Genomic DNA, 121,896 nt, shown 5'->3' with positions numbered 1-121,896 from the left:
AAAGGGAGCTTCACAAAGTAGCTTTAAAAAGTCTGTAGTTTTATTGAGGAGTCTAACACCACCTTGCTTTCCTGCCTGTTTCCAGCAGTGAAATGATAACGCACTTGCTTTGAATATCAGCTTGCTGCTCCTTCACTTGCTGTATTAAATATTCTTTTACTGTTTCCTAGGTTTATTTTGAAGACTATTGTGGATTTAGCTCAGTCAACTTTAAACAGAAAAAGTCTTAGCCCTGTCTTCTGTGTTATCCTTGTGTCTAGAACCTAAAGACAAATTATTTTCATACCACTGCACATCAGACAAAACATAACATTTCCCCTCCTTTAAGCCATGCTGGTATTACCCATCACATCATTGCTCCATTGCTCTTATCAACACTAATTCCTATCCTCTTAATCTCTGCTTCCCTGAAAAAGAAGATTGGTTATCTTCTGAAGAAGGGGGAAGCCCAAAGAATTGCCAGTAGTATCTTCCAAAGACAAACTCTGCATCCAGTTCACAAGACTTTTGGTGTCTGGTGTTTTGTACTGCATTGTTCCTCACAAAATACAGCAAACTAATAAATAGCAGTTTCTTTACAAGGCAGCACTATTTTTTCTGATTTGTTTTCTATTTTTTTTCTGTGGACTTGATCATAGGGTATTATCATCAAGCCATTATTCCTCTCTATGCTCTAAATTAAGCAATAGAAAATGGCTCTAAATGTACCAGGCTTAGTATCTTTGAGTGTGTTTTTTATATTAACTTTAGCTATTGGAATTTGGGCTTCTTGGAAAAGTAAAAAGGATCAGCAGAATAGAAACCCAACTGAAATGGCCATAGTTGGAGGCAGGAATATAAATGTTTTCATTGGATTGTTTACTGCAACAGGTAAGTTTTCTTAAAAGACCTTCAAAAATCCTTCTTAAAAGACATGTATCTGTTAGATCTTGGGGACTTTGCTTTCAAAGCAAGTGAACTCCTTTAATGTCAGGGCAGATTTTACCTAAGTGTGGCTTTAAAGGAGTATGGGTTCATGAATCATTTTGGGATGGATTCTTCTAAACCTCTTCATGCTGAACAGAACTTAATGTTTATGTAGATCCTTTTAAATTAAAGAGATTTATTTAAGAGTTAAAGAGTTTAATTTAATAGAGACTGGAAAATACAACACTTTTCATTAAGGAGCTCTGTGGTCTTAATCTTAACCAGTTTTTGTTATCCAGCATAACAGAATAATTTTACTCTTGGAACAATCCAGCTCTGTGTGGAATCAATTGCAGCACTGGGTTGTCTTCTAAAGGGAAAATGTTTCCCCACTAACTGCTGCCCTCCGCTTCCCTTTTCTCTCCTTGCTGCCTGGCATCATCTGAAATTAGCTTCTCTGACCCACTCTTTGTGATGGTTTCCCTGAGTGGTATTTACACAGCTAAAGCACTTAAGCCTTGTTACAGGTTTGGATTCTGGCTGCAATGTCTGCTTGCATCCTTTTTCCTAATGTCTATTTTCACAGACTGTGTAAATGATGCTCGTTAAGGATGGTCTTTCAGTCTTGGCAATATAACAGAGGCAATTCTACTGGCTCTCGCGAAAGTCTTCCACTGAGAAAAATGAAATTAGTAGATTCAAATTGCCCCGAAATGTTGAAGCATTCAGCTTTTCCAGGCACTCATTGATATTCATTCTTGAACGTGGGAAATTATTTAGGCTGAGATTCCAATACTCTTACTTGTACTCAGCAGCACATCTCACTACGGGAGAGAACTCTGTAAAGAAAATGGAAGTGTGATTAAATATTTGTATGGTAAAAAGGTTTACAAGCTTTCAAAATATTCTACAAGACAATTGAGAATATGTATTGCAATTCTTACTTTTCCATCTTCCATGTTTACAGCCACCTGGGTTGGAGGAGCCTATATCAATGGCACAGCTGAGATTGTCTACCTGCCGTCAAAAGGACTATTGTGGGTTCAGGCACCCATAGGATTTGCCTTGTCCCTTGTTATTGGTAAATAGTTCACATAATCAGGACACAAAAGCTTTAAAAGAAATAATCATATGAGCATATTAAGATGGTGTAACAGAGGACATTTTAAAGGTGATTTTGTTTCTTCGATGTCCTATGGATCCAGAATAAGCATTTATAATGCTGTCTTCTAAACTGAAACATAAGAAATTAGCTCCAAGCTACTCTAGTGTAGAGTTTTGCCTGCTTGGAACAATTTATAGGACAAAAAATCTTACCTGAGAACTTAAGAAGCATGTGGCTATGTGCATATTGCTTTTTTATCATGGTCTCTTATTCACATACTGTTGAGAGTGTTGGTATAATTCTATTTCTTTTCTTCAAAATTTCTGTATGATTAAATAAAACTGTCCTGATTTTTCCACTAAAATGCATTCTTCTAAGTAGTCTCATCTCAGGATGAATTCGTAGTGCATCCAGCTTATCCCACTTCGCAACTGGTCACTATTTGGTTGAAACTAAGCTAGGTTTGCAGTGTGCTATACCTAAATCGCCATATCTAACTGCAAGAATTAATGGACTCACGCTGAAGTTCAGTTGTCTCGCCAAAACCACAGTTTCTTCCACTGAGTTATACCATAACTCTCTAGGGACACAGGATGATTAAAGCAAGAACTGTGCAGACCTTGCGCAGGAATTTCTAAAAGAACAATAACCTTTATTCTCAAGTCAGAGAAAAGAGTCCAACTGACGTGAATATGAATCAGGCTTGGAAATAAACTGCCAGCATTTCTTATGTATGTGAGTAATTCTTACTAATGAAATTGAGGAGTGCAGGTCTGATCCTGCAATCTTTGCTCGGGTCAGTAGTGCCCAGGCAAGCAGTCCTGTTGGCTTCAGGGTTAGGCGCAATACGTATTCTTTGGTTTTAATGAGACAGCTGTACATCTGAAGTCTAATATTTAGATGAAGGAGGGTGGGACTCAGCTCAACACGGAGATTAAAACAATATTGTTCTGGGAAGAGACAATGAAGCCATCAAAATGAAAATATAACCAGGAAAGGAACGTATATCAATAGGTTGCACCACATGGTCAAGGGCAAATGTTTGTCTCTTTCTTAGCCAAATAGAAGTCTTCAGTGTCTCATTCTGTCTACTGACATGTTGGGATTGAAGCATTTCAGAAAACATTGTGTCTTAGGTTGCTAGGTCATTGGAGATGGAGAGCAGAGTACATGTGGGTGTCCTCTAAGTTGAATTCCAGTCACACAGGTATCTTATACCATTTGGGGTGCCCTAGAAGTCCTATCTGGCCTTCTGGAAATAAATACATCTGCCAAAAGGGGAGAGTCACATCTGTCAGCTGTAAGCAGATGCCCTTTAGAATATGGAGCCTCTCGGGTGGATGAAACCCCATTTTCAGGCAAGTAAATTGAGGTCCTCATGTCTGGTTGTCTCTAGGGTCTGTTATGTACAAATACCACACTCACTATACAGGTCTGATAACCAAATACCTCAGTATTCTTACTTTTTTTTCCCCTATTATATAATACATGCAAAATTCTACCAAAATGTCATTACTTCTGACAGGTGGCTGCTTCTTTGTAAATCCAATGAGATCCAAGAATTATGTGACAGTGATGGATCCCCTTCAAGAAACTTATGGGAACGTGATGGGAAGCTTACTCTTCATTCCACCCCTGCTAGGGGAGGTGTTCTGGTTTGCAGCTATCCTGGCATCCCTGGGTAAATACTTATTTTGTTGTTATACTTGTTAAAGGCATGGGGCACAACTATCAGAGTATAAGACACATTTGGGAATTGTGCTGGACTCAGCTGTGGGAAGCTGTGCTTCATGTCTCCTATTGAGAGAGGAACAGAAGCATTTCTCATTTTGGGAAAATATGATTTTAGGTTTAAAACAAATTATATTATAATAGAGAGGTCTGGTAACATGAGTTAGTACCTTCCTCTTGCCTGTGGGAGAGCAGATGCAAAAGGGTGAAATGCCTTGCAACGGCCATACAACAAGGTAGCAGAAGAGCAGAAAGGGAACATCGGGCTCTCCTGTCTCCTGAGGAGGCTCCCACTCCCTATGGACCATGAACTTCTCATTCATTGTAGTGTGCTGGCATCAAGGGGATAACATTTCCTTATTTATTCTGTATTCTGCACGTATGAAATCTGTCTTAAAATACCTGACCACTGCCCTTGTCTGCAGGAGCAACAATGAGGGTCATCCTGAATATCAGTAGCTCTTTGGCCATCATCGTCTCAGCATGCACTGTCATAGTGTACACTCTACTGGGAGGCCTGTACTCTGTTGCATACACAGATGTCATCCAGCTGGTTTTCATTACCCTCAGCCTGGCAAGTCCTGTGCATTTCTTTGTAACCATTTCCCTAACTAAGGCAAAGAAAACCTGCTCTTCTTTTCAGTCTGTCTCAGGCCAAACTAAACTCCAATGCTGGCCCTTGCCCTACAGTTTCTCTTCAGGAGAACAAGTCTCCCAAAACATCTTGCAGTCCTTATGCATTTCAGACAGTGCTCATACAAGCTATTGGCCCTGTTGGGTGGACATGGCTGCTCACAAGTAAGTTCTGCAGAACCTGTTGGAAGTGATATTGGCTGGGAAGGAAAAGGATCTGTCTATGGAAGGCACCAACTGACCTGACCTACAGGCTCACGTTCTTGATGACACCATGAACCAGAAACATGTAGATTTAAAGAAAGAAAGGGGGAGAAAGGAAAATTCTTAGCCTGGGTTTAATCTTATCTAATTATACGTTCTACATTTACCTTAATTTCACTACCTAAATACAGTGTCCAAGAACAGGGGAAATGGCCAACTATTTCTATTTCTATCCTAGTGGGTCTGTATCCCCTTTGCCATGATGAACTCTGCAACAGAAAGTATTTATTACACTGCAACTCATCAGTCTCACCAAGACCCTTGGATTGGGAAGGTAGAAAAACAGTACCTTGGAAGGTGGCTGGATGACTTCTTCTACCTGGTACGGAGCATTTCTTGGAAAGGTGGTTGGGAGAAGGGATTGTGCAGGGACTTTCTTCTGGAAAACTTGTCCTTCCAGCCAGGAGCCCTACATTGCACACCTGGCAGATGCAGGTTGATGTGTAAAACCATTCTGCCACACACTGAATGGACCGGGAAGATTCAGGGCTCAGGGAACGGAAGGGAAGAAGCAGTTGGGACACTCCTTTACCCACAGGAAGTAATGTACCTCTTGAGTAAGACCATCCAAGCAGCCAGTCCACTCCTGTCACCTAAATGAGGCATTTCCTCCCATTTTGAGAGGTTGGTCTTGCAGCCTTAAAGTGTGCTTTTAACATAATTATGTAAAGATCCCTCTATTTGAAACAGAAAAATACCTAAAATGACATGACTGCAGATCATTAGCAGTCATGGTGCCATTGGCTCCACTGCATATCTCACATTTTGAGCTACCAGTATAGCCAAGACTACAGGGGGTTGTTATGCTGCTGCTAGACTGGCAATAGGGACACACAGGAGCTTGAGTTTGTTTGGTGAGGACAGAATCCTCAGATTTTCTCTGATGAAATTCATCTGCCAAGAAAGTGAAAATGTTGATTTGATCGGATTTTGTTTTAGATTGTATTCTAGCTGGGTGTGGGGAGGATTTTTACAAAAGCTGCATTCCTGAAAACCTTCTCTATTCCTTCCCCTGTGCCTGTTTCACTATGCCAAGCAACCTGAAGAAGAAGAAAAAAAAGAATAGTTAGGGGTGGAAAGGACCTTAAGGTCATCAAGTTCCAACACCCCTGCCATGGGCAGGGACACCTCACACTAAACCATTCCACCCAAGGCTTTGTCCAACCTGGCCTTGAACACCGCCAGGGATGAAGCATTCACAACCTCCCTGGGCAACCCATTCCAGTGCCTCACCACCCTAACAGGAAACAATTTCCTCCTTATATCCAATCTAAACTTCCCCTGTTTAAGTTTTAACCCATTACCCCTTGTCCTATCACTACAGTCCCTAATGAAGAGTCCCTCCCCAGCATCCCTATAGGCCCCCTTCAGATACTGGAAGGCTGCTATGAGGTCTCCACGCAGCCTTCTCTTCTCCAGGCTGAACAGCCCCAACTTTCTCAGCCTATCTTCATCCAGGAGGTGCTCCAGTCCCCTGATCATCCTCGTGGCCCTTCTCTGGTTTCTACCTTTCTCAGTCTGCCAGAACAATAACATGTTTTGACTAAAATTTCACATCCAGCACAATGAAAACAAAGGAAACAGGCACCCTCAACCATCAGAAATATCCTCCTCCATAGTTAAAGCTGGGCAACGTTTGTGCATTTGAAATGAGAGTTTTATAACAGTAAATATTATCATCCACCTGAACGGATGGATGATGCCCTACAACAACCAGCAGCCTGGTGGGGTTCTACTGGTAACATCTGAATGTTTCAGGGGCTTGGGAGCATCCCATGGCAAACTTACTTCCAAAGAGTGCTCTCCGCTGCCTCACCAGGACAGGCGAGGCTCATCTCCTACCTCTCCGGACTTGGGTGCTTTACAATGGCCATCCCCTCTGTGATCATTGGTGCAGTTGCAGCATCAACAGGTAAAACTAATTGTTTGTCTCTGAATAATGAGCATGTTTTTGTCAAAGGTGATTAAAACAGGATCCAAAGAAGTCCTGACTTCAAATTAGCTAGTCTTGTGTACCTAGAAGCGCAGCCTTGGTCACCAAGCTAAGTGGTCTGTACCAGCAGTATGGAGCCCTCTGAGGTTCAGTGCATAACTACCCAGAGACGTTTAAACAGCCCCAAGACCTGTTTAAAGCTAATTCATTACGATGAAGGGGCTTTTCATGGATCTTGTGTTGAGGAAAGATGAAAGCAGACCCTGTAAATCCCTGTATAAAACTATTTTCCAAGAAACCTTACACTTGCTTCTATTAATGCCTTCTCTGTGTGTAAGATTCAGAAACATTACTACAGACTGTTAATAAGGTTCTGAAGAAAACCTGCTTGAAGGAATCAAGAAGTTCAGTCTGATGAACTCATAGCCCTCACTCAGGGGATCAGTCCTGTGTTAGCTGAGAGCAAGGGTTAAAGAGTAGCTAGGTCACTGAATATATAAAGAAATCAGTTGAACTCCTTAACTCACTGTCACTAAGGGCATCAGAGCAAAACTTCCTTCTCCCCATGAGCAGGTTCTAGCAGGTTGACATTTAACGGTCCCAGTTCTGTAAAAACACAAAGCAAAGCTATTTCTATGGATGCTACTGGGGAAAAGAAAAATCTTCCATCTAATGAGAGCTGCAGCATGTTAAAGGGAATCACAAGGGATCATAAGAGAATCCAAAAAATTGATCCAAGTCCTAAAAATGCCGAGTGGGTCTCAGTCTCTAGCCCTGCAGTGACTGGTCCCTTTGGAAAAGCAGCAGAAATGTCCATGAAGGATTTGTTGCGTTTTCCTTGTTGTGTTTTAAAGATTGGAACCAGACAACCTATGGTCTTCCGAGTCCATTTGAAAAAGGGGAATCAGCGATGGTACTGCCACTTGTTTTACACTATCTCTGCCCAGCATACGTCTCCATCGTGGGTTTGGGAGCCATCGCTGCTGCTGCAATGTCTTCTGCAGATTCAGCTCTTCTCTCTGCCGGCTCCATGTTCGCTCACAATATCTACAGGAAAATCCTGAGGAAAGAGGTATTTGGTTACAGCATTTGGCAGCTTTGGTGTCAAGAATGGTGCCTTCCTACATGACTGTTTCAAATCCGGTCTGCGTGGTCTGCAATTAGAGGTGTCTGTTCTTCAGCTGCTGGAATGACTTCTGGAGTCAGCACTTCAAACATAGGTCAGGGGTGTTCATATCCATGGTAGAGATACTAATACCTACACTGGTGAGCTTTGCTCTTTATAAAATGACTGGTATAAAGTTTGGACTAGGATATTCATGGAGACTGCATAAAAGCACGATCCTTGAAATTACAAAGGGCAGCTTCATCTGCAGGGGTGCCTGCCTTGGGTTTGCTGGTGGCAAACACTATCTGAAAGCAGTGATGGCTTGGTGAGAACCAGCCCAGAGCAGTGCTGGTTACCCCACCATTAAGCCATGTTTATAATATGCCAATCTCTGTTTTACAGGCTGCAGACACAGAGGTCTTATGGGCCATGAGGATCTCCATGCTGGTGTTCGGGGCTGGTGCTGCAGGTCTGGCTTTTTACTCGAGCTCTGTCTATGACCTCTGGTTCCTCAGCGGGGAGCTGGTGTATGCCCTGCTCTTCCCCCAGCTCTGCTGTGCCCTCTTCGCTCCCAGCACCAACACCTATGGCTCTGCTGCTGGCTTCTTGGTTGGGCTCCTCCTGAGGCTGCTGGCAGGGGAGCCTGCCCTGAGCATTCCCCCCATCATCTGCTACCCAGCCTGCTGCCCAGTGGATGGGACCTACAGTCAGCTCTTCCCCTTTAAAACACTCATCATGCTCCTCACTCTGGGGATGATCGTGGCTGTTTCACACCTGACTACAGTCTTGTTTCAGAGGAACCTCCTTCCCCACAGGTGGGATGTTTGTAATATCATGGGGGGAACCAGTACCCCCATCCCCCTGCAGCAGATGGAGAAACAGATGGGTTCACCAGTGGTTGCACTGGAAGAGAATCGGGCTTAAATGCCCACCCTCATTTGAAAGGACACAGTGATTTCAGCAATTAGAGTATGGCACAAACAGCATCGCTTTTCCATTTGATTTCTACAGCAATGAATTATTTAAAGTCCTCACAGAGTAATAAAGATGCACTTTGTGCAAGAAGAATGTGTAAGTTTGAAGTCTGCAGTGATTAAAGGTTTTGGTGATGGAGTATGATCTTGTGGTGGTGATCATGGGGCACCCCAGGCCCAGCAGTGCTCGCTTTGGGGTACCCCTGGTACCCCACCCAAAAGCAGGACTATAAATCACTCTCAAACATTTATGGCATTCTCAAGTCACATACTTTTCTGACCACAATAGAGACAAATTAATGTTTAATAGATTGGGCATTCTTGATTAAAAAACAGTTGAGCAAACCTGTTCCCATTACAACAGCTAGAGTTTTAGCATAATTATCCCTGGGGAGTGCATGAGACCTATAAAAACACAGATTACAGAATGCAATGCAACCACCACAGCAGTCCAGCAGTAATATCAGTTCTGCACCATTCCTTGTATGCTTTACAAAGCTTTCCTTGATAGCACAGAAGCTTTTGCGAACACCTCTCCCCAGCCACGGTCTCAGGTCACACAGCCAGTGTGCTGCCACGTGGCTGAGGAGAGGACATCCCCTCTCATATGACTTGGTAGGGTGAAAGTAGATGAGCAAGATGAAGCAACAGCCCTTAATTACTGGATAAGAAAGATTTACGTAGCCAATATCCTTAAAAACTCAACCGGTTGCAAAAGCGGAGGTGCCAGAGAGACTCCTGAATGAGTCTCCTCTAAACACCTGGTTAAATCACTTGTGTGAAGGTGTTACCCAAGCACAGCTGTGGGATGGCGCAGGACACATAGACAGACTGGGGTGTGAGAACTCAGAGGACTGTGATGACAGAAAGGTGCTAGAAACTGATCCTGACCTTGCTGCAGGGACACGAAATCCTGAGGGCAAGATGCCAGAAGATGGAAGCCACCAGGTCTGTACAGAAAAGCCCCTGATACCTTGTCTGCTTAAATCCTCAATGGGTCAGAAGAAAAGCAACCTAGCTAACTAGTGAGTTTGGCCTCTAGCCTGAAGTCTGATGGACCAAGACCATCCTATAGTGGGATGGGTTGTTAAGATGGGAGCTGAAACAAGGATTCAGAATGAAGATAGAATCATAGAATCATAGAATAGTTAGGGTTGGAAAGGACCTTAAGGTCATCCAGTTCTGACCCCCCTGCCATGGGCAGGGACACCTCACACTAAACCATGTCACCCAAGGCTCTGTCCAACCTTACCTCCATCCTCCTCCAGGGATGGAGCATTCACAGCTTCCCTGGGCAACCCATTCCAGTGCCTCACCACCCTTACAGTAAAGAACTTCTTCCTTATATCCAATCTAAACTTCCCCTGTTTAAGTTTTAACCCATTACCCCTTGTCCTGTCACTACAGTCCCTAATGAAGAGTCCCTGCCCAGCATCCCTATAGGCTGCCCTTTAGACACTGGAAGGCTGCTATGAGGTCTCCACGCAGCCTTCTCTTCTCCAGGCTGAACAGCCCCAACTTTCTCAGCCTGTCTTCATACGGGAGGTGCTCCCGTATGCAGTGATGGCTCATGAGTGGCTGCTGTTTTAAACATTGGCTCACCAGGGGTCAGTTACAATCTACCCAAACAGCAGGAACTGTGCTCTGGGCAGCCCCTCGCCACAAAACCTTTACAAAGTGGTTGTGGAAGTTGCTGTGCATGGAAATAGCTGGCACTGTTGGAGGGAGGATAATTGCTGACATCTTCAAAATACCCCACAGCAGAGCAACCCTGACAGCCAACTGAGCTGCTGAGACTGAAAACAATCTGCTGCTTGGTGAATTGTTTCCAGCACGTGCTGAACACCTACTGTGTATGCACAAGGTGGGAAACTCCGCTGGTGCCACCATGCATGGCCACAGCAAGCTCAGCGAGGAGCCACATTGTCACTCTGAACTGTACCAAGGCAGCCCTAAGCTCTAGATATGGCTTTGATGACTCTGCTACCCAAAGGGATCATCCACCTTCTTTAAAGTACCCATCCTCAGCAAAGTGGACATTCTGATCCTCATCAGGAAAACATCACACAACTTTATGCTTTGCCCTAGTGTTAATAAACGCCTGGGCACACTTAACTTCCTATGCACAGCAGTCCTGTTGATATGCTTTGCTAAGCCGAGACCAGAAATTCTTTCCTGTATCTGTAGAGCCTGTTATGAAATGCTAATTATAACGTGTCTAGAAAAGGGAAGAAAAATGTTTTGAAAATTAAAAGCATTACCATTAACTGTGGCCCTGGGCAGTCACCCACTCAAGCCTTTCACACCCCAGTGATTTCAGTGGGAGCATGTGAGGTCGTGCTTAACTAAGGGAGACACAAAAGCTGTCATTACTCTAGCACCAAAAGCATACGCCCCTGCAAGATTTAGAGATGACCTAGTTTGAGGCCCTGGAGGGCCCTCTGTGAGGACCAGACTAAAGCTGACATACTGCACTTGCACAAGAGCACAGACGTGCTGCATGGCCCAGATGAGAGTGAAACTCCGATGTCCTCATGTCAAGGTCAGCATCCCACTCATTGACCATCCCACTCATTGACCATCCCACTCATTGACCCTTCCACTCGCTGACCATCCCACCCAGCAGCTCTGAAAAGCAAATAACATCTGAAGACAACTTTACCCCACAACACCATGCTGTTTCCCTGAAGACTCCCAAAGTTTGACATTAAAACCCTTCCATGCTCACACACTTGGCCTGGCAGGCAATAGATCCACACCTTCCTAAGACAGAGCTCTGGGGTAGGACCCTGCTAAAAAGCGTCACCACCACCATCGTGTCACCACCAAGTATCACCACAGAAAATTGCCTGTGACTTCAAATAGGAAAGTTTTAGTGTTCCAATGGGTATCTGGCATACTCAGCAGAGACACTTGCCCTTACAAAGCTTCTCTGCATTTCATGCCACTAACACACGTTCTGCTTTGCTTGGAGAGATGAAAATGGCAAAGACACAATTACTGTAACTCTCCTGAACGTTTACCATTTTCCATCCTTATATGACTCCCTCCTCAGAACATCCCCCAGCACGCTTAAAAAGAAAACATTCATCAAGGTCAGGCAAAGTTTTGAAAGCAATTAGCCGCAAGTAAAATAAATATAAAAGCAATTCTAGCCTATACTTAATGACAAAATGCCTCGTTGTTCCAGTCCAGCACACCCAAAGTCCTTGAGGTGTTGCCAGCATGGGGGAGAATGACACAGCTCCCACAAAATCATTCCTGTTACAGGTTACTGCTTCTAGTTCAGTATTCCTTTCTTTTCCTTGCCCCCTCTTCATAAAGAATTCATTCACTGGAGGGCCCCAGTTTACCTCCATACTTGTGGATTTACCTCCTTTGCCCCTTGCATGTATCCATGGCAATGCCTCTGTACAGTTCCAGTTGTCATTAGCTTTTTCTCAGCCGAGACAGCTGCTACCTGTTTCTGGCATTTTTGAGGTTAATAACACCCTATCTGTCATGTGTAATTACAAACAAAAGAAAAGCCTGCAATTTGGGAAGCATTTGGTTTGCAGCGAGTTCTCAGCATCTTTGGGTGCCTGCTTTACACAGATGAGAAACAATAGGAACCTAATAACTTGAAGAGAAATCTGCGTCTCTTCCCTTTCCACTTATGCTCATTTTTAGGATTTCCTAAGTGTGTCCTCACTGGAATAACACCTGGAGACCAGCAGGAAAGCAAAGAAACACTTGCAGGTTTGCCAGACATTTCTAGCACTGTCAGGAAATATTTCCACATGAGCTATGGGCTGCATGGGGCCAGGATGATCCTTTCATTGTTTCCATGCAAGTTCCATGTTCTCTGGCTTTACCCCACATGCTGCACACCAATCTTCCCTTGCAGTTCTCAGACTTTACTACCACCTCTGCTGGAGAATGCATCAGCCCAGTTAGCAGAGCCTTTTGTCTTCTGATAACTTTCCACTGACTTTTGTGCTCCTATTGCAAGGGAATAATTGAATGGCATTAATCCCTCAGAGCAGGACATTTGCAAATCCAGGAAAAAAGCCAGCTTGCTTTGCTGATCCTTAAATCTTTAAGGCAATCCATCCACTCCAGGGGTGGGAAGGCTGCTGCATGGCACTGCAGCTAGGGGCCAGGATCATTTCTGTGGCTGGAGTTTGAGTTGACCGTAATAATCCAAAGAAGGATAATAAAGTGAACTGGAGTAACGCTTCCATTATCAGACACAAAAGCATGAACATCACAAATGAGGTATAGCTAGACTTTTCCTTAAGTTTGCTGGGAAATATCTGTCTTCACCATCAAACCTCAAGAACAGACGGTGTTTGGTTTCAGTTCTTTGGCCAAATGGTTGTTTTGTGGGTTTTGATTGTTTTGGTTTTGTGTTTGTTGGTTTGTTTAATCTTTGGCAGGTCTCTTGATGTTATATATGATCTGCCTTGGCAGAGATGTCCATTTTCCTCCTCCCTTCCTCAGTTTCTCTCCACCAGCTATCGTACCTGACCCATGCTGCACAAGTTAGACTCTGCAAATCTACCTTAGGCAACTCATCTGATGCACTCATGCTTCCTTTTCCCATTACCTCAAAGAGGGACATCTTAGTTGACTCCAGGAAGGACTTTGAGATCTTTGGAAGAATGCTTTATTATACATAACACTCTTTTTGCGTGAGTTGAGAACTTCTGCTCATAGCTGAAGGGCAGTTTTCCTGGTCAGTTTAATTCACAGCACTGTCCAGGTGGAGGTTGTTTGCCTTTACTTTACAAGGCTTTTGACACTGCCCCTAACAAAATCCTCATAGCAAACTGATGAAGTGCAAGTGGACAGTGAAATGGACTGAAAAGGGACTGAACTGCAGGCTCAGGGGGATGTGATGCACAGCCCAAGGTCCAGGTGGATGCCGACCACTAGTAGTGCACCCCAGGGTTTGACCGCTAGTGTTTCACATCTTCACTAATGGCTTCGGTGTTGGGGCACAACACACTCAGTGAGTTTGTAGATAATACAAAACAAGAAGTGTCTGATAGTGGATGGATGTGCTGCCATCCACAGGAACCTGGATAGGCTGGGAAAATGGGCTGACAGGAGCCTCATGAAGCTCAGCAAAGGAGGCTGAAAGCTGGAGGCTGAGCCAGTAATGTGTCCCTGTGAGAAATAACACCAGCAGCCTCCTGGGCTGCAACAGGCAGAACATGGCCAGCAGAGTGAGGGAGGTGACCCTTACCAACTGCTTAGCCTTGGTTAGAAAGAGTCCAGTGAAGAACCACAAAGATTATTAAGGGTTTGGAGCATCTGTCATATAGTGAGAGTCTGAGGGAGCTGGGACTGTCCAGCCTGAAGAAGAAAAGGCTCAGGTGGATCTTATCAGTCATAGAGTGGTTAGGGTTGGAACCTGAAAGGTGGGGGGAAGACAAACCCTGACTCTTCTCAATGGTACCCAGTGAGAGGACAAGAAGTGATGGGCAGAAACTGAAACACAGGATAATCCATAAGAAAAGTCCTTTTCACTGTAAGTGTGGTCATGCACTGAAACAGGTCATCCAGAGGTTGTGCAGTTGCCATCCTTAGAGGTATTCAAAGCCAGCTGGACACAGGTCAGAGCAACCTACTTTTACTGACCCTGTTGTGAGCAGGAGTTTGGACTGAACAGTTTCCAGAAATGCCTTTCCACCTCAGCCACTGTGTGACTTTGTGACCCTGAAGGAATACAATGACACTCTCACAGTATGATCTAGAGGATAAACACCTTCAGCAGCAGCATCCCTTTGGCAGGCTGGACTGGGGCTCCTTTCAGATATGTTTTCACCTCAGTCATTGGTAATAACAAGCAATTTTCATTTTTAAGTTACCATAAAAACTTAGCCTTTTTTTTATTGCCATACCGTGGTCTGTGTGGCAGAAAATTGTCCATTATAGCAGAAGTCCAGCTGAGCTAAATCTAGTCCAAACTCAGTCCTCTGGAGTGATCTGGAGTGAGCCATCTCCAGAATAGCACCTGAGTTTTGCTTTTGAAGATTCAAGGAATGCACTGGCATTCCTGCAGTGGACAGTCAATGGCCCTGGACCTGGGACTGAAGTGAGAGGATGAAATATTCGCAGTAACAAACTTAAAGCAGCAAACACCAGCATCTGGGCAGCACTTTACTGTCTCCTGGGCTGGCAGGGTCACTGAGATACCCTGAAGCTTCCATCGTCTTGGTTTTCCTTGACATTTTTAGACTTCATCTCCTGTGGAGATCTGAGATGTATCAGACAGGAATCTGATTAAGAAACAAGAGCCATACAGAACCAATGTATGTGCATTAGGTGTATTAACAGCTGGCTTACTGACAGGTCCTGAAATGTAATTGCAAGCAGGAAATTATCAACCAGTATCTGAATCTCTACTGAGGCTGATTTTTGTCATCACGCTATTGAACTGCACTTATCAGTGCCTGGGTAGAAATGAGGAGCAGTCCACAGCGTGTGCTCAGCTGGTCAAATGAGATGCACTTCATTACGGGCTAATGGACAATCTAACACAGATCTCTATAGACAGAGCAGGTGAATCACAGACTAAAAACAACTGTTGGCTGTGCTGTCCTGAAAGGAAGCCCAGAGTGATGTTATGCATTATAGAGTTGAAATTTAGATGAGATGAATCATGCCCTGAGCATGTTCCTGCTGTTGGGGTAATGTCTCCTTTCTCTCACAGGCTGGGCTTATGACAGTATCCAGCAGTGTTGTGGTTTAAGTTAAAGTTAAAACTAGACAAACTCAGGCTACAAATGAGGCTCAGCATTTTGAGTGTAAGGTCCATTAAAGGTCAGCACAATTTGCCAAGGACTGAGGTGAATCCTTCATCACTGAGAATGCTACAGTGAAAGTGGAAGTTTTCCTCTGTTTTAAGCAGATCATTATTTGGACTGCATCGCTCTAAATACCTCTCTGGCAGGAATGTCAGGCAAGGAGCTTGTCCCTGGATAAAACTGGAGCGTCTCCTGTTCTTCCAATCGAGTTTTGAGAAAGTGCAAAAATGCTAAGACAATTTAAGATTCCTTTTGCTCACACGTCGCAGGCTTGGCATGTCCTGTAAGATGTGCTTTATTGCGCAGCGTTGAGTCCGCCCAATCGCCATTCTTCACAAGACGTTCTAGGGACAAATGTAACCCAAGTCCCCCCGTTCAGACACCCGAGCTGCAGAGGTTTCAGATACTTACTCTCTAGCACCACCTAAGTGCAGCCCCGGGTAACACAAACAGCGCTTCCCTTTCGGAGCACACCTCTCCATGGGACCTGCATGGGGCTCTCCCTGTATCACCAGGAATGTCCTCACCAGGAGATGCAGACTGTCACCAAGAGCTATTGTCTGTCACCTGTCAGTCCGATATACACCTCCCAAAGTGGTCTTTGGTCCTGGCAAGGCACCCACAGCCTGTCTCGGGTCATCATGCTTCTGTTAAGGTTGTTGGGAGGTCTTCTGTCAGCAGCGGTGACGAAGGACCTCCTCCACCAGCCACTTACCCCCACTGCACTACTGCAAGTTGCAGGCAAAAATAGATGAGGTTTCCACCTCTGATATGTTTGGAGCTCTTCCTAAGTCCTTTGCACACAAAGGGGAAGGTGGGGAGTGGGGCCAAGGCTGCAGTTAATGTTGTGGCGTCTGTGTTGCTCCAGGTGGAAACCATCCATGGTTCACGCACAAGGGTCTGAGCTGTGAGTGCCCTGAGTTACCCGTAGTCGTTTCCATGGGAGACACCATAATTACTCCACCATTGCTCAAACACGGTTGTTACTTGAAAGGCAACACCCCTGACATGCCTCAGCAGTCATTCCGCAGGGCTGAATGGGCTCGACTTGATTTACTTCAGTGCTGTGTATTCCAGCTCCCCTGCAGGCACCGTGTCCATACATGAGATCCAATAGGGGCAGTGATGCTGCCCGCAGCAAGGAGCACCCAGCCTGGCTCTGGGAAGAGACCCTGTGGGCAGCCCCTGCTCAGCACTTCTGCAACCCAGGGTAAGCCTAAATCCATGGTAGCAAAAGAGGGTTCTGGATTCAGCAGCTCAGGTAGACCATGTGAGGACACGGCTGTGCTGACAGGGCAGGCCAGAGTTAAGTTATTTGTACCAAATTTACACCAAATGAAACAGAGAGCTGCGCAGGTGATCCACATAAAAAGAGCTGTTGAGACTAAAGTGTAGATATTTAAATGGTCCATTTCAGCTAGACCAGCTTAATCATGTGTAATTATTGCTTTGCTTAATTATTACTCATGTTTAATTCTATTTAAGCTCTCACCTTAAATATCACTAACATACCACTACTCCTCCATCTTAGGACAGTGACTGCACTGGAGAAGGGAGACAGGATGCAGTGTCTGGGGCATCCCGACATTTGAGATGGCAAAAGCTTGTGCAATTGTGGTAATGGAGAGGATAGAACCGAAACTCGTGGGAAAAAAGGGAAGACACCAGGGTCCCTTTGTATTTGCCCCTTTCTGAGATCGTTTTCATTCTGCACAGGGTGGATAGATGTGTCGACTGCTGAATTATGCAAATTGAAATTATTCACACTGCTATGATCAACAGTGAAATGTACCGTGGGTCAGCAAAGCAGGATTAGTGTACCTTGGAAAGCTGTCAGATGATCCTTACATGTGATAAAAGCTCTTATATTTTCTTTGTATGGTGTAACACTAACCAAGCCCTTTTCTAGACAATAACTTTGGACATTGATGTGAGGTGAAGGGTTATAAACCTCATGGGTCCTGGTGCGACTGGAACACAAATCGTTTGATTTAATCAGAAGTGTGTTATTATTTTGCTGTGTTTTTGCTGCAACACATAGTCCAAGGGCATCATCTGCAGGCAGGTGCATTGAGTATGATGAACTGGACAAAAAGGGAGGAAGACAGAGCGAGACAAATACTAATCAAGAGCTCAATGACTTGCAATGGCCATATGAAGTGTCCTGCTACCACAGTGCAAGCCTGCAGCCACTGTCACTGTGCTCTGTGATCTTGTCGCTCCACCTGGAAGGGATAAAGACCAACTCAGAGACTTAAAAACACAAGGAATTCTTTTGCTCTGCTTTGCCACAAGTTCTCTAGAAAGAAACAACTTTGTGCTTTCTTTTCCGTTGGACGAAAACAGGGGTATTGCACCCTCTGTAAATACAGAAGGAGGATGAAACATCTTGGAAGAGTTTTAATGCCATGTAGCAAAAGCCTGTGTCATTTCTGACACTGAGTGGGGACAGCCAGGTGATTGCATTCACCCACAAGACACTCAGTACTTGGTAAAAGGTGTTCCCAAATGTCTCCCTTCTACTGAGCATCTCTGCATCTTCAGATACACATTTCTGCATCATCACTTCATCCTAACCCCCAAACCCACAGACCAAAACCAGACTCAGGCAGTCTAGATAGGAATGCTGACAGACCCAGACAAGCTATGGTCTCTCTTCTTACTCTCCTCAGATTGATTGATTTGGAATAAGAGAAGGGATTTTTGCACTGTGCCTCTGACAAAAAGAAATAAAGGGCAAAAAGAAACCACTGACGAAGCGCGGGCTTGGCCAGGTTCTATTTCAGGTGCTGCAAAAGACTTGGATGGAAGGAATGTTTTTATACTGAAGCCTCCAAGTGAATGCTCTTTTCACTTCCAGAAGACCACATAAGGTAAGCCTGGACCACCAACCTCATGTGAAAGAGCAAGGTCCAGCAGGATGTTACCTGTTTTCTTCAGTCCCTGTGCACATTTCAGTTGCCCGCAGCCCTCTCCTGCTCTCTGCCAGCTGTTTGCCAGCTCACTGCATCAACCAGAAGCATCTCAAGGTTGTGGTAAGCAGCCCCCACAGCCCTCTGAGCCTGCAGATGCAAGTACCTCCAGTCCCTGTTAACGTTCCTTTGCTGAACAGACTCCCATGGTTTCTCACAGGATGAAATTACCTTTAAAGGTCTATTGCAGGTCTGGAATCTCTGTGAATTTTTAACTCTGGTGTTTTTCATCTCTTCTTCAACGAAAGACAAGGTCAAGAATCTTGCTGAGTCCAAAAAGACATCAAAGGAAAAGGGCAAGGGGGAAAAAAAGCAAGCCCTCTGTGCAAAGCATCTCAGAGTACTCATGCAGCATATTAGAGAGCAAAAGGAGCTTTCTGGCTCCTATCTGGCTGTTGTTGCAATTGTTAATGTGGTTTTGTTCCATTATTAATGACACCACGAAGAGAAATCAAGCCTTCCAGACAAACTTGAGAGCCTCTCGGGCAGCAAAGAGAAGGGAGAGAAAGAAAACAAAATAATAGAAATAAGCAAAGGGAAGGGGAAGGGAAACTTAATATACTGAGAAGGCAGCAATAAAAACCTGCAGATGTCTATAGCAGTGTAAAGATGGTGAACTGAATCTTTTACAAAGCTTGTAAATCGTTCCCAGAGTCTGCTACTCTAAGGACACTTTGTAATTAAGCGAGGAAAAACTGATTCTGTACAGCCTGCACTACATTGCTTGATAAACTCTTGTTTCCTAGAGCTGCTGTTTGACAAGGAGAGAAAACTAAAACCAGGAAGCAGCAGTAATGGATGAAATGTCTGTAACCCTGAGCTGTGTTATCATTGGCTTCATCTGAATGTGGTCAGACAGGATTTCAATAACAAGCTTTGTTAGGAACATACATCACAAATACACCAAGGTAAGGAACCTCAGGGTTAACACTCCAGTCTGGCTTTCCTGTTAAGTTACCCCGAGTTAGCTTCCACATCAGCATCCCTGCAGAAGAGCCCCTTTGCTCCCACCTGGCAGAAACAACTGTGCTGCTAAAGCCTCACAGCAAGTGCCACAGCTTAGGATCCACCATCAGCAGCATCCTCTTCAAACCCCATCTCAACAGCAGGAGACACCTGCGGAAGCTCATCCCCCACTGCATGCGGGGTGCTGGAAGGCAGGCAAGTGCTGGGGGTACACAGAGGGGCCAAACATCATGGTTAGATTTGAGTGGACTAGCTGCTAGTCAATAATACAGCTATCATCAGTACTGTGTGTAAAGTGATCCACTCTGCAGCCACATGTTGGTGGGGCTGCACCCCATGGTCCTCAACACTGGCCCCTTTGGTGCTGCTCACCACAGCCACGCTCCTCTGCAGGCTGATAGCAAGGAGCCTGCCCCTAAAATCCCCTCTGCTGCTCCACTGCCTGCCAAGGGGCTTTCACCCAGCCCAAAGCACTCACCCAGTGATGTCCATTTCATACCCCAGAGTGTTCCTGCTCCAGAGACACATCCTCCCTTTTAGAGGGATGTTTGCAGCACAAGAGGAGAAAGCTTTGCTTGCGTTGGGCTGTCAGGGAGAGAGGAACCAGCTCCTCTCAGATAAATAGGGTTAATAAAGCTCTGATTAAATGCTTTCCTAATACTGGGAATTCTGTCATTTGTGTCACTATCTCTTGAGGTGCAGTGTACCTATAAAATAAAACAATCCTCTGGACATTTTACAATCTTCCCTTTAAAGAGAAGGAATCTGAAAGTTCTTTCCTGTTAATTATTGATGCTGAAAACAAACACGCATTTCTTATTCCAGGACTGATCATTTGACCTATACTGCAAAGCCAAAACAGTCAGTATTTGTGAAGAGCTCCAGACTTGGATTTCAATTTCATAGCAAACTTCTGTCTTTCCAATAGAGTGGATTAAATCAGTGCAACCAGTGTGATGTATTTGAAATCACTCAAAGCTCTATTCATTTTATGAGAACATATACCCCCTATGTTGTGCTGCCAAAACAGATCACTGGGCCAAGAGCTCAAAAATGATCCTAATAGAAGTTAACGGAAATTTAAAAGGGAAATAACATAAAGTCACAGCACAGTAACACCTTTAATGCTTTGAGGAATAAAACTGCCATGAAGTGATGGGATCAGGAAGAAACTTTCCCAGTGGAGATCTCTCCCAGGGAAAGGGCCCCACTACTTTTTCTTAAGAACATTCTTAAGAATGTTCTCTTTAGAGAAGAGATTCAGAGCAGCCCTGCGGAGAAGGACTTGGGGGTGCTGGTTGATGAGAAAATGAACATGAGCCGGCTTCAGTGTGTGCCCAGCCCAGAAAGCCAACCGTATCCTGGGCTGCATCAAAAGGAGCGTGACCAGCAGGTCAGAATCCTGCCCCTCTACTCTGCTCTTGTGAGACCTCACCTGGAGTATTGTGTGCAGTTCTGGTGTCCTCAACATAAAAAGGACATGGAACTGTTGGAACACCAGACAGGCAGCACCTCCTGTATGAAGACAGGCTGAGAAAGTTGGGGCTGTTGAGCCTGGAGAAGAGAAGGCTGCATGGAGACCTCATAGCAGCCTTCCAGTATCTGAAGGGGGGCTATAGGGATGCTGGGGAGGGACTCTTCATTAGGGGCTGTAGTGACAGAACAAGGGGTAACGGGTTAAAACTTAAACAGGGGAAGTTCAGTTTGGATATAAGAAAGAAGTTCTTTACTGCGAGGCACTGGAATGGGTTGCCCAGGGAAGCTGTGAATGCTCCATCCCTGGCAGTGTTCAAGACCAGGTTGGACAGAGCCTTGGGTGATATGGTTTACAATGAGGTGTCCCTGCCCATGGCAGGGGGATTGGAATTAGATGATCTTAAGGTCCTTTCCAACCCTAACTCTTCTATGATTCTAAGGGACACCCAGGCACAGTGTTGGCCTGATACAGCAGAAGGGATTTGGCAAAGCACAGGAGCAGCTCAGATAGATGGAGTGGAGGGGAAGCATTTCATAGGTGGCCTCTGCAGGCTCTCCTGCTGTCTCTGCCTCTGATTCCCGTTGCTGAAGCTTCAAGAGATGCACCATATGTCAGAGAAGCTGGAGATTTTATTGCATCCTAATAAAAGATGGCCCCTGGAGTACAAGCAGACCTCACCCTCTCTTTCCAAGGCCTGACCCACGGCCTAGAAGTCCCCTCTAAGAACATAAGAAACTCTAATGTCAAGCAGAGGCTTTGACCTGGCTGCACATGATGGGCTACCTCTCTTCTGGTGTGTAGGGCTCTCTCCCCAGTGGGACCCCCCCATCATCCTCACAGACAGGCAGCACAGAGGGAAACCTGGCTCTCCTGGGGTTCATACCCACCTGGCTTCTGCACCAAGGCAACAGAGAACATGGGAAATCGCCTGCCTACCCCGGTGTGTAGCTCTCTCCCAGTCAGGGGGGTGGCTCTCCTGGGGTTCATATGGCTTCTGGGCAACAGCATTCGCCCCTGAGCGAGGATGGATTCTGAGGATGGATGCTCAGGATCGGGGCACTCACATGTTTTCTAATCACATTTCCCCCTCACTCATGCTGTCCTGTGCCTTCCTGAAATCAGGACAGGCCTTTCTGGGCACCTTCTCCGGAAGACGATTGAAGGGAGAGAGGAGCACCCAGTGCTTGTGCTGGGTATGGTGGGATGAGGACCAGGCTCGTTTCCATGAGGGATGGCCCCTGAAGCCACAGAGCTGCTGCCCAGAGCCGCCGCCTTGCCCGCAGCATCACCAGTCTCCCCGGGGCAATGAAGTAATTTCTAACACCCTGAAGGGACATTTCCCTCGCGGGTGCGTGTTTCCTTGGCAGTCACACACAAAAGGGCATCCTCGGCAGAGTGCCCCAGCGCTGGGCTCGTCCCCCGCGGCCGCCCATCACCGCTCATTTCCTGGCTGGGCGATGGCAGGCGGCCGGGCAGCGCTTTCCCTTCCTCAGCCAATTGCATCTTCAATCCGTATCGGAGGATCGCGGGGTGTGAGGCGTGGGAGAGCCCGAGCCGGTGCGGCAGGAGCCGGGGGGGGAGCCGGGAGCAGGAGCAGGAGGAAGAGGAGGGAGAGGAACGAGGAAGAGGCCTGGGGCGGGCAGCCCCCGGGGTCGGGCCGCTCTGGCCGGCCCAGCCGCTTAAATGCAACCCTTGGGGCACCGGCTTCTGTCTGATGAGACCGCTCCAGGGCTGCCGGGGACGGGGCATCGTCGTGGGGACCGTCACCCTCTGCCTGGCGGCCGGGTGGGCTCTGCAGAGTAAGTGTCCGCCTCGTCCCTTCTCCCCTCCGCTTCCCTCCCCCCTCCGGCTCTTCCCTCCTCCTCCTCTTCCTCCTCCTCTCCGCACTACCGTCGGCTCGGCCTCAGCGCTGGCGCGGGCGGTGCAGAGCCAAGAGGGGGCTCTTCCTAACCCGACCGGGAGTGCCTGGGAATATCTGCTGGGAAAGGGGATGGGGACGAGGTACGGGTGTCAGGCTGGCAGCGCTGCTTTCCTCATGCTGGAAGTGGTCGGGGAAGGCTCGTCCCGCTCGGAGGAAGCGGTGCCAGTCCGGAGCCGGGAAGCGGGGCGAGATCCCGAGCAGCCGCCACCCTTCCCCGCTTTTCCAAGAGCGGAGGGGATAAGGAATGGAGGAGGCAGCGCGTCCCGATTGACCAGCCCGAAGGGCTTCGGTTGGCTCTGGAAAGGCGGCAGGGAAGTGGGTTTCAACCCTGCACCCCCGCGGGCCGAGCGTGGCCGGGGCAGCTCCCAGCGAGGTCCGTGGGAGGACCAGGGTGGGCAGTGCCACCGGTGGGTCTGGTTTGACACCGCGTCCTCTTCATCAGCAAGGTGACACAGAAGCAGGACACCAAAAGGTGGAGGAGCAGAGCTCGGTTTTAGCGCTGTCCCCCAATGCACGGGCTCCTGCACAAAGGGGCCGGCCCTCCCCACCCGCTCCCGGCAGGCACACGGAGCAGCGCTTCCCACTCTTCCCACTTTTTCCGCTCTTCCTGCTCCGGCTCTGGGCCAGGCCGATGCTCTGGAGGGCAGGAGCAGTGTGCAGCGACTCCAAACTCACCGCTTCTCCTGGGTGCGTGTTTTACCGGCTGAGAAAGGGCTGGTTGTGCAAGCCAGGGCGCTGCCGGGGGGATGTTTGCTCTCCAGGCTGCGCAGCTCGGTTTGGATCAGACCGGTTCAGGTGATCTGGGCAGACTGTGTATTAAAACCATTTTTGCATGGTTAGATATTGCACTGCCTTGTTTGGCTTCGTGCGCTGGACAGGGATGGAAGGATTTCTATTTGTGTCTTTTTTTTTGCCTTTACCTTGCAATCACCTATCCAGAACAAATCCATGCCTTTATCAAAACATAAAAGAGCCACTGTGATGAGACACTCAGCTCCTGGCTGGTCAGAAACAGTGCAAAAGGCCTCCAAACAAACACATGGAGCAGAAAACAATTGGAACAGTTTGCAGTGATTACCAGAAGTTCCCATCTGTTCTGTTTCTGCGGCTGACACAAGCCCTTTGTCAGGGCTCTGGTGAGTCTCTCCTGCACACAGGCTGAGCTGCAGCTTAGCTGAGGATGCCCTGGGCTTCCTGGAAAGCATCATGTCCCTGCAAGAGGCCTTGGCAGCATGCACACAAGATGTCCATGAAGGGCAAATCCCAGGGGTGTTATCTTGGAAAGAGCCTAAGTCCCCAGTTACAAAAATAAGAGTGGCTATAGCTTTAGGCTGGTCCTATTGGTGAGGACCTGGAAATCAAACTGGCTTCTCCACCTTCCCTGCCTCACCTCGACCAGTAGAGTTTCTGAATTCTGCTACAGATCCCAAAAAGAGTGAAGTTAGCTTCTAGTTCATGCATCCATCTCTCCCCACTTGTGGTTGCTTTGGGGTTTTGGCCATGGTGGGGGCAGAGAGGGGGATGGCTTATTTTGGGGTAAGATTTTTAAAGACAATTTATTCCCATTTGAGATTCTTCTTTCATTGCTTTTTTTTTAACCATTGTTTTCCCTGAAGACTCTGCAGAACCTCCAGAACCATCCCCAGGGGTCCCTTCAGCACAGCTGAGGGTCTCATCCTCCCTCTCCACTGGGTCCCAGACATTTGCATTACTTTCCCCGTTCTGCTCTTGCCATCAGGCAGTCCCCACAGCACAAGAGGAGAGCGAGTGAGCTGCTCCAAGACAACCCAGGAAAAGGCATTCAGCACTGAGGCTTGCTCTGTGATTTATTCGCCTTCTGTCTGGTTTGATTTCTGCGTGTAGATAACAGGATTTCAGTCTCTAGCCAAGTGTCTCAAACAAGCCACTATTTATTTAAATACATATATATATATTAGTGCCAATTGGAACTCAAACATTTGGTGTTGATACTGAGTTTCATGGAGAAATACCCCCACACAAGCCGAAGTTATTGCAGTTACGCATTAATCTAGATGGCCAGTTGAGTCTCACAGTGTTATGAAAGGTTCCAGAATCACATCAGTAGGAACTAGAGGAGACTTAAATATTCTTTCAAGTGAATTTCTGTCTGGAAATCATCCGGAACATAAAGCCCCTGACTTCACATGAAATGCGTACCTTTGATTTCATGTGGTTCATCTGCAATGGCATGTAACTGGCTGCCTTTATGAAAGCTGGTGATTAAACACACTTAAATGCAGGATTTTAAAGGAAAGCCAGTTACTGATAAATACAAAAGCATTGCTCAATTTTCAATGTTATGTTCCCTTACCCCAGAAGATTCTTCCAAACTGTCTCTGCTTGGGTATCCAAACACTGGAATACATGCAATTACCTGTCCTATATAATGGAAAAGTTTCTCATTATTATCACTGATTAAAATCTGTAGTCTTTAATTTAAGTGTGTCTCTTCCTTTTATGATCAGCAGAAAGGAGATATGTAAAGGTTGGGGCTGTTCAGCCTGGAGAAGAGAAGGCTGCGCGGAGACCTCAGAGCAGCCTTCCAGTATCTGAAGGGGGCCTATAGGGATGCCGGGGAGGGACTCTTCAATAGGGACTGTAGTGACAGGACAAGGGGTAACGGGTTAAAACTTAAACAGGGGAAGTTTAGACTGGATATAAGGAGGAAATTGTTTCCTGTTATGGTGGTGAGGCACTGGAATGGGTTGCCCAGGGAGGCTGTGAATGCTCCATCCCTGGCAGTGTTCAAGGCCAGGTTGGACGAGGCCTTGGGTGGAATGGTTTAGTGTGAGGTGTCCCTGCCCCTGGCAGGGGTGTTGGAACTTGATGATCTAAAGGTCCTTTCCAACCCTAACTGTTCTATGATTCTATAATCCATCCTCTCTTAAAACAGTCACCAAGATAGGTAGGCCCCATCCTGCACTGGACGGTTGGTGCAGCATCATCTCCACACCCATCACCCTCTTTTCTCTTTCAGCTCCTGGAGGGGTATCGTTAGTTGTCCCACAACCCAACATCAATGCAACAGTAGCACAGAACATCCTCCTCTCAGTTGAATACTCTTGCAGAGGTGTTGCCACCATTGAGTGGAAGCACGTGTCAACCTGGGGCACCACCAAAATCGTTGAGTGGAAAAGTGGGAATTATGTCAACATATCCACAGCCTACAAGGACAGAGTGACCACTTTTGAAAACGGCTCTATACAGCTCCTGAATGTGGGCATGAGAGATGCTGGCTACTATTTTATCACTGTAACAGAGGAGCATGGAACCAACACCTACGGCACCATCATCGTCAACGTTTACGGTACAAACTAGATGGGAGTTCTTGGCTTTACCCAGTGTTTAAACATGAATCTGCTCGTAATCAGTTTAATAATATGACTTTTTTCTCTCCTCCCTGCAGAGATTATCTATGAAGATTTACATTTTGTAGCAGTTCTCTTTGCATTTCTTGCTGCTGTATCTGCCATTTTGGTCTGCTTCATGTGGCTGTGTAATAAATCCCTGCATCTATTTCAGAAGAAGATGACACACAAACTAACAGGTATCTCTCTAAGAATGCAGTCAAGGTATAGGGCTTTGAAGTCTGAATTTTGACCCTAAAGTTCACTTGTGATTTGAGCCATAAAGGTGCTAAGCAGGGACACTGAGAAACAAGCCTGGAAGGGCTCAGCTCAGTTACCCTGCTCAATTCTTTGCTAGCTGAAGTGACTGAATAATAGGTATTTAGTTGCAGAACAATCCACTGGATACCTACCTTATAAGTTTTACATCAGAAACTATAAAACACTTCCCAACATTGCTAACTGCAAAATCTAGGGAGAAAAGGCCAGAGCTGCAATAACCCCCCATCAGAGGAGAGAAGACAAAGTCAAGAGCATCAGTAGTGCTCTCAGGGTCTGCACTGAAGGGTATCTCCTAAGCCATTCAGAGTGGCCTCACCTCACTTCATGGAGGCTGCACCCATCCCTCTCCTCTCAAACCACCCCTTTCATCTGTCCTCATATTTGGTCCAGTTGTGGACTCCAGTGAACACTGACTAACATCAAACCCAGACTCTTAACGCGCACTAAAGACACCCATCATAAAAAGCAGATCAAGGGAACTCCAGGGTTGCACAGAAAGGAAGATTCACATATTAGGAAGACATTTCCAAGCCACAAGCAGAGATATTTGGCCCAGGCAGCAAGACCAGGTGCCAAGCTACCGGCCTGGGCTCAAGCTTTGGGCACATCTTTGGGACAGGGGGTTTCTTTTACCACTTCAAAACATTTCAGGCATTCATCTCCCTTCTTTATAAGTGCAGATCCATTAGTGGTTTCTTGCCCTATAGGTAAAAGGTCTGTATTTCTTCTGTAAGTGCTGTTAGGTTACAACAAGCAGCCTAAACATCAGTATTTTATAAGACCAATGCAGATACTCAAGAGACTTAAGCCTCATGACTTTGTGTCAACTCTTCAAAGCCTGGTACGAGAAGAGATGAATTCGACTCGAGCTGCCTCTTCCTTTCTGCTGCTCATGCACAGATGTAAGGGCTGCTGCTGTGTTCACAGTGCACACACGCTTCTGTAGCTACTGAAAATTTTGCTGTCGTGCCAGAATACACCAGCTCTTGTTTGGGTAAAGCCTCTTCCTCCAGCTAAAGCCAATCTTCCTACAGAGCCCAATCAAACACAGTTATCTGGCAGAGTTCAGGAAAGCCACAGCTCTGGCGACTTGCTCTGTCATCTCCCAGAACACGATCTGAAGCAGGGATCCATCGTCTGCCTCAGTTTCACCTTATCAGAGCCCTCCTTTCAGAAGTCATGAAGAGAGGTATAAGGACTTTTCATAGTGCCTTTAGTCTTGTATCAGAAGAAACCAGTGTCACTTCAAGATTGTGAGGGACTCTTCGTGCACTTAAATGCTTTGAAATGGTATATTTAAAACCTAATTGCAGATGAGTAAGCTTGAGCTAATATTAAAAAGTTCAAAATGTCTCAGCTATTAACACAGCGTTGTTAATTTTGGAACGCTGGCCTTCCAATGCATTTGCCAATCAATAATAATAATACCCTTTTCTTTGCAGCAAGTACAACTGAAGAGATTGAATTGGAAACCATTGAGTGTTAGCCAAGGACTGTCTCATAGCAAAAATAACAATTCTACCTCAGGAAAAAGCACTGGCAAAGAAAGGGAGAAGAAACCTTAAAGGTAACATGCTTGTGGCTGCTGTAGAAACATCCTGACTTGCAAACTCATTAGACTTTAAACCAGCAGTGTCTGATGGAGCTGTTTTGACCTGTTAGGTTTTCAGCTCTGCTAACCAAGGTCAAAGGAAGGAAGAGTATGCTTTCATGCTGAGCACGAACACATTTTTGTGGCTCATTAATAAAATCTACAGCCTCTACCACTCTTAAACCAACCAAGTAAGCCTCCAAGAGCAACCCAGAAAGGAAATGATCATGGTCTTGAAAGACTCCTGTATTTTGGCTACAGCAAGTCTCCTATTACAGACAGAGCAGCCATTAGCATCCCTCAACATAATAAATTTAACGTCTAATTACAGTATCATATTAAAAAACTAATTGCAAGGACTGAATCCTGTTTATTGAGCCTCTGCTGCTAGTTTGGGGCATATGGAATTTCCTGAATGAACACAAACTCCAACCCTTCATGAGACAAAACTGCCTTTGAAACAACGCCGAGCTGGTCAAAGTTCCCCACTTACGTTTCCCAGTGTTTGCACTGCTCCAGGATATTAACGCACGTTTCATGACACGACTATAGGAGGTTGTTAAACAAGCAGCCACACACAGGCACTGAAGAGGACACTGCCTATAGTGATTAGAGGTGTCAGATGAAATACTGAGACATCACACACGAGGTGTGGCAAAACACAAAACAGTTTCATTGCGAAAGATGTCAAGTCCTTTGCAAACCTACTGTCAAATACTCTATCTGGGAAGAAAAAATGATACAGCATTACTTAGAGATTTGCTATTTACAAATAGAGTTCTGAAGTTGCTCTTGTTGAGAAGCTGCCTTTGCTTTCCTACGTTGTAAGAAAACATGAAGTGATTGAACTAATGTCTTCTTGAATCTGCATATTGCACTTATATTCTCCACCTGCAGATCTGCTGGCTGGAATAACGTTTGGTTTTGTGAGCGAGAAAGCACTGACCTGACCGAGCTCCAAATTATCCTGGTTTGCTTTTGTAATGAGAACTATTTTGCAGTGTGAAATAAACCTCAAAAACATAAGAGACCGCGGACTAGTCTGATTGCCAATGGCTTCTTGAGCCAAACTGCTGCTACTGCCTCTTATGCTTCAGCTCACTTGTCTGCAAACCTTTCACAGGGCAGGCTGACAGAGCTTCCCCTCTAGGCAGGGACTATAATGCAGAGGTACTAAGGGTCAGATATGGAAAGCCAGAGAATTTCTCACCAAGTGCATAATGATGGAGGGAGGCACCAAACAGGCTTTTTCCAAAGCAGCCTGTACACAGTACCTTGAAAAGGTCATCCCTGGATTAACCAGTCTTTTGCAGTACAAAGGGCCTCCCACCGACTCATAAATTCAGGTACCAGATTCAGCTGGTTGCTGCTTCCTGCATCCTTCCTGTTTGAGAGCAGGTCACAAAAGGTGGGAAATCAAAGAACAGAAATAAAAATCCTTGCTACAGCACAGCTTGACAAAGTAGCAGCTTGCTCTAATTCCTCACTTTAAGTATGTGCTCCTGATCTTCTGTATCTTTGAACTAAGCTTTGACAACACAAAAGAAGTTGCAACTACGTCTGTTTCAATCACTAAGCTTGAACTACTTGTGAGGTATCCATATAGCATATGGAAAACATTAGTATTTTTTCTGTTTATCTAGACTTTTTTAAATCACTGTTAGCACTTGAATATGAAGTTATTCATTAAGGTGAGGATATAGCAGGTGCTCTGCTACACTTATTTAGAAAGCATGTCAAGTACAGCTTACATATAACACCATTACTGTCTGCTAATGCTGACTTGAATAGTGTAATTGCCAAAGGCAAAGTCAGGAAACGTATACAGACATGAATGACCATTTGAATGCATGGCTGGAATTGGAGAGATCACTTTCAAACTCCAAAATTTGAAAGCTGGGATCAAAGTAGGAAATGACCATATAAAAATCTTCAATTGAAGATGCACTGTAAGAGCAGTGAGAGGTTTCCCGCTAGCACTGCTGCTCTCCCTCTCCCAGCTTAGCTAAAGATACAACTTCTGGTGCCCATCCTTGGCTACTGACACTGGTGCCAACCTCAATTTTAGGTAGTAATATCCTAGATGAACAACAGGCATTTAAGTAATATTCAGTGAGGACATACGGTACAGTTAGCCTGTGTACTGCTTGCCTATAGACAATTCCTCACCCACACATTTTACCCAGAACTTAGCAGGCTTACTATGTAGGTAGGATCACTTATAAAATACTCCCATTTTCTGAAACTGATGTTTGTCCGTAGGCATTATTAATCTCAGTAATATTTAATATACAGACCACAAGGCTAAGCTGGCTGCAGCAGTTTCTTGCTACACTGGAGGTACCTGAAGTATTGAAAGTCTTATGGCGAGCTGTTAAAATGGAAGTTTAGAAACTAATAGCTATTCTTACTTCACTTGTAACATGCAGAACAGCAGCAAACTTAATATTTAGAGCATTCCAAATGATCAAAGGGATTAAGGCATTTTGTTTTTAAACGTTAATTAAAGAGATGTCAAAATTCACAAGATTGCTTTGGCAATCAATTTCAAAGGTCTTAATCATCCACTAATGTCTTCATTTCATGTTTGAAGATGCACTACCAAGCATTACAGGACTCTGTTAGAAGCCTAATCAGTCCATTTTCCATTCTGAAACTTGGAATCCCTGTGTACTAAAAGACAGACTCTCCAAGTGCCCCTAATAATTCTTTATTCATTTTTCATCTAGGCCTGGAAACCCTGACAAATGTCTTCACTGTTAATGTTCAGTGCTTGCACTTCTGCAACACAAGTCCTCTTGCATCCATTGCTTCCTTTCAGGAGGCAAATCCTGCAAGTGCGAGATCCTAATAGCCCCAAAGCGATCCTATTGCTTGGTAATGAAGAGCTTGTTTGAAGAGAAGGCTATCACTATATGCAGACCTGTCAACTAGGTTAAGAACAGTGAAGTGCAAAGACACATTTAAGTTTCATACACTTAAGTTTCATACACTCATCTTCTAATTATTAGTAAGAGAAGATTTGTTGTGTTGTCAAGTCCAAAGAGCCTCTTATAATCAGACGCATGAACAGATGCATCAAGCTGCTGGCTGAACTGTTCATCAAAGAACCCCCTCTCCACCTGTAATCATAGGCTAGTCAAGCAATATGAGATCTGGCATCACAGGGGTTGTGTGTGATTCACCCATCTTTCAAGACAATAAACAGCATTTTCAACCAGCACTTTTTCATTTTCTATAAGATATCGTGAGAAACTCATCGAAACCTGAAAGGAAAACCCTTTCTCTCTCATAGCTCAGCCACACAGAAGCAGCTACTTCAAGGAACTGAAATAACAAGATGCTCCACAGTGGCAAACACCAACAGTAGTACAATAGTTGCTTTGGATAGACACTGAGCAGCAGCTTGCCACAAGCAGTTGCTTAATATATTATATCCTACTACTACTCTTTATTGCTCAAGAATACAGCAAAATAACAACTGTCACAAAGTATGATGTTCAATGCAAACGTTCTATGTGTGAAATGTTCTCTTGTATATATATTTGCTCATACTTTGTAACACATAATATGGACATAAGTCTGAACCAGCTCATACAGACAGGTTTTGAAAAGATCTTTAGCAATTAATCATCAAACAAAAGCTTTGTGCAATACCTTACTAGAAGCTTCAAGAAGGCTACAAGCACAACCAAGAGACAAAAATGTGACTACTTTTATTTTCAAAGAACTCAAGAGCTGATCTTCAGGATATTGTTGTTTCCCCAGATGATAATAAATGACAGTGCAGGAAAAAAAAAACAAACAAGCAAACAAACCAATCTGTGGGGATGCAAGGGGTACTGCGTGAGTTACCTGCTGCTATCCGGACATGAATTTAGAAATGTCATACCCAAACTCCAATTGTCAGAGTCTTGCAAGCAGAGTAAGACCCTTCCTTCTACATACCTGCAAAAAAAACAGGGACAGAAAACAGAAGCAAAGTAACCAGCAACCGCACAGGCTCACCTGTAGCCATCAGAAAGATGTTTGCCAAAAGCTGTGACTTCATAGCGCTCTCAAGAATTGCCATCAAATGTATCTCTCAAAAAAGAAATGGATCACCCAGAAGCCACATCCATGTTCAAACTCCAGCTCAAGAATGTCACCCAGCTTTCTTTAGCCTTAATTTTTGACAAGAGAGCTCTGCTTCTCCTCTGCTGTCCCACTTCTCATCAAACGAGTCCGTTAGCTTCCCCCAAGACAGCCATTCCTTGTGGTCCCAGCCATTAAGGCTTCGCAATAGCACAATTCCATTCTAGTAATTTTCATCTCTCAGTAATGCTTACAAAAAGATCTGCTGAGAAAAGTAGGAGCATGAGAGGGAAGGGAATGACTCTGAGCAGACACCTTTCATATAGCAAAGAACTACTGAACTGATTTAATAAAAGAAAAATACATCAGTGACTCAGCTCTGCTACTTTAGACAGAGCAATCTGCAAAGAAAGAGCTGAAAGGAACCTTCCCAGAAGTTTATTTTAGATGTTACTGAAAAAAGTTTTATTAGAAACAGTACAATGAACATATTTGTACAGGAAATACATTTGGCTTTGCTTTCTTGCATTGTGTTATAGCTCCCATTTCCCTTTGCTGCTCAGCAGTGATTGTATGCAGCTCAGTGATGATTCCAAGCCGCAGGGAGAGGCAGATGGATTATTAACACGGAGTTAGGGCAGCCATGAGGAGTTCCATTTTATAGACAAAGTTCCGCCCTTCCATTTTATTCCACTGTACTTCCTTGAAGGGCCCTCGAAGATGATTCCACTTGTTGTCCTGCAGCACATCGCCTTTGGGAAGATCCTTGCACTGACTCCGTGGAAACTGAACCATAACTTTGCTGCCACTTTCTGGGCCATTACGCACTGTAATGAACAGAGATTGTGTGAGCACTTTTATACTGTAAGAATTCCTCATATTAAACATCCTTCCTCATGTATGCTATACATTACTCCTACTCAATTCCAAACATGCTGAAAGCAAACAAGGGAAATTACCTTTTAATTATTATTAATGTTTTCTCTTTGAATTTTCTGCTTCTGGTCTCCCATTTCTCTCTGATTTTGTTGCTTTAGCACTGCATGTTCTGGTCAGAGCACACCAGAGAAACATCTGACATAACCCCCATACACATACAGCTTACAAACGCATTTATTTTTCCCTAATGATGCTAGGAAGGGCAAAGGGCGTTTTGGCCAAATCTTAACTTGGATGTATTCCCACCATTCTGCTGAAAACCGTGACCAAAAAGATACTGTTTCTAGTGGATTTACATCAGATGGAGAGCGATGGAGTCACTCAGGATAGGTGTTACTTTTAATCACAAAATTCCACAAGACTGGTGTAGGGTGGTGGTGTTCTCTTGGCTTGGACGGGTTTTTGTGCTGTGATGTTGGGTGGTGGTGTGTGTCTGTGTTTGTATTTTAAATAAGCAGTTGGGGATATAACACTTAGCTCCTCCCTCACTTACCAAGCCAACCTTCCACAAAGAGATGACAATCAGGCTGATAGAACATAATTTCTCCTTCATAAATCAATGGTGATTACTCCCCATCATTATCATCACCTTTTCCTTAACAGTTTGTAAACTGCTCATGGGGCTGGCTTTTGCCACATCTCCCTAGTAACTGCAGTAAGGCTGACCAGACTAGTTCCCCAGATTCTCCTTCTTAAATACAGGATGTGACACCTACCTTCTTCCAGTCCTCGGGAATCATTCCTGATCACAATGACCTTTCAAAGGTCATCAAGAATGGCCTTACAGTGATATAAGTCGCCTCCCTCAGCACTCATGGATACATCCCACCTGGTCCCATGAACTTGTGTATGCCCTCTTTGCTCCAAAATTTCCCATGGGTCAGGGACCTGGGATGCCTGAAGGCCAGTCTTAAGATGAAAGCAAAGAAGACATTGTGTACCTTGGCCTTCTCCATGTCCTGTGCCACCAGGTCCCCTCCCCATTTACCAGCAGGCCCGTATTTCCCCTAGTCTTCCTTTTGCTGCTGACCTACCTGTTGAAGTTCTTGTTGCCCTGTACATCCCCCACCAGATTCAACTCCAGATGGGCTTTAGCCTTCCTATCCACATCAATGCATGTTTGGATAGTCTATCTTCCAGAGCAACTGGTCCTGCCTATAATCACTTGCAGCTTCCTTTTTATGTCATGAGTTTAGTTATGAGCTCCCTGTTCATACACACAGATCTTTGGTCACCTTTGCACAACTTTCTGCACAAAGAAATGGCCATTCTTGAACTTGAAAGATGTGATACTTAGGAAAAAAAAAAGAACCAACTCTCTCACACCCCTTTTCTCTCCATTCCATAGGATGGTATTCCATAGGATTCTTCCAAGGAGATCCCTGAAGAGACCAACATTTGTTTTCATTAAGTCCACAGCTGTGATGGTGTTGTTTGCCTTGTTCCCTTCTCTCAGGATCTTAATGGTTTCTGTAATCTGGCTTTTCAATGCTAATTCTAAGAAATAGTTTCAAGCCTTTGTAAACTAAATCAGGTTTATATTACATGGCTTACTGAGCAAAGTATTGATACTATTTAGGTGTCAACTGCATATACAAAAGAGATTGTTTCTAGAATATTTTGCTATAAATTTACATTATTCAATGAAATTCAAGAGACTCTCCCAGAAAGAGACATACAAACCCTGTAGAATTCACTTAATGTTAAGATTTTCCATACGTTTGCAAGAGAAGACACTACCTGAAATGGCATAGTCTCCATTTGGTGATGCTACAGTTATTGCTGATGCATTGCCAATGCTCTCCACCGGTCCCAGACCAACATGATTACTGAAACTCAGCACATGCCATCCCATAACTTTCGCAAGTTGCTGAACTGCATGGACCTGGTGCTGTGACATCTGAAAGGTAACAAGAGGTTCATCTTCTGGTCAGTATTTGCACGCCACAGAAATAACTGATTCCTGGTTTTACCAAACTTTTCTTCTGCACACAGAGAAGACCACTGTATTAAGCACACTATGCAGTTAGATAAATCTTTCACAGCTATATGGGCTTCTGCAATTTATTTAAGTATTGCTTTCAAGTTACAAAAGCCTTTATTTAGGTCTCAAGAACTAATTCAAGTGATACAAACAGGGCTTGGAAATAATTCTTTCTTTGAATGGAAATGAGACTTCTGCTGGAAAAATATATAAAATCTGTGATATTATTCTCACAGCACACTCTGGGAAAGAAAAGTTGTGGTTCTCAGGTGCCTGATTATTCCCACTAATGCTCAAGTGCAAGTATTGAGCTTTAACAGCTTAGAAGTTTAAATGCTAACATTTTTCTGTATCGTGACTTCACACTTGTAACAAAGAAATAGCTAGCACTGTTCAGCAGTTCTCTGTGAACAAGTCTGAAAACACTTCACCAAAAAGGTACCTTCACCAGAATCTGTTTCAACTTGTTTTCTGTGTCGTGGAGTTTCACTAACTGCAACAGGTCAACCACTGTTATTAAAGACCTGTACTTTGACTATTTATAATGCATAGTAGGGACACAGTCACTTCTAACTAAAACCAGCAGCTTGCTCTAAGCAATTAAGAAAACATTCATATTCATTCAAATATCAGCTGATTTAGTAATGGCTGATGCAAAGTGAACATTAACAAGACAATGCTGAAACCACAGTAATTGTGGGCTCATTAAGATCTCTAGACAGGTCTTGGTTGCAGTAAGTTTCATATATTGAGTACCTTATTGTCTGCTATGACTCTCACTGACTTGTCCTGAAGTAAGCAAAAATCTTAAGTGTTCTCACGATGAATAGCATAAAAAAATGTATTTCAAATGGGAGGAGAAAAATTATTATTACTACTGACCTTAGTAAAACCTGGCATTGTATTTTAGTTTCAGTTGCTAAAGACACTATACAAACACACTGAAAAATTCAGTCACCTACCTTCCTATTTTCACTATCTTTAAATAAAGTTTTTCTACACAGATAAAGGTAAGATTCTAACTTCTTCTGTTTCCTGAACATTACAAGAAAGGAAGAAGAATGTATATGAATCTACCTGAGATAAAAGGAAATCCTGCAATTCCTGCTCTTGATGGGATAGTGTAATAACTCTTCCATCTCTATGCACAACTCTGATTTGTTCAACTCCAATGTTCAGCTGTAGTTGAATGGATCTTTGAAGACAAGATGCACATTTGTTCAAAATGCATTACATTTCCTTAAGAAAACAGGAAACTAAGAGCACAGAACTCCTCCAGACAACTGTAAGATGAGCACAGTGCAAAGCCTATGGAATAAGACTGCAACTCTAAACATTTCAGTTTCACCCCTCATAATAGCTCCCTCTACTGCAGGGAACATCTTCTGTGGTCTGTTCCCACATATGGTCCACTGCTTGCTTAGGTCAAGGAACCTCCTGAGGTGCCTCACAGCTCCTGCATGGCACTGTGCTCGAGTTTTCTTGCAGGGGAGCAGAGGAAAATGGTGTGTACTTGGGGCTTGTTCTAACCTGCAGCCAACACTTGGGCAGAACAGGTACTCTGGAAGTTAAGACTGCAAATCGCACCAATGACCACAGTCTGCTCCACAGTGTGTACACAGCCAGAGAGGGCTGTAGAAAAGTAGAAAAAACAGCTGGGTCAAAGTAGAAAAGCTCAAAGTAGAAAATGTAATAAGAACAGCTGGGTCATCCACTGTGAAGACACTGGATCATTCACTTCTGGTCAGCATGCATTCATTTTTGGCATATGAAATCTCTTATTTTGAAGACACAGTGTGTAACTAAGGGGATGAATTACATAAGTTCCACATTTCAGTAGCTATGCAACAGAGCTAGGACTGAGCACTGACTAGCTGTCCATGACCAGACTGGAAGTTCAGAATCCAGCACATACAAAGATACCTTATATTCATCTATCTCTATACAAAGCAACCCACCCTCCCTTAAACAGCCAGTTTCACCTTCAATTCCCACATTGAAAGGGAAATGTGCTGGTTAACAACTTCAGTTTCTTCCTTAAAGTTTAAACTGGGTGAAGATTTTCTTAGGGTGGCTGTTCTCCCACAACTCAAAACCAAACACACAGAAATAAGGGGTTCCTAGTTGTCTGCCTGAAAAGAACCTAAAGCTGTAAAACCCAACTTGAACACGCTCTGACACTGCTGCATGCTTCTACAACTAGAAAGGCACAGGCACTTTCATACATACTTGCATATTTGTTCATATCCTTGAGAAGTTATAAGAACTTTAACACTGGATTCATAAACATCATTTATATTGGACCAGTGGGCCTGAATCTGGGGATCCTCAATACGGCTGGCCAGACTGTCTATGGTTCGAGCAGTTCTAGAAGATAAAGACATAATCATGTACAGTAATCTAGACAGCTTGAGCTCTTATCTGGATTAAAGGAAGTGAGGAGGTTATTAGTTTGTTAGGTTTTCTTTTGGTGGCACACCAAAAAGATAAAAAAGGAAATTTAATAAACTGTGTGAAACAAAGTTCTACTTCAGCACCACTTTGGTGCTAATGGAGCACCTGTTTACTTGGTACATGTCACATGCACTCAGCAGCAGTACTGAAGTGGTATTACTTAGAATGAGCTACTGCACAGGAAAGAATACTAAAAAAGATTTATGCAGCTTCAGAAAAGTAGGGACAATTATCAGCAGCTGTGAGAGCTGTCACAGAGATCTCTAAGAAACCCCATTCCTTTTCTTTTTTACTAGCCAACTGCTTATTGCTCGTATTTCCTGATGCGTTATTGATTGCTAGTACTTAAAAATAGACTATTTTAACAGTGAAGGAAGTAGCTGCTAGTTCTAAGAACACTGAAAAAAAAAAAAAAATCAATTGTATTCTACATAATGGTACATTTAATTGCAACAAGAACAGCTTGTTGACCTACCTGCGTCTCAGAAAGATGTGCTTTGCCTGCTTTATTATCTTTTCCAGAAGGCCTTCATTTGACTGTAAAGAACTGATATCATTTTTATCAAAAGCCTGGGGTCCTGCAAGTCTCATTCTCTTATGGCCAAAAGGTGCACTAGCTGGATGTGGCATCACTGTTGAGCTCAGGGTTTGCTTGTGACACTGCAACAAACAAAGTTATGAAAGGAAGTGACCAAATGATGCATCTGCAAGAATACATATACTATAATATGCTGCTTCACGTCAGGTGTTTTACATATACATACTTTCCAAAAGTGCAACATTTTTACTTTATAAATTTGACAGCACTTTAAAGCAGCTTTCCACTCATACTTTGCCTCCCCTGTCTATGCATCCCTTTCAAACCTTATGGGAAGTGATGTTTAAAAACACGTGCTAGCTAACAAAGTTTTGGTAGTATGGCAGTAGCTCCTACTAGTAAGTGTGCCTCATACACATCTCTGGAGACAGACAGGATGGTCAAACAAAAAATAAAGGAACTATTTTAGAAATAAAAAGGGGTACAAAAAAATTAACATCTGGTTCCAAGTTAAGAAAGGAAACTCACAGAGCTGGGCGCTGGGCTCAGAAAACCCAGTTCAGTGCTTGGAACACTAGACTAGTCCACATGACTGCATGACTTGTGCCTCTAAGGAGATGAACACTCTCTGGAACATGGTTTCACAACTGCATCTAAGATTATGCTCCTTTCCTGAATAGATGAAAGCTCAGCTTCCTACCCCACATCCTTCTGAATCTAAGACACTGAAGCAAAAAAGTGGACCTCAAAAGAAGCAAAGTTATTATGGTAATCGATTGTTCTTCCTTGATGCTCACTTAAAAGTACCTGACAAGCACCAATTAGACACAAAGGAAAAAGGGAAACTGATGAGCTGTACTGGTAAAACCTTGCACAGCTTTTCTGAATGGAACACCAGGCCTGAGGTTAAGTAAGGAACTGGCACTCCATGAAAGCATTAACTGGAACTCCCTAACTACCTCTACACACTAGAACTGAACAGAATGTTGCCTCACACCAATGGATAGAAAGCGACTGGCCTCTAGTGGCACCCTGTTGTTATAACAGGGTTGCATGCCATGTAGAATACTACAAAAGCCCAAAACATCTTCAGTACTTGACCATAAATGCATTACCTCTCTGATAAGCTGATGCAAATTATGTTCCAGAACATAAAGATGATCATCAGGATTCTGTTTCTCAGAAACAGACTTTTGTGACTTTTTGTCATTGGAAGAGTGACACAGAGAAATAGACAACTGTAAACCTGTACAAAGCAGATTAAAAAACACAAAACATATCAGGACACAGACAATTTTCACAGTGGCTACTGAGAACTGCTTTTCTTCATGTATTATAATCAATATTTCTACAACCAGTACTCACCATAATCAGAAAATTAAAGAATGATGTTGGAGAGCACAGCAACAAAGGCAGGTAAGACTCGCCACTGACTGAAGTGTTGACAGGCCAACTACTCACTACTAGGTAGGTTTCACATCATTTCCTATGACTCAACCCCAAACAAAAAGAAGAGTCTTCAGGACCCTATTCCTTCCCCAAAGAAGGAATGATTTACTATCCTATAAATCTGAAGCAATCCAGAAACATATTCTTCACATGATATCATCAGCTGTGTACCCCTTGTAAGAACAGAGGATTCACCAGCCAACTCTGAGCCACCTTCATGCTATTTAAATTATCCTCACTGAAAAGTATTGGCCTCTCTTCTTTTCAAGACCCATTAACTCAAGTCTTAAATTCCACCTGCACCCAATCCAGCAGCACTGATTTATCCACAGCTCCAAACTGTAATGTGCACACATGTTGTGGTTTAAGTCCAGCACCACACAGCCGCCTGCTCACCCCCTCCCTGTAATACAGTTGACAGCTTTTAAGTGCTACTGACAAAAACCAAGCACAAAGTAAAACAATCCAAACTCCACACAATAAAATGTGAGTAAATTAGAAACCAAAGTGCATTAATTGGATGCTTCTACAACTAGCAACCAAAATTCCCATTCTGGGAAATTCTGATTTTTCAAAACCTTAGAAAAAACAAGGTTCCTTTTTTTGTTGTCGTTAAGAGCAGAGCATTTAAAAAGGTCTCACCAATCAGAATTTCAGTTCATGTTTAAGCTAATAACAGGTTAAGAAGTCTTACAAAGTTTCCTACCTGGGAAAGGCTGGGAGATGATCTGATTTTTCACAACAATGTGAGGAATCTGGGATTTAATTTGAACAGCTTCTCGTGAGAGCTGGGCAAAGATTTCTTTACATAAAAGAACATTCTGTGCAGCCTCCAACTTTGTCTGCCAGTGGGGAGAGCCTGAAAAATATAAACCAATGTTCATAGAAGGAAAGGGTAAGAAAAAGCTACCTTTTTGTTCAGATACCAGACACTTCAGTAGTTATGAGTAACTGCTAAGGTACGGTAGTCAGTAGCTTCTGTCCAAATGGAGCAGAAAAATGCATTAGTGTTACCTTACATATATGTATACTGTGAATTGCAGCTCCCAACTGGAACTGCCCATGACATTTCCAGACCTTCTGTGAGCTCTGCTCAAGTTGTAATTTACTTTCAATGATACTTCTAGCTTTATTAAATTCACTCTAAAGTGAACCACCAAATAATGGTAAGGGCATGTACGTGCCTTCACAGGAGTTATAGGGCCCAAATTCTTGGAAGATTCTGGTCTGGGTAAGCACATAAGCTCTATGCTGTACCCTCAATACCATATGAAATATCTGTATAGTACAGCATCCTGTCTATGGTCAAGACAGCACAAGAATCTGTGTCACAGACCACTGTGAAATAAACCCCTGTCAGTTCCTTTAATCCTGAAGAGTAAAGGATGAAATTTTAATCCCCAAAAAGTACAGCTTTCAATAAGGGTACATAGCAAATGACTCAATCCTCACCTGCCAAGTGAGCTATTGGTAACAAGCGCACATAATGCCAGCAGTTTCAGATCCAGAGAAAACAAATGAGGCACAGAAACAAATTCCACATTTTGGCCAAAGTTACGAGTGAACATCAGACATTCAGTTTGTTGAAGTAATGGGATGTAACTGGATGAAACACAATACCTCAGTTTGCTTTTGCTTTCATGCTAACTTCCAATCACAGAATCCCAAGGGTTGGAAGGGACCTCAGAAGATCATCTAGTCCAACCCCCCTGCAAGAGCAGGGTAACCTAGAGTACATCACACAGGAACTTGTCCAGGCGGGTCTTGAATATCTCCAATGTAGGAGACTCCACAACCTCCCTGGGCAACCTGTTCCAGTGCTCTGTCACTCTCACAGTAAAGAAATTTTTCCTGATACCTAACAAAAGGTGCTCCAGAATACTTACAACACAGTCCTAGTAATTTTGTTTCAACTATATGCTAAGATTTTCAAATAAACACTGTACACAAACCCATTTCTTGAGAACATGTTCAAAAAACATACAGCTAGTTATACCTGGTTTTGGTTTTAGCATGGGTCTCTTAAAGAGGTTAACTGTCCCAAGGTCACCAATGTCTGGAGCTTGTTTCTGAATAGAAACCTGGATGAAAGAGAGAACGTTATTTGATGTTTGTTCTTTGTTGCAAGCACACAAATACCAAAACAAAACCCACACTACATTATTAAAGTCTCTCTGGCAAACCTTGATATAGGCTGATCCCTCTAAATCACTTGGAATTTGAACATCCAAAGGACAGTAATCCTCAGGTATCTTTTTATCCAGGTCAATGTCAGTGTTCTTTATCACCTCAAATGTGCCATGATGAAGGAAAAGGGAACCTAAGAAGGAAAGACAAGAACATACATACTCTGTATAAAGCATCTTCTGAAAACATGAAGCTCATACCTCTGTTTTGGAAGACTATGTATTTTCTAAGTCTCCAAAACTCCATAGTTGTGCTTCAGAGACATGGATTCAATGGATGGAGCACCTGGTGGATAAAGAATTAGCTGGATGGTCACACTCAAGGAGTTATAGTCAATGGCTTGATGTCCAAGTGGAGACCAGTGACATGTGGCATTCTGCATGGCTTTGTTATTGGGACCAGTGCTGTTTAACATCTTTGTTGGTGACATGGACAGTGGGATTGATGCACCCTCAGCAAGTCCACCTATGACACCAAGCTGTGTGGTTCGGTTGATACGCTGGAGGGAAGGAATGCCATCCAGAGGGACCTTGACATGCTTGTTAGGTAGGCAGATGCCAACCCCATGAAGTTCAACCAAGTCAAGTGCAAGGTACTTCACCTGGGTCCAGGCAATCCCAAATACAAATACAGGCCTGGCAGAGAACAGATTGAGAGCAGCCCTGAGGAGAAGGACTTGGTAGTGTTGGCTGACAAGAAGCTCAACATGAGACAGCAGTGTGCGCTTGCAGTCAAGAAAGACAATCACATGGTGGGCTGCATTATGACCAGCAGGTCGAGGGAGGTGATTCTACCCCTCTAGTCAGTTCATGAAACCCCTCCTGCAGTCCTCTGTCCTCTTGGGCCCCCAAAATAAGAAGGATGTGGACCTGTTGTGGCCTCCTCTAGACTTGCTTCAAAGATGCTCAAAAGGCTGGAGCCGCTCTGCTAAGGAGACAGGCTCAGAGAGCTGGGCTTGTTCAGCCTTGAGAAGAGAAGGCTCTGGGGAGACCTTAGCGCAGCTCCCAGTGCCTAAAAGGACTACAAGAAAGCCGGACTTTTAACAAGAGCCAAACGGACAGGATAAGGGGGAATGGTTTTAAAATGAAAGAGGGCAGATTTAAGTTACTACCTTCAATGACACTCTTTAGTCACATGGTTTAGATGTAGGTAGTCCCAGCAGGACTACCTAAAACGTGATGATGAGTCCCTTCCAACTTGACATATTCTATGATCTTTGTTCACAGGAAAATGCAACACACTCCTCATTTTTTTTTAAGTGCTTTACAGGCCAAATGTAGATAAAAGCCAAAGATTACAAGGTCTACCTGTCAACTGATCAACTATATTGTTGATACAGAATTGTTTCTGCAAAGCAATCTGTAGTAGAAACCTACACAGCCTTTGAAATCACTTTCTGGCTGAAGGATGGCACAAGATTTTTCCTGATAATAAAACAAGTTCCCTCCTCTTACAATCTTGTCTCATGATTAGAATAAACTTGTCTTAAATTATGTTATTATTACAGCTATTCTATCTGGTTTTCCAGTTAAAAAAAACACACAGAAGTATAAATATCCATTCTAGAAAAAAACAAAAGACCCTCTGCTTGTTCTGCTTGTTTACCTGCACTTCTGTAGCTCAGATCACCAAGAATTTTGTCTCCTACTTTCCTCAGCTTCCAGTGTTGTCTCAGTCTCAGCAGTTCAGAGTTGAAGTCTCTTTGTCGCTTATTTTCCTGGTTCTCTGCTACTGATTTGGATAATCTTTCTGCGCCTTTCAACAGGATTTGAGCTGCTCCAGCTAAGGATTTCTTTTTTGAAATCAACTGTAGAAACTGAGGATTCTAGTCACAGAAAAAAGAGAGAATAAGCCACTCGCACCTCAAGTCTTAAAACCTATTGTTAGCGAAAGCTCATTGACACTGACGTCTTGGCAGCCTTCCAGAATCAGAAGGGGGCCTACAAGAATACCAGAGAGGGACTCTTCCCCAAGAACTATGGTAATAGGACAAGGGGTAATGGGTTCAAACTTCAACAAGGGAGGCTTCGGTTAGACATAAGGAATTCTTTACTGAGGGTGGTGAGGCACTGGAACAGGTTGCCCAGAGAAGCTGTGGATGATCCATCCCTGGCACGTGTTCAGAGCCAGGCTGGACACAGTCTTGCGCGACATGGTCTAGTGTGAGGCATCCCTGCCCATGGCAGAGGGCTGGAACTGGATGCTCTTTAAGGTCCTTTCCAATACAAACCATTCTATGATCCTGTGACTAATAACTTTTTTTGCTGGATGTTCAGTAACTTATTTAGGATTACTTTCACACCCGCATTATACACCCATAAGTCACATTTGGATGCCTTTGAAATCAGCCTCACCCTCACCCATCCAGCACTGTGCCAGCACAACACAGGGAACATTTGACTAAACCGCGCATGCATCATACACAAAAAAATACCCTCTAAAATAAAACCTTTAGTATCAAGCCACACAAGCTATACAACTAGGTACAGCATACCTGTTTTGGAGGAAGGGGATCTTGCACAACTGGATCTAGAGTCATGAATTTTTTATCCTTCACAATGCTTAGAACATCATACAGCACACACATCTCAGTCAAGGCGCTTCTCAAGTTGTTCCTCACCGAATCCCAGGGCCAGAGGGATGGCTGAAACTTTACCAACCCTGAAAGCAGAACAGAAAAAAAAGAAACAAAAGACTTTAAAAGCATACAGTGGAAGGCTTGTTCTTACACCAGAGAGAGATCATAAAGAGATGAAATACAACTTATCAGCACGATACCCGCATCTACCCTTTTCCACTCCACTACAGTGATTTGCTGGGAATCGATCACGAATATCGTGATCCACCGCCAATCACGGGCACCCACGGGAAGACGCCAGGCCCAGGCACCAGTGGGCTGCAGGCCAAGCATCAGCCACAGCCCGGCGGGAGAGCTCAGGCCGCAGGCCGACTGACTGGGAGCCTTAGGCCCGCAGCCCCTCACCTTCCTCATCCTCCGCCTCGCCGGGCTCGGCCCAGGCGCGGCCCGCCGAACCCGGCTCGTCCTCCTCGGAGCCAGAGCCCTGGCTGAAGTCGATGCGCTGCGCCAGGCGCGCCAGGTTCTGGGACATGGAGAGCGGCTGCAGGTAGGTCTCGCTGCCATCCAGCCCCACCTCCTGCACCTGCTTCTCGCACGCCGACTCGATACTGATGCGCACGGCCGGCACGCCCGCCATCTTGCTGCGACCTCCGACCGCGGGGCAGGCGCGACCCTCGCGCCGACTACGGGTGCCGCGGGGGGGCGGGCCGATGAAAGGGCGGGGCCAGCGCCGGGCGGGCTCGGCTGTTTCCGGACGGCGCTCGGGAAAGGACTTGCCAGCGCCGGGCGGGTTCGGCTGTTTCCGCAGGGCGCTCGGGAGAGGCCGGGGCCGGACCCGAGGGGTCGGTAGCTATCGGCACCGGCGGAGCTGAGCTGCTCTGCGGGAGTCATTAACGTGGAGCGCTACAAGAGCGGCCGCCTTCCCTCCCTGCTCCAGACCCACTCTGACAGATACACTCCAGATTTCTCTCTTTCACAAAATGAGGAAGCCATCTCTTTACTGCTGCCATATTTATTCTTGACTCTGATAATTGTACATAATTAAAAGCGTTTAAAAAAATCAGCATTTGTACTGTAGAAAGGTTCAGCTGTCACCACAGCTTCAGTCTCTCCCGATGAGGTGGGTCTCCTGGGGCCTGTCGATGCGGAAGAGCAGCTCGGCGGGCAGGAAGTACCCCAGGTACTGCACGCTGTCGGGGGTGGTGTCCTGATGGTAGTGCCCTCCTTCCCCGTGGTGGCTGAAGCAGTGGGTGTGCTCCACACGCAGGTCAAAGCCCTGTCACCATAGAAAGGCCCGTGAACACATATCCATGTGAACAGTATTCAAAAGTCCTGGGGTAGCCTCTCCTAGGTGCAGATTTCCACAGCTCTCAGAGCCTGCTCCAATTATTAAGCACTGAAAATTTGCAAGATGCTTGTGAAACTAATGAGACAAAAGAAGAGGCGCTGTACAAAGCCTTACCATAGGACATCAGAGAGTTTAGAAACCCTGAAAGCCCCCAAATTTTGGTGTCAATCTTGCTGAAATTTACTTTTTTCATCACAGACTGGTTTGGGTTGGAAGGGACCTTAAAGCTCATCCAGTTGCAACCCCCTGCCACAGGCAGGAACAGCTTCCACTACATCAGGTTCCTCCAAGCCCAGTCCAGTCTGGCTTTGAACACTGCCAGGGATGGGGCAGCCAAGGTTTCTCTGGGCAGCCTGTGCCAGCACCTAAGCACCCCCACAGGGAAAAATTTCTTCCGAATGTCTAATCTAAATCTACCCTCTTTCAGTTTAAAGCCATTCCCCTTTGCCCTATCCCCAACCTGCCTGTGTAAAATACTGCTCTCCAGCTTTCTCATAGGTTCACTTTACATATTGGAAGACTGCTCTCAGGTCTCCCCAGAGCCTTCTCTTCTCCAGGCTGAACAACCCCAAATCTCTCAAGCCTGTCTTCATAGAAGTGCTCCAGCCCTCTATTCCATTTTCATGGCTCTGTCCAGTGATAGAAATGATAGGCTTGTATTTCATTACACCACCCCTAGGCGTGGTGGTATATACAATATTTACAATGTGTATATACAATGTGTATATACAATGTGTATATACAATGTGTATATACAATATATACACACTCCTGTTCTTAAAAGGAAAATCACATCCAAGACAAAATTCATTACAAGTCTCAATTTACACTCAGAAATGAGAAAGACTCACTGGATCTCTGGAAACTATTACTGGCTGACAAATCAGTGGAGCCTTCATTTCAAAGAATTTGAGCCAGTTGTTCACATCTTCATCGGTATTCAGAGGACAGGCAGAAAATTCTGGAGGCTACAGCAAAATAAAAGCTTTGTAAGTGAAAGGAAGACACTTGTCTCAAGATACCTTTTTTCTAACAAATTTACCTCACTTTTCCCCTCTCCACAATTCTACTCGCATTTGTTCTTATATAATCATAGAATGGTTTGGGTTGGAAAGGACCTTAAGATCATGTAGTTCCAACCCCCCTGCCATGGGCAGGGACACCTCACACTAAACCATGTCACCCAAGGCTCTGTCCAACCTGGCCTTGAACACCACCAGGGATGGAGCATTTATCACTTCTTTGGGCAACCTGTTCCAGTGCCTCATCACCCTCACAGTAAAGAACTTCTTCCTTATATCTAACACTCCCCCTGTCTAAATTTAAACTCATTTACCCCTTGTCCTATTGCTACAGTCCCTGATTCTTGACTAAAAGCAGCCCAGTAGTGGCCGATACCGTGTTTCTGCTAGAAACAGAAGTGATCAGAATATTGCTTCTTTCATTGCACAGGATAACTACTGAAGTGAGGATTCTCCTCCTGGTACATTTTAGAAGCTTGGTTACTTGGTAAAAAAAAGTCTATTGCTTCTTATAAGTACAATTTCATGTATTTAATTTTACAGGAGTTCTGCAGTTCTTTAGGTGCCTACAGATTTCAAAAGCAAAGATGATGGTATTAAGGCTGAGTAATACTTTTGCAACATCAACTCCTTACTTTAATGCACTGCTTATCCTAACAGTTTATATATTCATTTAAAAATAGAAAAAAAAAGTCGAGGCACTAAGATGTTATACCCTGATTTACACATCTGTTTTCTGATGGATAAAGAAAGTTATCTGAATTGAGAACAACATACCATAATGTGAATCTTGGCTTTCCCCTTCTGAATGATAAATGTACCACCCATCCCAACTGGCTTTTCTCCATACTGTTTCTCTAAAATTTGTCTCAGACAAGACACAAAGTTCAGTTCCCCAGTTCTTCCATTGGCTTTTACTTCAATGACCTGGAAAATAAAGTTAATTTGTCACTGCTGTCTCAGGCTGCAACAGTCTGCAAAGATCTGTGAAAGCTGCTCTGAAGCTGTTCCAAGCTTATAAACCAAGAGGAATTGTTGAGAATGTGTTTCCCTGCAAGTGCTGCTCTACTTGCATCATTCCAGTACCTGACCAACTCTCCTTCTTGACTGTCTGTTTGTTTAATGCTGGCTTTGCCTGTGCTTGAGTAAATGACTTACTGCCCAGCACCCTTACATGAGACAATGATATAAGCAACCCCTTTATGTCCACCAGCTAGCTTCCACTCTGTTCTCAAGAGTTATAAAGAAACTGTTGGGAACAGAGAACACTGCTCAGTTTCCATGCAGCTGTCAGGTTTCTGACTCTGCCCATACCTCTTTGCACTAGCTGTGTTCAGGGAAGCACTTCTCAAAAAAATCAGACAACTGCCCAGAGCTGATTTACACAAGTGCATTGTACAACCATTACTGTAAATCACTGCTACATTGGACTGGATTTGGATGGATGATTTATGATGGAAGAGCTCAGTAAACCAATACTTATAAAAAATCCAAACTCCTCTCTGTCTCCACCAATTCTTCCTCTTGTTCACTGACATCAGTTCCTTATATTTGGATATTCATTTTACAAAATTACTACTTTATTATTATCACAGACAACCAATGGGAGAACATTGAATTGTAAGTTTCCCTTCAGCCACAAAACTCCACAAGCAAAGTCACCTTTGATCCAAGTACACACCTTACCAGGTTGGCCTTCACTGGCATAAAGGTTGGCCAAGAGCCCAAACTCACAGTCAGTGTATTTACTGCTGTACTTCTCAAGCAGGCAGCCTTTATCTGCAGGATTTATCTGAGCAACATAGCTCCCATTTACAGCAGGGTTTTTTTCACTCTTAGTTTGAACAATAGGGATAAGCTGAAAAAAAAAAAGACCACGTAAGTGTAAGTCAGTAAGAACATGTAAAGAGTCAGTCAAATGAACAGAACTCACATAAATGGAATTTAAGCTTTGGACCATGATCCCAAGTAATAATATCATTCGTCACCTAGATCTGTCTCTCAGAATGAGGTCTGTAGTAGTAAGAAAACTGCACTAATGTTATAATATAATTGAAAACTCCAGAAAACAGTCTTACCTTTTCTGTACAGCTAAATTTAATGTCATGTGAAGATTAATGGTACTGGTAAAGAAAGGAAAAAGTCTAATGATTGAGATGTGAGGCCTGCACGCAAGTATTGGAATTCTATGTAGTGCTTTCTCAGTGTACAGTAACAACCACTATTATAATGGCCCAAATTTAATGCTGACATGGACTGTCCCATCCACCAATAAATATATCACGAGGAGATGGCAAGACCAGAGGTTTACGTTTGGAAAGACTCTGACAGGAGGCATTTTTGTCTCCCACTTCTCCTGCAGGTGACCATTTTGTTTGTGGCATCTTTAAAATTTACAAGGTAGAACAAAGCCACCCAAGAGGGCAAAAACCAGGGAGTATTTCAAAGGCATTTACCAGCAACTTTGACAAAGCATTTCTAAATCTTGTCTTTAAATCCTCTGATCAGGTCAGTTTCAAAAAATCACATTTCTTGCACTCTTCACAGTAAAATGAAGATAGGCTGAGAAAGTTGGGGCTATTCAGCCTGGAGAAGAGAAGGCTGTGTGGAGACCTCATAGCAGCCTTCCAGTATCTGAAGGGGGCTATAAGGATACTGGGGAGGGACTCTTCATTAGGGACTGTTGTGATAGGACAAGGGGTAACGGGTTCAAACTTAAACAGGGGAAGTTTAGATTGGATATAAGGAAGAAGTTCTTTACTGTGAGGATGGTGAGGCACTGGAATGGGTTGCCCAAGGAAGTTGTGAATGCTCCATCCCTGACAGTGTTCAAGGCCAAGTTGGACAGAGCCTTAGGTGATATGGTTTACTGTGAGGTGTCCCTGCCCATGGCAGGGGGTTTGGAACTAAGTGATCTTAAGGTCCTTTCCAACCCTAACTATTCTATGATTCTATGAATCCCATACTTCCTGGGGAATTACAAGCTAAAGATTAAGCTTTATTATCTCAGTAGTGTGCACCTTATTGGGTGGCCTTCGTTTGAATTCTTGCTAATGTGTTTTATGTGCTTTTGGCATGAATGGTGTTTATTAAATGTTTTGTTGTAAATGGGAAATACCCATCGTGGTATTTTACTATTATGATACTTCCATGAATTCATTGAGAACTATCACACTCATTTACTGACCTCAGCATTTACTCCAAGAACCTTAAATGAAACAGCTCCAGCTCCAAGAATGAAAGCTCCAGGAAGCTCTATGTCCTTTGCAACTGTATTTAGATCATAAACCTGCAAAAGAGAAACACTCCTTTGATTTTGGTGTGGTGTTCTGATTAGGAATTGCCATTCTGTTCACTGTAACCTCTGGATGCATTTAATTCACAAGGCCCTCATTAGTATTTTTGATAATTAGGTTGAAAACAGTTTCTGAACAGCACAACATTTGGTAGTAACAAATCAGGTACATGTCCATTTGTTTTCTGAAAGGTGGAGTCTGCCTGTATGTTCCCCTGCCATTCCACCCAAAACCTGAATTACTGTTTTTATTGGAATTTGTATTTGTGTAAAACAAGTCAAATGGAAGGGAATATCATACAGAGACAGATGGGGTGAGGTCTCAGAAAGGAGGCATGATATTCTTAGAAAGGGACAGTTATGCAAATACAGTGTTGACCTGAAAATGCAAAACCAGCCAGGTTTTAGAGGGAATCTTGGCCGTGACTTGAGATCACAGCCATGCAGCAAACCACATATAAACATGCAGACAAGCCTCTTGTTTAGTAGTTCCTTCCATGGCTGCTACCACAGGTGGTATGTTTCCAAAACTGTCTTGTATTTGAGGGCAGGAGAAGATGAACCACCAACCATTTTTGCTATTTTTGCTATGATGTGTAAGATTTTGTGACAGAGTCTATGTTTAACACACATCAGAATCAATCTCATAAACCATTGAAAGTAAGTCTTATCATATTCATTAGTCCTTAGTTTTGTTTATATTTCTACAAAATATTGCTTTTCTTTTGACAAATGTAGTAAACCCCACAGCCACAGGAAAAACTCACTTTTTCTTTCTGTGCAACAGGTATGAGGTAAGGAACACCTCCCACATCTGCTATCCTAGGTTTTCCGCAGATTCCTGCAAAGATACAGCTAGTTAGCTTGGTAAAAATACTTTCCCTAATAATTTTAAATGAGCATGCAGTCTAACCCACCAAAGAACTGCTTCCTCAAGCTTCTAAACCCCTTTGAGAACACTATTTCCATAGCTTGCTTACATAAAGTGTTACACTAAGGCCGGGTTGGACAGAGCCTTGGGTGACATGGTTTAGTGTGAGATGCCCTGCAGAGAGGTTGGAACTTGATGATCTTAAGGTCTTTTCCAACCCTAACTATTCTAGGATTCTAGGAGTCTATGACATTAAGTCATAAAATGCTTCACAGTAGGATTCAATTTAACACCTGTTATTAAATTAACGTTCTGTGAAGCACAAAAGCATTATTACAGGGGGCAACAACTGCCATTCATCAGTTCTCCATTAAGACACCCTCACCACACAACAGATACCCCCAGTAACACTCCACTTGCAAAATTCCAGCAAAGCTGGATGTCCAGCTCTTGGGACAATTCATTCACTTATTTGGATGCATTTTAAGAAGTGATGAATCACCTTCTGGAGGTGTTTCTTTCAATACATTGATGACAGAGGGAACTCAGATGAGTAGCACAGCTGACATGTCTGTCTTCCAAGCAGCTAATGTCAGAGAAGATGAATGCCACTCAGAATAAGATGGTTTTACTTCATTGGCATACAAGAATGACAAGAATTCAAAAATGCATGGAAGTGTAACTCCTTAGATTCAGACAGTGATTGGCATGGGCCTAAGGAATTTCTCCATCTGGAGGATAACAACTTAATTTCAAAACCTTTTCAGTGCACTAAATAAGGCTTATGAAATCAGTGAGCATTGCAATCACAGGTTAAGAAAATTACAACAAGTACTTGGTAATGACTTGTCCTTGTTCATACATCAACTAGGAATCAAATCCGGAAATAAAATGTAGCCCTCCTCTCATGCATACTCTTTATCTGAAAAACAATTTAAGCTCTCCCAAAATCTTTAGAAGATCAAAACCAAGTAGGATCACGTAGAAAGAACTGGAGAAGTCTTTGTGGAAGACAGGAATGTGTGGTTACCTTTGGCAGGAAAATCGAAGGGTTCCTGAGTCAGATCAGGGCAGTCTACAACAGACACTTGAGCATCAGCAAAGTTTTCTTTGAGCCCTTTCTGCAAAACTATAATAAAGAATAATGGCAAAGTTATTGACAATGAAAAATTACCAAGAGTTTGACAAGTTGCTAACAATAATAAATACACCTGTTTAGGGATTATTTCAGCAAGATACATTAAAGGACTTATACTGATCCTAAGTAACTCCATTAAGTATTACTGTCCGTAGGCACTTGTTGCCTGAATCAAAGCTTCAGAGAAGAGCAAAAGCTTGTAAAGGTAATTGTGTAGCTACCACACTAATTCATTTTATGAACTTTAAAGACCTTTTAATTGAAATACAATAACTGACTACTCCCAGTAGCACTAGGAACAACACAATGTGAAGTAACATGGGTAAATTTAAACCGCACTCAACAGTGGGTTTGCTTCACAGGAGCAAACAGTTGTAACCACAGTCAAATATCATGAAAGAGCAAAGGAGGCAGTAAGTTTTAGCTGAAGTGACAATCAGTTCTTTAAATATACTAACTAGACTGTCTGCAATAGCTTGATTATAATCTCAGGCTGTCTCTGCTCTCTGGAAACTTCTGCTGTCATGGGTCTGTCACATTTACATTCACATGGAGATTTTTCTGGCAAGTGCCACTGTCTGGTTAAGACAGATAACGAATGGTACTGATGATAATGAACAGCTTCAAATCTGAACTTTTGGTTTTGCTTCATATCAATGTTTTTAGGCTCAGAACCTGCAAAGTCACTCAAGCAACAAGGAGGATTCTGACTTACACAAGTGCACTCTTTGGAAACAACTTCCAAACCTTAACTGAGTGTGTAAATGCCTTCACATCCACTGCTTCAAATAACATGTCAAAAGGTCTGAGTTCTTTCATGCCTGGGGGTCTGCTTTGACAGATGTCTTGAACTAAGGAACAGAAAATCCAGTCTGTTGTCTCAAATCAGGCAGTTCCTTATTTACTCAGGACTCTCCTGTGACTTTGTTTTCTCTAATCAGGATTTCAGCCATACTTTACTTCTTGGGAGCAGATTTACCAAGCTGTTGACCACAAGGGTCAGTAGAAGGTACTTGACAGGTCTCTCAAATACACCTCACAACCTTATGGCAAATGGAAAAGGACAATAAAAGGGCAGTCACTCCTCAAATGCTCCTCAAGAGCTGGACAGCAACAGAAGTCACAGCTTACAGGAGGTCCTCAGGACAAACTCAGGGAGAAAATGGAAAATTCTACTTTGACTCATTTTTTCCTACTACTGTTTTAAGCTGTTCTACTGCAAGTACCTGCTGTTCTCTGCAGACCCAACAGGTCTATAGCAACCTTGGCTTATTGGCCCAGCCTGATTGCTGCTGGGTGAGAAAAGCACTGAGAACCACACAGGGTACTGCTGGGACCACACTTCCTCAAAGCATGGAAATGTCAAACTGACACGGAGTTGGGAGAGCGGCACACTGAACTTGAGGACCAATCCTGATAGAAACAAATCCTTTTGTACATCTGCTGCAGGAGACAGACTTCTAGAGGGACAATGCCTTTATAACTCGGGCAAGGAAAGAAGTTCATGTTGGACCAAGTCACCTCCAGAGATCCCTTCCAACCTCAACCATTCTGTTATTCTGAGCACATTTTGAGGTGGTTTTGGAAAGAAAAACTGAACAAAATGTTTCCTGCAGCCCGGTTCTAAGGCAATCTACAAGAGAGGAGTCAACTAGGTTCAAGCAAGAGGACCTGCTGTGCTATACTGCATCATCAGCTGCATTTTGGGTAGTCCTGAAAAAGAAATACAGAAGGGTAGAGGAGGGCAGATGATCCCATACGAGTAAAGGAGTTCAATCTGTAACTGTTAAACTTTCCCAAATCTGCAAATACATGGACAGTTTTAAAGGGTTTGAAAGGCTGTTTGTGTGCTTGAATATCATTTGGGGCTCAGGGAAGAGTCAATGTTTGCTTTAAGGAAATAATAGCATATACAAACATAGTGCTTTTTACATCTCAGTATGTAAGAGCAGGAATATTCTGCATGTCCTGCACGCTGTGGAGAGGTTTTAAGAGCTTTAAGAGGTGATAAGAGCTTTAAGATTAAGTTTGAAGAGTACCTTAAATGCTGTTAAAAGTTACACGCTGCATGACTTACCCCCTGCAAGCTCCTCCAGACTTGGAACATGAAAAGCAAACCTTTCGACTTTGGCCATTTCCTAATGGGTGCTGATTTCTTCAGAAAAGTAATTACAATCTACCACCCTGCAGGAGAGGCTGATCTGCAACAAGGATAATAGTTTAAAGATTAAAACAGGCTGTTTTCAATGTTATACTTTTCAATTTCACACAAGAATAGACAACAGTAGAATTGCAGTTCTGCCATCAAAGCAAAGACTAACAGCTTCAATATTAATGTTAATTTTCTTACATGCTTTGGAAGAAGAGGTGTCTGTCAGCTCTATAGCTGTCTCAGAGCATTACACATGCTAGCCCTCAAGCTTGCAAGTGGGTGTAGGCAAAACACACCTTATGTTGAATCCAGTTCACGAAGACAGGTCAGATTCATCGGTGTCTTTTGCAAGCAGAGAGCCAGGTTGGTTTTGAAAGAAAACTGGGCTTCTTTGAGCACAGTGGCTGCCTCCTCAGGTCTTCCCTAAGTTAATGTTTACTTTTCCAGCACTGGCTATAGTGAACTTTCAACCTTAACTCTGCCATCATCCCCAATTGATTCTAGCCATGTGTTTCCCCCTTCAGAAGGGAACAGGCTAGTAGCAAAATAGAAAACAACAGCAGCAAGACCTGCAGTATCAGATTGTGTACAGCTACAGAGCCTGCAACAAAAAGTTTTGTTTGAATATAACTTTAGGAACCTCTTTACAAATGAACTATATTACAGTCAGCCTTGGAGCAGCAAAGTCTGCTAGTAGGGCCAACCACTAGCTTAGGGCAGAACAGCTGATTATACACTACCTGTAACCCAGCCACAGCAATCATTAACTCCTTAGCCATACGCTTGCTGCACACAACATAAAAATAAAATGAGTCCCACTTATCCAGACCTCAGGCCCTGGAGGAAAAAGCCAAAACCTCAATTACAATCCCAGACCTGACAGAGATTTTCTTAGAAAGGGCTGTGATAGAGAAAGATGTTCCTGTGTACTTTTAGCTTCTATTTTAAAAGAAGTCCTACTTAGGTGAGGTATAAGGAAGACGTTCTTTACTGTGAGGGTGCTGAGGCAGTGGAACAGGTTGCCCAAGGAAGTTGTGAATGCTCCATCCCTGGTGGTGTTCAAGGCCATGTTGGACAGAGCCTTGGGTGAGATGGTTTAGTGTGAGGTGTCCCTCCTCATGGCAGGGGGGGTTGGAACTAGATGATCTTGAGGTCCTTTCCAACCCTAACTATTTTATGCTTCTATGTTATGACTGTCAAAAATCATAACTTTCCTTACACCACTGGCCTCTCAAGTCTGCATAAAGGAAAAAAAAAACCTGCTGAAAAAAAAAGAAATAGAGGTGGGAGATCAGAGCAGTCACTTACATTAAGTCTTTAAACGGTAAGTTCAGCCACCCCAGTTACTGCTGTAGCAAGCAGCAGATAAAGGGAGAAACACAACTACCTGTGTATAGTAATTCTCATCTTAGTTGGTCTTATCCATCTCCACCGGTACCACCCTTCTCTGGCTGTGGAGGAGAATGTAACAGGCTGGATTGGTGCCTCTGGTAGAAGCCTACCATCAGGTGGAGTGAACCCTACTGCAAGACTTGCAGTGTGCACTCAAGAACACAAGAAAGAGAGCAGTTAGTCAGAGAAAGGAGGTGACAAGGTAACTGGTTGAAAAAGTCTCAAACAGACTAAGAAAACAGGCTAGAACTGCTGTGGTACAAAAGGCAGAGGCAAGACTTGGACACAGTTCACATAGGTAGGCTCAGATACAACACCTAGACCATCACCTGCTGTTTAAAGGACAGTAGTCAGTTCACCACAATCAAGAAAGGAGGGAAAGCCTGTGGGAAAAGCTTGAAGTACCATAATAAACCTGATCTGACTGCTAGACATTAGTCCTTACGGGGAAGGACACAGAACAGAAGTGCATCCACCCAAGCAAGTATTCACAAGGGAGTTTTTGTGGTGTGGGAGACAGAGAACCTGAAAGGAGACAACAGTTAGGATCCACCTTGGAGGGGTGGAGTGACACTGAATTACTACAGAAGGCTTTCAAAGACACAGCACAAATAGTAAAGGGACAGTAAGATTATTAGATCTGGGATGGCGCAACAAGAATGGAGAGGACAAGCATCTAAAAAGGCTTTAAAAGTCTGTCTTTTTGAGGACGGAAGAAGACATCAAAGAGTAGTCAAGGGCTGGGAGAGTGCAGATGAAACGGGAATCATGATACTAAGGCGGGAAAGGGTATGAAAACCTGTATTAAAACTAGTTTGGAGGGTAGAGGCAGAAAGGAAGAGTTATGTTCAGACTGGAGATGAGTCAAGATGGGAAGGGAAACAACGAGGAGAGGAAAAGTGCAAAATGACAGTCAGTGAGAGAAGACGGAATTAGCGATGCCACCAAGAGCAAAACACGCACAGATACAGCCGCGGAGGTTGCGTTCCTCAGCTGGAGCGACGGGAGGAGATCCCGCTCGCGGCAGGACAGCCGGGGCATCAGCTCAAGCGGCTGGGATCTGGTGAAGGGCAAGAACAGGCGAGACCGGGGTCCCTGGGGAGGGCGCCAGGGCAGCCAGGGGCAAGCACGGAGCGCTGGAGGGAGGGAACGCAGCAGCAAGGAGAACCGGACCCGTGCAGCGGTCCCGCACCGAGCGGGGAGCGCGGGAACTGAAGGAAAGCCGGGACCCCTCTGGGCCAGGCGGGGAGCGGCTGAAGGGGGAGATGGCCAGAGCCGCCCCACACCGCTCGCGCCTGCAAAAGCAATGCCCGAGGATCCCCAGCCCCGCACCCGGCCGCACGTACCTGCCCCGCCGCCACAGCTGCTCCGTGCCTCTGCCCGCCCCGAGCGGGGACCGCCCCACACGCCACCCCCAACATGGCGGCAACCTCACTCCATCCCCTTCCTCCCGCCAGCCCGCGCGGCTCTCGCGAGAGCTCGGCGCTATTTAAGCTCTCGCGCGGCCATTTCGCGCTCTCTGTGGCGGCGAGACGTGAGGTGAGAGGGGGAAGCCGGAGGGTTGTTCAGCATCCGCCGCCATCCGCGGCGCTGGGGCGACGGGAGCGGGTGCTGTGGGTGAAGGCGAAGAGTGGCAGCGATGGTATTGAGTCGTGCACCCTCGCCGACTGCTTCGTTTGCGGGGCCGGGCCGGGTGCGGCCTTCCGCGGGGGGGGTACCCCCGGGAGTGGACAGCGTAGCGGCCGTCGGTGCGGGGTGCGGGTGTCCGTGCCCTGTGGTAACCCGGCGGGTGCTCGTGGACAGAGTGCCTGCCGTGGTGGCGGCCTCAGAGTGCTGAGGGCAGTCGCGGTGTGCGAGGTGGGGGAAAGGGAGCGGTTTGTTAGCCTGAGGTGCTGGAGAAGTGATCGTTGCTCTTTTGAGAGACGTTTAAAATAGGCAGTTATATGTTGTTGTGCTTCTTTACGAAGGGACTGTATGGTGCTAGATGTTAAGAACAGAGCTGTAATAAAGGTGGTGGATATTGAGCTGCTGACTGTAAGTACCAGCCGCAGTCTGCATAGCTAGAGTGCTGTTGCTGCTCATGTACCTGCTTTGATGTTAGGCTGTTACATTGCTCGGTGTTGGGTTTGTCAGGCTTTGGGTGAACCAGTGCTGTCTGCAGTCTGTTTAGCTAGGAAAAGACCTTTAAGGTCTTGTTAACTACTGCCATGCACAAACAGCGCTACGAAGTGCACCACTGAACCATGGCCTTAAATGCCCCACCTACATGTCTTGACTACTTCCATGGTGGTGAATACATCAATTCCTTGGGCAGCCTGTGCCAGTGACAGCCCTTTCAGTGATTTTTCCCAGTATCCAAACTTAACCTCCCCTGGTGCAACTCGAGGCATCGCCTCTTGTCCTATCACTTGTTTGGCAGAAGAGACTGTCCCGCACCTTGCTACAACCTGCTTTCAGATAGCTGAAGGGAGCAATAGGAGCTCCCCAGAGCTTTCTTTTCTTCAGGCTAAACAACCCCAGTTCCTTCAGCCATTCCTCACAGGACTTGTGCTCTGCCCTTCAGCACTTTTGATGCCCTTCATGGGACTTGCTCTAGCAACTGGGTATCTTGTGATGAGGGGCCCAGAACTGAACATTCTAGATGCGGCCTCACCAGTGCTGAGTAGAAAGGGACAGTCCTTGCCCTGGGCCCTGTTGGCCACTATCTGATACAGGCCAGGATGCTTTCGACCGTTTTGGCCACCTGGGCACAAGCTGGCTCATGTTCAGCTGCTGTTCACAAACACCCCAGGTCCTTTTCTACCAAGCAGCCTTTCAGCCACTGTAGCATTGCATGGATTGCTGAGGCCCAAGTGCAGGACCCAGCAATGAGCCTTGTTAAACTTTATACTGTTGGCCTTGGCCCATTGATCCAGCCTTTACAGATCCCTATGCAGAGCCTTCCTACCCTCCAGTGAATCAGCACTCCCACCCAACTTGGTGTTGCCTGCTGACTTACTGAGGGTGCACTAAATCCCCTTATCCAAATAATTGATAAAGATATTAAACAGAACTGGCCCTGGAACTGAGCCCTGGGGAGCACCCCTGTGACCCACTGCCAGCTGGGTTTAACTCTTGTTCACCACCATTCTATGGGCTCAGCCATACAGCCAGGTTTTTTAACCAGGTAAGAATGCACCCATCCAAGCTGTAGGCAGCCAGTTTCTCCAGGAGAATGTTGTGGGAATGCTGTTCTTTAATGTCTTGAATTGGTTTTTAGGGCAAACAGAAACATGACTGATACAGATGGATCCCAGGCTTCTGGCGCTGATTGCCCTGATGACCAAGAGCTAATCAGCAGTCGGCAGGTAAAACCTCATAAAATACATGCATGGGAAACAAATACACAGATGGAGTGTTCAAGGCAAAGGAATGCTGCTTCTGATGAATCTTCAGATGAGCTTAACATACGTAAATCGTCAGCTGCTTCACCTGAGGTTTTGCTGGACAGCAGTGATTCAGAAATGTGAGTTTTTATCTCTAGTTTAGAATTTTTCATGTGAAGAACCTGTGTCATATATCACAAAAGTTTATATTGTATTGAAACTAAGTATTTTTTCTTGTTCTCAGTGACGTCTCTGTTGCTGGTGGCAGTGGGTACCATCCCAAATGTTCCACTGCCCCTGCAAAGCAAAAAAGGAAATCTGAGTCTTCAGGGCAACAAGCTGAAGCTGTTACAGGAGTGCCTGACAATGAAAACTCCTCAGATTCTTCTCTGTCCCCTCCAAGTCCACCAAAACCATCAGAAATTCCAAAGAGGCACAAGTCAAAATACGATTTGAAAGCCATTTTTGACTATCACTTCCGACGGAAAAAGTTTAAGACTGCTGCACGCCAAAAATACATGTATGGCCCAGAGAAGAAGAGGAAGAAGTCAAAATATGTGAGCACACAGATGCCTGTGGGGAGGCCAGCACTGACTGCCTCACCTCAGGAGCGAAGGAGAAGGCTTCTACACAGAGGTGATCAGTTCCCTTTTTTTAAAAAATATTATGGGAAGAAACATACTCCCCTGAAGATGGTTCTTGGCTATGAGGTGAGTCCTCTTATTTTGGGGGATAGATGTATTATTTATTTCTTTAGTCTAAAAATAGCAAGGTTAAATTGGCAGTCAGACATAGACCGGTTTGGGTTGGAAAGGACCTTAAGTTCATGTAGTTCCAACCCCCTGCCATGAGCAGGGACACCTTCCACTAGACTAGGTAATATCTCGCCTGATGTGTTTGTTACTTTTTTTCTTCAGCAAGCAGCTCTAAAGGGATATTTACGGTACATTGAAATGCTTAAATATGAAGAACATCTTAAAAAAGCTTTAAAAGATCTTCAGGCTAGTGAAGACTTGGAAAGAGAATGTATGATGGAACGAAAACACAAATACTTGGATGACGAAGGCCCAATTTCCCCTATTCAGGAGACAAAGTAAGTTTAGCTTTATATTTTTAGGTGGTATAAGACTTCTGGGGTTTTATACTTTAATATAGGTGCATGACACTCCATCCCAGCCCCCCCTCGCTCTTGATCTACCTCCTGTTCAGTGGTGTGGGGAGGACATCAGTTCTGCTTTTAGTTGTGTTATCTCAAGAACAGCATCCTGAAGCTAGCTCTGTCCTGGGCAAGCCAGTACAACCAACTACTTAGCACAGTTGAGGAATTCAGGAGGTAGTACAGTTGCTTGCATATGATGTTGGGACAGTTACAGGTATATCAAATTCAGTTCCTACTATCCTGTCCTTTATCATGGAATCAACTAGGTTGGAAAAGACCTTTAAAATCATGAAGTCCAGCCATTACCCCATCACTGCCAAGACCACCGCTAAACCGTGTCACTGAGGGCCTCATCTATGTGTTTTTTGAATATTTTGGGGATGATGGGCAGCCTCTTCAAATGCCTGATCACCCTTTTGATGAAGAAATATTTCCTAATATCCTATCTAAACCTCCCCTGGCGCAGCTTGAGGTCGTTTCCTTTTGTTTTACTGCTGTTGTGAGAAGAGACCACCTCCCACCTCAGTACAACCTCCAGAAGTAGCAAAGTTCTGTAGAATAAATGCAAATGAGCTCATCTGGACGCTGAATTCTTTACATGAGATGAGTACTAGTGAACCAGTCCTTCCTGTGCCACTTGTTGAAGCCATTGTGCAAAATGATTTTATCTCAGTGTTGAGAGAAACCTGTGCATGATAGTGGAATTTAATCTTGTTTCATGGCAGTATGGAGATACCATTAAGAAATATCATAATAGTATCATTAAGAAAGCTGTGTAATGTTGTTAGCTGAGTACCATCCCCTTGTTTTCCTGGTTGTATTTTGCTTGTTTTCTGGCTTGTTGACATCCTAGCCTGTTTGCCTGTGCAGTCCTAAATATCTCTATACTACTGTTTATGTCTGCCACTGAATCTTTATTCTGCTGCTGTCCTGCCAGTGCTGTTTGTGAGGCTGCAATTCTGCTGTAGAAACCATCATTTGAAAGCAGTCTTGTGTAGAAGTAGTAGTATTGTACATCGATAAGCTGTAGCATTGCCATACACATTAGGAGGTTTCTCTTAATAGAGGGGTTGTAGTAGGAAAATAGTTGACAGATTTTTTTAGTCCAGAGCTAAATGTAAAAGTCCAGAGCTTGATTTGAATTTTTATTTCAGTGATAATGATGACAGCTTGAATTCTGATAATCAAGAAGACCATGATGTCAGAATAGTGGTGAGTAAATATTCTTTCATTTGAGGAACTGCCTACTTTTTTCTTCAGTTAAAGAACTAGTAGATGATGCTTTGAACTGCCTACTTTTTTCTTCAGTTAAAGAACTAGTAGATGATGCTTTGAGTACTTAAATCTTGATCTTGGATCCAGAGTTAACTGTGGGAAACCTGTGAATCTTGGGTTTGTTAATCCGTAAGGGAGTTGCTTTGAGAGCCCACACTCTCCTCTTTGAAATAATGCTGGAATGTTTAGGAAATCCAGAATTCTCTGAAGAGTTCTTAAAAGTTTGCAAAGTTACTACCAAAATATTATCTTTTAAGTATCTCAGAACTAGTCTTGTGTATCCCTTTGTCTTATGTTTCTAGGAGAACAGCTCTTTTATTCTAAGCAGCAAAATCCCCAGTAAGAAAAAATCAAAGCCAGAAAAGAAATGTGCAAAATTAAGTGCTTGAAGTAGAGGAGGAAGATGACGGCACCTGAGAACTTTGGGCTTCTGTGGGTTTACGTTGGTGAACAGGCAAATGAGATGGCAGTGGTCACTCAACGTTGTCACATGCAGTTTAAGGTGAGTATATTGGGCTTGTGCCTGAGACAGTTACAAAACAAATAAAAGCTTAGCAAAAGCCAGGTTATAAGTGTCTTCTGTGCTGTCCTGTGTCAAGTGTATAATATCCATGACTCAGTGGCTGGTGATCTTGCTGAAATGCTCCTGCAGCTCAGCTTCTGTTAACCAGTGATTCACAGGACCAGACCAGTCCAAACCATTCTATGATTCTGTGAAAAGAAGGTCCAGATACTGTACACAGCAGCAGCACAGTGTAGAAAAGTATATTCAGAAATCATGTAGATGAAGCTTTCAGTGACATGGTTTGGTGGTGGTCTTGGCGGTGCTGGAGTAGTGGTTGGACTTGATGGTCTTAGTCTTTTCCAACCTAGTTGGTTCTATGGTTCTATGTTTACATGTACATCTACTGAAGTTACAAGGGACAGTTTGGACCCTTTCATAGCTGACATTTTCTCTGTCTTGAGGAAATGCAGGATATGCTGTGAAATACTTCAAGAGCTAAGTCAAGGTTGAAGATGAAGCTTTAAGCAGATCAAGTGCCAACAGTAAAAGCGCAAAGTGGTTAGTCAACTGGGACAAAAGCTTCTTGGAGAATATGGTTGATGCATTCAGATGATGATGAAATGGACTTGTGTGATTGAAGTTGTCTGTTCCATGTGAATAGCTTCTCAGAAAATTTCTGTGCTCCTGAATCTAATTCAATAATCTGGAATTAGAAGTTACCTTAAAATACCTGTAGCAGCACAGTGAATCTTGGATTGCAAGATTTTTCCCTCGCCCTCCTCTGTCCTGAATGAATTCTGATGTGTACATGACTAAGCACAAGATGGAAATTTAACAAGCATGGCCCCAGTTGCAGATATTCTCCCAGGGGTGTTTTAGGCAGTTGGGAATGTGACTAGTGAACGTTTAGTAATGTCTGAAGATGGCTGACTTGATGACAAGGCTGTCTTTGTAGCAGTGTCAATAAAAAAGTGTCTAAGAAGTTTACTTGTGAATCGGCAAGATTTAAAAAGCAAAGCTGATTTGTGTCACTCTTAATAACAAATCATTGTCAGCAGTAGAGCTGTTTAGCAGTTAAAAACAGTCTGCCAAACAGGGATGTTGTCAGGAAAAGATTTAATATCTGCTTGTTTAATTTCCTTCAAAACACAGTTGACAGTGGGAGGAAATTTACAGTAGGTGCTCAGTGTGATTATTAGAGCAGGTCAAGTTGCATTCCCTGTGCGCTTCTGTTAGGGTCCCAAATCTTTGTAAAGAAGGTTTGGAGTTTTCCAGTTGCAGCTTGGTAGCTCAAGGGAGTAAGACTGTAAAAACTACTCTTCAGTTGTTGGAAGATGACATTTAATACTGGTCCAAAATTAATGGCTAAATGTAACTCTTTCAGGGATCTACCTGAGAGATACTCTATGGCTTGAAAGACTCATCCTGGATCTAGGAGTGGGGTTCTTGCAGGGTAAGGTGTGTAGCAAGGTGTTATGTGGGGTCCTGCTCATTCTGCAGTTCGTGTGATGAATTTTTCTGTTCAACTGCTGAGTGACTCAGAAATGAACTAAATTTCAATTCTGATTAGAACTGGATGATAAATCACATGAAAATCAGGCTTGTCACAACTGTTACATTGCTTGCTGAAACATAGCCTTTGGCTTTAGGAATCTCAGTTGCTTGACCATATCTGATAATTTGAATTCCTTTGCTCTTCTTTATTCCAGTTCATGGTGCTTTTGGAGGAGGAAATGCCACTTGGTTTTCCTGATGTAAAAGGTAAGCTGTTAACTGGTTAACGGGGACAGCAGAGAGAAGCTCTTAGTCTTCCACTTACATCTCGTTAAAGCTGTCTAAATGTCTAAAACATCTTCCTGTAGGATGTTACAAAGTCTGTGTGGCTCCACGACAGCCTAGGAAGTGGCATGCAAGAAAATGCTGTGTAAGATTACAGGACAGGAAAACGTCTGTAACATGAGAATCCCTGAGCTAAAGCCGGGCAAGGAGTGAAACGTCACAAGAGCATAGTCTCTTCTTTGGCTGATGCTGTAGTGTGGGTGCCAGACTAGATAATACACCAGCTTGACACAGCGTAAGTCATTCTTACAGTGGAGTATCTGATACTGAACTCCTTGCCACAATTCCTTTGGTCCAGAGTGCACCTGTGTCTCAAAATAGAAGAGATGGTAGTGAAAAGTGACAGTTCCTAATGGTCACTGTATAGGAAACTGAGACATAGCTTCAAATGTAGTTTCAAAAGCAGTGGAAAACTAAAAGCTGCTGCATTCAGTCTGTTCCAGCACGTGTTCAGTTTTTGTCTGTTGCTGTAGACAAAAACCTGGAACCTAGTGCTTAGAAAAAAACCTTCTTTTGCAACCCACAGCTGATGAACATATTGGTTGTGTTACGTGTATGAAGGGACAGTATTTGCATGTGTTCAAACAGAAATTCTTTCAAATACTGATGAACCTAGGGCATGGGTTCCGTGTCACAGATCTGCAGAAGTGTAGCGCAATTACATCTATTTCTTTCCAGGCTCTGCAGATTGAGCACAGCATCTTTTGAGTGCTTCAGTTCTTATGGCTGTTGGCTGGTTTCTGATGTACAGCTCTGTTACTTGAGTGGACTCCTGTGGAGCACATTGGTGGAAGAGGTAAGTTTTGTGTTTCTGCTGAACTTCAGCTTAAGGGTATCAGATTTCTTCAGGCAAGTACTATTTCTACAGCAAGTAACCAGACTGACTTATGCACTGGATGGTATCTGCACCCAGCAGTGTTTTCCTGGTGGGGTGTTCAAAAAGCAGTGCTACAGTATTTCAGCAGCTGGCATCGTTGGTTTCCATGCTTATGTGCTGGTTAAACTTGGTATTTCTGTTGAAACAAGTACATTAAAAGTTTCTTATTGGAAAGCTTGTAAAATGCAACATTGAGGAGCTATAATGATATTACTTGAAAATATTTCTTCTTAAAAGGGCATTCCTGTGATGTCTAGAACACAGTGGAAAGCATCTACTTGAGGGTAAGTATTGAGGAAATAGTTGTTTTTTTCTAGGTGGGGAGGTAGTTGGATGAGGATCATAAAAGCTCAAGTCTTAGGTTTTGCTTGCCTTTTTACAAGGAAGCGGGATTTGATTTTTGAAACACAAATCCAAGCACCAGATGGCAGATAAGTGACATGTTTCTGCTGAAGTTAACTGGCTGGGCTTCCAAACCAGAAGCTGTTCGGCAGCCATTGTGAAGAGTTGTTATGCCATGTTATTCAACAAATAGACACAACTCACTTGTGTGTCTGAATTGAAAAACGTGGCTAGAAAAGGAACAGGTTGTGCTTTCCTCACTGTATAGTTAATTGCAGTGGTGACAATGAGACCTGTAACAGGTTCACTTAGTGGGACAGCTATGCACTTTAGCTGAAAATGCAGCTACTGCAGAATCCCAAGGATGAGCTTGTTTAGATTCTGCATCCTGCCTACTAGAGGAAGTAGAATTAGCAGGTGGGGGAAGAACACTTGCAGCACTGCATTCTTGTAGATGGATTATTAGAGCATATTTGTAAGCTTTAAAATGTGATGTCATAGGAGTTTGCTTTGTCAGGTATCTCTCTTAGCTGTACCTCTGTGCCATAGCACTCTGGTTTCTCACATAGTGGATAGGTGCTGTTGGCAGTGGTGTGATAGCCTGGGCCATGGCTCTGATTTCAAAAAACCCGCTTTGGCATTACCATTCGGATAGCATAACTGGACCACAGTCTGCTTCATACTGGGGGAAAGTTCAGGTTAGATATTAGGAAGAAGCTCTTTACTGTGAGGGTGGTGAGGCACTGGAACAGGCAGCCCAGAGAAGTGGTGAATGCTCCATCCCTGGCAGTGTTCAAGGCCAGGCTGGAGAGCCTTGAGCAACATGGTTTAGGGTGAGGCATTCCTGGCCATGGCAGGGGATTGGAACTTGACCATCTTAAGGTCCTTTCCCACCCAAACCATTCTGTGATTCTATGATAGATACTCTTCATTCAGTATTTTAGTAACTTATTAAGACTTAAACTTCAAACTGTTACTCAGATGCAACAATTTACTTTTTAGGGAGTCCACCTGGTAGTCCGGTCTGAAGCAGCATCTTGGTAAGCTGGTGTGCAGATTGCTTTTTAACCCTTGCCTGTTGCAGGTTAGCTGGCTATATCTTGGTGAGCCTGTAAAATTGCTGTTTTCTTAACTGAGAAGATGCTGTGTTGCTTTAGAAAACATCAGAGCTTCTCTCCCCCTAAACTTGAGAATGCTGTGCGAAAACTTGTTGTGATGATTGGCAAGATGTTCAACTGCTCTGAAAAGAGTGAGTGAGAATGGCCTTTCTGAACAAACCCACCACACAAGCGTCCTTTTTATGGCACTTACTCTGGGCATCTTGAGTATTTAACATGCAGTGTTTTGTATAAGCAAAGGTGGTGACTATGTGTCTTTTATTTAAAATAAACAATTGAAGACGAGCTGTCAGGTGGAGTAGGAGAATATTCAGACGTTAAGCGTGATTCCACATAGGCTATCAGGAGTGCTTGTGATGGTTAGAACCACTTGAGTACCAAGCCCTGCTCTAGGTTCTGCTGGTTTGCGTGCACCCTATGTCAGTTTGTGACCTGATCCTGCCTTTACAGGTGGTATGTGATTAGAGAAGATGACAGAAGAAATGCCGGATGTCATTTCATGGGAATCTGAAGGCTCTTCTGGAGCTGGTTAGTATCACGCGAGGTTCTGAGTATTCCTTAATGGTGAAAGGGCTCTGGTTTTCAGTGGTGGGAAGTCTGTGTGACTTTTGGGGGGTTTCAGGGACTTGTTTCTACACTGTGTTACGGTGTTGTGATGTAGAATGTACTCTGTTTAGAACTGGTTTTGACTTTGATTTGTCCAAAACCATTTGTACAAATGTCTCAGTCAAAAAGGAGCTGATCAGCTTGATGTCTTGCACTGATAGCTTCATTTCTACAAGCAAGTTATGTTTAGCAGGGAGGTTAGAGGATTCTGTTTGTATACAGTTTTGTAGTTCATTCTCTTTGCCTTTCAGGTAACATTAACTTTTGCTATGAATGAGTTACACTAACAAAGGGGGAAGATGAAGTATCACTTACCCTATTTCTTCCCCCAAGTGTCTCGAAAGAAGTTAAAAAGACAATAGGTTCTGTATGAGATGACAGTTTCAGTCTGCTTGATTTTTACCTGTTGCTTTAGTTCAGAGTACCAGAAGTGCTGAGGTCTATCCCGATAGGATCTCTTCTGTAGGTTCGTGTCGTTGGAAATGCCTCACAGAATAAACTTGTGGTTTCGCTTTACCCATTGAACTACCTGTTAGTTCTGTGGGATAAAACTGCAAGACAGATGTTAATGTAGCATCCAGGGAGCTGTAATAACACATCATGTTCTCCTTTAGGTACTGGCTTGTGTTTTGGTACAAATAGCAAAGATGATTCAAGCGGAAAAGCTTGGTAAGAGTCAAGAGATGGTGTGTTTTGGGAGTTGAGGTGTAACTAACATGAATTGCATGGGATTTCTGTGCGGGTACCTGATCGCTAACACTTCTTGTGGTTTAAGTTTTCTGGATGGCTTATTCCTCCTTATGTTATGAAAGCATGAGAATTGTTTTGGTGGCTGTAGGTAAAGAGGCAGCACTATGCCATCTCTCTGAGCTTCAGGTGACTTACAAACATGGTGTGTTCTCCTGCATTTAGAATCACAGAATCAACTTGGTTGGGAAAGACCTTGATTCGGTTGATATGCTGGAGGGAAGGAATGCCATCCAGAGGGACCTTGACACACTTGTGAGGTGGGCTGATGCCAACCTCATGAAGTTTAACCATGACAAGTGCAAGGTCCTACACCTGGGTTGGAGCAATCCCAGGCACAGCTACAGGGTGGGCAGAGAAGAGATTCAGAGCAGCCCTGTGGAGAAGGACTTGGGGGTGCTGGTTGATGAGAAAATGAACATGAGCTGGCAGTGTGCACTTGCAGCCCAGAAAGCCAACCATATCCTGGGCTGCATCAAAAGGAGCGTGACCAGCAGGTCGAAGGAGGTGATCCTGCCCTTTACTCTGCTCTTGTGAGACCTCACCTGGAGTATTGTGTGCAGTTCTGGTGTCCTCAACATAAAAAGGACATGGAACTGTTGGAACAAGTCTAGAGGAGGGCCATGAGGATGATCAGGGGCCTGGAGCACCTCCTGTATGAAGACAGGCTGAGAAAGTTGGGGCTGTAGAGCCTGGAGAAGAGAAGGCTGCATGGAGACCTCCTAGCAGCCTTCCAGTATCTGAAGGGGGCCTATAGGGATGCTGGGGAGGGACTCTTCAATAGGGACTGTAGTGATAGGACAAGGGGTAATGGGTTAAAACTTAACCAGGGGAAGTTTAGATTGGATATAAGGAGGATATTGTTTCCTGTCAGGGTGGTGAGGCACTGGAATGGGTTGCCCAGGGAGGCTGTGAATGCTCCATCCCTGGCAGTGTTCAAGACCAGGTTGGACGAGGCCTTGGGTGATACGGTTTAATGTGAGGTGTCCCTGCCCACAGCAGGGGGGTTGGAACTAGATGATCTTAAGGTCCTTTCCAACCCTAATTATTCTGTGATTCTATGATTCTAAGATCAAGTCCAACCATTACCCCAGGACTACCAAGACCACCACCAAACCGTATCACCGAGATATCACTAAGATATCAAGAGATGCATGATAGTTTCATACTGAGCAGCAAATACTTGGGTAAAGGTTGGGGTTTAAAGAGTTTAATTTCTGAGCAGCTCAGCCAGTTTACTATATGCAGTTAAAATTTCTGGCTTCTGGTCTGTAGAGTGCAGTGTTTAAAGGAAACCAAGCAAAGTACTTTGAAAGAAGTATAAATCCTTCACAGTAAGAAGGATTGTAATATATTCCATGCCAAAAATGTGGAAGAATTCTGAAGCTGCTGTTTCCGTTAGGTGAAATCCACAGTGTGTTTTCCCTCAGGGTTGCATGGCAACTGCATCAGTAGACACTAACTGGTGCATACAAGCTTTACTGTTAAACGAGCAGTTGTGGATGAAAAAGCACTGTGGGTGTTGCACTGAATGGTATCTGCACCCAGCAGCATTCTCTGCTGGGGTGTTCAAAGATCAGTGCTACAGGAGGTCAGTGTTGGCATCGTTGGTTTTCATTGTGCTGTGTTTGTTAAACCTGGTATTATTGCTCGTACAGTTTTTGCCCTGCTCTGGGATTTGAGTGTACTCACTTTCTAGTTGCATGTTCAGTGTAAGAACTGGATACCTGTCTCTGGAACTCAGCAAGTGCATTCTGTCTGTTCTTTCTAACAGGTGCTTTAGGATACAGAGTAAAGTGGGTGTTGCTGTGTTGAAGGGATGAGCTGCAGAAGGTAACCTGTGTGACAGGTAAGCACCAAGATGCTGGTCAGTTCAGATGCTTTCATGCTACTTCATAGTTTGTATGTTAACTTGTGTGACTCTGGAACATGGAAGCCTCAGTAAACTGTTCTTGAGAAGTGTGGAAGTGGTTGTCTTGTAGAGAGAACTGGGCAGTTGTCAGCCCAAATTCTGGCAGTATTGAGCAGGCTGCTTATCTGCAAGTCACTGCGTGTGCCTGTATACTTTAAATGGATGTCACTGTTGTGCAGCAGTTTGTGCTGGTTTCTGAATTAGACTGCTGCTGGTTGTGAGGAGTTCCTCTGGACATGGAGTTTTTAACAGGTTGGATGGGGCTTGGGGTAACCTGGTCTAGTGGAAGGTTCCCTGCCTGTGGCAGGGGGTTGGAACTAGATGACCTTTAATGTCGCTTCCAACCCAGACCATCCTGTGATTTTTAGGCTTGTTGGTACACAACTTGGCTTATATATTGGCAGGACTGATTTGCCCTAATAAGGGATGGGCAACTGGAGTACTGATGTAAGCTCCAGATTTAGGTTATCACCAACCTAACAGCAGTGAGGAGAGGATCTGGTCATTACCAAGGCTGCCTGGGATGTTGCTGTTTCTGGTGAGCTGTGGACATGACCATAAAGCAAAGCCATCAGACTCCTGAACTGCCACATCATGTGGCACTAAGTCTGCTGGGAATAAAGCTTTTCTGTCAGTCATAGACATGCTGCTCCCCTCTGCTGCTAAAAACAAGTTCTGGCTGAGGTGCATGTGTGTGGCTGTATCCTTGGGCACCTCCAACACTGAAGCTACAGAGTAGCAAAAGCTCTAGTTAGAAAGGTTGTAACTTGGGCTCCAGAAGCTGCTGTTGAGAGGATTGTTGTTGTGCACACAGGAGCAAAAAAGCTTCTCTGCAATTTACACACAGTTTGTGAACTCTTCTCTAACCAAATCTGACTCCTTGACCCATAGTGTCTGCATGTGGGAGGCCTGAGGAACCCTGAGTTGCCATCAAAGTGAGTCTGAAGGTGAGTGCTTAGCAGAATGGCTGGTGCTACAGAGAAACTTGAGGTCACTTCAAAGAGGGTTTGCATGGCTGAGAAACCAGCAGCTCTTAACGCGGTGACCGCACAGTGAAATCCTCTGCAGGATGCCGTGGACACGTGTTGTGTGCTATGGTCTATTTATGAGGAGATAAACCCGATGTAGTTGGGCCTTTTGGACTAGAAAAGGATGTTTATCCACTGCCCTCAGGGTTTTTGAGATGTTGATGTAGGAAGAGGCTGATCAGTTTAATGCTGAAACCAGCTGACTTCCACAGCATGGAAAACTGAAGAACACGTTGATCCAATTGTGGCACAGGCTGTCTTGTAACTTCATTGCTGCTTACGTGTCCATGGAAGGACAGTGAAGCTGGTGAAGGGTCTGGAGCACAGGCTTATGGGGAACAGCTGAGGGAAGTGTGGTTGTTCAGCCTGGAGATAAGGAGGCTCAGGGGAGATTTTATTGCTCTCTACAACTACCTGAAAGGAGGATGGAGACGTTTGGGTGCTGGTCTTTTCTCCCAAGTATGAAGGGATAGAAGGGAAGGAAATAGCCTCAAGTTGTGCCAGGGGAGGTTTAGATTTAGATACTAGAAAAAATTCCTTCCCCAAAAAGGTTGTCAGGCATTGGAACAGGCTGCCCAGGGCAGTTCTGGAGCCACCATCCCTGGTGAGGTATTCAAAAGATGTGTAGATGTGTACAGGGGCATGGTTTAGTGGTGGATTTAGCAGTGCTGGGTTAAAGCTTGGACTCAATGAGCTAAAAGTGCTAACAGATGCTTTTCCTCTCTCAGGTCCTGGTGCTGTTGCTGCAAAGAACTGAATGGCTCTTCTAAAAACAACCCTATCCAGAGTGTTTCTTGCAGTAATTTATTATTAATCACTCAGCCTAACTCCCTGTTGCAGAATGACTCTTAAGAGCAGGACCATAGAGTTCTGGAGGACTGTTCAAGCAAGGCAGGGGGTGGCCCCCACAGGTGGCCGGAGACCGGACCTGGGAGGAGAATGTGGAGGAAGCTGTGGGGGCTAACCAATACTGTTATGCCAAGAAGGAGTGGCTGAATACCACTCCTATATATGTGTGAACTGCGTCACAAATAAATCAGAAGTTGCTTATCACCCATATTGGGTTGGCCTGTCTGCTTCTCCTCGCCGCTTACAACTCCCCTCACTGCTTTGGACACTGAAGTAGTGTGCAGTGTTTGGAAACTGGTTCAGAAGCACAGGAGCCTTTGTCCTTACCCTCTGTCACAACTTGCCTGCAGTGCCCTTGTGGGAGGATGTGAAGCTGCCAGCTTGCTGTTGCAGAAGACTCAAAGAGTATAGATCAAGTTTTAATTTGAGAGTAAAAGCTTTATCAGCTGTTTTCTCTCAGTTCCCTGTCCTGAACTTCAGGAGAGAATGTGCAGAATATCAGAATGTTTAAATAAAATCAATGTCAGAGAACTGCAGCCTGGGATTAGTTCCTGTTGCTCTGGTGTAAGCACATGGGGGTGTGTGCAAATAAATCATGGCAGCTGCTCCCCTGGCAAAGTGTAGGCTCAACCTCTTCCCCTGAGGCTGCAGCAAGAGTATTTTTGCATGAAAGCCTGAGGAGCCCTTGCAGAGCCACTACAGCCAAATGAGAGACCATTAATTGTTCTGCTGATTGTTCTGTTGCAAGAAGCCTCCATCTCTCCTCTCCATAGAATGACAAGCTGGTTTTGGCTTTGCTCTGAAATAGCTTCAGCAACTGCAGTACAAGCAACTGTACCAGGGACTGAAAAGCTCAGTGAAAACAAGCCTGAAGTGTAGTCGATGGCTTATCAAAAGTAAGCTCAAACTGTTCTGTATCTTAGATATGCAGCGAAGTGGCCCTGCGCTTCCACCTGCTCATGACCACATAGCAGGAGCTGAGCTTTGCATTTGTCCTCATGATGTAATTCCTTGGCTTTGAATCAGGAGCTTGGCAAATGTGGGTAGAAAGATGGAATTTGGAAGTAGTAACAGGGTAAAGGATTTATTTTCTTCCCTCCATGTGCTTTAGATACACCTCTTGACTGCATGAGTTCACATGTCCTCATCTTAAATCACACAGTGCAGAGAACAGATGAATGTTAAACTTCACAAAGGAAATGTCTTTCATCCGGAGGTGTCATCTTAAAAAGCTTTATTAGAAAATGCTTTATACATGTGTATTACAGGACGATCTGTCTTTAAAATACAGATGCCCATCCAGAAAGGCTTTTCAGTGTCAGTCTGAGACAAAGCACAACTACAGCAACAGTCAGTCTGCTGCTGTAGGGATCTTGGGAAAAGTGAGTTTGTTTACTCACAGTCTTCCTACAGCTTAAAGCTGAGGATTCCTCATGGCTCCACAATGAACTTAATGTAAGTGCAGTACTTTGTAGGCTCCTGGCCTGTACCAGGACAGTCTTGTTAAGTGTTCAGCCAGTCATGGTGCTTTCCCAGTTTTCTTGGCTCGTAGTTTTTCCAGCATCTTCTGCAAATAAAAAACATCATGCTAGTGTAGTGTAGCTTGAGTGACAGGACTAAAACATGTAACCTGGACATCAGTAACGGCAGAGCAGTGAGTCCAGCTACTGCTCCAAAACTCCTACAGGTCCGGGGGAACATGTGCTTATTGCTCTTTTTTCCTGTTAATGACGGGATTTGTAAAACAATGCAAGGGCAGCACTGATGTGTTCCCCTACAGAGAAGTTGAGGTGGTCAGTGCTAGACGCAGGATGTGGGTCTGGAGCCTCAGGAGCAGCTTCAGCCTGGCAGGACTATGAAGCACTTCAGCTGTGTGAGGCTTAGCAAGGGGACAGAGAACCAACAGCTTGAGGCCTCTGGTTCAGCCCCTGTTGTAGAGCAGCTACAGGCAAACCCAGAGGGGATCCTACAGCCTTTAGCTCAGGTGTGCTCAGCTAGGCACGATCTCCGGCTATCTGGAATAGCCAAAGCAGCCAGCCCCCACCCTCCCAAAACTGCCTTATAATGGACATTCAGTCACATTTAGACTAATAACCTCCCACTCTTCTGCCAAGTGGCCCTTCTAGCTGCTGAAAGCCCTAACAGCCTATTTTTGCTCCACCTCAAGTCACCAGAAAACCAACCTGAGGCTGTCACAGTGCTGGCAGGGAAATCCTGAACCAGGATATCCCTTAAAAGCCAGACTGGTTTGATGGTCACTGTTTCAGCTGTACTCACACCACACCTATGTCAGATTACTCTGAGTAGAAGCCTGGTGAAATGGGAATGGACCAGGTAGGACAATGTTGTATAAACTGTATTACCTTTTGAAACTCTTTAGCCTTTTCTCTGTTCTTAGCATAAGTTTCTTGCCTTGTTTTTTCTTCCTTTCTCATTTTTACTTCTGCAAGTTGATTATAAAGTCTGCACAAACAGTAGGGGAAAAATTGGTTTGTCAGAAGCAAGTGGCAAAGCTGCAGTAAGTGAACATTTTTAAAGGTTTATACTGTCTCAGTTGCTAGAAATTAAGAAATTCTGACTTCACTCTCCCATAATCCAGAGTCACATCAAATTCCTTTTTGGCTACTCCTAACCCCCAGTTCAGGGATGCAGTTGCTGCACATTGCCCTTAGTGCCAAGGTGCAATTGTGACCTTGGCTTCAGCTTTAATCTAGTTCTACATGAGCTGCCTCAGCAGGAAGAGGAAGCGGGTTTCTTACAGCCAGCACTGCGAGAGGGTTTCCCAGCAGGAAAACACAGTCAGCCTTTCTCTCAGTTCTGTGTTACACAGCACTGGGAGATCACAAACTGCTCTGAGTGGTCACCTTCACAACATACAGATGAACTGCTGGGTTTTAATCCATGCTTCTTCCACTTGTGTTCATACCTTGAAGTACGCTGACGCATTCCGGTTTCTCCAGAATTCCTGTCCCCTGGAGAAGACACTTCTACTTTCTTCAACTGACTGGCAACTGCACCTTTTTTTCCTAACAAGAAAGACAAATCTTAAATTTACACCTTTAGTCCAGCTAATGCAAAAGCTGAGAAGTTTTCCATGGGTTTTAAAGGACATTACAAAGATAAGCCAGCAGAATGCAGGATGGACCTGATGGAGGTGATGTCTTGTGTTAAAGCCTCACAGTCTCCCTCATGAGGCTGCTGCCTGCACTTTAATCCAGCTGTGCTTCCCACCAGCTGCCTTCCAGCTCCCCATTTTCACAGATGCATCACAGAATCAACTAACCTTCAAGATCAAGACCAGCCATTACCCCAGGACTTCCAGGATCACCACCACATGTCACTAAGGACCTCACATACATGGATTTTGAACATTTCCAGGGATGGTGACCCCACCACTTCCCTGGGCAGCCTGTTCTAATGCTTGACAACACTTTTTGTGAAGAAATTTTTCCTCATCTCCAATCTAAACCTCCCCTGGTGCAACTTGAGGCATTACCTCTTGTCCCATCATTTCTTACCTGGGAGAAGAGACTGGCACCCAAACCTTGCTCCATCCTCCTTTCAGGTAGAGGAGGATAAGGTCGCCCCTGAGCTTCCTTTTCTCCAGACAAAACCCTCCCAATTCCATCAGCCATTCTTCAGCAGACCTGTGCTCCAGCCCCTTCACCAGCTTTGCTGCCCATCAGTTCCCTTAACATGGTTGCTCTTTGATAAACAACTGTGATTTGCAGAAACACGAGTACAAACATGTGGGCAGAAGGTAAAAACAGGATGAAGACCCATAAGGGCCTCTGTGACACTGAGGAAGTGGCCAGGCAGTGGGGAAAAAGTTGCCCACATCCCTGAGAAGACAAAGAATAGCCTAGTCTGCAGTAGTAAAGATGCAACAAGTGTGAAATTTTGCTCTTCTTGGACGCAAAACAGCACCTGAAAGGATATCCAATGATGTGTTTGGCCCCAGATAAACCTACCAGAGATAGGAGAAGACTCTTTTTGCCTGCTTAACTTCTCAGACTTTCCTCTGTGAGACCGCCTGGCTTCTGGTTTCTCATTTGCTCTCTCTTTAGTTTTTATTCCTTCTACTCTTTTCAGGGATTTCTGGATGAAGTTCTGCTTCCGTTTTAAGAAAGATTCTTGCAAGCTTCCGGGTGCAGCCGCAAACTCCAACACCATCACTGTGAGAGAAGGTGAACAGGCTGAACATTCCTCACTTGTAGCCATGAGCAGCATCACCTCTAGCAAGTCAGTATCACCTCTAGCCACTTGTGCAAGTCAATGTATTTCTCCTAAAATGCTGAACGTGACTATTTTGGTAAATCACACTGTTGAGAGTGACATTATGAGTGATGAGCAGCAGTTCAGGCCTATGGAATCTAATAACTAGTGGTTCTGCCAGGACAACTGTGACAAATAAAAGCATCTTGATGCCTCAAAACATAATCAAGGACCTAAGAAGTCCTTGACACAGTTAAGTTCTGCCAATTCCTGTCTTTCATGTTACTGTTGCTCATCCTTGACAAAACATGCTTCAGTGTTTTACTGATGTCCCACACTGTCAGAATAGTTAAAAACACATTCTTTGGCTACAGAGCTTGGGCCTAGAAGGAAATAAAAACCAAGTAACAAAATATGATAGTAATGATAACACACAACAGAATTTTTCAAAATTAAGTAGTTGTAACACAACCCCCCCCAACATATTGTAGGTATAAGACACATGTTAAACCTGGGGAAAATGTACTACAGCTCAAGCCTGAGCAGCAAGAGGCACATGCCTAAGTAAAAGATGCTTCACATTTTTTAAGGGACAGGTGTATATAATTAACGATTTTAATACTATAAAGACCTTCTCTATCTCAACTTCAGTATAGTGAAGTACATGAAGTATGTATTCAGTACACTGAATATACTTCACTATATTGGGTTCAGCTCTGGAGCCCCCAGCACAAGAAGGATGTGGACCTGCTCAAGAGTCCAGAGGAAACCATGACAATGCTCCGAGGGCTGGAGCACCTCTCCTGTGGAGACATGCTGAGAGAGTTGGGCTTGTTCAGCCTGGAGAAGAGAAGGCGCTGGGGAGACCTTGAGCAGTGCCTAAAGGAGACTGCAAGAAATCTGGAGATGGACTTTTTACAAAGTCATGTAGTGACAGGATAAGGGGAAATAGCTTTAAACTGGAAGAGGGGAGATTGAGATTAGATATGAAGAAGAAATTCTCCCCTGTGAGGGTGCTGAGGCGCTGGCACAGGGTGCCCAGAGAAGCTGTGGCTGCTCCAGCCCTGGCAGTGTTCAAGGCCAGGTTGGATGGAGCTTGGAGTAACCTGCTCTTGTGGGAGGTGTCCTTGCCGATGGCAGGGGGGCTGGAACTGGATCATCTTAAGGTCCCTTCCAACTCAAACCAGTCTGTGATTCTACGACTGACACTTACCTGCAGTCTGACGTGATGGGAGGTGACAGTCATTGGGACTCCGAGCTTTGGAAGAACTGTCAGGCCTTGCAAACACCGAATAATCTGCATCTGGAACTAGTGGCAGAAATTCTCTCTCCTGTTTCAGAAGGAATCAGTGATGGAAGTGCTTAAAATACACAACAAATTTGAGTGAAGTGGCAGTGCTGTACCAGTAACACAGACCCAATGCAGATACAAGATGTACTCTTTTGCCTTGATAGCAGATGCAAGAACACCAGAAAGGAATCCTGGTGGTAAGCATTCAAAAGCTACTTTCTAGAAAACATTTTAAAACTTAAAATAATCCATTAAAGATCCTTTGCCCACCAGATCTCACCTGCTGGTTCTTAACACAGGGCTGTGTAACTCCATCCCAATGGATGTGTTTTTCTTCCCTCTGGTTCTCCCCACTACGCTCACTGCTCTGTCCCTTTACCCCATTCGCAGCTGAAGGTGACACCTACTGCCCAAATACAGCCTCCAGCCACCCACCTCCACTTTGTTACACCTTTTGTGTACTTTGTCCACACTTTGGTTACTTTGCAGACCCATCCTTGAGCACTTTTAGGGTCTGTTCTAGATGCCTCACACAACTGGATCATGGTTTTATCTAACAGAGATGACTTGGGTCTACGTTACTGCTGTGCCACCCAAGCCATTACAAACCAGTACCACTACGATTCACTGCCTTTGCTTCACATAAGCACAAGCATGCCATAGGCACATGAAGCATGGCAGGACGATGAGCTGACCATACTTTCCCCATAGACCTCAAACTGCTGTGTGGGCCTGGTTAGCTCCATCCACAAGGGAAGGGATTTGTCCTTTTTTTCCCTGTTTAGTTTGTAGCTTTGTCCCACCCTCTCCTATCAATTCAAGTCTTCAACTAATGGGATACAAGTTAGTCTTGTCAGCAAGACAGTTCTATTTCACAGTATCACAGTATGCTAGAGATTGGAAGGGACCTCAAAAGATCATCTAGTCCAATCCCCCTGCCGGAGCAGGAACACCTAGATAATGTTACACAGGAATGTGTCCAGGCGGGTTTTGAATGTCTCCAGGGAAGGAGACTCCACAACCTCCCTGGGCAGCCTGTTCCAGTGTTCCGTCACCCTCACCGAGAAGAAGTTTCTTCTCAAGTTTAAGTGGAACCTCTTGTGTTCCAGTTTGTACCCATTACCCCTTGTCCTGTCATTGTTTGCCACTGAGTAGAGCCTGGCTCCATCCTCGTGACACTCCCCCTTTATATATTTATAGACACTTATAAGGTCACCCCTCAGTCTCCTCTTCTCCAAACTATAGAGACCCAGCTCCCTCAGTCTTTCCTCATAAGGGAGATGCTCCACTCCCTTAATCATCTTAGTTGCTCTGCGCTGGACTCTCTCCAGCAGGTCCCTGTCCTTCTTGAACTGAGGGGCCCAGAACTGGACACAATATTCCAGATGGGGTCTCACCAGGGCAGAGTAGAGGGGAAGGAGGACCTCTCCCGACCTACTACCCACCCCCCTTCTAATACACCCAAGGATGCCATTGGCCTTCTTAGCCACAAGGGCACAGTGTTGGCTCACGGTCATCCTGTCGTCCACTAGGACCCCCAGGTCCCTCTCCCCTACACTGCTCTCTAACAGGTCGTTCCCCAACCTATACTGGAACCTGGGGTTGTTCCTGCCCAGATGCAGGACTCTACACTTTCCCTTGTTATATTTCATCAAGTTACTCCCTGCCCAACTCTCCAGCCCGTCCAGGTCTCGCTGGATGGCAGCACAGCCTTCTGGCGTGTCAGCCACTCCTCCCAGCTCAGTGTCATCAGCAAACTTGCTGATAGTACACTCAATTCCCTCATCTAAATCGTTGATGAATATATTAAATAATAGTGGTCCCAGTACTGACCCTTGAGGCACTCCACTAGTTACAGGCCTCCAACTAGACTCTGCCCCATAGACTACAACTCTCTGGCTTCTCTCCTTCAGCCAGTTCACAGTCCACCTCACTACCTGATCATCCAGACCACACTTCCTCAATTTAGCCGTGAGGATGCTGTGGGAGACTGTGTCAAATGCTTTGCTGAAGTCAAGGTAGACCACATCCACCGCTCTGCCATCATCCATCCACCGTGTTATTTCCTCATAAAAGGCTAAGAGATTGGTCAAACATGATTTCCCCTTGGTGAAGCCATGTTGACTGCCCCTCATAACCCTCTTATCCTTGATATGCCTTAAGATGGCACCAAGGATAAGGTGTTCCATCACTTTCCCAGGGACGGAGGTGAGGCTGACCGGTCTATAGTTACCCGGGTCCTCCTTCTTGCCCTTTTTGAAGACTGGAGTGACATTTGCCTTCCTCCAGTCCTCGGGCACCTCTCCTGTTTCCCAAGACTTGGTAAAGATGATGGAGAGCGGTCTAGCAATGACTTCTGCCAGTTCCCTCAGCACCCGCGGGTGCATCCCATCTGGACCCATGGATTTATGGATGTCCAGATTGCTCAACTGATCTCTAACCCATTCCTCATCGACTAAGGCAAACCGCTCCGTCGACCTGACTTCATCTAAGGTCTCAGGGGTACAGGGCTCTTCAGGACTGCCTGCAGCAGAGTAGACAGAGACAAAGAAGGCATTCAGTAACTCTGCCATCTCTGTATCTTCTGTCACCAGGGCACCCATCCTGTTCATCAGTGGGCCTACATTGCCTCTGGTGTTAGTTTTATCTGCCATGTATTTGAAAAAGCTCTTTTTGCTGTCCTTGACCCTTCTCGCCAGGTTTAATTCTAAGGAGGCCTTAGTCCTCCTAGCTGCCTTCCTACATCCTCTAGCAGCAGCCTTATATTCCTCCCAAGTGGCCAGCCCCTCCTTCCATGACCTGTAAACTCTCCTCTTCCACTTGAGCATACCCAGCAATTCCCTATTTAGCTATTTCTCAGCAGAAGTCTTCCCAAACTAACTGCACTGATATGACAAGGTAGTGATTTTAAGGAATAGCCCAAATTTAAGATCTATTAGATCTGTGTGGAAAACAGCATCGAACAAAGATGATCCAAGCAATTACTAAGCACAGATAATCCTAACATCGCTTTGCAACAGTGGATTAACTGCTACAGTGAGGCCTCTCCTTATTAGGATTAAGCCTAAGTTAAAATCATAATTACGTTAGATAATAAAGACTCACCTCAGTAAAAACATGAAATTCAGACTGATCCACAGCAGCTGGGCTGCTTATTTTATCCTCCTTAATCTTCCCTTGGTTACTGTGTTCAATGTCTGATTCTGCAATACTGATGTCATTTGAGCTTATCAGAGTGAGCTCAGGCTCTTCCATAATACCACACCCTGACTCCGTCTCCTAGAAAACAAATTACACAAGACATCAGTGTAACAAAAAAGGACATAAAATCACTATTCCCAGCAACAGCTGTTATCTTGTCAGAAAGAGGAGGCTCATTCGATGTACAGAATGAAGAAAATCTGCCCCCAAGCAGGAAGTGAAATGCAGAGAGCACTTTGCCTGAGGTTTTGACATGTGCAAACCCTGGAAACTAAGTCCAATGCAAAGTATGTTATAGACCAGTGTTAAAAAAGCCTAAACAAATAACCCAAAGAACAAGAAAATCTCCCCCTCTCCTCCACTCACCTTCAGTTTAAACTACTCAGCTCTAGGGCAAACTTTTTATCTATCTTCTTTTAAAGCTACATCAAAGCTGTTACCTTAAGTTTGCTTATGCTTTGATTATTTACCTCCTTCAGGCTTCTAAATGGGTGTAGGGGCTGCTCAGTGAGGTACCTGTGCCATGCAATGCAGATACATATGCAGTACCAACTGGTGCTGGGAGAGGGAGATGCAATGGAGATATAGCTTCCACAACAATCATGAGATCTGCAGCTCATTTTAGGTACTGATTATTTCAGTGCCATGATCTGAAAGCAGTAGTAGGACAGAAGTCCAGGAAACACATGGGTCTTAAACTAGAACCATCAAATCCCCATTTGCCAAGCTTTCAGATATTAAAGGCCTAAAATAACTTGGTGCAACAACACACAGAGAAAAAAAGCTAACGATGAAGCCTGCACAAATGACTGCTTTTGGAAATCTGTTCTACTCACCCAGACTGGAATAGAGCATGAGCTTCTGGGCACAGGACGAGAGTGTTTCTCATGTCTTTCTAGGACAGAACCACTCTGTTGTACAACAGCCTGGAAACGGAGGTCTGAGTCTTCCAAGTTGGTTTCTCTGGGAATCCTGAAAGATTTTTGTTCATCTGGAAAGCTTTGATCTGGCTTTTTTGTATGTCTATTGCACTGAGAATCCAGCTCCACAGCTTTATTTGCTTCATGTAAATGAACTGATCTTTCAGGAAGCTTAACAAACTTCTTCTCCAGTATCTCCACAGCTGATTTTTCAGAAGACATGGTCTCTTTTAGTGAGTGTTGAGGGGAAGTGTCATCCACTGTACCTGGTGTGGTATTTAGAGGATAAAATTCTTGCTCTTCCAGTGGATTCAGGCTTTCATTTTGCGGATCCTCCATTGAACTCTGCAGATCAATAGATTCCATATTTCTTGCCAGCTCTTTGTATTCTCTGGCAGGTGAAATACACTTCTCATTGCCCTGCTTTCTCATTCCAGGGGTTTGGTCAGAACATCCCTGTAACACAGCACTAACGTCCCCTAGCTGATTCGTGTTCCGACAGTGACTGCTCAGAGTAGATTCTAATGGCAATGGGTGAAAAGATTCCTCAGATCCTGTTACAAAAATTATCAACAGTCAAAATTCTGGCCAACACAACAGAATTTCCACTTCAAAAAGTCCCTCCCTAGTATGGTTTTTCAGTAATGTATAATAAAAAGTATAGCAAATAAGAAGAAACATTTTGTTTAAAACCAGTCTACTTATGTTTCCTCAGACTTAACACTGCTAACATTACATAAAATGGTTTCTTCACTGTACACAAAGCAACTTCAAGAAACAACACTTTCTGCTGCTTCTTAGAATATGTTTAAGATACAGGGAAGAATTTCTTCCTCATGGGAGTGCTGAGGCGCTGGCACAGGTTGCCCAGAGAAGCTCTGGCTGCCACATCCCCTGACAGTGTTCAAGGCCAGGTTGGACGGGGCTTGGAGCAACCTGGGCTAGTGGAAGGTGTCCCTGCCTGTGGCAGGGGTTGGAACTGGAGGAGCTTTAAGGTCCCTTCCAACCCAAACCATTCCATGAATCTACGATTCTGTTTTTAGGAACAGACTTTGTGATGATGCTGACATAACTACATTGAAAGTCAATGGATTTTACAATTTACTGTCTGTAAATGGAAGTCCTTTGAGTCTTTTTCTGCCTCCAACAGAGTCTAAAACAGGAGGAAAACAAACCAAAACACCTTTAATTGGGCAGAAACTCTTCAGAGTAGAAGAAGACATCCAAATTGTAACAATGACTGATGTTCCTACAAGTTACAACACTGTACCCTAAATTACCTTTCCCTTAGGATCTGTGCATACAAACTGAGATACTATTTCTCTTCCAGCAGAGGCCTGAAAAGAGGAAGACCAGGTATCAGCATTTTTTGTTACCATGGAGGCATTTCAGCAGTACAACATGTGCCAAACAAACAACAGGACTGTTTCATAGAATCACAGAATGGTTTGGGTTGGAAAGGACTGTAAGTTCCTCCAGCTCCAACTCCCTGCCACAGGCAGGGACACCTTCCACTAGAGCAGGTTATTCCAAGCCCTATCCAACCTGGCCTTGAACACTGCCAGGGCTGGGGCAGCCACAGCTTCTCTGGGCAACCTGTGCCAGTGCCTCAGCACCCTCACAATCAAGAACTTCTTTACATGTATTCATTTCTGACCCAAGTTTGATCACATTGGTTGCACATACTCCAGCACCATCCTAGCAACAGGCTTTTTACACACACAGGAATACACCACATGAATCTTTAACAATTTCCTTTAAGTATTTTTTTTTTGTGTTCTTTGACACCTTCAAAATATCTAGTTCTAACTGCATAAGGAATATTGTCCCCTGATAATAGCTGTTCACAGCAAGTGAGGAATTACACTGCAACATCAGCCATCAAGAGACAATTCTCCCAATGATGGACTTAGGTATCAACCTACCTTGAACTGACAACCCAAAACAGTTTTGACTTGCTTAGCCTGTTGCCCATCTTATTTTCCACCCGGTTTTAAAGCACAACAATAATTAGTTTGGGATTATAAAACCACTTAAGGGATGGGGAGATAGTGCAGTTAAATTTAAAGCACAAAGATTGTTCGTATAAGCAATTTAGAAATAGAATGTTTTGAAGTTTTGAATGTTTTGTTCTGAGAAGAGCTTCAAAAATATTAAGATCACTGCTAGCTGCATTTGGAATTTTAGATTGGTTCTTTAGCATACATAAACTTAACTTGAATTCAACATGAAAAAGTATTTTTGCTGTTATGAGCTGCAGTTAACTTAATGCTGCTGTAGAATCATAAACTTTTAATCTACTAAATTAATTACTACACTGTAATCTAAAAGTTATTTCCTTCCTCTCTTTTCCCTTTTATTTTGTAGATAAAGCCACTGCATAATCAGACCACGTACCACAGTGTGCAGTACATAATGACTGCCTGTGTGATTTAAGAGTGGAGAAGGAAACGCAGTGGTTTCTTGAAGGATGCAATGGATCAAAGACAAATGAGTCAGGTGAGAGATTTTAACACATACTCCTCAAAATTTTAATCAATTTTTGGAACTTCCTTAATTTCCTCAAACTTGAGCAGTGATGGATATCCATGAATAAATATTTGGAAAAGTACCTGAACTGACAGTTTCAGCCAGAGTTGATATTTCTTCACTAACATCATAATTACTGCACAAGTAATAAGTAACACAATACCCATTACAGTGACTTGAATATGCAGGTCTGCTTTTGTATTAAAGTCACAACTATTGAGGAAACAAAACTTCAAGAGTTAGGAGTTCTGCCCATTAAAGGTAGTGGAGAAGACTGTGTGTGAGAGCAGCAGCACAGTTAAGACATTTCAAGGCAGGACTGACAGACAAGTGAAGAGTTCCTTCCCAGTTTCAACACAGCAAACCTGGTATCTACATACTGGCAACAGGCTGGTTCTGAAAGCACTGATCCGACTGTGCTGCACATACCTGGAGAAAGGTTTCCTTCAACAGACTGCTCTTCTGGTGTACCGTTGTTTGGCCTGTTTGTTGCCAGACTAGAAGGCAGACTGCTTCTTTGTATAGTCAAACTGGAGTTTCCCACTTCCAGAGATGTGGAAGCATCTTTACTTTGAGTTGAAAATTTTGAAGTCTAGTGGCAGGAAGACAAAAATGATCTTGATTAAAGATTCAGTTTCTCAGAAATATGAAAGATGAAAAGCTAACAGTAATTGATTTTTGGATCACTTATCTGCTATAACCAGCAAAAACGCTTTCAGTTCTACATGTACCAAAAATCATTTTTGCATTTCTTCTAAAGAGAAAACAGTACAGGCATTATACATTTAAAATCCTACAGAAATCTTAAGCTCAAGTATTTCCTCCAGAGATTTTCTGTAGTACCTTGCTAAATTCTCTACTGTCTTGTGAAATTCTGTGTTGAGAACAGGATGATGAAGTATCAAAGTCAAGACTTGCTTCCAGAGGCTGAAAGAACTGGTGCTGGAAGTTTGGAAGAGGTCTCTCCATTTCAGCAAAATCGAGTTCAGCTGTTAGAGCTGTAAAAAAAGACGTTGCTATAAAAACAAACCCACCCCACTACCCCAACACCCCTCTCATAAAAAGCCCATGGACACATCACACCTTACTTCTATATGCAGTGAGTAAAGCAGATATAGTTCTGAAAGTATACAAATGAGCTTGCAGAAAAAATAAATCTTTACAGCATTCAATTCTTTCACCCTGATACAACACAGGTATAAAAGCAGCAGAAAAGTGCTACACTGATGCAATTTGTTTTTAAATGAAAAGCTGAAGCCTGTAAGTGTTCTGTTAAGCACTTGTGAGACTGCAGAAGCACTATAGGCTTCCCAGTACAAAACCCACAGTGACAGAGGAGCAAGTCCAGTGAGGAGCCACAAGGACGATTCAAGAAAGGAAGGATGAAGCAAACAATGTGCAAAGAGAAACTGAAAGATTGAGTTTGTTCCATCTTAAGAAAAGGATCTGGGGTGTGGGGGAAAGGGCAGAGAAATTTCTGTTGTCTTCTACAGTATAGAGAAGATGCAGTCAGGCTCTTGAAGATACTCAGTGAAAGAAAGAGAGAAAATGGACGTAAAATGGAACACAGGAAATTCTGGCTGGAGGAGAGGGAAGAGAGGGGAGGGAGAGAAGAAAGTTGGTAAAGTATTGCCCAGGATGTGTAGAATCTCTGCCCCCAGAGATACCCAGACTCACCTGGGCAAGGCCTTAAGCAACCTGGTCTCAGCTTGCTCTGCTGTGAGCAGGAAGAACTTGGACCATGTAACCAGAAGTCCTTGCTGGTCTAGATTAATCTATAATTTTATGATTCTAGGTATTCAAACATTCCAGGAGGAAGCAGTTCATTCAAATACTAGCATTAACTTCATGATAACCAAGAAAGATGTTCTTATTTTCATGAAACACCACATTGTTCTAGAGAGCACAGAACTCCCACCTGTCTGATAATCAGTTTCATCAATTCTGTGACCCTACATGAATAATAAAGTGTTAGATATTATTGTCTCTACCTTCCTGAGAGGAAAAGTTGTGCATAAACAAGTGACAGGATTGACAGAGATAACAAACAGCCTGGCCATGGTAGCAGGAAGCTGCATAAAACTAAACTACGATCAGACACTTGACCAGACTACCCTTTATTTTTTTGCTCCACCATTACACTATGTGGACATAAAGCAAAGCACAAAGAACATGGAAGCAGCAAAGGTGTCGCATGTAGAATCCTTGCTGAATTTAAAATATGTTGAGTATAAATGCTACAGACTAACATATAACATTGAGTGAACTACTGTATGAGGAGAGCACAGCACAAAGATGTTTTAAAATGGTGAATACCTTGGAAACGTGTATTGTCCTCTAAGTAGGAGCTCAAGTCTCCAGTAGATTTCTCCAAGATCTGATTTTCTCTGTAAGGGTACATCTCTCCTTCAGGCAGCTGAGTTTCAGATGCCCCAGACAAATTCTCTTGCCTGTGCCTCAAGGCAAAAGGCAGTGAGGGCTTCCAAGGGCACCTTGCTGTTTCTCTCAAAACCCCATCTTCTGTACTATCAGAAGACAATCCTGAAACAGTAAGCTAGATGTTCATGGTTTGCATACAAACCACTTATATGAAGTCATCTGAAACGGCATTGCTTAATATCCTGAAATACTCCTATCCTGAAATACTGAAAGAAGCTCCCTAAGGAGCTCTGGGGTTTTGTTTAACTGTCTCCTGTCAATGCTGCCATAAACCTTACCACAGATTTCCAGAAATTTAAGTTGACACTATCTAGTTAGGTAGTAGTCAGCCCAGCTTAGCACTTTGAGGCTATGTAGACTTACGAAGTACTGAAACAGAAAAATCAGAAAAGAATTAATACAGAAGTTTCATGCTAACTAGCATATTCTTACCTCCTACTGCATATAGATATGATGATACATAATGTGATCTTGACCATCATTATGGCATCACGTAGCTATTTTATTCATGCTTAAACAGAAACTGCCTAATACCAACACAAGAAACCAGAGGGAATCAAGGCAATCAAAATGGTGCTTCTGGTTAGTGCACCCACCCCTCTTTGCCTCTGTGCTTACAGAAGAATTGCTCAAAGCTCTTAGGAAAGGTCACTGCTAAGCACTGAGTGTAGGGTGCAGACATAGCCAGACTTGAAAAACTCATTCATGCAACTGAGTATGAAACTGTTGGTATTTTTCTTCCATAACTAAACAACAACAGAAAAAAAGTCTACAAACAAATGATCTCAGGATTTGCTTTACCCTTATGTCAATAAAGCCCAGATTTGTTACCTGAGTTATGAAGTTTAATACTCAAAATAATGCCAGTTTAGAACATGAGGGTTAAGATGAGCTGCTGAAATCTCAGGCTGTAAAAAATGTAGTCTTTGATGTATAAACATGGAATAGAGGAGCAACTATGTATGTATTATAAAGGAGTTGTTTTTAATGTTATGACTAACAAGATGAAGAGGCAGACTGCAAGGAGGATGTGCACACATATTTCCCAGAAAACTATTACAAGTTAATATGGCATTCAAATAACATTTTCACAGATAAGTTATGAAGAACTCCTACTGTGACAAGCAGATATTGGAACAATGCTCTTCACAGCAAGACAACACTCACAGCTCTGTACCACTGACATACTGATTAGAAAACTTTCATCAGTGTATCATTTGGGGATCAGGTTGTTTTAATACCTTGCCACTTGAAACCTGCTGGTGTTACAGTTGCTTCATGAAATCCCAAATATCCTTTGCCAGAGCAGATGTAGTAAGGTTATTATAAAAGTGAAAAAATCATGAGCACATAATGGAGCCTTCTAGTTACACTCAACTGTGAGAAGTATTAATCATTCTTAAGTGAAGCTCCATATTAGTTTATTTCAGAAGAACTTCTACCCAGTGAGTTAGAGCCATTCTGCTGTAAAATAAACACAACACTTACATTTACTTTTAGAAGAACAAAACCCAAACGCTTACCAGAGTCAACAGGGTTTACATCCAACACTTCACTAGTCAGAAAGCTTCCGGTGGAAATAGTTGACGATAAGTCACAGGGTATTTCTTGCATTAATGCCTCTGAACCCAAGTCTGTGGATCCTACTTTAGAAAGTGCTTCCTAGGATGAATAAACACACCTATTACCATGAGTTCAGATGTCCATAATTAAAGCTTTTAAACCAGGTATTTTATCCTGAGCTCAGTTCAAGTGTAGAAGCCCTCATGTTCTGCACAGTCAGGCAAATACAGGTTCATCATAGCTCAGTACAAACCATTCACACCCTATGTCACAGACACATCACTCCCCAACAGTCCCTTCCCTTCAACACACTCATTTGCACACACACACACACACACACACACACACACACACAAGGTTATAAAGCCTCTCAGAGCTACATACAAATCATGACACCTGGAAGACTGTTTTATCTTCTGGTGGTCAGATTTGGCTATTTCTCATCACAGACCTACTTCAGTAGGATTGTAGATCTCAGAGGGACACATATGCAATACATGGAAAAAACTCAAGAGCTTTACATGTACTTGCAATACTGAGCCTTCTACATGCAGGAGATTGACTTAAAAATATAATTTAAGAAACTAAAATATACAAAATATCCTGAACATTCTCTTCTTTAATTTTGAGGTAAGCTCTACAAAGTCACAGAACAGAGAATGAGGGTTAGATGTGAATAATTCTTCCAAACTCTTAACTAAAATGTGCACTGAGAAAACACAAGACAAAAATTTAAGAAACCCTTCCCCTACAATTTCATTATATACCACCTTATATTACTTACCACACACATATAAACCATGTACATTTAAAAGTAATTTCATATATACATAGCATTTTTTAATACTATTTTTATCTCCTGACAAAACAATGGGATCTTTGGTGAAGGAAGAGCAGGGGATATCACTGGCATCGATTTTGGCAAGGCTTTTGACACTGTCTCTCACAACATTCTTTTATCCCAGTTTGGATGTCACAGCCTGGATGGATGGATGGTCAAGCTCAGAGGACGGTGATTAAAGCATTACACTCCACCTGGAGGTGGGGAACAGTACGACAGGGCTCTGTCCTAAGACCTGTCCTCTGACACCTTTGGACATGACCCAGAGGACAGCATGACCCAGAGAAGGACACCATGGTTTTATCAGGTTTGCAGATAACACTAGGCTGGGAGAACCATCTGGCATGCTAACTGGCAGGGATGACATCTAGAAGGACTTCATGAGCCTGGCACTGCAAGAATGTTTTGAAACCCAGTGAGAGCAATGCAAAGTCCAGCATCTAGGAAGAAAGAACCACACACACCAAGCCAAGCTTGGGCCTGCCTGGGGACCAGCCCTTGAAACAGGACCCAGGAGTCTTGGCAGACAGCAAGCTGAGCATAAGCCCCTGGTGTGCCCTGGCAGCAAAGAGGGTAAGCATCCTGTGCTGTAGGAACAGGAACACAGTGGGTGGTAGATCCAATGCAGTGATTACATCTTTCCACTTGGTGTTTTGTTATTCTGGCTGCCTCTAGAATACTGTACCCAGTCTTATCTCCCCAATATGAGACATAGATTTTATCACAAAGTAGGGAGTAAATTATATTATACGATTATTTTGATATGACTGACCATATTATGAAGTCTGAACGATGGTCCAGATTGTGCTGTAGCTCCCTCTCCAACTTCAGCAGCAAGAACTGGTGAATCTTGAGCCACTTGAGAATCCTGGGACTGATCTGAACACAAATGTAATAGAAGCAATAAGGCACAGAAATTAACTTTAGAGTTCATAGTTGGCAATTTTCATTTGAGCACCAGATGGCAGCAATACTCTACTGCCTCTGTCCTCACTATCAGCACTGATTTTGCTCATCCTTACCACTTTCTTCTCACTTACAACATACTTCCTGCTCCACTGTAACACCAATTTAACTGGCAACCAGTGGTTCTCCTTGAGCAGGCTTCCTAAAATTTATAACAAGCATGAATGCTCACTGCAGAGCACGCAGGAAGGGCCAGAAACTCATGCTTCAGCTTTGCAGTATAAAACACAGCTTTGCTAGTGTTACTGCAATTATTTAACTGGGCTGGGGGGTGAATCTTCTGCCCTTTACAATTACGGTGATTACAAAGAAAAGCAGACATTCTAAGCACATCAGAAACAATGAACTATAGGGTGGCCAGTGTTCAAGGCCAGGTCAGACAGGGCTTGGAGCAACCTGGTCTAGTGGAAGGTGTTGCTGCCCATGGCAAGGGTTGGAACTGGATGAGCTTTAACGTCCTTTCCAACCCAAACCATTCTATGATCCTATGACTAATACCACGGATCTGAATCGCATTTGCCATGATGCTCTTACTTTTATGTGCAAGATCAGTATCTCTTGTGCAAAGGAAGCACCGTATCAGCACAAGAAAAATGCAATAGCTGAAAAATCTAGTTGTTCCATTTTTCCTACTATACACAAAAAGGAGGGAGAATTTTCCTCTGAGACAACACCAGTAGTATCTACATGATGCGATACTTACATATCTCAGTAAATATGAAACATTTTGAAACTCATTTGGGATAGGTGAGAGGGGGAAATCTAAGGTTTCCTATAGCCATTATCATCTAGTAGACTTCTAGGAGAAAGTACAAGACATGAAAGGAAATATATCTAAAATATATTTGGATTAAAAGAGAAGTTAACTTATTCTTAACTCATTTACTATGTTATAACATTGAATGCTACTGACTGATCTGAAAACTAAGGGTGAAGAAATCCTCAAACAGCTTCTTCCTTCCCCCCCCAACTGTTCTAAAAAGCTCTAGCAGGCTTGATCCTTACAATTTCTGGGCAGCAACCAAACAGAGCTGTTGGCAATAGAATTTGCAAATTATATGGAGAGTGGATGAATGGTAAAGAAACACAGTAGCACTGCAGCATTAAAAAACATCCCAACCTTCTGCAAAGCTGTAGCTGTTGAACACTGTGCCAGCATAGATAGAATTATAAATCTAAAAGCACACAATGCTTAGACTGTGCTCTTAGATTTCTAAGACTAAGACTATAATCTTCAGTTGCACAGGAAAGAACTCTTAAGCTTTGAGTAGAGCCAGGTAGCAACAAGCTCCCGACTGGATGCAGCAGTCATTACTGAGCCTATTATACACGGCAGGTCTGCTCCTCCTCTTTGGAACAGGATACAGGAGACAGAGGACCCTGAAAATGAGCAAGGTCTTGAAGAAAATTCCTTGAATCAGCATGAAAATTGCAATCATATCCCCACCTGGTATTTAAATATCTCCATAGGAGAAAAGCCACACAGTACAAAAGATTTCTAAACTCAAAGTAATAACAAGAAGCAGCAGCTAGAAATGGCTGTCAGACATTTCTTTTATAGTTTGATAATAAATTTAAATGCTGGAACAAGCTTCCAATGAATCCCCCATTTCCCGATACCTTTCCATCAAGATTAGATATATTTCTGAAAGAAATTATATTCTTTTCTAAAGGGTATCAGCATGACAGGTTGTAATTTAGGATACATATGAGATGAGATTCAGACCTCTCCTGTATATAAATTCTATGGAGAGCCACGCTACGAATGTTTCATTACTATACTGTAATAACCTGCATTGTTCACATGATGTTAATATAACGGATGAACAGTAGCAACTGCACGCTCTAAACCAAACTATTTAATTAAAAACACAACATGCTCATATCTCATGACTTTATTACATTACTATCCTTAAAAGCTGTATTTAGTGATTCATAAAGGAGGGTTTGTCAATCTTCTCCCTCCAAAATAACAGTGCAAGGCTCTTGTTCCTCCCAGCTTCCTGACATCCACATGGGACTTTCATGTTTTAACCTCCTGGCCACCATACTGTGACAAAGGATTTGTATTTAAGAATTGAGCCTGTAATAGCCAGAACACATTTCCCAACAGGAACTGCAATAAAATAGCAGCAATTATTTTAGGGTGCAATTTGAAGAGACTGAACAAACCACTCAGTGAAGACAACATAAAAACAGGGATTAGTCCAAACCCAACTGTGTAGGCAAACAAAAAGATGTAGTTTGCACATTTGGTGATGGGTAAGACAGTCTGTCAAAACAGTGAACTATGGACAAATATTGGGGATTACTAAAAATGAATTGAAATCTTGGGTTAGGTTGGATCACAAAAAACAATGAGGCTTGGAATAACATCTGTATAGGGCAGCAATACGTGGAGATAATCACATCTGGAACATGGCTCAACAGCACCATTAAAGATGAATAAAGAGAGACAAGCCTGCTAGTATGTAATGAAGGAGAAGCGTGGAAGAGATGTATATCTCAAATCTTGTCACTGTTTTCAGGCTGACTTTCTAAGGGAATCAGGTTTATGCCATCGAACTGCCTCTCTCATCTGTAGGGTTATTCTGCAATTCCATATTAACAGTTTGCACTCTAGTAGCCCGTTTTAACCAAACTGCATTGGGAGGAATAAATACCAAGTGTCCAAAGTTCCCATCTCATCTTTTCACACATCAGTGACATGGCATGGGAGAGATCAGCCAGAATGGTGGCCTCACTGGTGGCACTGAGCTGCAGCACCGCTTTAGCACTGGTAACCACTCAATGCTGAGCATAGGGCTTCATCCTTCCCTAACCAGCAGCAGCCTATTTTATGTTCAGACATGCCTGCCTCTAAATTTGAGAGGGTTAAGGTTAGTTTTCTTCTTCTAAAACCTGAAACATTCACAAACCACTTAATACAAAACCATCTTTTTTCTTTCGATAACCAAAACAACTTAATTTACAGAATCAGACTAACTTTGTCCCATATGGACACAGCCTGTCCTCAAAAAAGTATGACCTTCGGGAGGAAGACGCACATGTGGCTTTCCACAGCAGTTTGCTCCCCATGCATGCACGGGATTCTGCTGGTTAAGGGCAGAGCAGCCAGGTAGTACAAAAGAAGTTTATTAACTGACAGTTCTACAAAGTACATGCCTTGGATTAGAAACTGCTGACTAGCAATAAAGCTTACTGCTGCATGGACTTTTGTTACTAGAATAGTAATGGGTCACAAAAAAAGGATAAGAACTCAATCATTCTGAGACACGTGCTTATTACACCCATGCTTACACCACCCTTTTTTGTATTTAAAATTGGAATAGTATTTAAATAGCACCATGTTCTTTAACAAGTCATATGCTACAAATAAACCGCAATAAAATTAGCAGCGCTGAATGGCATTCACAAAATTCCTTGAAGAAAGAGGATTTCCTCACCTGAATCGTGTGAACTTTCAGCAGTTACAAGCAGCACCTCTTGTAATAATCTACTGGGCCTTGGACTTCCACTGGAGATTTGCTCCTCAGAGTTTGTTATGCTCGAAGGTAACTTCCTGCCTTCTTTGTGACTGTAATGTTTCACATATGAAAACTCCCCAGTGGTCGAAATGGGAGAAGATTCTCCACCAACAGAATCTGTTTTATCTGAATTTAAAACATTTGTAATCAGTTTAGGTATAGAAATGCAGTGGTTTGCATTGCGTGAGGAATATTAAGATGCACATTCTATCCTACAGAAATAACCTGCTGAATCTGTACCATGCTCCATTTTAACAGCCGTACCAGGTTAGTAGAAACCTCTGCATTACAGCCTATGGATTATACAGGTTGAAAAATTACACAGGTCACAGACTTCCCAAAAATAATTCCTAGCTCAACTACAATATTCCATTCAGAAAATATTCAAACTGATTTTTCCACATTGCAAACCCACCAAAACTTTGAGTGTTTTTTCCCAAATCCAGGGGCAATAGAACTCCTCTGCTCTGGCTTCATGATTTCTCCCCAACCTGCCCCACACAATAGCTTTTTTGCCACTCAATCCAATAAAAAACTCCAGTTCAACTTCTAATACCTTCCATAAGAATAAACCACCTGTGGATCATCACGGGATTATCCAGAAAATGAGTATTCCTTCTAGAACTCCACTGGATGTATGTCACAAAACTTTTTGGGGATGTATTTTGATTTTAATCCTTTTTTTAATTAATGTAACACTAAGCCAAGTGCTTTTGAGAATATTCTTCAATCAAAACGTTCACCAACAAAACTTGTCTAATCAAGATACCAAATTGCTCCAACAAGAATTAATGTGTAGAAAGTGATGCTGACCAGCATTAATTACTTTGCTTTAATTAAAAAAGCCCCCGTATCAGCTGTTCCATTATTTTACTCCAGATGAATGGCAGCCTGACAGGCCTATAATTACTTGCACTGCTCTGCTTTGCCCTTTTCAAAACACTGGCACAATATTAAAACTTCTGTAAAATATGCATTAAATTTTAGCTATGAAGAGACTTAAATTCAAATGCTTACATTTAGAAAGCATCAGTTTGTTGTAGCTATTTAATTAACGTGCCTTACAGAGAATTAGGAAGCGTTGCACACGGACTTACAAAACAACAACTGCATTGTGTAGTTCCTCCCCAAAACTTTTACAAAGAGTGGTTTTGGTCTGGAATGGAAAAAAAAAAAACCTAAAAAAGTTGGTCTAAAAATTTCTGTAGAAACTTGATACTAACTCCTTCAAAAGATTTCACACTCACTTTCCATAGTACGCTCAAAAGCTAAACCTTGTGGTGGGGGCCATCAACTCTGATGGTTCTCTGCCCAATTATTGTACAGTTGTCTATTAACACACCTTGCACAACAGAGAAATAAAAAGGGAACTTCAATCATGGAATTACATTGACTTTCCTATTCTTGGCAAAATTTTGTTTTATGTTTCTCTAGCCAGACATTAATAGGATGAGCTCTTCTCAGCTATAACTCACTTTGTTACTATAAAACTTGTACCTTAAAACAAGGCAACGGTACCAGCTATTATTTCATAATCGATCATCTCAATTACTCCTCAGAAAACAGCCTCCATGCTTTATTTCTCAGGAACAGCAGCATTTATCATATATTTTTATATCCATATATATGTTTTACCTGCAAAAGAAATGCTGCAGCTCTTCGGTGTGTCTACTTCTGGTATAATACTAAGTTCATGTGGTTCCAAACCAAGCCCTAACTTGACTTTTGCCACGGGTGGTTTGGAAGATCTCCATTTCTGTTCTTTAAATAGAACTTCCTCAGTCTGTTCTGTAAAACAAAGTTTTGTAAGTTGCAATAATGCACAGATCTCAAATTAACTTGGGGAGATGGCAGAGAACTCCATCTCAACTGCAAAATGAGAAATATTATAATGAGAAATACTATTCAGCCTTACCAGTCTGCTCAGCTGGACCCATGTACTGTGAAATCATTTCACTTCCATGAAATTTACTCCTGCCACAACTCTCTTGCTGGTAGCTTTCCAAGACTTGGAAAAAGTCAGTCCTATCAATCCAGTCAGGTTTTTGTGCCTCTGTCATTTCTTCACTTGCACGGCTATGCCTCACCTTAGAAAGGCAGGAATGGGAAGCAACTGTATATAAGGCCATATTTATACTTAGTTATGAAGCCAGCATTTTCTTGTGTCTGCATTCCATGAAGGACAATACTGAGCACTTTGAGAAAGTACTTCAAGTAAGACACTGGATGGACTTGCTTAGCTTACACAAACATTTGGACATCCAGGTACTTTATTTAGCTCTACAAACCTCATCTGCTAAAATATAATTCTGTACATTGCCAAGGTCTCTGTTAGATTAGAGTTGAATATTTTGCATTTTTAGGAAGAAATATTCCTGAAAAATTTGCTTTTAGTTTTTCAGCTCCCAAATTCAGGAATTTTAGCTGCATGGAGGCTGTAAAAGCAACAGACAGGGACTCTGGGCAGCAGCTATTTTTCTAAGATGGCTTCTGTTTAAACCTCCTCCCCCCCCAAAAAAAAAAAACCCAAACCCAGCCCAGAATTAAAACAGGAAGGGAGCAAAAGAAGCTTCTCTAGAACTAAAAATGTACTTGGATTTTATTTCTGTTGCCCAGAAACAAGCAAGATTACAAGTCAGGAGTGCAGCTGCCAAACCATGTTCCTAACAGGTACACATAAAAAGAGAAACTTTAAAAAGGATCTATTCAAAACACTTCTGGTATCCTTTGAGTTATTATTAAGTATTTTTAATACAAGAGCTGAGGAAAACTCTACCTGCAGACACTTCTGACAACATAGCCATTTCAAGGGGCATTATATTCAGAGACCAAGCATAGTTCATACTCTTTCTGTTAGACTGAACAGAATGGCGCTCTTGGGGCTCGCAGAAGAGAACTGCTGATTGCAAACTGCAAGTCCTAATTAAAATTTTCATTATGGTAAATCACCTAAAACTGTCAACACTCCATGGGGTACTTTGCTAATTGGTAGCATTCACAAGTTTGATCACCTACTGGATGATTCGCCATGCAAAACATTCATAAAGCTCACCTGCTTGTTCAGTAATTCTTTCAAAGCCTCTTGCTGTCTCTGCATCTGTTCCTTCAGTTTATCTTGCTTCTGTAAAAGAAGTTGTTCTTGTATTTTCTGTCTAGAAAGAAGAGCTTCTCTTTGCGCATCTAGCTGTTCTTGCAATTCTTTCAAATACTTCTGCTGAGCTTGGATGCTTTCTGATGAGGCCAAGACTCTGTCCCTTAAATTCAGGATACCACAATAATTTAACAAAGATTCATCTCCCGTTTCTGATACCAAGAATTCCCCAACACCCTGGGCTTTAGGTTTCTCATGAGATAAAGTCATGGGTTCAGAAAGACTGAGGGGTTCTTCAAGCCTTGTTCTGATGGTGCTCTCTGCATATCCCTGCTGATATGCCAAAGAATCAACTGGGGCTGCCTGAACTACATGAGACTCTTCTCTAGCTTTTGTCTCTGTTTGCTGGTGAGATGATTCTCTGGAGTGCACCACTTCTGAAGGTTCAGAGGAGTCTTCTGCAGGCAACATGAATCTAACATGCTGTACTCGTGCTTCCGGTTGTGTTCTCACTGCAGCAACATCCTTCATGACTACCCCAGATGGTGACCGGAACCGAGGTGGTTCTCTGACATGACAGCTGGAGGTTTCCAGCTTTCCCACTCCTTCCTGTGAAGGATGGCCACACGGCAAGTGAAACTCTCCATGCTTCAATTTCAATGCTTCTGAAAACTGCATGTGTCTGCCAGGACAAATGTTATGCATTTGCTCTTCATGTTGCTGTGAAGATGAGTTTTCTGACATACACAATGGTCCTGAAAACACAGGTAGCAACCGTGCATGCTCTTGTGCATGAACTTGTTCAGGTGACTGGCACTGTGTGGGTTGTACTCCTTGCCTCTGCAGATATGCTTCCAGGACAGGCTTTAAATGAATTGATTTTGTGTCCACAGAGCTTGGAAGTGCTGCAGCAGACAAGTGTCTTTGTTTCAGTTTATTCTGATACTCCTGTAAATGCTTTCTACCTTCTTCAATGGTCTGTCTGTGCAGCCTGAACAGAACAAAAACACAAATCTTTCTAGAGTGGTGTAAAGATAAACAGCAATTTCAATAATCAAAGCAATTCAGATTATTTTGAAACGGGCAACTCAGACTTCCATTTCCTAAAGAAATGTACCTATTCTGCTGTAGAAGGCGTTGTTGGTAATTATGGATCATCTGTAAATGGCTGTCTTCTCCAGGACTCCTGGGTTCTGACACTGTACTGTTTCCAGCCTAATCAAAATAAAACAATTTTAATTGCACTTATACAAATAACTCACAGAAAACTATTAAAGCAACAACCTTCAGCTGTATGTTCTTTCTCCTAAGTTTACAGAAGTCACTGTATAGCCCTTTGATGTCTGTGAGCTTTCAGCCTGAGGCAATGAGGCTAAAGCAGTTTCTGGAACAGATGGCCTTCAGCTACAGTCTCTCTTGGCAAGTGTAGCGTGCACCATCAAAGTCAATGGTGCTTACAGCAGCTTAGCTCAAAGATGTAAATGTACCCAGTAGTAAACTCGGAGCAATGATCCAACAGAGCTGCATTTTCAAGGCACTCAGATCCTCAGATGAGTAGAGGTTGTGCATATGATTCAAGATTTTTAAAAATGATTACTTTCCCTAAACATCCTCCATAAATTCATCTCCTTTAAGTAGCTGCTTGAGATTTAGACAGACAAAACCACAGAGGTGAGGTCTTTCTGTCATTCTCCCCATGCCCCCATTGTTTTTTTCCTTCTTGGAAAAGGATACATGCACATGCATTAATATTATATGACTCTAAACACATTTTACTAACAGGTATTTTAAACAGACATGCTGCCTTTGGGACTATGCAAAGACAATCTAATATTGGAAGTCCAGTGATACCATGTGAAATATAGCTTCCTTTTGTTTGCTGTAGAAGCTTTTTTTATGTATGAACTTCTGATTCATAGCCTAAGAAATAAAAACTGGTTTTCCTGATTGCTGTGATTTAAAGCCAGCAAATGGCTCTTGATTTTTATAATAAGGATAATTAAATAGCTACACACAATTTTCTACAATTCTTCACCTCATGTTCCACTTTGTTCTGCTGCTCTGGAGAAGGAACACTATGGCTTTGTACCAGCTGACCTTGCTCTTCCTCGTCTTTTTTTCTCTTAGCTTTCTCCAAACAGGTTTGTATTTGGATCTTAAGAAGATCGGCCTCCAAACGTGCTCTCTCTTCTTCAATTCGTTGAAGCAAGGCCAGCTGTTCCTGTTTCTGTTTCTCTATTTGCTCATTCTATTGAGAAGAAAAATGAGGGTCAATCTGCAGAATGGAATGACAATGAAATAAAAGACCGCTCACATACAAACACCATACACAAAACTTTGTTCCAATTACAGCAGAAACCCTCTTGCTTGTGAAAGGCATTTCAGAATTGTCAGAGGCCTTTAAAAGTAGTTCCAAAGTTTACCAGAATAATTTTGTTTTACTGGCTAGACATTTCTAATAGTCCCTGAATCCATTTACCTTCACACTATTATCTGTTCTCAAATTAACAGAATGGATAAGATCAGAATCTAACTATTCAAGGTACATTATAATTTTCCAGAGACTGTAAAAGAAGCCTTTTTCTTACAGTGAATTCGAAACCTACTTTGCATTTTATAGAGCTTTTCATCAAGAGTTCACCACATTTAAATGTTAATTCAAACCTTCCAAAACTCCTGAAATAGCTAATGTAGAACCACTTTCAGAGCACTCCATAAACCTCTGAAGTGGTTTGTTTATTTTTATTCTCTTCCCATGTACCTATCAGCTACAAATCACTTAGACCCATGTGTTGCAACAGCATATGTACTTTGAGAATGGAAACAAGGAAAAAAATACAAGTATGGCAAAGATGAAATGGACAACAGCCCTTAATGAGCCAGCCTGCATGGGGATCTCAGGAAGAGCAACTAGAGAAAAAGCCAGAGCTGAGAACAGTTAATGTGAGCACAGCAATACATAACCCTGAGCAGGTGCGAAGTGGGAGAAAATGTGAAAGAAAACAACCACACTTTCAGAGAGGATCACCTGCCTTTCTTTCCCCCCCCTAAAAAAATACTACTTTGTCAAATTTGTATTTCCTGAATATCTGAACTTAAACTCTACACTTTGAGGCTGCACCAAGACCTGAATTCAACTTTCCTTTTCTTTTGTCAATTGAGAAACCACCACAGCAGAGCCCTTAGGTCTCTAAGGAGACAGCAAAACCTGTAAATATCATGAAAGGCATACTGAAATGACATATACATATAATAAAATAACACACAAAGTTATTATTTTCTCAATAGATGAGGCATTCCCACAGACACATGATTCTTGGTTTCTTATAATTAACTAGGAAAACACAGAAACAAAAAACACCTCGAAAACCCCAACAATAAACCACACAAAATACTCAAGGTTTGTAAATTTCTCCTGTCACTCCAAGCAGAATCCCACAGACCTTCTTATGCTATCACACAGTGTTCGTAAAGTTTTTGGAGTTGTGTACTATTGACTACATTCTCCCAAAAGCAAAGATATTAACTTACAATTGGGATTCAAATTTAATCAGTGTGGCATCCCTTGCCTATAGCACTTGTCAGATAGTAAGAAACTGTTTCTTTCCTCTGCAAATTCCAGCTGTCATTTAAAAATAGTTAGTACACAGAAGATAAGTACAGAAAATGTTACAGTAAGTTTTAAGTGCCACAAGCATGTGAAAAGCGTCCATAGCTGCTGTACAGCCTGTAGCATTTTTAGACTTTTGGAAATCACTATTTTTACACCATAACTGAGATAGGAGCGAGTATACACGCACTTACCCACTTTTGTCTCTCTTGCATTCTGATTTTAGCTGCTTGCTCTTGAGGATGGATTAGAACTGAATTTTCAGCTGCAACTGTCTTATCCAACGTTTTCACAGAGTCTAAAATACATGTTATTTAACTGTAATTGCAATCTTCCAAGTCTTTTTGCTCCTACACAAATTTTGCTGCAAGTATGTATTACATACCTCTGGCTTCACAAACTATGTTTTTCTGTTGCTCATAGTTCAGTTCTGAATCACACAACGGTCTCTCTTCACTAGCAATTGTGCCTGATTCAATAGTCTCAACTTCACTCTGAGTATCTTTTTCACTTTTTGATGTCCACTCTTCTTTTTGGCTTCTAATCTTGTTCAGCAGTTTCTTTAAGGCAAGTTTTGACTGAAGTTGGCGAGTTTTTGCTTCTTCATGATCTATAAAGAATATATGCTGTTGAGAGTTTTGGGTAATACGTATCTTTACATCATAAAAACAAAAAAAAACCCTCTTTTGTTGTTTTTAATTGCTTGCACAGTTGGACAAATAGCTTCATATTATGAAGTTCAAAAGTTTAACAGTATTTTCTCTTACCTGCAAGAGAGAAGCAGTACTTTGTCTCTGCACAACATAAAAGGAGGGCTAAGCTAGTTATAGTGCTCCACAGACAGACTACTAAACATACTGTTGCAGAAATAAGTAGTACCATTCCCCTGCCACCCTCCACCTAGATGTTGCTGCCCTCTCCTGTGTATTGGCACAATGCAACACGAAGAAATGGCCTGTGCCACCAAAGGGATGTGGTAGAAACACTTGGCCAAAAGGCAAAGTTCACCAACGCATTTTGTGTTCATATCATGTTACCCTGTACATGCCACAAGAGTTCATGCACACACATACCCGCTGCAGCCTACTCACAACATGGATCAATTCAATCACAAACCTGGACATAAAAGACATACAATAAGCTGACTTGCATACAAAGCCAAGCTTTAACTTTGAAATATTTCAAAACAAAATGAAAATTGTTGAAGTTCCCATACCAGCATCATCCAATGATTTACACTAATTATACAGGAATAATTCTGGCTAACAATGTAGTTCTTACAATTAAAAGTTATTCTCAGTATACCAATAAACTGAAGAATATTAGAAAAACAAGTCAATTTTTAAACTCATAATCATGAAAGCATCTGTGATAAACATCATAAACCACTGAATACTAAAATACTTCACAACCTTCAAGGAATATACTACAGACATTTTAGTTAATACTACCGTTAATTTATTTGATACATTAAAACTAAGTATCCTCTCTTCTACTATAAAACCAAAAGTTTAAGTTAAATCTGAAGTTAAAGGGTTTACCTTCTGATTCGATGGGGACCTCCTCTTCTGGCTGAGTGTTACAGGCAGATTCTGGTTGAATGCCACAAGCCGATTCTTGCTCCAAAGAGATATCAAGGTCATTATCTTGAGATCTATCAGGAGCTGGCAGAGGTTGTGGTTCAAACTGCAAAATGAGGTCTTCTTTCATTTCTAATGAAAAGATCACAACATAAAACAACCAACTGGAATAAAATGCCAGCAACACTACAAATCCCTAGAAGTTCAAGTAACAATTAGCTTCTTTTGCAACAGATTTAACTCAATTACCTTTTTTTTTTCCAAAATAGAAAATTCAAGACTGTTTAGATCGTTGGTTATCCATTAATTCACAAATTCTACAGGCTTGTCCACCAGAATACGCTATGCCTTTCAAATTAAAGGTGTTTGTGATAAAAGGATCATCTTTACACAGAAAGCAGTACACAGGAACAATTACACACAGGAGGACCCCAATAGCTGTGTCAGGGAAAAGATACACTCTGTCCTGGCTGCTCACAGGGCTATTGCAGCATGGTCTGAGTGTGAAATCCTCAAAGATTAGTCAACAGGAGCTCTCCCATGATCTGAGGGGGTTACTGCCTATAAGGGGTGTGGGACACATGGGAAGATCATCTTGAGCTTATATGCTTATTATAAATATTTAAGGGAGGAACCAAAGGCAGGGAAAGGATTAAGTTAGTTTGGGGAGGAACCAAAGGCAGGGAAAGGATTAAGTTAGTTTGGGGAGGAACAAGTGTGAGGAAAAATATCAGAATATGGGAATAAAAGGGCCTGGTCAGTACACGTGTATGTCCCTGCACTGTGCCTGGAAGTCTGTACCATCTTCTCATTAAACCCATTTCTAGCTGTTTTCCAGGGTGAGAAGTCCTCTATTTTGTACGCATGCATGCACATGGGTAAATAAGGGCTTGTGTGGCCAGCTGGTGTATGCATACTGAAAGCCTGTTTGTGTGTGTGCCTACTGTGAATACACACACAGCCTTGCTACCAGCTGGGAACCAGCCAGCCTGGGAACTGGCAGCCACAGCAGCCTCTCCTTCACTGGGCTACTGGATTCAGCAGCCTCCAACAGATTACTTACTCCTGTCTTCACTACACATATCTTCAAATGCAAACTCCAACTCTCTCTGCCATTCTTCTTTTATTTCCATACGTTTGTATGGAGGCACAAAAAGCTGAGGTGGCATCTGCGCTACAATCCGTCTTCTGCGCATCCGATCCATGTTCTGCATTTGCTCAAGTTCTTTCAGTAGCCTTTCCCTGTCCTACAAATAAAAAGGATAACAAACTTTTAGTGTTCACATTCAGACAACCATATGTCAGGACTGATAAAACACTTCCGCTTGGCTACTATGAAGTTAGTTTAATCCTTAATTTAAAATTATCTTTATTCTAGGGAGAAGGTACTTCCTCAGAAGAAGGCTGTATCTGACCTTTAAACACACACATCAAGTAAAAAGCAGTAAGCTTTAGCTATCTCTAGCCTCCAAAAATACTTGTGAAGGTAACACAACAAAACAACAAATTTCAAAGCACACCTCTGAGTACAAAGACCTTTCTCAGCAGTTCAGTTTTTATTTCTTAAAGGAAACAATTTCAGTAATTCCAGACTTCTACACTAACAGAACATCAATCTAAGTAAAACTTGGAAAAGCTTTCCAAAACTAAAACCAAACTGTTGCCTTCTTAATAACAAACTAATTTTTTTCCCCAAAAAGCACAGAATAACCAACTCCAGCTAAAGCTTATGTGGAAAAGTAGAACTCATCACCTATTAAAAAAGGTTTAACTTGATTATTACCAACTGGCTAAGGGCTGTCAGACATGAAGTTAACAATAATTAAAGCATGTTCTTTCATTCTGCCTCTTTCCAGATAGCCAGAGTTTGATGGTGTTTTTAACACATTCTGAAAACTCCATTTAGCCCATCAATTTGCCTCTTGTAATTGTAACTCCTCTGCTTATCACCTACATACAGTTTACTTAACACTGGTCATTCTGACATTAAAAACATGCACAACTACTTCACCTACCTGAGCCAAATGGACCTTCTTCAAGGCGTGACTCCCTCGGACATGTGCCTTTTCAAGCTGCTCTCTTCTCTCCCTTTCTGTCTCCCTATGCAGTTCCTCTAAACGCTTTCCTTCTTCTTCAGCAGCTGACCGAGCATCTGGCTGGCAGTCAATCAATAGTTTAGTGCATTAAGTTCTTTGTAATAGTTTTAAAGCATATGTAACAATAAATAGGGGAATAATCCTGCAGCAAAAGCACTTTTAAAAGAGACACAGAATGCCATATGAACACCCTGGAAGATTTATAGTTCTTGGTTGCAAGCAGGACCAAACTAGCTTCTAGCCTTCGGAAAAAATACATGAATTTACACAAGTGTAAGTGTCAAGTGCTCTAGTTTCAAGCTGTACTAGGGACAATCATCTGTATGATCTGTTATAACAGAGTAGCTATTTTTCCTGCATTACAAGGTAAAAATCAATAAAATGGTTCATACAGATTGACTACTTCTATCCTCATGGATTTGTTTTAAACAAGATGGGGAGGAAGCAGGAATCCAGAAGCATTTATATTCCTTTCTGAGAAACCAGAAACATCTGAAGTGTTTTAAATAAGAAAAACCTTACCAACACATGACAATTTACTTAAGTAAGAAAAAAAGTCATTGCACATAAATACGACCACAAAATTTAACATTTTAGATTTCTTCCATGACAGAGCTGAGCAAACTACAGTGTCTCTTCTTACTCTTTGTGTCTAGCCCTTCAAACATTAGGAAAACCTAAAACTGTATGAATGCACTTCAGAAAATACTCACAAACCCAAATTTATTGAGAGTGCTGATCCAGAACAGGCACTCAGACTGTGGTCTCACACTAACAATAAGCTAAACTATTATTTCATTCACTTCTGAATAATACTGCCTTAATTCAAAAATCACTTCTAAAAGCTAAGCTCTTGCTCCATCTCTTGCTTTTCCAGCTCCTCCCCTTCTGATCTAACTTTGGCCTTTGTTTGAGTCTATTGTAAACTTCAGCAAACTTTCCCATTTGGCATCGTTCTTCTTCCCCAGTTAGACTTCTGCCAGTTTGGCAAGTCAAAACCATTGACTGCATGAACAAGATGAACACAAATACAATGTAAAACTGGGAGTACATAGCTAAAAAGAGAGAAAAAGCAGGGCTACTGTAACTATTAATTTAGCATAAGCCACAAAGCAGATTTGGGTGTCCAATGTCATGCCAGTCTGGTGAACTCACCTCCTTAGAGGTCTGTTCATGTGGGACTGTCACGTGTGATCCCACAAGTGACTGAGCCCATGAAAGGTCTTACAAGGTTTCCTCATCTCAGATTCTGATCAGTAAGTTTTGACATGGTTGCTTTATACAAGTTCATATTTTTCAACCTGATCTAGAAGACTGAGTTGCTGATATCCAGACACTGTGTGCAACATCAAGAAAGATCTATGGAAGTATGTATCACAAACACCTGGAGTTAATCACCTGCTCTCCATCCACTTCTCTGTCCACATAAGGTTCAGAAATATGGTAACGTGTAACAGAAAAGTTGTCAGCACTGTAGGGCTTCACTGCAGGAGCTTTTTTCACTTCAAAATTCTAGGAACAAAAGTACAAGTACAGCTGTATCAGAGAACAGTATCACTAGCAAAGCAACTGAACAGAACATAAATGATCTGTAGCCTTGAATCAGTATTAAAAGAAAGCCACCCCTCCAAATTCTTTCCTGAATTCTCTTCTGGAAATATCTGTTTAAATCCTTACATACATTTAATAACTAATAAAAGACATCAGCACAAGACAGATCCAGAGGGCTTAACAACTGAGAGCATCTAACTGCCTAATGCAAGCTCCTTCACAAAAACTGACATTCAAGAGCTCTACCTTAATGTTTCAAAATCATTACCTTACTTTAAAAGCACTTGCGTTTGATGCACTAATATAAAGCCCACTTACAACAGCTGTCACACTCACCTCAAAGCAGGGCAACCACAGACCCACAATATAATTATATCTAACAGCAAAATAACACTTCTCAAATACTGACTTTCTTTACAAAACTCAGAACTATTCTGTCCAATTTATTGTTTGACCAGAGAAAAGAGCATTTTCCATAATTTCACTGAAAAGTATCCATTCAGACAATACAAGGTTTAATTTGTTTTGGGTTTGTTTGCTTTTTAAAGTTTTGTGTACGCTATCACATTCCAGCTCTTGTGCTAAAGAGTTTGAATTCTGAGCAACCAGACCTTCCCTCTTCTTTGGCTCAGTCTGAAGTTCTCTGGTAAGGTAGCTAGGTTAGGAAGCAGTATTCTGTAGGAGCTCCCTTTGTGCTTCTAACATCTCCTCGATTTATTTTCTCTCAGCTTCCTCTTCCCTAGACTTTTTCCTTAAAAAGCATTCTTGCATTAACTAAACCAGAAAGCTTCGTAGCCTCAGGGGCTTGAAGCCAACATGACTGTAAACAAATGCACACATACAAAGAGCAGCATTAAGTCTCAGGAATCTTAAACTTCTTTCTATGCAAGATGAGGCATTCCAAATTTCAGCATTATCCTGTTATTTTAGAAAGACTGTAGAGTCAAGTCTTTAAAAGAATTCTCTGACAAGCAACTAAGTTTCAGCCTTACCAACAGAACATCAGTAGCTTATTTTATGGTTCTTAAGCAAATGCATGCAATTCTAGTAGGAAAGAAAAAAGATATGTACAAATAAAAACAAACCACCAAGGCTTTCATTTGTACAAAATGCTATTTTAAAAATTGCTAACTTTCTTAATTAATATATCATAGTAATTTAACAGATCAAAATTAACATAAATGCTTGTAGATACCGATTACAGCTCTTAAAACAGACAAGTCCCCTGGCTAAACCTCATTAGCCAGATCACCAGCTGCTTGACCTATACTGTGTTATTTTCTGAACATGTAATTAAACCTCAGCCTTTGGAACTATTAAATAAAACCTGAAACTAACAAATCAGTAATTAAGAACTACAATCGCATCTCCAGAATTCTATTCAAGAATGGGAAGATGCAAGAATTACACTGGAGGCTGAAAAAATAATACTTGTAACATAATGACACCTCACGGTGGAACACTGTAGTTAAGAAGTCATCCATACTTCCATCAAGAGGTTTGTAAGTGTCCCCCCTCTAAGAAAAGTAAATCTTTCTATACTAAAATCTGGCAAAACTGGAGCAGCAATGTCTCATGAAATGAAAACAGTAACATTTTGGGGTTGCATTTCCAATACATATAAATGTTATAGATCATAAAAAAAAAAAATTAAGTTCATAAAGAGCCTGTGACACTTGTCAAGAAATTGGTGTTTACAGTTTAACTTCAATTAAGTAACTTAACAGTTGGGCTAACTAAATAAGGCCTCAATTCCTAAAAGCTGTTCTTGTGAGAATTAGTTATGGCAAGATATCTAGAGGAAAAAAGCTTCTTTTGCAAAGTAACAGTAATTGCAGTATATTAAGAAAACGTTCCTTATGTTGTAAGTAACCACACTGTCTAAGCTCCATTTTATGAAATTTTATTCAATTGTTATTGCAACAGAGCATCAGATTATGATTATAACTATGTTTAATAACCTCTTTATGTAAATTGATTCAAGAAAATAAGCATGCTTATGCAGATGACCTTGTAATTTGCTGTAATTCACAGGATTTAAAGTTAAGCAATTCAAATTCAGTGCCTTTTGAGTCATACATTTGCAAGACAAAGCCCCAGATTTCCCACCCTCCCCCTTAAAATTGACAGTTAACATCTTTTGTTTTCTCTCTCTATACAGAACTGGGAATAAGCCACAGCTCTAATCATCTATTACTTCCCATTTACCCCATGCAGTACATGACACCCAGTTACTCTTCCAAGAAAATAACTATTCTTCACCCTGTGCCCTTCCAGCAACATATGCCTCTGACAAAAGGATTAAAATCCTTACAGATACGAAAACTAGGAAAAAGGCTCCAATTCAGCTAGTCTTTACATGAATCACATTAACATGCTGTGCTACGTTTAAACAATGCAATCTTTCCTCAACATAAATCCAACATGTCTGCAGAATTGTTGATTCGATTTGCCATTATTGAAACATGAATTCATTAAAAGCAAGCCCAGGTACTGTAGAAAATTCAGCTGCTTGCAAACTCTCTTAAAACCAGCTAAAATCATGTTTACTGAAAAGGTGAGTAAACAACGTGTTCACGGGTGGAAATGCATCACATTGTAGAGTTTCAGGAAAGGAAGTTATGACTGTGCAATACTTTGTCCTGGGTTCAGCTGTAACAGTCATTTTTCTCCTTCTTAGTAGCTGGTGCAGTGCTGGTTTTGACTATAGTCTGACAACAACGCTGATAACACACCAAACTTTTAGTTGTTGCAAAGTAACGTTTACCCCAATCAAGGACTTTTCAGTCTCATGCTCTGACAGCAAGGAGAGGCACAAGAAGCTGGGAGGAAGCAGAGACAGGACACCTGACCCAAACTAGCCAGGTATTGACCCAGACCTGTCATCTTAACACAATTACAAATGCACCAGAACCTGTAGAAACCTGAACAAAGTCTTCTTGCTTGCCGGTAAAAAAATAGACCGAGAGGGAAATTCTACATTTTAAAATGGAAAGAGAGATGCATTACTGAGGTTATTAGATTAAAAGTATGATATAGTACTGTGTCTTTTTATCTGTTATATCATCTAGAATGTTGAGGTGGTGTGTCCATGCTGAGAAAGATCACTGTAGAGTTTAGCACTACTGCGGCTATTAAATAAAAATGAAATCATGATAAAGTTTAAATGATGCACTAACCACAAAAATAGGATCTCAGATGACAAGAGATAAAAATCCACACACAACAAGAGAACAGAACTAAACCAATACCAAAGCTTGGTAGTAAGAGGTCTACTAATACATAAGCCAGTAATTTTCTTGGGTTTTGCTGAACCACTCTCATATGTATGCAAACAGCAATTCTGGATATCGAAGCAATAAATAATCATTACATTCTATGGTATCCTGAAATTGCGATCACTATGAAATCATGGATACATACCTCAAGAGGATGTCGTGGAGGAGGTGGCAAGCTTGCAATTTTGGCTGCTCTTTGTCTTTCTACTTCCAGAGCATGTTTACGTGCATTTGTTCGTCTTGGGGAGGAAAAAATCAGAGCACACATCCCCACCCAAAAAGAAAGCGAGAAGAAAGAAGGAAAATAATTCAAGAAACAATGACAGCAAATGACTGTGCAAAAAAAAAAAGGCAAACCTAAAAATAAACAGATTCAGCTGTACTTGAATTGAATGCTTGGGAGATAGGAAAGGGCAAGCACACTGGAAAGTCAACAGAACTTGCGCTGACAGGCAGCACTGGAAAACTATCTGTTGCAGCAATGCAAAAATATTAATACACACAAGCTTCTAAAGCACAAAGATAAATCCCTGGCTTTCACTGTGGTTTTTGGTAAGCACTGCAGCACTTCAAATACTTTTAATTACTCAACTGTGGACAAAATTAAGTGTTTAATCAATAGGTCTCAGCTCTTACTCAAGCACAACTGTCCCCAAGACTACACAGTTCATTTTCCATGCTAGCCCAAGTTTGGTGCAGTCTGTTTAAACCCAAGCAAACTAAAAGACCCTAACCCTCCCAAAACCACCACACATGCTAAGAAGGAAGACCATGACAAACGCACTAAGTCCTTTTTGCAGGCAGGTAACTCCCCATCAGGCACTGGCCTGAGAATATTGCATTTTGTATGTCACTGAATAGCTGTCAGTCAACAACCCCGACTGAAAACAGCAACAGAAAAATGAAAGGCCCCCGCTTCTTGAGAGCCTGCAAGGCCAGTTTGTTCTTAAAACTAGTTCTTACCAAAATCCACAAGCTTTAGCCACCAGCATTAATTCTCTAACCCATACAATTTCAAGATTCAAAAAGCTCAACGCTAGAAGCACTTCTGCCTTTCACCTTGGGACATTGTAAAATGCACTCTGTGCTTAATGAAACCAGGGAGTTATTGCATACCGGGCTTGCTCACGAAGTAAGTTTTCTTTTTGGTATTTCTGCTCTTTCAAGGCTTTCCTGTGCCTCTTCTCTGCTTGTTGTCTCCTTTCCTCTGCTTGTTTTGCCAGAGCTTCTAAGTCAGGTTCCTTAACAATAAAATATCACAAGCACTTAATACAGGGTTTTACTCCTCAAACTATCAGTGTGATATTTCAAATTAAGTTCTGCTGTAAGAATCACAAGCTCAAAATCACTTTCTACAGTATTACAGCAAAAATACCCTAAATAATAGCTTTTCCTTCTCTTCTCTCTTTATTCTCTTTCCTACCATCAACAGCAGCAAATTTACCACATTCCTCAGCCAATGTAACCAAATATTAATGTGGAAACCTCAACTTTTCTCTGCATCTCTGGTGAAGAGGGTAATATACTTACCCATTTTAGCAAATGCTGTACAAGAGAAAACATGTTACTACCTTTCAGTCATAAACTACAACAACTGTGTCTCACCAGAAACATTTATGATTAGTTCTCTGTGGCACTGGTACCAGTTTTCCACAAACTCATCCCTCCTAGCATCAGAAAGGAGTTTTCAAAAGATGATTTAGGGACACTGAAGCATGGAAAGGTATAATGCTGGGTTAAAAGCTCGATTAATTTCACAAGTAAGCTAGCCTGCAAAATCCATGCAAGAAATCTGTAGCACTGATTTCTGTAAACCTGGCTCAGTGTCAGATCTGTGGAAAATTTCTACCTAACAACCTCAGTGAGCTCTCAAAGACAGCCTACACAAGTTACAGGATTTTAAAGAGGTGTAAATTTGTTACAGGTGCAAAATTAAGAAGTGAACCACTTGACAGGCAAAGGCCTCGGAAGCCCTTACCAAGACTTTCCAAGTCACTTGAGCAGTGAAGGAAAAAAAGGTGTATTTTCCTAAGCACAGAAAAGATACCGTTACATGGTAAAGAAAAAGAGTTATTATATGTCTGACATACTTGAGACAACAATTCACCATGTGCAATGTAGTCAAGTACAAATATACACTATCATATATATATGTGTACAATCTAACACAAATAACTCTAAGAGTTTGCATAGCCAAAGCCTCAGCAAACGCGCCTGCCAGACCATTTAAATCTTGGTCTTGCGGAATGATGCCTGCAAAAAAGAACATGAACATTTCCAAGAAGCTTCCATTCTTCAAAGCTGCTGGTTTGAGTATTAGGGCTGCAAGATACAGAATATAAAAACCTGGTATTTCTAGAGCATCCAGAATTTCTCTGACAATACTATTAAGCTGTTTCACTTACATTTTCCTTGGCTTGTCGGTGACCCTCACCAATTGCCCTTAGGCTTGATAAATAAAATTCTTCTAAGGCTTTCATCTTTTCATCCTGCGCTTTCTGCCACTCGGCTCTCAGTGCCTCCTCTAATTGATGGAGTTGTTCTTCTCTCCTCTGCTTTACCTTCTGTCTTATCTGCAAGGCGATATACTTTTGTTGCTCTCTAACCTGCAGGAACAGTATTTATGTTTTGTCAGCAACTTACTTTTTACTGCAAGTCTTTCCACAACATACTCTATCCTCTTTTCAGCTTTCCATCTCATCTACTATACCATTGACATCTGTCCAGAAAATACTTTAAAGTTGCTGTTACCTTTTCCCAAACTTTGTATGTTAAATAATAAACTTAATCATAGTTAAATGTTTCTGTCAAAGTCCCAAGGCAACATACAACTGGCAAATAAAATGCAAAAACTGCTTGAAATATCCTTCTCCCCAAAGCCACAATGCAATAATTTATTAAAGACTTCTATTACAATGCAACATATAAAAAAGCCCAAGAGGGGTGAAAGATTAGTACACAGTAAACATCTTTAAGATGTATCTTTTGAGGACATTAAAGACCAGAATAGCTTGTGTGGGACAAAGCAGACGAAGGCTAAGAAAAGAGTAAGAGAAATGGAGAAATAGCCCTGTGGTGTAACAGCAGCACAGCAGAACAGAAACAGTAGAAAGACGAGATGAACAGGTATGTTCTTCAGAACATAGAAGTACTCTGCTCAGACATCCTAAAAGGAGCTATACCTAAAACATTTTGAGCTATGACATACTGTAGCAATTCAGTTCATCTGGAGGAAAGCTCTGAAGTTCCATATTAGCAGCTGTTGTCTTATTGCTTCTGTGTGATCACTGTGAAAACTCCTCGAACACTGTAGGCAGTGACACACAAGTGACACACCAGCAGAAGAGAAACAACTGCATGTTCACAGCCAAATAAAAATGGTGGATACTGGGAAGCTAGTAGGGAAGAAGAAATTCTGGAACATTTGTTCCAGCAAATCTAACAAATAGACATTTCATGAGCAAAATATGCACTTAGTAGTAAATAAACATGAGAAAAACGGAAGTTACTCACAAACTAAATGGAAATCTAATAAACAATATTGGGGGTGGGACTAGTGGAAGAGTGCCTGGAAAGCTGTCACAGAGGAAAAGTTCTTGAGGATGTTGGCCAGGTGTGTGCCCAGGAAGCTAAGAAGGCCAATAGCATCCTGGCCAGTATCAGCACTAGTGCACCCAGGAGGACCAGGGCAATGACTGTCCCCCTGTACAGGGCACTGGTGAGGCTGCACCTTTAATCCTGTGTTCAGTTCTGGGCACCTCACATTGAGGTGCTGGAGCGTGTTCAGAGAAGGCCAACAAAGCTGGTGAAGGGTCTGCAGCACAAGGGTGATGAGGAGCAGCTGAGGAAACATAGGTTGTTCAGCGTGGAGAAAAGGAGGCTCAGGGGAGCTCTTACAACTACCTGAAAGGACATTGTAGTGAGGTGGGTGCTGGTCTCTTATCCCAAGTAAGAAGTGATAGGACAAGATGCAATGGACTCAGGCAGTGCCACAGGAGGTTTAGACGGGAGGTAAGGAAAAGTTTCTTCACTGAAACGGTTATCAAGCAATGGAACAGGCTGCCCAGGGAAGCAGTGGTGTTACCATCCCTGGAGGTACTTAAAAGACATATAGATGTAGCACTTAGGAAAATGCTTTAGTGGTGGACTTGGCAGTGCTGGGTTAACGGTTGGACTGCATGATCTTAAAGGTTTTCTCCAACCTAAATGATTCTATGATTCTAGAATATTACAACCATGAGATTTAGCTTACATGAAATAAAATTTTCAGTTCATTTTCCTAAATTATTTGTAACATCACTAAATAAAATAACATGCAAAACCACACACCTGCTGCAGCCTCAGCTTTCTTCTCCTTTCATATTCTTCTTTCAGCAGCATGGTTTCCTCATTAGGACTAAGCCTCAGTTGCCCAACTTTTGCAACTTTCCTCTTCATTTCTGGAAACGTGAATAATCAACTTCTGAGAGAACAACATGAAAACCAGAAATTGTACATGAATTATATAAGTAAACCAGGTAAAAAAAAATCCAAACAAATATTGCCATCATCTTACAAATCTATCACAGTCTTTAAGAGCATGAGCTACAATTGTTCAAGTCTATTTCAAATGTACTCAATGACATTGGCACCATCTTTGTCACAGTCACAAACTCACCGCTTTTGATTATTATGCTATATAGTAAACTGCAACAGCTTTACATTCTCATTCTACACTGTGGACCTGACAGGTAAAACCGCAAAGTGAATAGTGAACACCATCCAACACGTGGGAAGATTAAACAAAACACGAAAAAAAACAAACAACAAAAAGCTACTACACATGAAAGCAAGGTGGGCACATAGGTGATTCATAGTGAAATGTTCTCATAGCAGTTGTAAGATACTGTGTTTGTTGACGTTTCTGACTGCAGTCCAAGGTTTTCTACCTTGAAGGTGTGAAACTCCACCAACAGCCTGCATGCCAAGCATTTCACTAGAACACTAAAAACCATAACTGAAGGCTTCTTAAGCAGCCGTTTCAAACATTGTTCCCCTGTAAATTTTGCTGTGGAACCAGGATGTACTGGTTCAAGGAGAAAGAAAAAATACTTTTTCAGCCTGATAAGCAGCCTAGTCCAAATTTTCTCCCTTCTCTCAAGCATTTATTTGATGTTTAAATATGCATATCCCTGAAAATACTCTCCCAAAACAAAGCAGCAAAACTTTCAAAAGCCACTGTTCAGTTCTGAAAATCTTACGAACAAGAATGAAAAATCCACATAGCCCTAAGAATTTAATCACGTTACACTTTGAAAGAGTTCTCTTCAGTATATAAATTAAACAAATCTCACAAACATTCTAAAGAAATCAGGTCAGCTGTAAAACCAAAATAATTATCACCGACTGGTTTGGGTTGGAAGAGACTTTAAAGCTCATCCAGTCCCAAACCCCTGCCGTGTGCAAGGACACCTTCCACTAGAGCAGGTTCCTCCAAGCTCTGTCCAACCTGGCCTTGAACACTGCCAGGGATGGGGCAAACACAGCTTCTCTGGGCATCCTGTACCAGAGCCTCACCACGCGCACAGGGAAGAGTTTCTTCCTAATGTAAATCTCCCCTCTTTCAGTTTAAAGCCATTTCCCCTTGTCCTGTCACTACATGTCCTTGTAAAAAGCCCCTCTCCAGATATCTTGTGGACCCTTTAGGTATTAGAAGCTGCTCTAAGGTCTCCCCAGAGCCTTCTCTTCCCCAGGCTGAACAAGCTCAATGCTCTCAGCATGTCTCCACAGAAGTGCTCCAGCCCTCGGAGCATCTTCTAATTATCCACAAGATACTTTTAGTAGAGGTTATTAAACCAATGAATCCCAAGTTCATTACAGGATAAACGGGGATAGAAGATCATATTTCCTGCTGGCTTTCCCATACTCATCAGGTAAAAAACAGAAGTTTATCAATACACATAGTTAAGGAGGAAATGACTACCTCCCTCCTCCCCCCCCATAAAGAAAGGAAAAATTTAGAGGATGAACAATATGAAGTCTAGATCTAACACTTAAAAAAAAATAAACCAAAAGCAGATAACGCAAACGCCACAGTAAAGCAGCCAACATTTGCCCAGATTCAGTTGCAGCACAAAGCCATCAGTAAAAGCACAACGGGTAAGACTAAGTCAGCCTTTCCTGAGACCTAGAGAAGTTCCGTGAGCACCATTAACGCCTCTCACATTCCTACCCAGAGCAGCTCCCAGAGCCATGAAAGGCAGCCCCTCGCCGGGGCCCCGCCCTGAGGCGCCCTCCTCAGGGGCAGTGACCGGAACGGAGTCCCCACGCTCAGCAGCTCTGCACCGGAGGCCCGATCCCTGGGAACCGCCGCGGGGCCTCGGCCGCTAGACCAAACCGAGCTGAGGAGGGACTATGCAGAGAGAACGGAAGGGAAAGGAAGGTACAGCCTCACCCAGCCCCGGGAGCCGGGGAAGGGACGGCAAGAGAGCAACCCCACTGCGGGGAGCCCGCACCTACCCGCGCTCCTCACGGCGCCACCAACCACGGCCTCCGGTCGCCACCTCACCGCCAGCAGCCAATGGCTGCGGGCGCAGCGGGAAACTGAGCGCTACGGCTGGATCAGCCTCTGCGCATGCGCAATGTTAGCCTCGACGCTCACCACCACCAACCCCAGCGCGCATGCGGAAGAGCCGACCTTCCTCCTCCCACGGGGGCCGAACCCCACCCCTGCCCTCTGGTGACCAATGGGAACAGGGAAAAGATGCCGTAAGTGACCAATGGGAACTGGGGAAAGCCGCCACGGGCGGAAGCCTGCGGGTATAAAAGGGGCTCTGGGTGGACGTGGGAGGACGCAACTCGCTCTTCGCGTGATCCGTAGTCTTAGCCCCTTTCGAAGGGCTAACTTAAATGGGGTTAATGTTTTGCACACTTAATCAGGCAATTGCTACATGTGCTTAAAAGGGAAAATCGCTGTCAGTTTCTCACTACCGTATCCGCAGCCCTCAGTCAGGGTTTCTGAGTGCCAAAGCTGCTGTAGGAGGGCTCTGGGCTAACCTGCACGTGGTGAGGGAGCAGAATAAAGCCCAACACTGAGTTGTACTTCTATGCAACTTCCGTATTTAACCTCTTCTATATGCACTCCGTGAGTAGGAGTAAATTTAGGTAAATGAGCGTGGTCTGTGCTACTGCCTCAACCTTGTAACCAGTGCTGATCTCTTCTATAAACCTCTTTTTTTTTTTTAACTAATGTCTGCAGCAATACTAGTCTGCTGCTTTGCTTTACCCTCGTGTTTTAGTTTTCTTTCTAACAGTACCGCTTATTACACGTGCCAGACCTGCAGCAGCTGGGGTTTGAAAGTGGGGTCATGGTATCTTGGATTCACGAGGAACATAATGCTGAGAAAAAAAACTCGTGTTCATGTGGGGAGAAACAATTCTGCACTTATGGATGAAGCAACAGTGGCCTTGCTAGACGGTTTCTTTGCATTGAGTACGTTCCCATTTGCTGCTGCAAAATGGAAGAAACACTTAAGAATGGGTCAGGTACAAAGGAGATGAGCGGTTGTCTCAAGCAGAAATGCGAATGCGAAGTGTGGCTACTTTCTAAGGCAGTTTCTTCTAGAAAAGGGAAAAAATAACTTTATACTAGGAGCTAACTGCTGTAATAACCCACTATGTTGTGCCCCAAGGGATGGAAACCAGGAAAGCTGTGATCCCTTGGTAAGACTTGGAAATAGGGTGTATGCAGATGAACCAAATGATAATGAAATACACTGAAAAAACACAGAACTGCAAATAAAAGATGTAAGTGCAGGAAGAAGAGGCAACAGCAGCTGAATGGGCCTTCTTCCCTGCCTTCCACATTTTCATGCTAAACTGCTGCCTTATTCACAGACTTCTCCTGTCTGTCAAGTGCTCGCAACTTGCTGGTACCAAGCTAATACCGGATTGTACGTTAAAGACACCCAGATGTTTCACGGTATGCATACTGCATAAATTACACTTGAGCACTGCACTTCCAAATGGGTTTTCCAGTCCCTTTATTGGATTTTTTTGTCCTTCAGCATTTTCATTATGGCAGTGCTCTCCACAAGAACATCTCTTCTAAAAAGCTTTATCCTGCAGGTCAACAGGTAAAAACAAACCTTAACAGTCTATTAAGAGAGTAATTGAGATTACAGATTTTTAGAATCCTCTACTTATAAAATGTGAAAGAGGTCAAATATATGCTCCTCAATTATACTACTGAAAAAAGGGATGTTATGAAACCTACATTTGCTGAGTAAGAATTTTGTTTAAGGGTGTTCACTGGTCAATGTATTGCAGAATTACTTCTGCTATCACTTAAATTACATATACTGAAAGAAAAAGGGGGTTTAGTAAACAGTCATTTTAATACTGGAATGTTTTTACTTTTTACTACACCTGTTTGAATTACAGTGCCACAGGCCTACATTAATTCTTTCCCCTTGTGAAGTAGATGGTGTTCCTTTGATAAAAGGTGAATAGCGATGCTGCAGTATCGGTGCATCTAGCCAGGCATATATAAAACTGGAGATAATGGCTCCCCTGTGCTTCAGTTCCCAGTCACATTTCTCCTGGGGGACCAGAATGATACATGGAGGAGTTATCTACAAATTCCCAAGATAGCTGGAGGAAATCTGAATTTCTTTTCAGGAACAGAACACTTGCCATACATAAAAAAATGTCTTGCGGTGTGAATCTATGTGAAAACCTAGATTTAAAAGAAAACATTTTCATTTCATGGGTTTGAAGTTGCCAAGGGCTTGCATGACTGTGAAACCTGCTGCTGAGGTGGACTGCAGTGCAAAAATCACAGTACCAGCCTTCTGCTGTCCCAGGAAATGGCTTTTCAGAGTAGGACTGTCCATACTCTGCTACCACAGAGGATGTTTATTCCATCACCTGATGAACTACTAGCAGGAAGTGTTGGCACAGGCAGGTTGCCTTGGTGTGCTTTGTGGGAACGTTTAGTCTGAATGTAAGATTAGCAAGACTGGAGTTGCCTTTGTGTGCCCTGAGAGAAAAGATTCCTTGTCTCACAGGCAGGTCGAGTAGACCAGCATATACAACCTGTACCTCTTTGTGCCACACAGGAGCACTTGCTTCTTTCTTCATTAGAAATTCACTCATGTCTCTCACTCTCACAAAGGAAGGACGACCTTGCAGGCTTTTCTGCATCTTCAGCAGGGAAGCATTGGTTTTACAGGTTTCCTGAGATCCAGTAATGGAACAGTGCAACCACCTGACGGCTCACCCTTGTGCAGGACTTGGCACCCTATGTGAATTAAGTACTCTCCTTGAAAACCTCTGAAAGGAGGGCTTTAAAGAAAGTGTCATGTTCAGATGCTAAACTCTTGCCCCAAGTCTTCTAACACCTTATCAGACAGTAATGCAGTTTTCAGTTTGTCTCCTTGCTGATCATTGACGTATTGGAATGAAATGAGAACTTAGCTGTCGGTTTGAACAGGTCTTTCTCTGCATTTTGTATATTGCTCCATGCCACACACCACATTATCACATCTTTCCCTATGGTTCATTTTGGTTTGATCTGTGATTACTTCTCCCATGCTGTTTTATCTCTTTCAGCACCTGACACCGGATATCTAATTATTATGACCACTGGGAACTAACAAGATGTGGTTTGTAATCCTCCAGTTCATACAGTCTCAAAGCTGCAAAGTGCTTTTGTTAAATAGTTTGCATTAAGCACAGTTTTTATGTGTAAGCTTTGCAAACATGGATGGAGTTTCCTAACAAGGAAAAAGGGCTAAGCTTTATTTTTGAGACTGACTAATCTACTATGGTCAGCCCATGTGAGCAGAACCTATAATAGTCTCTGCCTGAGACTGATTTGGAGATAAATTTTCTTGACGGATGTGGAATGGTGGCTTTGTTATTATACTCTGTGTCATTTAATAGAAATCTATGCCTTCCAGTACCAAAGCGACTGTATCCACAGCTGTGCCTGGACAAATTCTCAATGTACAGATTCTATTTGAAAAAAAAGATGTTATAGTTAAACAAGAAAAATGAAATAAAATAGAAGGCATGAAAGGTAAGGAGCTGGTAAAAGGATAATTACATGTAATTAAATTAAATAGAAAATCACTGTCATGAAAAGACAAAGAAGTAGCTGTAAACTCAGATCTGGTCTAAGATATAAATGGTGGTGTCCTACAGAAAAAAAATCGCATGCTTTCTTATTGCATTGGTCCAGAAGATATTAGGGAGCCAAAAGCAACCTCAAGCAATGCCCGTTTTCTGTCAGGAAGGCCCCTGGGACTCCACTCAGCATCCTTAACCCAGCTTAATGGCCTGGATCTCTGGAAAACAACCAGCCTTGGGACTGAGCAGCACCAAGTGCTTAACAACTTCTTATTCATGCATAGACCATGGTGCTGCATAAGGTGATTTTAAAATGGGCTCTCAAACTCTCAAACAAATGAACTCCCAATGCTTAAAACTAACAGAACTGAGCTGGGTTTGGGCTTTTACAAGCAAATGGAGCCCTGTGTAGCTGTAGTGCTGCATGTCCTCTGAACCACTCTGCCTGTTTTCCCACTGGTGCCAGCATATGCACAATTTTACAACACAAACTTGGGGGGTGTACATTCATTTACTAGAATTCTTGTTCAGCCTCGGAGCCATACATAGAACTTTCTCCAATTGTTATAATATGCACAGTAACTCTGTGCACAGATAGGCCAATTATGCTCAGTCCAGTGAATTTACAGCTGACCTTTGCCAGCTTCTCTGAGCTACTGTGCCATATCTCCTTTGGCTAACCTTGCTTCATTTCTTCTTGTAATATCTACTTTTATTCAACTTCAGAAACTATACTGAACATTACTCGATTTATTGCAAGTAGTTTCAAGCAGAAAACAGACTTTTCTGGTGGATTTTCTAGTATTTCAATAACAGATTCTTCTCCAGCAAGATCTCTCAAATGGCTTAATATTTCACCGTGTAGAAAAAGACCTCCTTATGTGATTAAAAATGCCTTTTTAGTTTAGTCCTACATCAGTAGTAAGCATCGTACTTTCAGCATGAGGTACAAATGAAACTCTGAGAAAACAATTGGTTTTCCCCCATTTTAAAATCATTACCTTTACACCCCTCTGAATTGTCCTGTTTTGTATTGTTTGCCTCCTCTTGATTGCTCGTGTTTATCACTTTGTATACAGGAGGTGCTGGGGTTTTCACAAGCTTCAGTTTTCCTCAGATGCACATTCAAATGTTGTGTTTTAAGCAATAAAATCAATGTAGGAACATCCTGAAGAATAGCTTAGGGCTTTAAGTCTACAAATTGCCACAGAAGAGGTTAAAGGTTCTGGATGAAATCATAAAGAAGTAAATAGTCAGGTCCTGCCAACTGAATGACCGATTCAATCATAGAATCTCAGAATCCCTTTGATGTCATAATAGTTATTTATACATAGAATCATAGAATGGTTAGGGTTGGAAGGGACGTTAAAGATCATCTCATTCTAGCCCTCCAAAAGACCAGGCTGCTCAAAGCCCCATTGAACTTGGCCTTGAAATAAAGCAACTAAAAATGTGTGCTAGGTACTTCCTTACTGCTTCTGCTGTCTCTCTGATGACTTTGACAGTGGGTGACATAGAGGGTAGGATCCAGAATGCAGGTCTCCCTTCAGGAAAGCACATGTTACTATCCTTGGATATCTGTTAGAATATCTGAATATTGTTTATGAAATACCAGCAAAATGTCCCCAGTGGAAAAAGAGTGGATCCTGGTTTGATCAAGACCTCCACAGTGTAAATCAAACAGACTGTATGATCAGACCTGTGATACACCCCGTTACACTTCTACCACAAATTAGGTTTGATGCTTTCTTTAGGAGAAAGAAACTGATTAGATAGATGGAGTCATTAAAAAGCTTTATGGAGGAAATATGTTTCCAAGAGACCCTTACAAAAGGAACGGATAGTGAAGAAAAATTTACAAGGAATGAGAATGAATTTGCACCAAGAGGAGGAACTTGGAAAAGCTCCAGAGTGAACAACTGTGTTTAGAAGAAAGCAGTGAACATGGAACAGTGATACACTGGTTCTTACTGCTCCCAATTTACCGTTTTTAACAGAAATCAGTCTGTATACAGACATGGAGACATGTTCTGATAGAATTTTACTAAATATTATAGAAACCAAGAAGGGGTGAAAAAACCAAAGGGTCTTCAGTGATGAGGAAAGAGGTAAACTGGAGTCAAGCCTGAGAGAAGAGAATGGAAGGGAAGGTGATCAATGACTTGGTGCTAGTTTGATAAACTGCAGTCTGAGTTTCAGGTTTTTGCAAGGTCATAGATTTTTGTGTGTGAGATCTTGGCTTAGTCTCTTTGTGACTGATCTGATAAATGGAACTAAGTCCCAGAGTCTGATCCTGAAAAGCCTTGCTAAGCTGCTAAAGTCTAGAGGAAGTTAGTTAGCGTTTTTTAATCCTGCGGATCCCTGAGCCTCTAGACTTGATGGCTTCCCATGCTCGAGTTCTATTGTTGACAGGACTGAATGGTTCAGAATCTAAACCTGAATAAGATTCAGGAATTACATTTTTTTTTAATACAAGTCAACATCCAATGTACGCAAAGTACATCCAATACATCAACTGCACAGGGGAATGCCCGAAACACACTACTACTTTCTTTTGTGATGAGAGAGAACAGGCACTTGGAGACCAGCCTGACAGTCATCTGCTCACTCTCTCTATGGTGAAATGAATAGTGAGGCATGACTTCAGAGGAAGAGGCAGATGATCCCATCTTCCTAGAAGGACTTACACCTGGGGGTTAAAGCTGACCCTTTGCTTCAGATATTAAAGTAATACTGAAGTCAGTAGAAGGGACATCAGCCATTGTGAAGGAAGACATGGACATCATTTCCCCAGTAACGTCCTTGGTAGTGCAAAAATATTTTTTTCCCACTGGCTTAATAAAATTGCCTCCATCTGCTTCCTTGGGTGATCAGTGCGCATCTGGAATTTTATCACTGTCCTTTGTTGAGGATAATTTCATTGTTTCACATTTATAGAGGCAAGGTAATAGCCTCAGATTTACATAGAGCTAATTTCTTTCTTTGTGAGTGGGTTCTACAGGATGTGAGCAATTAAGCTTCTGTGGGAGGATACAGGAAACATGATTAATGGATCAAACAGACACCAGCTAAGGGAAGTGGGTATAATACCAAGGGAGATAATGCTCCATTTCATAATAGTTATGCAAATACGCCAAATGTTGGAGAATTCAATTAATATTTGACAAATGGTTTTGCTGTGATGCAGAGTAAACACATACTGGGGACAAAATAAAGCTCTACTGCACATTATCTGTTAGCTTCCTCTCGCGCAGGCTGGGATGGCTGGTCAGGCATCTCATTCCACTGCAGGTGGCAGAGAACAGCTAGGCACGAATCACTGCCAGACAGTGGTATTGTTGGGATGAAAAAGACTGACCAAGGTTGAATTCTATGCACGCAAGGCCAGTCAGTGCTTGCCAGAGTGCTCAGGTCTATTGCTCAGTCCTCTGCTAAATGTGACATTTTATTCTGTGTGAATGAAAAGTAGTTGAAGAATAAAGGAGAGAGAATTAGACAAGGTTGGTGTGTTTGAAATTCTTTTCTTATCTGTAAAAGCAACAGTAGTAGAAAAAATTCTCAAGTAAGAGCAGAATGCCTGAGCTAGTGGAAGACCCTCAAAAACCCTGAGCCTCAGTTACCCAAATATAAATTGATGATAATACTAATCATGTATAAAGGCAATGACTCATTCGGATATTGTAGTGATGGAATTGTACAGGTCTCTAGGTTTACTGAAAATGTATGTTTCTTGTTTGTTTGCTAGCTTTCATATTAGATGCGGTATTTTAATCTCTATTCTAATACCCTGGTTCCCTTACTAAACACTTAATATGAGGTTTTGTTCTGAGAAATCCTGATCCAGAGAAGGGAGGCATTTGAAGCAGCATATTGAAGTGTTTCTGACCTTACAGCCTGGGTACTGGGCTAGTGAAATGAGGCAAGAGCTACGGAGCTGAAGTTTCAAGTATGAAACGCAGGTTTGACCTTCAGTTGCAACTGCGCTATAGCTGGGTATCAGGGCTGTTCCTGTATGCACAC

General features: G+C 42.9%; 6 protein-coding genes, 1 long non-coding RNA gene and 9 other non-coding genes across 23 annotated transcripts; 12 read left to right on the top strand and 4 right to left on the bottom strand.

The window, feature by feature from the left end:
- The first annotated feature begins 353 nt into the window (after positions 1-353).
- Positions 354-8,965, top strand: LOC134174412 (high affinity choline transporter 1-like). The gene is made up of 8 exons (XM_062639375.1): positions 354-870; positions 1,874-1,987; positions 3,537-3,692; positions 4,168-4,316; positions 4,818-4,961; positions 6,398-6,551; positions 7,427-7,644; positions 8,083-8,965. Exons 1-8 carry the CDS (start codon positions 693-695, stop codon positions 8,602-8,604), a joined length of 1,635 nt encoding a protein of 544 aa, XP_062495359.1. The 5' UTR covers positions 354-692; the 3' UTR covers positions 8,605-8,965.
- Positions 8,966-22,197: 13,232 nt separating this feature from the next.
- Positions 22,198-29,051, top strand: VSTM5 (V-set and transmembrane domain containing 5). Its single transcript, XM_062639325.1, has 4 exons — positions 22,198-22,662; positions 25,783-26,112; positions 26,212-26,352; positions 27,877-29,051. The coding sequence occupies exons 1-4, from the start codon at positions 22,578-22,580 to the stop codon at positions 27,918-27,920; spliced, it is 600 nt and encodes a 199-aa protein (XP_062495309.1). The 5' UTR covers positions 22,198-22,577; the 3' UTR covers positions 27,921-29,051.
- Positions 29,052-32,515: 3,464 nt separating this feature from the next.
- On the bottom strand, positions 32,516-44,906 carry MED17 (mediator complex subunit 17). The gene is made up of 12 exons (XM_062639324.1): positions 44,634-44,906; positions 44,145-44,311; positions 43,256-43,475; positions 41,647-41,783; positions 41,460-41,544; positions 40,170-40,322; positions 39,130-39,260; positions 37,952-38,136; positions 37,252-37,389; positions 36,100-36,217; positions 34,779-34,938; positions 32,516-32,926 (listed from the first exon to the last, which is right to left on the bottom strand). Exons 1-12 carry the CDS (start codon positions 44,863-44,865, stop codon positions 32,721-32,723), a joined length of 1,932 nt encoding a protein of 643 aa, XP_062495308.1. The 5' UTR covers positions 44,866-44,906; the 3' UTR covers positions 32,516-32,720.
- Positions 44,907-45,209: 303 nt separating this feature from the next.
- CUNH11orf54 (chromosome unknown C11orf54 homolog) lies at positions 45,210-56,816 on the bottom strand. 2 transcript variants are annotated; one of them, XM_062639371.1, is made up of 10 exons: positions 56,793-56,815; positions 55,892-55,971; positions 53,980-54,103; positions 51,795-51,893; positions 50,661-50,734; positions 49,786-49,887; positions 48,280-48,456; positions 47,376-47,525; positions 46,428-46,544; positions 45,210-45,504 (listed from the first exon to the last, which is right to left on the bottom strand). In XM_062639371.1, exons 3-10 carry the CDS (start codon positions 54,035-54,037, stop codon positions 45,331-45,333), a joined length of 951 nt encoding a protein of 316 aa, XP_062495355.1. In that variant the 5' UTR covers positions 54,038-54,103; positions 55,892-55,971; positions 56,793-56,815; the 3' UTR covers positions 45,210-45,330. The 2 variants fall into 2 exon arrangements, with proteins under 2 accessions (XP_062495355.1, XP_062495356.1); XM_062639372.1 differs by lacking the exon at positions 55,892-55,971 and having other exon boundaries at positions 56,793-56,816.
- Positions 56,817-57,467: 651 nt separating this feature from the next.
- Positions 57,468-64,376, top strand: TAF1D (TATA-box binding protein associated factor, RNA polymerase I subunit D). Of its 2 annotated transcripts, XM_062639322.1 has the most exons (9): positions 57,468-57,480; positions 58,706-58,951; positions 59,056-59,521; positions 59,729-59,904; positions 61,125-61,182; positions 61,548-61,747; positions 63,135-63,203; positions 63,460-63,511; positions 64,268-64,376. In XM_062639322.1, the coding sequence occupies exons 2-6, from the start codon at positions 58,719-58,721 to the stop codon at positions 61,632-61,634; spliced, it is 1,020 nt and encodes a 339-aa protein (XP_062495306.1). In that variant the 5' UTR covers positions 57,468-57,480; positions 58,706-58,718; the 3' UTR covers positions 61,635-61,747; positions 63,135-63,203; positions 63,460-63,511; positions 64,268-64,376. The 2 variants fall into 2 exon arrangements, with proteins under 2 accessions (XP_062495306.1, XP_062495305.1); XM_062639321.1 differs by lacking the exon at positions 63,135-63,203.
- On the top strand, positions 63,250-63,321 carry LOC134174421 (small nucleolar RNA SNORD5). Its single transcript, XR_009968637.1, has one exon. It is a non-coding gene; the product is annotated as a small nucleolar RNA SNORD5 (small nucleolar RNA).
- On the top strand, positions 64,031-64,157 carry LOC134174420 (small nucleolar RNA SNORA40). Its single transcript, XR_009968636.1, has one exon. It is a non-coding gene; the product is annotated as a small nucleolar RNA SNORA40 (small nucleolar RNA).
- A 101-nt stretch (positions 64,377-64,477) lies between the features above and the next one.
- Positions 64,478-64,616, top strand: LOC134174425 (small nucleolar RNA SNORA8). The gene has a single exon (XR_009968641.1). It is a non-coding gene; the product is annotated as a small nucleolar RNA SNORA8 (small nucleolar RNA).
- A 363-nt stretch (positions 64,617-64,979) lies between these two features.
- Positions 64,980-65,112, top strand: LOC134174417 (small nucleolar RNA SNORA1). Its single transcript, XR_009968633.1, has one exon. It is a non-coding gene; the product is annotated as a small nucleolar RNA SNORA1 (small nucleolar RNA).
- A 531-nt stretch (positions 65,113-65,643) lies between these two features.
- On the top strand, positions 65,644-71,045 carry LOC134174387 (uncharacterized). Its single transcript, XR_009968627.1, has 5 exons — positions 65,644-65,848; positions 66,377-66,454; positions 67,147-67,201; positions 69,054-69,128; positions 70,083-71,045. It is a non-coding gene; the product is annotated as an uncharacterized LOC134174387 (long non-coding RNA).
- Positions 66,014-66,086, top strand: LOC134174424 (small nucleolar RNA Z40). The gene has a single exon (XR_009968640.1). It is a non-coding gene; the product is annotated as a small nucleolar RNA Z40 (small nucleolar RNA).
- Positions 66,965-67,096, top strand: LOC134174418 (small nucleolar RNA SNORA18). The gene has a single exon (XR_009968634.1). It is a non-coding gene; the product is annotated as a small nucleolar RNA SNORA18 (small nucleolar RNA).
- On the top strand, positions 68,803-68,939 carry LOC134174415 (small nucleolar RNA SNORA8). Its single transcript, XR_009968631.1, has one exon. It is a non-coding gene; the product is annotated as a small nucleolar RNA SNORA8 (small nucleolar RNA).
- On the top strand, positions 70,180-70,309 carry LOC134174416 (small nucleolar RNA SNORA25). Its single transcript, XR_009968632.1, has one exon. It is a non-coding gene; the product is annotated as a small nucleolar RNA SNORA25 (small nucleolar RNA).
- Positions 71,046-72,467: 1,422 nt separating the features above from the next.
- On the bottom strand, positions 72,468-112,569 carry CEP295 (centrosomal protein 295). Of its 6 annotated transcripts, none has more exons than XM_062639318.1 (28): positions 112,096-112,566; positions 110,172-110,372; positions 108,883-109,007; positions 107,912-108,005; positions 104,336-104,449; positions 102,857-102,997; positions 101,905-102,088; positions 100,803-100,973; positions 99,647-99,871; positions 99,456-99,559; positions 97,687-97,899; positions 96,769-96,866; positions 95,613-96,669; positions 94,476-94,647; positions 94,196-94,348; positions 92,480-92,686; positions 88,840-88,946; positions 87,187-87,325; positions 85,541-85,765; positions 84,068-84,222; positions 83,654-83,816; positions 80,612-81,249; positions 79,680-79,853; positions 76,497-76,614; positions 75,040-75,243; positions 73,995-74,094; positions 73,432-73,531; positions 72,468-72,635 (listed from the first exon to the last, which is right to left on the bottom strand). In XM_062639318.1, the coding sequence occupies exons 1-28, from the start codon at positions 112,201-112,203 to the stop codon at positions 72,588-72,590; spliced, it is 5,538 nt and encodes a 1,845-aa protein (XP_062495302.1). In that variant the 5' UTR covers positions 112,204-112,566; the 3' UTR covers positions 72,468-72,587. The 6 variants fall into 6 exon arrangements, with proteins under 6 accessions (XP_062495302.1, XP_062495303.1, XP_062495304.1 ...); XM_062639319.1 differs by having other exon boundaries at positions 95,613-96,642; positions 112,096-112,565; XM_062639320.1 differs by lacking the exon at positions 75,040-75,243 and having other exon boundaries at positions 112,096-112,569.
- Positions 87,595-87,678, bottom strand: LOC134174419 (small nucleolar RNA U2-19). Its single transcript, XR_009968635.1, has one exon. It is a non-coding gene; the product is annotated as a small nucleolar RNA U2-19 (small nucleolar RNA).
- Positions 112,570-121,896: the final 9,327 nt, after the last annotated feature.

Source organism: Pezoporus occidentalis, unplaced genomic scaffold (genome assembly GCF_034315485.1).
Source record: "Pezoporus occidentalis ecotype Australia unplaced genomic scaffold, CSIRO_AGI_Poc_V1 ctg6, whole genome shotgun sequence".
Lineage (NCBI taxonomy): Eukaryota > Metazoa > Chordata > Aves > Psittaciformes > Psittacidae > Pezoporus > Pezoporus occidentalis.
This window is presented reverse-complemented; position numbering and strand designations above follow the sequence as displayed.

Bases quoted from the DNA above. Each gene is read 5' to 3' on its own strand.
- LOC134174412 (XM_062639375.1), top strand. From the start codon at position 693: ATGGCTCTAAATGTACCAGGCTTAGTATCTTTGAGTGTGTTTTTTATA. The intron at 4,317-4,817 runs GCAAGTCCTGTG...TTTCTATCCTAG, and splicing joins TTTTCATTACCCTCAGCCTG to TGGGTCTGTATCCCCTTTGC. The intron at 6,552-7,426 runs GTAAAACTAATT...TGTGTTTTAAAG, and splicing joins TGCAGTTGCAGCATCAACAG to ATTGGAACCAGACAACCTAT.
- VSTM5 (XM_062639325.1), top strand. From the start codon at position 22,578: ATGAGACCGCTCCAGGGCTGCCGGGGACGGGGCATCGTCGTGGGGACC. The intron at 22,663-25,782 runs GTAAGTGTCCGC...TTTCTCTTTCAG, and splicing joins GGCCGGGTGGGCTCTGCAGA to CTCCTGGAGGGGTATCGTTA. The intron at 26,353-27,876 runs GTATCTCTCTAA...TTTTCTTTGCAG, and splicing joins GATGACACACAAACTAACAG to CAAGTACAACTGAAGAGATT.
- MED17 (XM_062639324.1), bottom strand. From the start codon at position 44,865: ATGGCGGGCGTGCCGGCCGTGCGCATCAGTATCGAGTCGGCGTGCGAG. The intron at 41,784-43,255 runs GTAAACAAGCAG...TTTCCTTCTTAG, and splicing joins TCTGAGCTACAGAAGTGCAG to GTTCCCTTTTCCTTCATCAT. The intron at 39,261-40,169 runs GTAGGAAACTTT...TGCTTTGTACAG, and splicing joins CATCTCCCAGCCTTTCCCAG to GTTTACAGTTGTCTATTTCT.
- CUNH11orf54 (XM_062639372.1), bottom strand. From the start codon at position 54,037: ATGGCCAAAGTCGAAAGGTTTGCTTTTCATGTTCCAAGTCTGGAGGAG. The intron at 50,735-51,794 runs GTAACCACACAT...GTATCTTTGCAG, and splicing joins CTTCGATTTTCCTGCCAAAG to GAATCTGCGGAAAACCTAGG. The intron at 49,888-50,660 runs GTGAGTTTTTCC...TCTCTTTTGCAG, and splicing joins CTGTTGCACAGAAAGAAAAA to GTTTATGATCTAAATACAGT.
- TAF1D (XM_062639321.1), top strand. From the start codon at position 58,719: ATGACTGATACAGATGGATCCCAGGCTTCTGGCGCTGATTGCCCTGAT. The intron at 59,522-59,728 runs GTGAGTCCTCTT...TTTTTTCTTCAG, and splicing joins AGATGGTTCTTGGCTATGAG to CAAGCAGCTCTAAAGGGATA. The intron at 59,905-61,124 runs GTAAGTTTAGCT...TTTTTATTTCAG, and splicing joins TCCCCTATTCAGGAGACAAA to TGATAATGATGACAGCTTGA.
- CEP295 (XM_062639315.1), bottom strand. From the start codon at position 112,203: ATGAAGAGGAAAGTTGCAAAAGTTGGGCAACTGAGGCTTAGTCCTAAT. The intron at 102,089-102,856 runs GTAGGTGAAGTA...TTTTATTTGTAG, and splicing joins AGAAGGTCCATTTGGCTCAG to GACAGGGAAAGGCTACTGAA. The intron at 79,854-80,611 runs GTGAGTAGAACA...TTTGTTTTCTAG, and splicing joins CATGCTCTATTCCAGTCTGG to GAGACGGAGTCAGGGTGTGG.